At 40.8% G+C, this 134,370-nt stretch overlaps 1 protein-coding gene and 1 long non-coding RNA gene across 4 annotated transcripts; one reads left to right on the plus strand and one right to left on the minus strand.

Annotated features, from left to right (window-relative positions):
• Positions 1 to 12,312: 12,312 nt before the first annotated feature.
• Positions 12,313 to 106,350, minus strand: STIM2 (stromal interaction molecule 2). 3 transcript variants are annotated; one of them, XM_026687712.2, is made up of 12 exons: positions 106,059 to 106,350; positions 59,939 to 60,069; positions 42,595 to 42,709; positions 35,126 to 35,237; positions 32,479 to 32,594; positions 28,169 to 28,346; positions 27,581 to 27,758; positions 26,005 to 26,172; positions 24,676 to 24,776; positions 22,337 to 22,575; positions 17,656 to 17,890; positions 12,313 to 13,776 (listed from the first exon to the last, which is right to left on the minus strand). In XM_026687712.2, exons 1-12 carry the CDS (start codon positions 106,312 to 106,314, stop codon positions 13,293 to 13,295), a joined length of 2,313 nt encoding a protein of 770 aa, XP_026543497.1. In that variant the 5' UTR covers positions 106,315 to 106,350; the 3' UTR covers positions 12,313 to 13,292. The 3 variants fall into 3 exon arrangements, with proteins under 3 accessions (XP_026543497.1, XP_087819631.1, XP_087819632.1); XM_087963505.1 differs by lacking the exon at positions 106,059 to 106,350 and adding an exon at positions 105,631 to 105,649; XM_087963506.1 differs by lacking the exons at positions 59,939 to 60,069; positions 106,059 to 106,350 and adding an exon at positions 50,561 to 50,770.
• On the plus strand, positions 39,653 to 47,371 carry LOC148130753 (uncharacterized). Its single transcript, XR_015749282.1, has 3 exons — positions 39,653 to 39,743; positions 41,567 to 41,665; positions 47,267 to 47,371. It is a non-coding gene; the product is annotated as an uncharacterized LOC148130753 (long non-coding RNA).
• Positions 106,351 to 134,370: the final 28,020 nt, after the last annotated feature.

The following is a 134,370-nucleotide window of genomic DNA, read 5'->3' on the forward strand; positions in this document are numbered from 1 at the left end:
TGGTCAGATGCAACCATTGAGGGCCCAGATGTTGAAGGGGTCCCTGTCGTTGGGTGGAGAGCAACCTACTTTCCATCAGAGCAGAGCACATTTTGGGCCTGTCGAATACACAGGCAGACTTTGCCATTCCGATTGATCGATCAAGACCCTGTCTGGCGGAATTCTCCATGGTGTTGATATGGATAGACTGCGGAGGTCTGCAAACCACGGCCGTCTGGGCCAGTAAGGAGCTACTAGAAGCAGATCCGCTCTCTTGTCTAGCAGTTTCTGGATGACCTTGGGAAGCAGTGGAAGTGGCGGGAATGCATACAGAAGTCCCGGGAGCCAACGACAGCGGAGCAAATTGAAGTTCTCCGCTCCTTGCGAGGGGTACCTGGAAAAAAATCCCAGGAGCTGAGCATTGAGGGGGGAAGCGAACAGGTCCACCACTGGCTGTCCAAATGTCCTGACCGCCTCTTGAAATAGGGTCGGATGGAGGCACCACTCCGATTGATCAATCGTGGCCCTGCTTAGCCAGTCTGCCTGTGTATTCGACAGGCCCAAAATGTGCTCTGCTCTGATGGAAAGTAGGTTGCTCTCCACCCAACGACACAAGCGCTCCGCTTCCCACATGAGATGTTTCGACTGTGTGCCCCCGTTTGTTCATGTGAGCTTTGGCTGTTACGTTGTCGGTCAATATTAGTATGTGCTGATTGCGTACCTGTGGAAGGAAGCTGCGGAGAGCCAGGTGTACTGCTCGAAGTTCCAGCCAGTTTATGCTGCACGACTGTTCTATGGTGGACCAGTGGCCTTGGGTTGTGAGCGATTGAATGTGCGCTCCCCATCCAAACAGGCTGGCATCGGTGGTGATGGTAAGTCTATGTGGCTCTTTGAAGAGACAGCCTCTTTTGATGACTGGTCTGGTCCACCAGAGGAGAGATATGAGGACCTTGATGGTACTTTGACCTTGTATTTGGAGTTGCTTCGGCCTGAGCACTGGTACGGGAGCAGGAACCACTGGAGGGATCTAGTGTGGAACTAGGCCCAAGGGATGATAGATATACATGAGATCATCTTGCCTAACAATTTTGATAGTTCCGCTAGGGTCACCCTCTTAAGACCCCTGATCTCCTTAACTAATTGCTGAATGCTATTTAGTCTATCTGGTGACTGGTAAACTTTGCCTCCCACCGTATCTATGACTGCCCCAGGATGGGTTAACCGAGTCGATGGTGTTAAATGACTCTTTTTCCAATTTATTAAGAACCCGTGTTGTTGTAGGGATTGTAATGTGTTCTGAGTATCTCTGACTGCTTGATGATCAGTAGATGAGCAACTAGCGCTGCAAGAACCTTCGTGAAGGTCCTGGGGGCAGAAGCTAGTCCGAAAGGAAGGGCCACATATTCGAAATGGTGGTTATTATAACAGAATCTCAAAAATTTATAGTGGGAAGGCCGAATAGCAATATGTAGGTACGCCTCCGTCAGATCTATGGACGTAAGGACGTCACCCTTTCCGAAGCAAAGTAAGATAGATTGCAGGGTGTGCATTTTAAACTTGCGATATACTAAGAAACGGTTGAGACGTTTCAGATCCAATATTGCTCTCCAACCCCCCAAACTTTTGGGAACAACAAAAAGATGTGAATAGAAACCTCGCCCTTGTTGATTGGTAGCTACTGGTTGGATGGCTTGTAGGCCAGTAGATGAATAGCTGTTTCCATAAGATTACATTTAACCGGATCTCTGGAAACAGGGCATGACATGAAAAAAGTCTGGGGGAGTGGATTGAAACTCCAGCGCAAGACCAAATCTGATCGTGTCTCTGACCCAGGAATCAGACGTTGAGGAGTCCCATTGGTCCGCGAATAATTTAAGGCGTCCGCCAATGGGAGTTGGGTCCACCGGAAAGACCTATTTCCTGCTCCTCGAAAGGATCTCTTGGATTGGCCACCTCTTCTGTTCCTATCCCCGAAGTCGGACCTCTCTGGCTGCTGCCCTGGTCTGAAAGATGGGGTCTCTGGTATCTGGGTGAGAAGAATCCCTGATAAAAGGGCAGAAAGGATCCGCTCCGAAAGGACTGAGGGTTTCTAGAATCTGATTTCCGAAAAAGGGAAGGTAGAATTTTCTTTTTGTTTCGGGTTTTGATTAGCAGCGGGTCGAGGGCAGGGCCAAAGAGTCTGTCTCCCACAATAGGAGATGAAGCCAGCTTGCATTTGTGCTTAATGTCCGCTTGCCAATTTTTAAACCATAGTTAGCGTCACGCTGTGACATGTGAGGTAATGGCCCTGGCTGAAAACTTGACCGCATGATAAGTTGCGTCAGCTGAGAATTCAGCGGCTGCTATAAGTTTTGCAATATCTTGGTGCGCTCTAATGTTGGAATTAGGGACATGCTCCTGTAAGAGATGGAGCCACCTGAGAGAAGCATGGGTGAAGAAGGAAGCGGCTGTGGCCGCTCTGATGGCCCACACATCAGACTGATGGGCCCTGCGTAGGGCAAGCTCAGCCCATTTTTCCTCTGGCTTTAATGCCTCCAGCGCTTCACTGGGAATGGAGGACGAGGACGCTAATCCCACTATAGGTTCGTCTACCTCGGGAATATTCAACAATTTTTAGAAATCGGGGGCCAAATTAAAATATTTCCTGTCATATCCCGTGGGGGCAGGGTACACCGCTGCAGACGCCCACTGTTTCTGTACCAGGTCTGAAAACATGTGAGAAACTGGAATCACATCTGCCTCGACTACCGGTTGGTTGAAAATTAGATCTTCTGGTCCCACTTCTGAAGGAGTTGGAGTGGTAGAAGGGGCCAACTTGTTCAGGCGTGCAATGTTTTTTGCCTTAAACAAAAGTGATCTGAATAGTTGTGGGCGGAATAAGCCTGAAAATACCAGTTGATCAGGAATAAGGCCCTCATCCTCAGACATCCCACTTTCTAGGGGGTCTGCTTCTGACAGGGCCGGGTCACTGTCATGTATTGATCCTGACCCAATCTGTTCCATTTGATCAATGTGATCTACTTCTTCTGCCTCCTCCTCCTCCTGCGGCCCCTGGAGGGGCATGTCCCCCTGAAACTGTACCTGGGTATAGTGTTGCTCCGATCTGGTCAACGACCTTAGAGATTGAGAATCATAGTCAGTGGTTACCGGGTGTTCCCTGGTCAGAACTGCGTGTTGAAGACCTGCTGCAATTCCCTGGCGGATTGCCAGCTCCATCCACGCCTTCATTCTCTCTGGAACTTCCTCTGGAAGAATGTCGTCCTGTCGAAGACCGGCAGCCGTCGGAGTGAATGTAGCTTCAGGAGCCCTTCATGTGGTCTGTGTTCCAGGTAACTGGGCCTGTTGACTCTGGGAAACCAAGCTGTGTCTGGATGAGAGGGAGAGATCTAGGGGAGGAGGAGGATGGGAAGAGGTAGACGGTACTGGACTGGGGGGCAGAAGGTCCTGTGAGGCCCTGTATGCCTCCTTTGCACACCTATCTATTTGCTTTTCTAATGCTTTATGGCGCCTGTTGGCATCCTTTTCTGAAGCTTTAGAATGACCTTTTGTCTGCTTGGATTTGTGCTGAGATTTAGCTTTGACCCTTGATGTTGAGGGTTGAGCTACTATCGCCTGCCATTTTGAATTGAAAGAGATGCAATATGCTCATTATTCAAAGCGATACTGTTGAGGCGATTGGCACGCCCAGGGGCCTGATCCAAGAAGGGACCGGTTGCCCGGATAATATCTTATCCCCTTGTTTTGTTTTGTTTTTTTCCAATTAAGATATATGTATATATAATATGAGTTGTATCACAGTAATAATATCTTTCCTTATTAAGATATTAATACTAAATTATTATTATTATTATTATTATTATTATTATTATTATTATTATTATTATTATTATTATTATTATTATTATTAGAGTGAATGAAAGTCACCCCTATAGATATAGATATAGATACAGATACAAATATATATATATATATAAATTAAGAGAGAAACAGCTTGATAGAGTGAATATCCAAACAGCCAAATTAAGAATGCCTGAAAGGCCAAGATAATAAAGAGAGGCCTTCAATAGCTTCCTTGCACAGGCGGACATGGGCATTTTTTTTTTTAAAGTAAAGGCAAAAACAATGGCCGTTATTTGTGGTGTGCGCACGCTTCCCAGCAACAAACTCCTGCCGCATGGGGAAATGCCTCTGACGGCTTCTCCTTGTGGCTAAAAGGAATGGCGGGGGAAGGGGTGGAAAGAATTCTTACTGCTTTCCACACCAAGACGGCGTTCTGAGGGGAAAACTCAAATGATACGACTCGGATGAGAGCGAAAACGCCTGTGCCGCTATTGCCAATATAGAGAAAGGCAATGCAGAATCATAATGGCAGGGGGTAGAACAAGCAGATGGGGGGGTCGGAGCAATGCCGAAGCCACCCGCCGCTTTGGGCGTGAAACAGCGCTGCCCGAAAATGTAAATGATCTCCGACGACCAGATGGAGAGAGCTAACGTCGGGAGATCATAAAGTGATTTGGAGGCTAAAAGCCTGAAAAAAACGAACTGGACTATATCCAAACCTGCTGAGTAATACTCCTGTTTTGGCCAAGGAAGAACAAAAAGCACTGCCTATCCACAACAAGGCTGAGCCAAAACTGGGGAACGCTGGGGAGGAGTCCCGTGGAGGAGGAGGAGCGTTCCACAAATTAAGCACAGCCTAGACATGCAGAGACTGAAGCACCTCCCCACTACTGGATGCTCTGAACAGCTCGTGGGGGAATGGAAGAGAAATAGACGAATAGAATAGAATGGAATAAACAGAATGGAATGGAATAGAATAGATTAATAGAATAGTAAAGAATGGGAATGGAATGGAATAGAATAGAATGGAACAGGAATGGAATGGAATGGAATGGAATAGGAATAAGATTAATAGAATGGTAAAGAATGGAATGGAATGGAATAGAATGGAATAGGAATGGAATAGAAATAGGAATGGAATGGAATGGAATAGGAATAGGAATGGAATAGGAATAAGACGAACAGAATGGAATGGAACGGAATAGGTATAGGAATAAGATGAATGGAATGGAATGGAATGGAATGGAATGGAATAGAATAGAATAGAATAGAATAGAATAGAATAGAATAGAATAGGAATGGAATAGAATAGAATAGAATAGAATAGAATAGAATAGAATAGAATAGAATAGAATAGGAATAAGACGAATAGAATGGAATGGGATAGGAATGGAATAGAATGGGATGGAATAAAGAATGGAATGAATGGAATATGGAATAGGAATGGAATAGAAAGAATAGAATGGAATGGAATAGGAATAGGAATAGGAATGAAGAGATGAATGGAATGGAATAGAATACTGATAGAAAGGAAATAGGAAAAGATGGAATGGAATGGAATGGAATGGAATGGAATGGAATGGAATAGAATGGAATGAATAGAATAGGAATGGAATGGAGATAGAATAGAATGGAATAGATGGAATAGAATAGAATAGAATAGAATAGAGGAATAGAATAGAATAGGAATAGGAATAGGAATATAGGAATAGGAAAGGATGATAGGAATGGAAAGGAGAAAGATATAGGAATGGAAACAGAATGGAATGGAATAGGAATGAGAAGAATAGGAATAGGATATAGGAATAGAATGGAATGGAATAGGAATAAGATTAATAGAATGGTATGGAATGGAATAGGAATGGAATGGAATGGAATAGGAATGGAATGGGAATAAGATTAATGAATGTGGAATGGAATGGAATAGAATAGAATAGAATAGAATAGAATAGAATAGAATAGGAATAGAATAAGAAATAGAATGAATAGGAAAATAGGAAAAGGAATGGAATGAAAAGAATAAGATGAATAGAATAGAATGGAATAGGAAAATGAATGAATGGAATGGAATGGAATGGAATGAAGAATGAAAGAATGAATAGAATAGAAAGAATAGAATAGAATAAAGAATAGAATAGAATAGAAGAATAGGAATAGGAATAAGAAATAGAATGAACAAAACAGAACAGAAGAGAACAAGAATAGGAATTGGAATAGGAATAAGAGAATAGAAGAATAGGAAGAGGAATAAGCGAAGAATGGAAGAGGAAGAGGAATGGAATAGGTTTAAGATAGAATGGAATGGAATGGAATGGAATGGAAGAATAGAATAGAATAGAATAGAATAGAATGAATAGAATAGGAATAGGAATGGAATAGGAAATAAGACGAATGGAATGGAATGGATTAGACTAGACTAAAATAACAGAATTGGAAGGGACCTCGTAGGTCTTCTAGTCCAACCCCTGCTCAAGCAGGAATCTCTCTACCATTTTAGACAAATGGGTTGTCCAATTGCTTCTTAAAAACTTCCAGTGTTGGGAGAATTCAGGAGGGTCTAGGGCAGTGATGGCTAAACTTTTCAGCACCGAGTGCCTAAAGTGTGCACACGCAAGCCCCCAAAATGCCTGCGCGTGCATCCCCCGCACATCCACCCTGCCCTGCCCTCGCTGCACCCAACTCACCACAGGACAATTCCCCCTGGCCAACTCACTGGGGGACAACTCGCCACAGAACAAGAGTTATGCTAGTTTCGAAGAAACGGTAGAACAGAGTCATTAAGCGAAGGATGCAAAAGGAGGGACAAGATGAAATGAGAATGACAAAATTAAATTATTATTATTTTTTTAGTTATGTTAAATAAATTAAACTGTTGAATTGACCCGTGGCAAGTTGTTCCAAAGGCAAGTTGGCTGTGGTGAATTGTCCCAATCCGTCTAGAGCAGGGGTGTCCAACTCAAGGCCAGGGGGCTGGATTCGGCCCACAGGGTGTTTAGATCTGATCCACGGGGCCGGCCTGGAAACAGCAAAGGATCAGCCCGCAGCGCCTCTGCTGGTGAAAACAGAGCTAGAGCTGGCTCCGTTTTCGCTGGCAGAGGGCTGCAGGAGGCCGTCCAGGCCAAAAACGGGGCCCGGGGTGTGTGTCCCCGGATGCAGCACGAGGCCTATCAAAACAAACTAAAAACAAAAGGAGAAATGTTTCCCCTTTTGCATTTGAGCCTGCATGAAGGGACAGGAAAGGAGAAAGGGAAAAAGGAAAGACAAAGAAAAAGAAGGAAAGATGGGAAGAGAGCAAGTAAGGATAAATAAGGAAAGAGGGGAAGGAAAAAGAAAGGAGAATGAAGAGTGAAAGAAAAGAAGAAAAGGAAGAAGGAAGAAGAAAGGAGAATGAAGAGTGGAAGAAAAGAAGAAAAGGAAGGAAAGAAGGAAGAAGAAAGGAGAATGAAGAGTGAAAGAAAAGAAAAAAAGGAAGGAAAGAAGGAAGAAGAAAGGAGAATGAAGAGTGAAAGAAAAGAAGAAAAGGAAGGAAAGAAGGAAGAAGAAAGGAGAATGAAGAGTGAAAGAAAAGAAAAAAAGGAAGGAAAGAAGGAAGAAGAAAGGAGAATGAAGAGTGGAAGAAAAGAAAAAAAGGAAAGAAAGAAGGCAGGAAGGAAGGAGAAAGAAGAGAAGGAAGGAAGGAAGGAAGATTATAATGAGAATGGTCTCAGGGAAGTCCTGCATTAACATGTGGCCACTACAGGTGCCCCTGATACGAATCCCATGTCACGCCCATCAGCCACGCCCATCAGCCATGCCCATCAGCCACACACAACACACACAGCTCCCCCATGAGGTCAAACACAACCCTGATGTGGCCCTCAATGAAATTGAGTTTGACACCCCTGCTCTAGAGGATACCAGGTAAGTAAGTTAGAGTAAGAACTGAGTAAGAGTAAGAATGTATTGACTGAGGAGACAGGAGGGAAAAATCTACTGGACAAATGTGGCCTTCTAGGTCTTTTAGTTTACCTTTTAATGCCCCTCTACCAGAGGTGGGTATTCAGCCGGTTCTGACCAGTTCTGGAGAACCAGAAGCGGAAAGTTTGAGTAGTTCGGAGAATTGGCAAATACCACCTCTGACTGGCCCCACCCCCATCTATTCTCTGCCTCCCAAGTTCCAGCTGATCGGCTGGATCTTCTTTGGTTGCCCTGCACAGGAGAACGGAGCTGGAAAGCAGGTTAGTGGGGTGGGGAGGGAATGGGGATTTTGCAGTATATCCTTCCCCTGCCATGCTCACCAAGCCATACCCACAAGAACCAGTAGTAAAAAAAATTTTTGAATCCCACCACTGCCGTTCTTCACTGGGAGAAGACACATCCAACTACAGTTTCTTTTGCTTGCACACATGCACACGTAATTGTCACGTCATCCGTTTCCATCTGTATCACAGTGATCTGCGCAAATGTAAGGTAACAAAGATGAAACAACTGGGGAACACAACAAGGAAATCCTGATCTGACATTTTAAACATTTGCAACTCCTCAAACATGGATAGGACCTGCCTTATCACAATGACTTGGAACAAGGCAATCTTCAACGTCTTGATCAATCTTCCAAAGAGCTCGGCCATCAGCCGGCTAAAAAGAGATCCTCAAAGTTACGACCACAATCGAGGGTAAAATTTTCCATTAAGCGAGACACCTAAAAACAGCTTAAACCACTCAAATCCATCATACATACAGCCCACGGTACGGCGCTTCCTGAGGAAATGGGTGGTGGGCCCATAGCTGTATATGGGTAGTCCTCGACTTACAATGGTTCATTTAGTGAACGTTCAAAGTTACAACGGCATTGAAAAAAGGGACTTCTAATTGTTTTTCACACACAGGACCAGTGCAGGATCCCCGTGGTCAGGCGATCAAAATTCAGAGGTTTGGCAACTGACTCGTATTTATGACGGTTGCAGTGTTCCCGGGGTCACATCATTCTCTTTTGCAGCCTTCTGACAAGCAGAGTCCATGGGGAAGCCGGATTCACTTAGTCACCGTGTTACAAGCTCAACAACTGCAGTGATTCCCTTAACAATGGTGGCAAGAAAGGTCGTAGAGTGAGGTAAAATTCAACGGTTGTAGAGTGAGGTAAAATTCAAATGTTTTGTTTAGCGGCGGAAACGTTGGGCTCGGTTGTGGTCGCACAGATAATCGTCCTACCAAAAGCAGATTCTCGAAAGCAAACACAAGACAACAATGCTAATAGAGGAAAAAAAACACTTTGCACAAACACAGGGGTGGCACTTTTCCCTCACAAATATACCAACAGGACCATCACAGCCCCCAACACATACATCCACAAAACAAATATATATTCTGTACAGTCTTCCTTAAATTAGATATATGCCATCATCTGCCAGCAATGCCCCTTCGGATTCTATCATCATCCTCTTTTAATGACTCCCAAATCCCTTGCGGGGTGGAGTTGGGGCAACTGAATGGAGTGGAGTGTTTACTGGCCGGATGCCCTTCCTGTTGCCAATATGGAGGGTTTTTTCCAGCAGATATATTCTCCCCTTCGGATTCTATATTCAAAATAATTAAACAGGCACAATTTTGACATTGTTACTCACTCAAGGACAAAGTACAGGAAGTCCTCGACTTACGAGGACACCTGAGCCCAAAATTTCTGTTAAGTGAGAGGCTTGAGTCTCGTCCACATAAGGCCTCAAATTACAGAACGTCCTTGTTCATTGACTGCCTTCTTTAGCGACGATTGACAGGGATGAAAAAAAATAAGTGCACAACCAATTGTCACGTTTGTAAGACTATCAAGCAAAGGAAAGCTGAAGAAAAATGACTCTCACAGTTGTGATTCACTTTGCTAATGCTTTGAGTTGCCTGTTCCAATGGCGGTCACTAAATGAGGACTATTTACAACTGTTTTGGTACGACAGCACCGTTATCTCAGCCCAACCCACCTCACAGGATGGTGGTTGTGGGGAAAATAGGAGGAAGAAACTATATTGCATACGTTCACCAGCTCAAGTTATTCGTAAAAATAATAAAGGCGGGATGTAAGTAAATAAAAAAATGTATTAACAAACATCAAAAGGTTTCAGCTAATCTTAGGTCTCAATAAATATAATTAATATTACATATATATATATACAAACTGATAAGGCACTTTCACTCTGTCTCACATCTAGCTTATACAGCCAATTTCTTTTGCCCTTCCTCCATGCCAATTTGTATCTTGCAAACTGGTATTTACAATTTATATATAATTTATATAATATATATGCCGATATTTACTCCACTATCTGATGAGGTAAGATACAGCTCACAAAATTTCCTGCTTTTTAGTAATATTTGTTGGTCAGAATGGGTGCTATGAGAGTCCCATTTCCACCACCCAGGAAACATTTGAATCCTAGTTATCAAACCAGCCAATGTAAGTCTTGGCACTAAGGCCTCTCTCAACAAGCCAACATTTCTTCCAAATCACGGTTTTGTTAACCAGGAAGCAATTTTGCAATATATTCACTTACCTGAAATTCTGGAGAAGTTTCACAACCTTTTCTTTTTTTCTTTTTTGTTGAATAAACAAACACCTGCTTGGGCTTAAACTGTGACCCAATATTTATTTATTTATATTTCGTATCGCTAAACCACCTTTCTACCCTCGAAGAAGGGCTAACGTGGCCATAGGTAAGCAAAACAATGATTCATGAAGCACCAAACCAGCATCTCTGGGCCAGTCTTTTAATTACTGTCAGGTGTTCCACTCAGCTGCAATCCATGAACCTAACAGGTTAACTCCTTAAAGCAGGGAGTCTCCAAATTTGGCATTGTTTTTAAAAAAGACTTTTGGACTTCAACTCACAGAATGGCGACCACGTGACCCCAGGATGATGCACACACCCCCCAAAAAAAAAAACCTGAATACAGGCTTATTGCTGAGTGCCCAAATTCTGCACACACAATGGTGGGGATGCTGTGATGGTCGTAAGTGTGCAGAACAGCCATAAGTCACTTTTTCAGTGACATTCTAACTTTGAATGGTCGCTAAACCAATTATTGTAAGTCCCGGATGACCTGTATTTAAGGAAGTAGAGAAACCTTTGGATAACTTTGCCTTCTGGAAGCCCGTTACTCTTATTTTGTATCCTTCAAATCTTTAAAAAGGGAAAGGGGTTAGAGCCGTGATGGCGAACCTAGAGTGGCACACAGAGCCACTTCTGCCAGCATGCAAGAGGTTGCCTGGAAGAACCCCACTGCGCATGCGTGTGGCTCCCCCGCCAGCCAGCTGATTGTCGGGTATCTGCCACGCATGTGCGAGGGGAGACGCGTGTGTGGGAGATGCGCACATGCACAGAGGCATGCGGTGTGCAGGGGGGGTTGTGCGCGCATGTGTAGGTGGTGGAGTCACGGGCGCATGCGCAGGGGGGAGTTGTGCACACATTGCATCCTGGGTGCAGGCGCAAGCACTCATGCGCGCGCCCTTTTGGCACACTACGTAGAAAAGGTTAGCCATCACTTGGTTCGTGTTTTTGGCCCTATTCCTTCTACTGATGTCACTTTTCCCCCTTTTTCTTTTCTCCTGATGGCCTATCGCAATTGGCACACTGGCAGTTGTGTTCCTAACCCCGCAAAAGTGGCCCAACGCTATGTAGCAGTGAAACTACAATTCACACAGCATACAAATCAGTGATGGCGAACCTTTTTGTTGTGGTGTGCCGAAAGCGCATGTGCCAGCACCTACAATGCAATGCACCCCACCGCCCTGCGCATGCATGCGCAAAAACCCCCCTTTACCTGCACTGCGCATGCCCATTTGAAGCATTTTTCATCCTCCTGGGGGCTCGAGGGCTTCTCTGCAGCTTTTGGAGGCCAAAAAACGGGCCCGTTTTGGCACTTCCGGTTTCCGCACTTCCAGTATTTCCGGATGGCCTGTTTTTCGGCCTCCAAAGGCTGCAGAGGCTTCCCTTGAGCCCCCGGGAGGGTGAAAAAAAGGCCTCAAACAGGCTGAAAATCAGCTGGGAGGTGCGCATGCGCAGTGCAGGTAAGTTTGGCTGGGGCTCACATGCCCGCACAAATGACACTGTGTGCCAGCTATCCGCCATCACGGATATAAATCATGGGTATCCAACCTTGGTAATTTGAAGACTTGACTGGGGAATTCTTGGGAGTTGAAGTCCACAAGTCTTCAAGCAGCCAGTCAGACACTCCTGATTTTACATGCTATCGGCAGAACATGTTTGGGATTATTTACAACATAATACTTCTGATTAATAATGCTTAGGAACACCGGGCTCTCTTCTCTTGGAATTGCTACAGCATTCTGCATCATTTCTGCTGTTAAAAAAATAACATAAAATCTGAATATTCCCAAAAAGAAAAGTAGAATAAAGAGAATACACAGCAAGTACCGGTAATATACTGTATGTACCATTACATACAACAACAAAAACCCACAACGTTTAACTTGGAAAAGGGAATGTCTATGAACCGAACAAGTCATTGCACAATAGGATTTTTCAATTTATTATCTTTGCCACAGTACAAATATTCACAAATCAGTCGTTCTTTCACTGTCAAAGTTTGTAAACAAGTGCCCACATTTCTTCCTAACCCAGGTTTATGTTTGTGAATACCTCAGAAAGCCCATCATGGTTAAAAGGACCGACATTTTCCCGCTTGGGTATGAAATCAGAAGCCCCTCCTCTTGACACATATTTCTACCCAGGCAGCCTGTGCAAGGCCATAAAATCATAGGCTCTGGATTAGCACGATCTTTTTACAACAGGACCCAATCCATTAGGTTAATAAATGCATTTAAAATGAGGTTCCAGTCCCAGAAGTTAAACGGTTAGAAATGTTAGCTTCTATGTGGAAACAAACCTAAACAACAACAACAAAAAAACCCAACAGTGAACCAACCCAATCTCTTCCTTTATTTTTACAAGTTTAAAGCTGTTTCACTTGCAAAGATACTTTCCAGTCAGGAGAACAGTAGTGCAATTTAAGTAGTTGTACTTCATTCAAAAAGTTATGTTATGTCCAGTACACAATACCATAGCTTCTATGGAAAGATTAAGAAGATGCTCAGGTAAACAAGAAGAAGAAAAATGGCAAGCCCATGTAGGCTTACAAGTCCATTTAAAGCTTGTGTTAAAGTGTTGCTGATTTTTTTTTTTAATTTTAAAAAACATTTTATATATAAACTAAAAAAAAAAAAAAGCAGAAATAAATAGACAAATGACCGTAGTAAACTGTCTTGAAATTGGAAAAAATTTCTCATTGACAGCTGATGCAAGTGGACTTTAAAACAGAAAAGAGAGTTTGACCTAAAGAAGAGAGATTTTCTCGCTGTGGCCTAGAAAAGTCTGACAACTACATACTTAATTTAAATAATAACAATAATAATGACCGCCAAGTCAAAGAATGCCATGTGGTTGAAAGGTTGTGTGTGTGTGTGTGTGTGTGTCCTCCGAGCAGCCTTACTTGGATTTCTTCTTGAAAAGGCTCTTGATTTTGGATGGTTTTTTGTTTCGCTCTCCGTTATGACAAAGGTCTTGTGAAATGCTACTGATCCGGGAGACGGGAGAAGGTTCGTGCCGGGCTCGGCTTTCGCTGCTGGTGGAGGAACATGAGGTGTGCCGAGGCTTGGGGACAGGAACGCCGCTGCTGGAAAGCTGGTTCATGCTGCAGGACTTCTCCAGGATGCCGTTGTACACTTTGCTGGCGGGACTGAAGATCATACTCTTCGTTTCTGTCAGTCCCGCACAGTCCGGGGAACCCCGGGAGATATCGGCGGTGAGGGAGGAAGAGTCTCCGGTGGAGGATTGTTCTAAGGACACATCCTCCTGGGATGTCTTTTGAGGGGAGAGGGGTTGATATATTTCAAGGCTTGAAGGGGGAGACTGCTTCCTTCCAACGGAAGAGTTGAAGGAGTCGCTCTCGGAAACGGTATCCTGAACTTCCCTGCAACGCAGAGGAGATCAAGGGATCAAGTTAATCTGTACAGTAGGCACTCAAGACCATTCGATGGGGAACATAATAAGGTTTATACCGTTTCCCCGAAAATGACTTACCCTGAAAGTAAGTCCTAGCTTGATTTTTTACATGTGCACCCAATATAAGCCCTACTCCTAAAATAAGCCCTAATTAAGATCCCGCCCACTCCAGAGTGGACGGGTAAAAATTAAGCTAGGGTGGAGCTGCCCTACTACTTACCTTTGGACAGTTGTAGCCAGGCCTCGCACACCCCGACACCCATTTCTTCTGCAGCTGGCAAGGCATTCCTGAAGGCCTCTGTAGCTGATTACAAAGCTCCGGATCAATCCAGAGCTCTGTTACTGGCTGCAGAGGCCTTCAGGAAAGCCTTGCCGGCTGCAGAAGAAGAAGTTCCTAAAGGCTTCACACAGTGAAAAGGAGGCTGGGGCCGCCGCCGCAAATGAGGTTAGTCAGTGGATGACCTACCCCGAAAATAAGACCTGGTGCCTTTTTTGATGGCAAAAAAACATACAAGACAGGGTTTTATTTTCGGGGAAACCCAGTAAAAAGGCAGTCCTTGACTTACAACAGTGACTGTTCAAAAATACAATGACAGTTTTTCACACTTATGACCATTGCAGCAACCCCATGGTCACGTGATCAATGCACTTGGTAACTGACTCATATTTATGAGGGCCTAGTGTCTCAGAGTCATGTAACCTTCTGACAACCAAAGTCAATGGGGAAGCCAGATTTACTTAACAACCATGTTACTAACTTAACAACGGCAGTGGTTCACTTAAAAACTATAACAAAGTCGTAGAATGGAGCAAAATTCACTTAACAACAAAATTTACTTAGCAACATAAATGTTGGGTTTAATTTTGGTCGTAAGTCAAAGACTATCTGTATCTGTCAAGGCTCCACAGAATTGAAGAGTAAATAATTAGTAATTCTAATGTACATGGATATTCTCAATCATCCAGGCCATGGTTGTCCCAAAAGTGCTTTTCAAAAGGCAAATGGACTTTTGTTTTGTTTTTTCTCCTTGAAAATGTTTCGCTCCTCATCCAAGAAGTTTCTTCAGAATTTCTTGGATGAGAAGCGAAACGTTTTCAAGAGGGGAGGGGGAGGAAATACAAGAATGTCCAGTTGCCTTTTGAAAAGCATCTTTGGGATATTCTAATGTATTTGCAGCAAAAGACAAAGCAAAATGAAATGAAATGAAATAAAAATCCCTCCCCTCCCACTTGCTATCTTCGTATGTTTCCTTCGTGCTCATCTTTCTTAGCAAGCATCCTTAAATTGAGATATAATTATGTCTTCTGGTTTACATAAGAAGTAATGCTTCTATTATTTGGCTTCCGAAGATACCTGCGTATATCACAAAAGAACAAGTATTCATGTCTGCAATGTTTAATTAAGTTAAATGTTATACAGGAATTGCACCTCAGTTGTGAATAATAAATAATTTGATTCAATGCTAATCAGTGTGTGTGTGTGTGTGTGTGTGTGTGTCTGTCTATCTATCTATCTATCTATCTATCTATCTATCTATCACACATTTCTATCTACCTATCTACACACACACATTTATGTAATCCTGTTAATTAAGAATAAATGTTTAGAAATAAGAACTGTTTCTCTAATCCAACACTACTCCAAAACTATATTCACAAAGCTCCAAAATTATACCAATTTCTGTGTAAAGAAGTCTGAAAAAAAAATCTGTTGACAGTTGTAGTCAAGTTTGCAACCCCAAACATATCAACTTACAGAATGCTGTCCTTTTGTACACTTTGCAACCGACTCATAAATGTCATATAAAATGTGTATAATTTAAAAGCATAGATTATGCTCATTATGGAAGGAAATAATATGTGCAAAAATCTTCCATCCCTTTGCTGTATCTTGTTTTAAGGCTTCCAACCAGAGGGAAGGTAACATGCGGAGGAGTGGCAGATTTCAGCAAAATCCATCAGCCCCAGCTGCCCCAGCTGAGAGCATTCAATTAATAGCAGTGGTATTTCTAACGATATGGGAGGTCAACTTTTGCCTACTGAAAATATTAAGAGGGAAACTCAAAAGTCTTGAATTATGCAGAAGCTCCATTGCATTTGTTTCACAGCCAGTGACGGTTTCACTTCCATCGCAACAGCCTAAACATGGCAATTCTTTTGTGATATGTGGTAGAGAAACCAGCAAGCATATCTCTAAAAGAGAGCCTCAGGGGTGCAGTGGTTAGAGTGCTATACTGCAAGCTACTTCTGCTGACTGCCGTCTGTGTGCAATTTGGCAGATCGAATCTCACCAGGCTCAAGGTTGACTCAGCCTTCCATCCTTCCAAGGTGGGGTAGATGAGGACCTGAATTGTCGGGGGCCTTATGCTGACTCTATAAACTGCTTAGAGAGGGCTGTAGAGCACTATAAAGCGGTATATAAGTCTAAGTGTTATTGCTATTGCTAAAAGTCCGGCTATTTGTGGTCAGTAATCCTTGGTTTGATATGAAAAGCCCTATAAATAATTAGAGCTATATTTCGAAGGCTCCGCTAGGTGGCAGTGTTAATCAGTCATGTCTAACCTAGAAAGCTAAGCAGATTAGTATCTGAATGGAAGCCTATGTTGGAATCCCAGGAACCAGACTAGGAAAAATTAAAAAAAAAAAAAAACTTCCAAAGAAGGCAATAATGAGTTATTTCTCTATTATTCCAAGAAAGTTTCATGGATGTGCCCACATTAACTCAAGGGGACTCTAACTCTACTGAGAGTCTCTTCAAAATGAGATAGGCAGCAAATAAATAAATAGGTAGATAGGTAGATGATAGATAGATAGATAGATAGATGAGAGGGAGGATGGATGGATGGATGGATAGATAGATAGATAGATAGATAGATAGATAGATAGATAGATAGATAGATAGATAGATAGATAGATAGATAAAACCAATAATAATAGGATACACTATACTATTGAAGCACTACCTAAGGGCTGCCTAGATACATGGAAATTTTGAACATATTAGACCTGAATATTCTGACTTCCAAAAAAAAAAAAAAAACCCACCTTACTCAGAACTGCCTATTTACTCAGACGCTGCCTTAAAACAGTTCTTAGGTTAGGACTTGAACTTTTAAGTTTTTACCACTCATAGACTGAAGATAGACCGTAATAATATCAAAACAACCTCCCTTCCTAATCTAAGGGAGGAGTCTCCAAACGTGGCAACTTTAAGACCTGAGGAATTCTGGGAGTTGAAGTCCACAAGTCTTAAAGCAGCTGTTTTTGGAGACCCCTGACCTAAGGTGACCCCAATTTCTCTGCTGGTCACAGTCTTTCAGTTCTTAGATAAATGGATGGATGGATGGATGGATGGATGGATGGATGGACAGACGGACAGACAGACAGATAGAGAATAACATTTAACACAGCACAGTACTCAAGCAAAATGGTTCGGTTGAGATTGGCATATGTGGGACTGATTGGCGTAGCTTGTAGGGTGACACCAAAATATAATTTTATTATATTTTATTTTTCTTCATATTAAATTATTGTATTTTATTCCAATTTCATTTTAAACTGTATTTTATTCCAGTTTCATTTTAAATCATATTTTATTCCAGTTTCATTTTAAATTGCATTTTATCAGATTTTAGTAATAATTTATGTCTGGAACTCTGCACTTTGATATGGCCCATACATACATACATACATACATGCATGCATGCATACATGTGTGTATGTGTGTGTGTGTGTGTATCTGTATGTCTGTCTATCTAATTTCTTTTTGGTGCTAATGTTCAAAGTGGAGAATGCCCATAATTCATCCTCCCTCATGGTCTGTCCAGGAATGTGCCCAGATTCGTACCATTGCTTGTCAGCGGTGAAGTAAATCGCTTCCTCCTCTTCTTCGGTACGATAAGCAGCAGGGCAACTGGACACGGAAAGGAGGTCGGGGTCTGCAGAGGGCAAAGTTGCCTGCGTGTGCGCAGCGTTGGGCGTTTGCGCTGTGTGTTGCAACTGAGGCGATGACGGCACCACATTTCGCCTGGAGCGATACATGCTGCTACTCCGTGCTAAGGTGCTGGTTTTCACAGCAGACCCTGAGAACAACAGAAAAAAAAACCCGATTCAGAAGCCCCATTCCTCAGTCCAGCATCCCCACCAAAACATTACTCTGCTCCACGAAGGCAGAAAAAAACCCCTGGACAATCCTTTTTTTTATAAAACGGGGTGTTGTTGTTTTTCTTCCTAATCTTCTTTTAATGACCCCATAATCCCTTGCGGGGTGGAATCTGGGCAACTGAAGGGAGCTAGCAGAGGGTTTACTGGCCGGATGCCCTTCCTGCCACTAATGCGGAGTTTTGTTCAACAGATATATTCTCATTGTGCCCAGAGAACTGTCTGCCTCTACCTAGCATTGAACTCATAACCTCCTGATTGTGAGGTGAGAGCTCTGCTTCTAGGCCACCACACCACTCCTTTTTTTTTCCCCCATAAGTCCAGCTTCCCCACCTCCATGAAGACACAAAAACACTGAAAAATCCTTTCTTTATAAAACGGGATGTTGGTTTTTTTCTTTTCTTCCTAATGCTCTTCTTTAAAATACGACAGCCGAGGAGACAGACAAGGCAAGGGTGAAACTGAGCTCTGCTTGATGGCATTTCACAGTAGCTTTGGTTACCGCCTAGTAAGAGGCGGCCACCTGACTCAAACATTTAACAGAAACCAACACGGTTCCCTTTCCATTAAAGCCCAGGAAAAGTCTCGGGTTTTCTGTTTACGTTAAGAATATCCCACATTTATTCTGGATTTATTTTATCAATGGTTGGAAAACAGAACAAGCTAAAATTGAGTAGATGAATATATAAAGAAATAAGTCAAGAAAGTTGTAAAGATAATAGATATAAGAAACAATGATTAATAAAGAAAATGTGATTACTGTCAACTCATAAAACATTCCTATGCCTGTTTTAGTGGTTGGCCATTAAAAACAAGAGTGGGGGGGAGGAAATCTGGAAGAACAGTTCAAAGCAAAACTACATTCCAACTCTTTATCTTTAAAAGACTGTAACTAAAATACCAGAGTTTTTGCCCACAAATATATTTAATTGGAGAACATGAAGGATGACACCCAGCCTGTGAACGTGCTCAATTGCAGAATCTGATTTATGAGTCACACGGGGGCGGAGGGAACAGGGTCATAGGTGACTGTAAATTACATGTGCCAGAGTTGGCTTCATACAGGGCAATACCAGTATATCTCCTCTAATGAATCCTTTCAAGTTTTTTGAAGTTTGGCTCGAGAATCATGATTTAATTCGGGCAATTGCTGGAATCCTGACAATTACTATTATATTGTTAAGAAAATATATTAATTACAATTGTTAGCACAAGGCATATGTACCCAGTCGACACCCTGTATGAATGAAAGATGGAATTACTGTAAATATTTTAAAAAAATAAAAATATTGAAGAAGAGAAAAAGAATTTTCTGCATTGAGGTGTGAATCTTTGTGTGGGGTGGGGTGGAAATGGAACTTTAATGGTGTGTGTATGTGTGTGTGTGTGTGTGTGTGTGTGTTGAGAATAGCTAGACTACTCTACACACAGAAATAGAACTTTAATGTTATAAATATATGTATGTATGTATGTATGTATGTATGTATGTATACTTTAATGTATGTATGTATGTATGTATGTATGTATGTATGTATGTATGTATGTATGTATGTATACTTTAATGTTTATATGTATATATGTATGTATGTATGCATGTATATGTTGAGAGTAGCTAGACTACACACAGAAATAGTAGGTCATCTCGATCCCCACAAATGGACAAGTGGCTGAAAAAATGGATGGAGTTAGCAGAGATGGTCAAACTGACTCTTTTGATCAAAGAAAAAAAATACTTTTATTTCTACTTGGAAACCACTTCTGGACTTTGTGCTTGAGGTGAAAAAAAAAATCAAATCTTTGATTCTGGGTTTTACCGATTAGATCGGGGTGTCAAACTCAAGGCCTGTGGGCTGCATCAAGAGCAAGGAAGGAAAAATAAGGAAAGAGGGGAAGGAAGAAGAAAGGAGAATGAAGAGGGAAGGAAAAAGAAGAAAAAGGCAGGCGGGCGGGAGGAAGGAAGGAAGGAAGGAAGGAAGGAAGGAAGGAAGGAAGGAAGGAAGGAAGGAAGGAAGGAAGGAAGGAAGGAAGGAAGGAAGGAAGGAAGGAAGGAAGGAAGGAAGGAAGGAAGGAAGGAAGGAAGTGAGGGAGGGTCTCAAGGAAGTCCTGCATTAGCATTTGGCCACCACAGTTACCCCCGACATGAGTCCCATGTCACGCCCACCATGGCCACACCCACACCTGGCCATACACATCATGGTCCCGCCCATTCCCAGCCCTCCGAGGTCAAATACAATCCTGATGCGGCCCTCAATGAAATCGAGTTTGACACCCCTGGTCTAACCTATCGAAGGGAAGGATTAAGGGGGACATGAAAACTGTCTTCCAGTATTTGAGGGGATGAGAAGAGAAAGATGGCCTATTTTCCAAAGCACCTAAAGGCAGGACAAGAAGGAAAGGGTGGAAGATCATTGAAGAGAGATCCAACCTAGAACCTAGGTGAAATTTCCTAACAGTGGGAGCAGTTAATCAAAGGAACAGCTTTCCCCACTGGACATTTTCCAAATTAGACTGGATAACCATTTAACTGGGATACTATAAGGGTTGGACCAGAAAACTCCCAAGGTCCCTTCCAGCCTTGATTCTACCTTCTGCATCTCAGCAACCACATTTCTTTGAGAGGCAAAATGAGCCAAATCCTATTCCAGTGCTGCAGAAATGAGTACCTAGTGCAGAGCCTCCATCAGCACTTCCATATGTCTATGGAGATTCTCAAGTCATCCAGGTCATGGTTGTTCCAAAGGTGGTTTTCCAAGAGGCAACTGGACTTTCTGGTTTTTCTCTGAAGGCGTTTCGCTTCTCATTCCATTCCCCACCATCCAGTAAGAGCTGAAGAAGCTTCTTGGAAGAGAAGCGAAAAGTCTTCAAAGGAAAAACAGAAAGTCCAATTTGCGTCTTTTATATTCCTTGCAGACGGCTGGTCATTTGTATTCTTTTAGATCCATGATGCCGAACCTGTGGCACGCATGCCACAGACAGGTGGCACGCAGAGCCATTTGGGCGGGTACGCAAGCCCCAGGCAAACTTACCTCACTGCGCACGCTGATTTTTTTCAGCCAGTTTGAGGCCTTTTTCGGCGTCCCAGACACTCGAGGGAAGCCTCTGCAGCCTTTGGAGGCCGAAAAACAGGCCCATTTTTCGGTCTCCAAAGCTGCAGAGGCTTCCCTCGAGCCCTCTAGGAGGCCCAAAAAGGCCTCAAATGGGCCAAAAATTCAGTTGGGAAAGGCATGCATGTGCAGTGCGGGTAAGGGGGTGGGGGGAATTGCACGTGCATGAGCAGGGTGTATGTGTGTGGGGGGGTGCGCGCATGCATAGGAGGCCGTGCACATTGCCTTCTGGGTGCTGGTATGTGCGAGCGCGCATGCAATTTTTGGCACAGGATCCCCAAAAGGTTAGCCACCGTTTTAGAGAATCATTGAGGCCACTTGGGGGTTTGTCCACACCCATTTGCACTACTCAGGTGACCCTGAGGACACAAACAAACCCCAAGTGGCCTCAATGACTCTCTAAAAAGAATGCAAATGACCAGCTGTCTGCAAGGAATATAAATCCTCCCATTCCACAACATCCAGTCAGAGCTGAAGAAGCTTCTTGGATGAGAAACGAAATGTCTTCAAAGAACAAACAAGTTGCCTCTTGAAAAAGCACCTTTGGGACAACCATGACCTGGATGACTAAAAATCTTGTTGTGGTTCGCCGGCAGCTGCTGTGCAGACATCAGCAGAATCGGACAGTGGGGAAGAACAGGGACCAGTCTGGGAGTCTGGGGAGGACTCAGATGAGGGTCCTATGTCCAATGCAGGGATGGGACCAGGACCATCTGGGAGTGGGGTGCTGACTCTGGAGCCTCCGGAGTCTGGCAGTAGTGAGGCAGAGGAACAAGGCGAGGCTGTTCCCAGTGCGCATGTGTGCAGAGCTGCTAGAGAGCAAGAGCAGCTGAGGCAAAAGGGGCAACTCAGGAGTAAGGCTTGGAGGTGATTGCCCCACCCATAAGGTATAAAAGAAGTGCAAAGGTAGAGAAACCTTTGCAGGAAGCAAAGTCGTTCGCTCTGTTTGGATTAAACCCTCTGTGTAGACTTATACTTCGGTTGGATTTTTTAAATTCATTTGGCCCTTTAGTTGTTGGCAGCAATTCAAAGGAGAGAAAGGTGGGTGCTTATTTCAAGGGACTGTTTGGGACTCATTATAGGCTGGGAATGAACATAATTCCCAGCATTGAAACAAAAAGAGAGTTGTTTGGACTAAGCATGTGCTTAATTACCGTCTCGGGAAGCCTTGGTCAGAATCTACCTCCACAGACATTTAGCGAGCCACAATAACGTGTGTCTCCCCGTCATCCAAGGTCATCAGAGATATCCCACACCACATACCATGAAACTGGGAAACGATGGGAGGGGTATCTTCATCGAGGTCATCGACTCCCCCCGCGATTGGGTAGGGTGGGATGGACACTCGCGGCATGACCACCCAACTGTGGTCAGAGTAGAGGGAGGAGGTGAGGCTTGGCAGCCCTGAGTTATAGGCTATTTGGAAGCCACAAATCTTCTCAATCTGCTGCCATCGGTAGAGTCGTTCTCTCAAGCAGGTAGTTAATTCAGAAAGTGCTTTCCTAGGGAGAGGTCAAGAGATTAAAACAGGCCCTGTTAGGTTGCCCTCGACGTACAACAGCTGGTTTAGTGATCGTTTGGAGCAGTGGTGCGTTTCAACAATGTTTACCACCGGTTCGGTGGCTGTGGCTTGGTGGGCATACTTTTGTGTGCACGCACACATTTGGCGCATGAGAGCGCGCCAAATGCGCACTTTGCACAGAGGCTTTCTGACTCCCCTCCTGCAATCCTGCACTCTCTTTCAGTTGCTCCAGCAGCTGCCGTGCGGCAATCTGCGGTGCCACGCAAAGCAGCTGCACTTCAAAAGCAGGGAATACAGGTTAGTATGGGAGCCCAGACAGGCGGGTGGGCCCAACAGCAGAGGGTCAGAGGGAATCGGTTCGGTCTCCGCTGCTCATCAGCGCTACCGGCTCGGCCGAACCGGTAGAATACCACCACTGGTTTGGAGTTACAATGCCGGTGAGAAAAAAAATGTCTGACACTTTTTTCACGTTTTCCCCCACTTATGGCCGCTGCAACATCCCCGTGGTCTCGTGATTTGCATTCGTAAGTTGGACAACCGGTTCGCATTTAATGACCTTGGCTGGGTCCCCGGGCTCACACGATCTGCTTTGGCGACGCTCTGACAAGCACCGTCCATGGGGAAGGCCGGATTCACTTCACAAAACCTGTTACTGATTTAACAACCCCCAGCGACTCCCTTAACCAACGGCCAGTAAGGAAAGCCGTAAAATAGGGCAAAACTCGCTGAACTGATTTCTCACTTAGCAACCTAAGTGAGAGGGCTCAATTGAGGTCGTAAGTCAAGGACTTCCTGTAGTTAAATACCAGTCAGCCACAAGGCTTCTGTCTTCAGTGCCACACCATCCTCAAGAACAACCCTATGTAAAATTACCCACAGCTAACTGAGAAACGACAAAGGTGTCCTTTACTCTATGCAGGCCCAGTGCAGGACAGAACACAGCTGACAGAAATGCTGAACCTGGCCAAAGGTTTTCCCAACTACAGCATCTACCTGCTGCCCCAGCAGGTGCTGTGGGTCCACAAGGACACCTGGGCTGAGCATTACTTCATTTAAGAGACATGTTGTTCCATACATACAGGAGCAATATTGAAGGCTAATTCTGCTGACTGCCGGACTGCCAGCTGTTCAGCAGTTCTATTCTGACCGGCTCAAGGTTGACTCAGCCTTCCATCCTTCCAAAGTTGCTAAAATGAGGATCCAAATTGTTGCAGAGGTGCTGACTCTGAACCGCTTAGAGAGTAAAGCACCGTAAAGCGGTATATAAATCTAAGTGTTATTGCTAATCCAATTGTGCTCCTTCCCTCTTCATCTTTTTAATTAGGGTGATATATGTTTTTTATATAGTGTTGTATTCATATTATTAGATTTTATATAAGGGGTCCTTAAAATGGGTGTTGTGGTCTGCCAGCAAAGCTGGCAGCAGACTCAGACAGTGAAGAGGTTGGGGAGGAACATGGGCCAGTCCTGGAGTCTGGGGAAGGCTCTGATGAGGGTTCTGCGTCGGAGGCAGAGATGGGGCCAGGGCTGTCCGACAGTTATCAGCTGCCATCAGAGTTCAGTGGGGCAGAAGAACAGCTGGAGCCTGTTCCCAATGTGCGCATGTGCAGAGCTGCCAGGAGAAAGGAACAGCTAAGGAACAAGGGTCGATTCGGGAGTAAAGGCTCAGGTGGACGGTGAATGGCCCCTCCCATAGGGAATAAAAGAGGAGCGAAAGGGGAGTGATGTTTGCAGGAGACAATTAGTTCAATTCATTAGGGTGAAGATCTATTCCTAATGTCTTACCAAGTAACTGATGCTACAGTGTGGCGTTTTGAAGATATCAGCCTGGCAACTCTCCAAGCCTGATAAAGGCCTGTAGTTGTGAAATCTCATGAAAGACTGTTTGCCGGGACTTTGCTGGAGAGGAATTCACTTTAAACAAAATAAAAGGGGTTTTATCAGGACAACGGCTTCGTGCTGTTGGGGAAGCCTAGGTCAGAACAATGTGTGCACCCCACTTACAAAACAAAAAACAAAAAACAAAAATCCAATTTTCCGTAACCAGCAGAAAGGGCATCATGCCCACTCAATGTCTTACTTTGCTTCCAGAATCTTGTGGTCCACTTCATCAAGTGAAGAGCTGTGTGCAACGTGTAATGTTCCAAATACAGTATTTCTCTTCTTTTTAATCTTTTCTGCCTGAAATGAAACATCACAGGGATTTGAAGGGGAAGAGAGACGAATTTCCTTTCTTGTGGTCGGTAGCTGAAGAGACATTCTGTCTTAGTGGCATCTTCTAAACAAAACAGATGTTGTTCTCCCTTTGGTCACTTGGGTAGACTACGGGATGCTGCTTTTGAGCCCATGGTCAATGAGATCTGCAGATGGTCTTCAGTGACCAGTAACAGAAACATGTAATAGTCAAGGCTGAAACCTTATTTCAGAGGTCTCCAAACTTGGCAACTTCAAGACTTGTGGACTTCAGCTCCCAGAATTCCTCAGCCAGCTTTGCTGTTGAAGTCCAACAAGTCTTAAAGTTGCCAAGGTTGGAGACTCCTGATTTAAAGCATAGGCAAAAATAACATTTTTTTAAAAAAAAAATCAAGTCATGAATATCTGGTCTGGCTGCGTCCAGTAGAAAAGCTGAGAGAATCCCAGGGAAAGCTATGGAGGGTGCAACTCTTCAAAACAGAGGTTACAGGCCTGAGAATGGGGGTGGGGGACGGGACAGGGGAATGTGGCACTCTTGAATTCAACGGGTTACCCCCTTTTTCACACCATTTGAAATGGATTTCAAGATCCAGGAGCAGAAAGTTCCATCCTTCCTCTGGATGATTTGAAACCATGCCATTATTACGCTGCAGCATCTCAGCATCCTGGAGCATTTGCACCAAGACAAATTCCTTGTGTGTCCAATCACACTTGGCCAATAAAGAATTCTATTCTATTCTATTCTATTCTATTCTATTCTATTCTATTCTATTCCTATTCCTATTCTATTCTATTTCCATTTCCATTTCCATTTCCTGTTCTATTCTATTTCCTATTCTATTCTAATTCTATTCTATTTCCATTTCCTGTTCTATTTCTTGTTCTATTTCTATTTCCATTTCCATTTCCTGTTCTATTCTATTTCCTGTTCTATTTCTATTTCTATTCCAATTCCAATTCCAATTCCAATTCCATTTCCTATTCTATTTCCTGTTTCTGTTTCTGTTTCTGTTCTGTTCTCCTAAGGCCAGCAGATTGAGGTGTCCCAATCGTGGCCTTTTAAAAGAGCAAATGGAACATTGAGGACCTCTCAAGAAAGTTACACCGCCGAGCCGGCTTGTGGTGATAACCCTACATTCCTGAGATGTTGATCGACAGCCACCGAGCCCACAACCTTCCATTTTGACCCAAATAATTTTCAAGCGTGCAGCTTTACCTCATCCTTGGCGATGGCTAGCTGCATTTCTGCATTTTGCCTCTTAATGTTGTAGTACTGGACTTCCACTTCGTGCGTGAGCTGCAGCCACTTCTGCAGCGCATCGGGAACAGACCAATTGCTTCGCAGTTCAAACTCCTTCTCTGCCTTTTTTAAGGCCATACGGACCTAAAGTGGGGGATGAAAAGGCGATAGATTTGATAAAAGACGCTGGGCCATTAACCATTTTGCCCGAGACAACGTCTGACAGAACCAGTTGAACATTTTATCTAGTCTAGTAAAAAGAAGGAGACATGATAGCAGTCTTCCAATATCTCAGGGCTGCTCCAAAGAAGAGGGAGTCAAGCTATTCTCCAAAGCACTTAAGGGCAGGACAAGAAGCAACGGATGGAAACTAATCAAGGAGAGAAGCAACCTAGAACTAAGGAGAAATTTCCTGACGGTTAGAACAATTAATCACTTGTGAATGCTCCAACATTGGAAGTTTTTAAAAAGATGTTGGATAACTATTTGTCTGGAGTGGTGTAAGGTTCCCTGCCTAGGCAGGGGGTTGGACTAGAAGACCTTCAAGGTCCCTTCCAACTCTGTTATTCTATTCTATTTATAAGTAAGGCTAGGATAAGGGGGTAATGAATCGATCAATTAATTGATACATCTGAAAGAAAAGCCTTCAGTTAGCCAAATAGAAGATGAATCTACATCTTCTTCTAGTTTGTTGCATAGGTAGCCTGTAAACATTCCGTTTTCTACTCCCATAGATAAAATTATCCTGTTTTTATCCACATAGTTCCGCTTTCTGAAATGCATTTCTGTGACTGACCTCAATTTGCCTCGCCAATTTACAGTTGCATTTATTTCTGACTTTATTGTTTATTTTTCTAGAATATAATGATGGAGGCCCTTTCGTTTGAAGATCAGATCCAATTCCAGATTGGACACTTCTATTCTGCCCTTCAAAAGCCACAGTAGAGCAGGCCTTTATCAAAGAAATGTACAGCGATAATTGCTGTCCCAAAGGTGCTTTTTTTTTTTTTTTTTCCAAGAGGCAAGTGGACTTTCTGGTTTTCCTTTGAGGATGTTTTGTTTCTCATCCAAGAAGCTTCTTCAACTCTGACTGGATAGCAGAGGATGGAAGGATTTATATTCCTTGCAGACAGCTGGTCATTTGCATCCTTTGAGAGTCGTTGAGGCCACATGCGGGTTTGTCCACACCCATTTGCACTACTCAGGTGACTTTGAGGACACAAACAAACCCCAAGTGGTCTCAACGACTCTCTAAAAGAATGCAAATGACCAGCTATCTGCATGGAGTATAAATCCTTCCATTCCTCACCATCCAGTCAGAGCTAAAGAAGCTTCTTGGAGGAGAAGCAAAACGTCTTCAAAGAAAAAACCCACAGTCCAGTTGCCTCCTGAAAAAGCACCTTTGGGACAACCATGACCTGGATGGCTGAAAGTCTCCATAGACAGAGATAATTGCTGTTAGATGCAGAGTTCAACGTTTTTTACAAGAATTTTTGCAAGCACCACGGAACCCAGATGGAAACTAAAACTTAGACTGTAACTTGAAAAATACCTGCACCAGCTCCTCTTCTGCGTATTTTAGTCTGCTGAGTTCACACTCGGCTCCTTCTCTCAACTCTTTGAGCCGGCAGGCTTCTCGCTTGGCATCGCTGATTTCATCCATCATCTTGCGTTCTAAGTTCTGCTTCTCTACGGCAACGGTTCGATTCTCTTCCTGTGCTTTTTCAAGCCTTTGAAGGTAAACATTTTTAGCAAAAAAATAACCACATTTATCTCGTTCGGTTCAATTCACTTGGGCAAACACATTAACATGATTCTAAGCTTCGCATAAAAGTGGAGGAAGAACAGTGAATGATTGCCAATCTGTTGACAAATCGGTCGGGTTTTATTCTGAAATTATGCTAAATCAGACCAGGAGCATTTTGGCTTAATCAAACATGTCAATTATTCCTCTTAACACAAGCTTAACTTACGTTAACGAACTTAACTAAGCTTAACATAGGGAGAATGTAAAAAGCAAAGGGGCAGCTGGAAGCCAATGTTTTCTCAGCTTTGGGGCCTGTCATATTTTGTAATAACAATTTGGGTAAAGTTTTTGAACACCTTAATGGAGTATATTATCCCAGGCGTTCTCAAATACCTTTCTTGCAATTCACAAAGGGATAGTTCGGCGGTCTGGAGACTTTCCAGGTCTTTCATCATTTTGGTAACGTGCTCTTTTGAAGTCTTGTTCTGCGTATAGGCAAACCAGCAACCGCCGATACCAATCATGATGGAGATTGTGAGTACAAAATCTTTCATCCAATTGTGGGGTGGGCCTAGAAAAAACAGTTAGGTGAGTTTGGAAAAAAAATGTATTTCGGCATTTTTCGGATAAAGAAAATAGACACACTGCTATTTCTTCTCGGACGTAAACTTGAGAAAGATTTTGAAAATTCTCTTTTAGTAGAAAGTACATGTTAGTCAGACACGTCTTGTGGTAGAGTTTGCAAATTTGGCTTGTTTCCACTTTACTAATTAACCACAGTAAAATAAATAACCAAAGTTTAGGCTTTGATCACAGGCTAAGTTAATTCATCTAAATGTGTGATGCCCCTGTTAGAATCTGATTCCGAGAGAGAGGAGGAATAGCCAACAAGGAGTGGGAGTGTGGCTCCCAAGGTTGTGAAGGAAACTGAGGAAGGGCAGAGGCTGGCTGAGTAGTCAGAGGAGGACCCAGGCCCATCGCCTCTTCATCCTAGGGCACGCAGGGAGGAGCGAATAAGAGAGCAACATGAATGGGGTGGTCTATGGGGGAGGAAAGGGTCCCGATCCCCTTCATGGGCTGCAGCTGTGAGGACTGTTTAAAAGGACAAACTGCGCATAGCCCAGTGCTGGAAACAAAGTGTGAAATAATTCTAGTATTTCAGTTCTTATCTGAGTTCTAGCGTCCTTCCCAGTGTGTGTATTTCGATATCTGTGGACATCTTCAAGCCCTTAACCTGCTTGTCTCATTAATTGCTTCAGTGTGGTTTGTGTTGTTTTTTTCTATTTATAATTTATATGTATTTTGAGTTTGAATGGAATTTCTTCCTTTTCGCAACTGTTTGTGGGGGAGTTTTTTCTCCAGTGAGTGATAATTGGACCTTTGAAGCCAAGTTGAAGGAATTAAAGGGACTTCACCTGTTTCTGTGACTTTGTTGCTTTTGTATCCCACCCTGGGTCATCACAAAAGGAGAAACAAAAACGCACCAACCTCATTGTGGTTGGCAGAGCATAGGAGAAAGAATTAAGGAAACCCAAAATTACTTAACATTGTTACATTTAAACCAGCCATTCTAAAAAGCATTCCTCTTGAAAATTATTTCCCATACAGGTTCACTACAGTAAAAGCAAGGCAGGTGGGCTTCAGACTGACTTCTAAAGAGTATCGCTGAAAGAACTGTTTCCAGGACTGTAATATAACTTGTTATGGAAATACAGAAAAGGATCCAGCTACTTTAATGAACTGCCACCCAATTGCAGCATTCATTTCTCTTCTGCATTCTGATGCAGTATTTTGGATTCAAGTCAAAAGGACCGACCAGCCCCAATATGAATTACATCTTTTTAAAAAAAAATTAAAATTCAACATGACCACAGTTGAGCCCAAAATTTATGTTGCTAAGTGGGGTTTGGCCCCATTTTACGAGCTTTCTTGCCACAGTTGTTAAAAGTGAATCACTGCAGTTGTTTTAAGTCATTAAGTATGAAATACAGTCATAAGTCACTTTTTTTCAGTGACGTAACTTTGAACGGTCAATAAATGAGCTATTGTAACCGGAGGATTACCTGTACTCAAAAGCTGGCAGCACGAGGCCAACCGTTGAAAATATATCGCCTTCCACTAATCATCATTTAGCTTGATGAGCTCGGAGTCAACTGTTGCTTTGAAAACTACCTTACTTGAATTTATGTCCTCTTTCACAGGATCTAACCTAGTCCAATTTTATTTATTTATTTTACTTAAAAAAAACCTGTTTCCAAAGAACTAAGTGCATCAACCAGCTTGAGGGTTGCATTCTGTAAGCTGGGATCTGCCCCCACACTTCTGAAATTGAAAGAATCCCATAATAATCTCACAGGGTGCTATTTGACTTGCTTAAAGAACAAGATATCCAGTTGGGCAGGTGTGAGTCTAAAATAGCCTCGCAAAACAAATCTGAAATAAATAAATAAACACAGAAAATAGTTTACCAGCCTAAGATGCATATCCAAGTCCATTTCAGTCATTTGTGACTCAACAAAATGAAAAGAAATAAAATGTAAAGCATCCCCTCGGCCCTGGGAAGCAATTAATAATCACAATTTCTCAAGTGCCTGGCCTAAATTATATTTGAATAGCAGAGTCTTAGGTTGCTGTATGCGAATGCAACAGGCTTTCCAAACTGAGGCAAAGGCGAGAAGGAGAACACCACAAAAACTAAAGCGGCTTTACAGATTTTCAACATTTTAATTTTCCTAACATACAGGTGAAACTCAAAAAATTAGAATATCGTGCAAAAGTTCATTTATTTCAGTAATGCAACTTAAAAGGTGAACCTAATATATGAGATAGACTCATTACATGCAAAGCAAGATAGTTCAAGCCATGATTTGTCATAATTGTGATGATTATGGCTTACAGCTCATGAAAACCCCAAATCCACAATCTCAGAAAATTAGAATATTACATGCAATCAATAAAACAAGGATTGTACATAGAACAATATTGGACCGCTGAAAAGTATAAGCATGCATATGTACTCAGTGCTTGGTTTGGGCCCCTTTTGCAGCAATTACTGCCTCAATGCGGCGTGGCATGGAAGCTATCAGCCTGTGGCACTGCTGAGGTGTTATGGAAGACCAGGATGCTTCAATAGTGGCCTTCAGCTCTTCTGCATTGTTTGGTCTCATGTCCCTCATCTTTCTCTTGGCAATGCCCCATAGATTCTCTATGGGGTTCAGGTCAGGTGAGTTTGCTGGCACAGTAATCCCACAGTCATTGAACCAGGTTTTGGTGCTTTTGGCAGTGTGGGCAGGTGCCAAGTCCTGCTGGAAAATGAAGTCAGCATCCCCATAAAGCTCGTCTGTGGAAGGAAGCATAAAATGCTCCAAAATTTCCTGGTAGACAGCTGCGCTGACCCTGGACTTAATGAAGCACAGTGGACCAACACCAGCAGATGACATGGCTCCCCAAATCAACACAGACTATGGAAACTTCACACAGGACTTCAAGCATCTTGCAGTGTGTGTCTCTCCATTCTTCCTCCAGACTCTGGGTCCTTGGTTTCCAAATGAGATGCAAAAGTTGCTCTCATCAGGACTTTGGACCACTGAGCAACAGACCAGTTCTGTTTTTCTTTAGCCCAGGTAAGACGCTTCTGACGTTTGTTGTTCAGGAGCGGCTTGGCAAGAGGAATACGGCATTTGAAGCCCATGTCCAGGATCCGTCTGTGTGTGGTGGCTCTTGATGCACTGACTCCAGCCTCAGTCCATTCCTTGTGAAAGTCCCCAACACTTTTGAATGGCCTTTTCCTGACAATCTTCTTCAGGCTGCGGTCATCCCTGCTGCTTGTGCACCTTTTTCTTCCACACTTTTCCCTTCCACATAACTTTCTATTAATGTGCTTTGATACAGCACTTTGGAAACATCCAAGTTCTTTTGCAATTACCTTTTGAGGCTTTCCCTCCTTATGGAGGGTGTCAATGATGGTTTTCTGCACAACTGTCAGGTCAGCAGTCTTTCCCATGATTGTGCTTCCTACTGAACCTGACTGAGAGACCATTTAAGGGCTCAGGAACCCTTTGCAGGTGTTATGGCTTAATTAGCTGATTAGAGTGGGGCACTTTGAGCCTAGAATATTGAACCTTTTCACAATATTCTAATTTTCTGAGATTGTGGATTTGGGGTTTTCATGAGATGTAAGCCATGATCATCTCAATTATGACACATCATGGCTTGAACTACCTTGCTTTGCATGTAATGAGTCTATCTCATATATTAGGTTCACCTTTTAAATTGCATTACTGAAATAAATGAACTTTTGCACGATATTCTAATTTTTCGAGTTTCACCTGTATGCAACTGGATCTGGATTGTTCTCCTATGAATGGGCTTTATACAGCATGTGTACAGGAAGAAAGCCCGCAGGTCAGAAGTTGTATTGCTACAACAACTAGTATTTTCTATTCTGATTCAAGAGAGTAGTTGGGCACTTGATGTAAATGTTCACATCTTCCCTTCTGCTTTTTATTTCGTTCTCCTCACCGACACAAATATACACAATGGATGGACATTCATTCACAAAGACACTAAGTAATAGCATTCTTGTAAATACCACTAGGTTATACCCTGAAGCCCAGATGTGGGAGAAATATTAAAAAGCATAATTCTGCTAGTTCGTTACAAATAACGCATGCTTTTATGGAAGGTAGTGAAGATGTACTAACGTGTAAGAGGTCCAAATAACACCACATCCAAGGCCTTCAGCTGAAGTTTCTGCCTGTGGCTCCGATCAATAATTTTCAACTGAGACATCATAAATGCAGGTTCATTAACTGCTATCCTGTGCACAATAAAATGGAGGTTTTAAGAACGCTGTCTTGAAGAGAACTGTTAAGGGCGTAACTAAAATGCACACTGTGTCATGTTCAAAAATCTACAATCAGAGGCGCTGTTTTTTTCTATTGACCATATTTTTCCATGTATGAGACACTACTTTTTCTTTAAAATATTTACTTGAAAATGGAGGGGCGTCTTATACACGGGGGGGCCAAGAGGAGAAGGCGTGGCCTATCCCCATCCTCCCGCGATAGCCAACTCACCTTGGGTGAACCAGTTAAATTACACACACACACACACACACACACACACACACACCGGCTATCAAAGTGGATCCTGGGCGCTGTGCTGCAATGGAGAAATGGGAAACGGAGCAGCCGGTGTGAGGGAAGGAGGAGGCCACTTTCCCTCTTTCTTCTCCCTGCTCCTCCTCAGGTTAGCAAAGAAATACTTGGGGGGAAGTGAGGGCATCTGGGCGCGAGGCGCTGAAACGGGCCCGTCTCTCTCCAGCACTTGCCCAGGCCCACAGGAAGGAAGACCGGCATCTACCGGCACTTAAATCCGGCGGCATTCCAGATTTCTGAATTTGGGGTAAGAAAAGTGGGGGGAGGGGCATCCTATGCATGCGAGTGTCTTATAGACGGGAAAATACGGTACCTGTTTCATGGATTACAGATACAGAAATAATATGTCTGTAATATGCTAAAGTAAATAGAGGTAGTCCTCGACTTATAGCCACAGTCAAGCCCAAAATTTCTGTTGTTAAGTGAGAGATTTTTTAAGTGAGTTTAGCCCCATTTTATGACATTTCCTGCCACAGTTGTTAAGGGAATCACTGCAATTATTCAGTTAGTAACCTGGTTGTTAAGTGAACCTGGCTTCCCCATTGACTTTGCTTATCAGAAGATCCCAAAAGGGGATCCCATGACCCCAGGACACAACAATGGTCATAAATATGAACCAGTCACCAAGCGGCTGAATTTTGTTCACCTGATCATGGAGATGCTGTAAAGGCCGTAACTGTGAAAAATAGTCATAAGTCACATTTTTCAGTGCCATTGTTAACTTTAAACGGTCACTAAATGAACTTTTGTTAGTCGAGGACTACCTGTATACAAAAATGTCCATCTGTGAGATTTGTGCAGCAGGTTACAGATCATCCTACATAAGGGATGAATCCATTCTTCCTCAATAATGTTATATCCTTCTCCTCTTCCACCTCCATCACCTCCTTCTCTTTATCCTCATCCACCTCCTCCTCACCTTCATCCACATCCACATCATCATCAGTATTGTGGTGAGAGCAAAGACTTCATGTCCAGAAAGCTAAATTTGGTGTGTGTGTGTGGGGGGGGGTGTTTGTGGGTGTGGGTGTGTCCCATGAGTGCAAAGCTTAAAGCTGTTATTTTGTCCCTTAAATCCCTTGTATATGAAATACAGTTTACAATGCTCCTACTAAAGAGATGTGTGCTGTGCTGTGCTGTTGCTCAAGAGACGTGTAGATTGGTACAATTTTAGGAAGCATTTAAAAATAATGGACATAAATGCCATATAATCATATATAATCATTACAGATATAATTGCGTCATGTAAATTTCACTAAAGAAAAGAATCTGTAAACAATATCTTAACATAAATGTATCTAAATCGCTTTGGCATCAATATATTTCACTGTTCATGTTCAATGCACGCTGGAAGCATGATAAAAACAGAGAAAGTATGTTTCACAGAAAATGCTTCTTTTTAGTATCCTAGTATGATTTATGTTGATTGCTTATTTAGTATCCTAAATCATTATATGATTTATGATGAATACATTTTTATGATGACCTGTTGTTCTGTTCTGTTTTGTTCTATTCTTCATTCCTCCATTCTATTCTATTCTATTCTATTCTATTCTATTCTATTCTATTCTATTCTATTCCCATCCCATTCTTTTTCTCTATTCTATTCTATTCTATTCTATTCTATTCCAATATCTATATTCTATTCTATTCTATTCTATTCTATTCTATTCCATTCCCATTCTTCTATCCTATCCTATTCTATTCTATTCCATTCTTTTTCTCTATTCTATTCTATTCTATTCTATTCTATTCTATTCTATTCTATTCTATTCTATTCTATTCCCATCCCATTCTTTTTCTCTATTCTATTCTATTCTATTCTATTCTATTCTATTCTATTCTATTCTATTCTATTCTATTCTCATTCCATTCCATTCCCATTCTTCTATTCTATTCTATTCATTCTATTCTATTCTATTCTATTCTATTCTATTCTATTCTCATTCCATTCCCATCCCATTCTTTTTCTCTATTCTATTCTATTCTATTCTATTCTATTCTATTCTATTCTATTCTATTCTATTCTATTCTATTCTATTCTATTCTCATTCCATTCCATTCCACTCCACTCCACTCCACTCCATTCCTCTACTCTACTCTACCGGCTTTCTTCTTCCCAAATAGAGATCAAAATGGACAATATCAAGGTACAACTTCTATTGAAATGAAGTAGATTGAAAAAAGTGACCTTGGCAATGTTGTTCCTTTGACATTATTTTCTCTGAAATTCTTCTCATACTGAGGAAGTTCGACAAATTCCACCAACCACTGAAGCGTCGCTTCTTGTGTCCAATTGTGAACTGCAACACATACATATAAAAAAACGTTATTTTTGCACAGGCCCTGATGATCAAGAACCCAATCAACAGTCCAAATAAAAAGCCAAAAAAAAAAAGTGCTTTTCTGGCAAGTCTGCTGTTCTCATCATGTGCTCATCAGAATGAAGATTATCAAAAGATTATAAGCAAGTAATTCTTTAAAATATTCCTTGATTAAAAAATTCCACGGCGTCTTTTGAAACATAAAATCTTGTGACTGATAAAATGTATTCAAGAGCTTTTTGATCCTTGCCATCCTCTTCTGCAGAACTTGGCTTCAGAATTGATTTGGGATCTTTTCACACACACACAATGGAGTCAATGTGTTTGCTTCAGAATCCTATGCAAGTTGTGTAATTCTGGTGTGTGTACAACACCAAAGGAAGACAATGACGATGACAGGTAAAAAAGGCAAGAAACACAAGCGGTATACAGATATCAAAACACAACATGTCTGGCATTTAATGAATTATACAATTAATCCTCAACCTATGACCACAATTAAGCCCAAAATTGCCATTGCTAAGCTAAGTGAGTTTGGCCCCATTTTATGACCTTTCTACCCACAGTTGCTACCCTCTTTCCCCGAAAATATGACCTACCCTGAAAGTAAGTCCTAGCTTGATTTTTACACGTGAGCCCAATATAAAGATGACATATATGTTAATACACATTGTCAACTAATGTACTTTTTCTAATGATTGCTACTATGTTTTTTTTTGTTTTTTTTAAATTTCTGATGTACTTTTATTACCTGCTTTTTATTTTCAACATTTTGCCGATGCACCATTTAAATCTGGAAGGTTCTCTTTAGACCGTGCCATTTAGAAGCTAGCTTGGCAATCACCCCAAACCATATTTTTTCTAGAAGATTCCATTTATGGCTCTTAGCTCTGCACATCCCTAACTGTTACTACTAAGCTTCTTTTCTTTAAAAAAAAAACAAAAAAAAAAACCAGAAAAAAACCCGGCTGCTTTTATTACAAAGCATGCTGAAATGCTTCAATATGGGTAACACTACGTAAATAAATTAAGTACTTAAGAACATCAGAGGTATCACTCTTTGAATGTAGATGCGTACGGCTTCGGGGGGGAAATAGCATTATTTTAGGCTGACAAATATGCAGCTTGCTTATTCCAGCATCACTGAGTTGAACATTTATAAATGAATTGACTATACTAAATATAAATTAAAAACTTATTTCTCTAGTCATAACTCTGAGGCAAGGAAGAGTTTTAAAAGACCCTTCTGAATTGAACTCAATCACAAGAACAATTCAGTGAAAGCCATACAATTTTGCCATACAGCAGCACATTACTGAAATAGTGAGAGTTCTGTCCACCATAAAATTGATTTCTTGTGGAATGTGGCTGACGATCTCGCAAAGATGAATCATGTTAATTTTACTAGGAGATTTATCCTGCAATAGAACTCTCTCAAGAAAAAAGACGTAGGACAAAGTAGAACAAGAGAGACAGCAGCAAATTCCTTTAAAAAGCTTCAACTACATGCCTGCAATGATAAACGGGGGTGTGCTACCCACAGAAACTGAGACTGAGACAACTCCAAGGAACACGCCCGATCGTGATCAGGAGAGAAGGTTGTGTTTTCAGATCTAACAGAAAAAATGCACCCTTCAATGAAGACATTAATTCATCAATATGAATGGCACAATGTTGAGGTATCCAATTGACATCTCTATGTGATGGAAATGAAGGTCCTTATCTGTAGCATATTTCATCACATTGTGTCCTTGCGAAGTCTACAGGACAATGGCAACTTTGGGTCCCTATTTGGCTACACTTGCTAAATTTGGTTGTATTTTTTAGAGTATCCTCTTTCCGCAAACCCATTTTCCTTCCTTATTTTTCCTTTTCTGTCTCAATCATCCAGGACAGGTCATGGTTGTCCCAAAGGTATCCCCCCCAAAAAAAAAAAGTCAACTGTTTTTTTTTTCTTTTTTCCTTGAAGACTTTTCATTTCTCATCCAAGGAGCTTCTTCAGTTCGGAACTGAAGAAGAACTCAGAACTGAAGAAGTTTCTTGGATGAGAAGCAAAACGTCTTCCGTGGAAAAACAAAGTCCAGTTGCCTCTTGAAAAAGCACCACTGGGTTCCCTTGCAACACTAACTCTTGGGAAAAAAATAATCTCCAACTTCTGAAGCAGGTATGGTGTGTGGGAAACTAAATGGGAGGAAAAATCCCCTCAGAACTCTTCACTGAATACCCTCTTTCCAAGCTCTTGTTGTGCTGCTATAATCTCCAAAAAAGGGGAAGTTGACAATAAAAGAGAAATAAAGAATGAAGAGAGTTCTGAAATTGCCAAAATTATTATTATTACTATTGACCTGACCAACAGCTTTATTATTATTTTTTTAAGTTTATTTTATTTTTCAAAACATTCCATCTTTTCTTTAAACAGTGTCTGGGTACAAATATCTTGTGCCATAATATTTATGGTTAATACAATTTCCTTACCATAACAGCAATAAGTACATTACATTCTTATTTTAAGCTGCTATTCATAATATATCTTATTGTTATAACCACCCCCTTCCTAACTCTTTCCCCTCTATATTAATATGTTCATATATGTGTTCTCTCTCTCTCTCTCTCCCTTCTCCCCCTCTACATACACACACACACACCATATATATATATATCATATACATACATACACACACACACACACATTTATATATTCTATGTTCATATACTTAATTTCTAATTTCCGTTCTTTTCCAACCATTGATAAAATAATTACCATATCATATAATATTCAGTTTGTTCTTTTTCTTTAATTGCCAGTGTTAATCTATTCATTTCTGTCCATTCCAATGTTTTCCTGATCACATTCTCTTCTATCAGAATCTTTTCACTTTTCCAGTTTTGAGCAAATACTATTCTAGCTCCCAGCAGCTTTATTATTAATTTCAGTTCTAGAATCTGCTCACTGCCACAACTCTTTTTCACCCCAAATATTTCTTTTCTTCTTCATTACTGACATACACTTTTGAAATTCTTTGTATAAGGGTGGGTTACTAATGCAGCACACAAGTAGGCTGCTTCTAGAGAATAAAACCTAGTTTTTAATTCAACTTATAAATCAATCAAGAAATGGTGAAGTATTGTTGATTAAAAATAAAACTTCAAATGGTTGTCTTATCAAAGAAGAAGTCTTTCATGCTGTTGCATGAAAGACAGTTCAGCTGGAGCATAATTTGGCTACAAATTCCTTTTATGAAACTTCAGAGAATCAGATGTTATTAACGCAATCTTTCACATAAGCGTTTTAAATCAAATTTATAGACAATTAAGTAAGTAGGAGTGAATAAAAAGTTGGGGAAAGTAGAGGGCGGAAGAAACAAATACTTTTAATCTTTTAAAACATAGGTTCACCATGAAGTCAAACATTATAATCTATGGAAGGTTTTTGTCCACCATCCTATTTTGCACGGGCCCAAAACAAAATATGAATTTGTTTTGCAAAGGGTGGCACTGAATGGATGCAACTAGCAGCACAATTATATTCCCAGAAAATAAATAACTAGCATGCCTTTAGCACTCCAGGAGAAATTGTTTACAGAGCAAGTTAATACCTAAAAGCAAACTGAAAGCTTAATTAAGGCCATCTGGTCATAATTATTTGGTAATTTTTATGGATGTCTATACCAAAGATCCATTTACAGGAAAAAAGTAAATAAAATCTAAATAATACATAGTTTGCTTACAATGAGTCAGAAATGTTTATGCATGATATACATGATTTGATTTGATAGACATTAGAGAACAGTATTAAAATGTGTACATTTATTCCACCCACATGTAATAACAACAGGAAAACTACCTACAAAATTAGTATCTAATGGGCTGGAATAATCATAGTCAGTAATATTAATTAGAGAAAGTAAGCCATCTGAATACCTGGGATCATTCTGCTATACGAGATAGTTTCAATATCCCAAAACAGCTGCTTTCTTATATGAATTTAATTTAATTCACAATTAATTATTCAACAATGAAGATGATGCCAACACTATGGTCAGGTAACAGCTTTCTAGCAGAATAACAACAAAGTTGTGTTTTATAACCATCTACATATTGGGTGTCTGATTCTACTACCCAGGTTATCCAACATCTGCTCTTCCTTCAATGTTCGTATTTATTTTCCTTTGGGTGACAAAGAGGCAAATAGCTGTTTTCATTTGTTCTTCCCCAGATTAAGATATTCTTTAACATAGCCTGTTTAAATGTACTTCCCTCATCCATCCTAGAGCAGAGATTTTCAGAGTCCCAATCCAGCCTCTGTTGTTACACCTCCCGTAACTTAAATTTCTTGTACCATTCTTCTAGTCCATTATCAGGCTAATGGAAGGAATTCATTATTTTGCTGTCTTACAGGTATGAGAATGAGCCCAAATATAACTGAAACAGTTGGACAGGCCAAAACAGGTTGGTTCCTGGTAAGCAACAGAATGAAACAAGGCTGTAAGTTCTCTCTGTGTCCTTTTACAAGCTATACGCCGTCTTTGGTCCGATCTAAGTATAGTACATAAAATCATACATTGCAATGTCCTACCTGTCGATGAATACTTCAGCTTCAACCATAACAATACAAGAGCACACAATAGATACAAACTCACAGTTAACCGCACCAAACTTGATTGCAGGAAATACGACTTCAGCAACAGAGTGGTCACTGTCTGGAATACTCTACCTGATTCTGTGGTTTCTTCCCCAAACCCTAAAAACTTTAACCTTAGACTGTCTACTATTGACCTCACCCCTTTCCTAAGAGGTCTGTAGGGGGCATGCATAAGCGCACCAATGTGCCTACCATCTCTGTCCTATTATTTGTTCTATTTTTCTTATATGTATCCATTTCATGGATTCATAACTATGTTTCTACTTATACCTATTATCTTGTAAGCGATTGACAAATCAAATAAATCTAGATATGTGAATTTATTGCCTATACATTGGAGGCTGAACTGGAAGAAGATAAGCATGGTTTTAAAACTAGAGGAAGAAAATCCATAACACTTTCTGTGTTGATAACTCTAGTACTCAACCTAGTGTACACACACACACACACACACACACACACACACACACACACATCATCATCATCATCATCATCATCATCATCATCATCATCATCTCACCAGTAAGGTCTAGTGGTTAAGGCACCAGATTAGAAATCAGGAGACTGTGAATTCCAGTTCAACTGTAGGTATGAAATAGGAGGAGGAAGGTGTGTTGGGTATATTCACCACCGTCATTATTTGTAAAAATAATAGAGGCAGGAGACAGACAGACAGACAGACAGATAGATAGATGGAGAGATGGAGGGAGGGAGGAGGGAGGGACGGATGGACGGACAAACAAACAGACAGACTGGTTGATTGATTCTGGGCAGCTTACAAACAATAAAGAGATAAATATAAAAACAATTAAAATTAAATAAGATCTGTACTGTATAGAAATATGATCTTCTGACTGTACAATTCCAGTCCATTTGATGTTTAAGATGTCAACGTATTATGGATTTGTCTTTCACCATGTTCAGCTTTTCCAGTTTCATGCTTCTTTTGTGCCATGCTCCCATTGTAATTCTGCCTTTGTGGCTTCTTATTTCCTTTTCCTGCCTGGCAGAATGAGCAACTAGATATCCCAATGGCCTTAATCTCGCCATGTCATATACTGTACACCATTTATCCGGAAAAAGAGTTGAAGGTTTTGTAGTCCAACCTCCTGCTCAAATAGGAAACCCTGGCCATTTCAGACAAATGGCTACCCAGTCTCTTCTTAAAAGCTTCCATGATGAAATACTCACAACTACTGAAGGCAAGACATTCTACTTGTCGATTGTTCTCACCGTTAGGCAATTTCTAGTTTGATTCTCTCCTTGATTAGTTTCCATCCATTCCTTCTTGTCCTGTCTTCTGGTGTTTTGAAAATAGGGGGACCCCCTCTTCTTTATGGCAACCCCTCAAACATTGGAAAACTGCTATCATGTTGAATGCTACCTGACCTGAGGGGCCCATCATCAGGCGCTATACCATCAATCATTTTATCATGTCTATTTATGAGATCTTCTGGTAAAATACAGGAATGATTTATTATTGTCTTCTTTCGTGCCATATGAAATATTACCACTCAAGAGATCATCTGCTCCCAATATAAGTGCCTCCTTGCTTTAGCTGGCAGTAGGATGAAGGCAGATGAAGGCTGCCAACTCATCTCTTTGGTGACCCTGCTGGAATTATATATGCACTCTTAAAATTCTTTATTTTTTTCTTCTTTCCAAGGAGTGCCACTACCACAATGAAGCAGCAGAGAAGTTTTTGGGCATTTCATTACCAAACAAACCAATAAATAAATAAGACAAAAATAAGAAGTATTGACAGGTAAGAGCTTCAATATTTAAACAGTTGAGAAATGGTTAAGAATTTATGCACACCAATTCCAGTAAAAACTGTATTTTTTTAAACAAGCATTCGAGAGAATATTGAATTTTTTTAGCAATCACAAACCACACAACAAATTATCTTGAATTGCACAAATTTCAGTAAGCGAGAATGCAAAAAAAAAAAAACCCTGCCTGAAATATGGGAGATTAATACTTATGAATATGGGCTATTGGGAGTTGCTTTCCTAAACTATTCAAGGGGTTGTTGTATTTAACCAACACTTGACCTGCACAAATGTGAACAAAAATCCCAAAAATCCCAAGGGATATCCTTGTTGACTAAAGATGATTTGTGATTTAGTCCTATATTAACTCTACTTGCATTTCCAAAATCGGATTTGACAGTATAAGTGTAGGAGAAGGAGGGGCAAAACTTGGGGATGGAGTCAAAGAGGGATTAATCTAGAATCCCTACGTAGCCATAAGTGAACTAAGTCCAACCCTACCCCACCCTTGAAAGCCATTGGCTCTTATCTAACTCCTGGCATACATAGCCTTTTGTTGAGAAGATTCCTGTGCCTAAGCTTTTAGCAATGAATCAGCTGAATTGAACATTATGTGGACCTGAACTTTTACACCTGGCAATAACTTCCTTCTACTTGCCTCAAAACGCTAACAATATGTTTTGTACTCTATTCTGTCAAACACTGAAATTGTGACTTTAGCTCAAATGTTTATCATTTCCCAAAGCGATCCAGGCCTAAAGCAGGAAGCATTTATTTTAAGAGATTGATTTATGTTACATTATATACTTTGGCTTTACATGCCTCAGCTTTTGCTTTCTTCCTTTTCTTAGTTCCTATTGCATTAAATTGCTTTTTATTATTATTAAACATAGCCGAGGAATGCACAAAATGGACACCTTACCCTCTGATGTTTTCCAACGTTTCCATAAATCCTCAATGGTGATGTGCTTGTCTTCCCTGTGCAAGTGGCTGTGCTTATTAGATGCATCTTTATATTTCATATCTTCTCTGATAAACTAAAAGAAAAGAAAATTGTGGTATGAAACACATTATGTTGGGCAAGTTGTAACAACTCAAACCAACGATGCTCAAATTATTCACTTCCAGGTTCAGGCAGGCAAGGAGTTTCCTTGTATATCTAATCATTATTCTTAATCTCTCGTTTAGATCAGGGGTGTCAAACTCAAGGCCCGGGAGCCGGATGTGGCCCACAGGGTACTTAGATCTGGCCTGCAGGACCGCCCTGGAAACAGCAAAGGACTGGCCTGCAGTGCATGGGCCAGCAAAAATGGAGCTTGGGAGGGCCACCTAAGCTCCGTTTTCACTGGCAGAGGGTTGCAGGAGGCCATAGCAGCTGAAAATGCAGCTCAGGAGGCAGAGCGCTCTGGACACCACAGGCGCCCCCGACATGAGTGACATCGAGCTGGCCACACCCAGTCTGGCCCTCCAAAGTCAAACACAATCCTGAGGCGGCCCTCAATGAAATCGAGTTTAACACCCCTGGTTTAGATAATCATTACAGTTATTTTTTTAAAAAATGCAAATAATTCCTAAACAGGGATGAACATCACCACCTAATGTTATTTCTTTCTTTCAAATATGACACAACTGGACAATTTTTCTCTGGGTCCACATGCTACAAATACATTACCAATAGTGAAAATTGACCCCCCCCCCCAAAATAGATGAGAAACTGACTGGAATATTGGCTAAAGCAACTACAGGTTGCCCTCAACTGGCAACTGTTTGTTTAGTGACCGTTAAAAGTTGCAACGGCACTGAAAAAGGTGACTTATGACCCTTTTTCACACTTATGACTGTTCACATAGAGATCGAAATTCAGATGCTTGGCAACTTTATTTATGACAGTTGCAGTGCCCTGGTGTCCCATGATTCCCTCCTTCTGTGACCTTCTGACAAGCAAAGTCAATGAGGAATCTACTTAACTTAAGAATCGTGTTACTAATTTAATAACTCTCAGTGATTCACTTAACACCTATGGCAAGGAAGGTCAAAAAATGGGAGCAGAACTCCTTTTAAAAACTGCCTCACTTAGCAACGGAAATGTTGTGGTTGTAAGTCGAGCTAGCTAGCTAGTTCTACACAAAACCTGCAAATTCTCCTACACAGTGACCCACACAATTCAATAGCCTATATAATTATTCCTATTCAGCAAAACCACCATCAAGAAGAAATTAAAAATTTAGAGCAGACATGTAGATACCACTAAAAATGCTATGTAACCCATAGCATTCCCTACTATTTTGTTGTCTGAAGCGGAAATCTGGATATCATTACTTTTACGTGTTCAATAAATTTGTATTCGTACATATAGATAAAACTGTAAGGCTTTTACAATTACAAGCTTGATGGATGATGGCTTCGTGGACATGTCCAAGTAGAATATGAAATTAATCTGTCTTTGCCCTTTTCCTGGGTGATTTTTTAAAAAAAATTCTCGGTGTGTAGCCTAAGGCTGTGGGGATCCCTGTTATACTTCTATCTAAGCAGAACAAAGGCCTGTTTAGCTTCCTAACCCAGACGAGACTGCCTCATTTTGCTGTGCTTTGCATATTTGTGAGTTTGAATGCAATATATACGCATGCCATGTGCTTACAAAACGTGTCCGTAAAAAAAGACACTTCATTTACCTCCGCTGCTTCCCCCCTCAAAAAAGTTATCTGGTTTCATATACCCTTTTTTCTTCTTACAAAAGGATCTGACAAATTAAGAGAAAAGCGGAAAGGAGGGATGCAGGAAGGAAGGAAGGAAGGAAGGAAGGAAGGAAGGAAGGAAGGAAGGAAGGAAGGAAGGAAGGAAGGAAGGAAGGAAGGAAGGAAGGAAGGAGGAAATAAGAGGGAGGGACGGAGGGAGGGAAGAAGAAGGAAGGGGAAGGGAAGGGAAGGGAAGGGAAGGGAAGGAAGGGAAGGGAAGGGAAGGGAAGGAAGAAGAAGGGAAGAAGAAGAGAAGAGAAGAGAAGAGAAGAGAAGAGAAGAGAAGAGAAGAGAAGAGAAGAGAAGAGAAGAGAAGAGAAGAGAAGAGAAGATCCCTGTTTAGAAGCTATAACTGTGGATGGCTAAAATAATAACAATAAAAGAAGCTGACCAAATAGTGGATCACCCAATTATCTGCCGCAAAGAGATCACACAGATTGACCACAAATAACTGCAAAACAAGGAGGTAACAATAGTGCATGGGAATACCTCCCCCACCCCCCAAAACAAAAAACAAAAAAAAACCTCACTTGCCTGGAAGCAGAACTGGTGGAACCACAAAATAGACAAATAGTGAAAAAGCTAAACTGCTCTGGGAGTTCAGAATTCAGACAGAGAAGAATATTATTAAACAACAGGAACCTATCCCAGGTGCTCGGGAAGGATCCCAGGGGTGGACAAAAATGCCAAATCCACTCTCAACACCTGGCTGACTGCGTGTCCAACCATAACAAATTAAATTTATCTGCCATCCGATTTCTGCTGACTCCAAATGCGCAAGCAGACGTTCCTTTTCAACTAAAGGACACCCACCCACCCCCTTCAGAGGCATCCAAACTCTAAAACAAGCTTTAGTTCCTGCTCGCTGTTTTATTTCCAACGATTCACCTGAGGCTCCTAAGAGGTGAAGAGCAACTCTCAATTTTAGAGTAATTATTTAGAGGGGGTGAGGGAATTCTCTTCCTGCAATAGGGCATTAAAGGCTTCCAGAGGAGGGAAGAGTTACTGTTTTAGTACTTGATACCTGAATCTCAGAAACAAGCCTTCACCATATAGCGAGAATTCTTGTAAAAGTCAGCAATAAAGTTTACAAGAACAGACTTGCAAAGGTATGAGGCGATTATAATGCTGTGGCAAAATGTGTTCCAAACAGTATATTGTAATAATCACCAGATTGCCAATTTCAATTTGGCTTATCATCTGATTCTTGTAGAGCGGGGAGGGGGGGTTAAACTCAAGGACTGCAGGGCAGATCTGGCCCGCAGGGTGCTTAAATCTGGCCCACAGAGCTGGCTTGGAAATAGCAAAAGACCGGCCTAGAGTGCCTCGAGCAGCCAAACTGGGGCATGGGGGGGGGGCACGGGGAGGCACACACCGCCCCTCCATGGCTCATTTTGGGCCTGGACAGCCTCCTGTAGCACTCTGCCAGCCATAATGGGCTGCGGGGGGGCACTCTGGCCACCTAAGTGCCGCAGGAGGCGTCCATCCCATCTCCCCCCACAGCCTGCAGAGAATTACAGCGCTGATCCGGCTCTCGAATAAATCCAGTTTGACACCGTTGTTGTAGAGGTACAGGTATTTCAGAGAATACAGGTCGTCCTCAACTTACAACAGTTCATTCAGTGACCGTGGAAAGTTACATCACTGGAAAAAAAAGTGACTTAGGACCATTTTTCACACTTACGACTGTGGCAGCATCTCCAGTGTCATGTGATCAAAATCCAGATGCTTGGCAACTGACTCATATTTTTGACCTTTGGGGTCCCCCAGGGTTCCCCCCCGTTTTGAGACCTTCCAATGAGTCAAGTCCATAGGGGAGCCAGATTCACTTAACAACCATGCTACTATCTTAATGACCGCAGTGATTCCCTTTAACAGCTGTGGCGAGAAAGTTCGTAAAATGGGGCAGAAGTCACTTAACAAACATCTCGCTTAGCAACAGAAACTTTGGGCTCTACTGAGGTCGTAGGTTGAGGTTCACCCATACTTCAATACTGTTATTTCACACTCACGTAACACCAACCCGCTTACAAACTTACTTATGTACAGACAGACATAAAGGAGCTGCTGAAAATGTGACAGTTGCAACATTTGCAATGGAGCCTCTGTGGCGCAGTGGTTAAGAGTACAGTACTGCAAGCTACTTCTGCTGACTGCCGGCTGCCTCCAATTTGGCAGTTCAAATCCCACCAGGCTCAAGGTTGACTCAGCCTTCCGTCCTTCCGAGGTGGATAAAATGATTGTTGGAGGGGCAAGAGGCTGACTCTGTAAACTGCTTAGAGAGGGCTGTAAAGCACTATGAAGTGGTATATAAGTCTAAGTGCTATTGCTATTTCCAACATGATGTACTGAATGTTTACAGCAGCGAAAGCTATATATGCAGCAGAACATACATCATTTTGCACTTGGTGATGTGAAAGATATGTTGCATTACTATTTTTGGATATAAATTGTCTTCAAAAAAAATATAAGTAAATAAATAAACAAAAATAAGGCTCAGCTAAATCTTCCCTAACCATCTTTTAATAAAAAGAAGAGAGTTTTGGTTTTCTTTCCTTATTAGACCAATATGCAGTCAACCTTATCCCTCATTCTATTGTACAGGTTGTCCACAACTTACAACCCCCACTGAGCCCAAAGTTTCAAAGCAAGACAATTGTTAAATGAGTTTTGCCCCATTTTATGCCATAATTCTTACGTGAATATAGCAACTGTTAAGTTAGTTGTAAAATGAGACCAGCTCCCCCATTGATTTTCTTGTCAGAAGGTCTGCGAAAGGGGATCGCTGGGTTGAAGTTGTGGAGACTGGCTTAAAGTGACATTTCACCGATGTTATCTGATTCTGTTCGTGTTTTTCAGCCTGAACCAAAGAGGGTCAGTTGTGGTTCAGAGGAAGTCACTGAAGATAAGAAGTCAATAAACCAATTCTGCAATTTCTACCAGCCTGCCTTTTATACTTTCAACCTAAATTACTGTTTTTATTTCAAACTTTTTTTGTGTCTTTTCATGCTGTGGTTTAAATGTCCAGCATGTGCTGTCCAGACAGTATATAGTTAATTGGGAAATGGGAGCTGTATCCTTAAGGGAGTGCCTCATGGGAAATGTAGTTAATGCATCATGGGAAATGTAGTTCATGTCATGTGGTCACATCGGTAATCCTGATTGGCCACTGAATTGACCCTTGGTTGGATTGGGGGAGTTTCCATTATTCTTGCTTGGACCCAAGCAGCATTGTGCTGCTTTGCTCCATCGTTATGGGATGAAGATAACTGTATTTTCACACTATGAAGTCAACTATGCAAAGATTTGGACATTAGATGAATCTCGACATAACTGTGAGTTATACCTTGAGGATGCCTTGTGATCCAATAAAGAAACTTTGCATGGAAGCCTTTGTAGAGTTTGCCTGACTGTCTTTATATTCAGCCAGCAATTTAAAGATAGAACACAGTGGGCCTTACCATAATGTAAAGCATAGTAAAATGAAATTAGAGAGGGAAGCGTGAACAAATAAAAGAAAGGACGTAAAAGCTACATTAACACAATCCAGGAAGTTAATATCTAGAATAAATAAAATTGTCTTCATTGTGCACTGATAATAAGCAAGTCTCATCCAGGAATGTTGTTCTACCACAGATGGTATACTGGGCCCAAAAATGACTCTTTCTTGGTTGCCATCAATTGGTCTTCCAAAGCAGGATAGATTTATAAGGGAACAGACAACCTTTTCAATAGGACAAAGAACAGGCTATTTTATTTGTGCTCAGCAACTTGTAAGAATAATACAATTCTTCATACATGGAAAATAATAACTGGAGGTTGCCAATTTTTTCTAATGAAGCACAGGCCATTGTACTCAAAACAGCAGATCAAATTCCCTGTGCCCAGACAGCACAAAAACGAGGGATGATCCAATCAACCCCAGAAGCAACAATTTCCAAAATCTTATATATGGTGGTCCAACCTCTTGTGAAGCTACCATAGGGCTGGGCAGCCCAAAAGCAAAGAATCCTAGAGAAATTAACCTTCACAAAGACAAGCCACGCGATTTGGCTCTGTTGAAATAATGGTATAAAAAGTAGTTTTAGGAATGGAGGGGGAAAAACAATTTCCAAAATATCCACCATAAATTTCTAGATAAATATACTAATTGAAAATAGATCTTTATATACATATATTCTGATACAATCAATTAGCTTTAAAAGAACATACTTAAAATAAGAATTGCTGAATCTTGCCCAAACAAATCCCAACTATTCTTTGCACATTACTTTTAAAACAGGAAGGATGTTTTTTTCCCCCTTCCTGCATTTGAGGGCCAGTTATTAATCTTCTATCCTACAGCTAGGTTTCAGAATGCTTTCCAAGATAGTCCTTAGTCCTTTTAACAGCTACACAAGTCCAGCAGCTGTGGCATTCCTAAGCTTCATTTGCAGTTTCTTCAACATGCAGCATGACATCCGATGAATTATTAAGTCCCAAAGCCGGCAAGAAGCCTGAATGAAACTGTTCTGGGAAGGATTACAAAGGACAAACTTTAAATTGCTGGGACACTGTAGTATTTGAAAGACATGGGGAAAGTTAACTTTTAAATTTCTGGAACAGATATATAGCTATGGGTGAGAGATATCAGAGCGGTGTCCAGTCTTTGATTGATAGTCTCCAAAGCACCTGAGGGCAGACCAAGAAGCAATGGATGGAAAATTATCAAGGAGAGAGCCAACTTAGAACTAAGGAGAAATTTCCTGACAGTGAGAACAATTAAATAGTGGGACAGCTTGCCTTCAGAAGTTGTGGGTGCTTCATCCCTTGAGGTTTTTAATGAGAGATTGGACAGCCATTTGTCTGACAAAGTGTAAGGTCTTCTTCTTAAGCAGGGGTTTGGATTAGAACAGGGGTCGCCAACCTTTTGGACCTCAGAGACCACCAAACTTATAATTTTAAATCCCGCGGACCAGAGACCCTGGGAAAATCCCCCCAAAAAGTCTGCAGGAAAATTCCCCACCCCGTTTTTCTACCGATCAATCATTCTTTATTTGGGATCGCAGGATACCGTCTCCAGCTCCTTCTCAGGGGGGGGAGAGAGAGAGACTTTCAGCTTCATGCAAGGAAAGCAGCAGAAGTCTTTCTTTCTCTCCCCCGAACTCTGCCAGAAATGAGTCTTTGTGAGACTTGTCGCTCTGGTGCAGCCTCTTGGAGCAGGAGGCCTTGCAGGGTCCCAAAGACTCATTTCTGGCGGAGTTTGGGGGAGAGAAAGAAAGACTTTTGCTGCTTTCCTTGTGTGCAACCAAAAGCAGAAGAAAGAAGCAGAAAGAAGCAGCCCAGTGGCCAAGCCAGGTACATGGGGCGAGTGGGGCAAGTTCCCCACTCTGCCCTTTCCACCCTCCCCTTACTACCTCATATTGTTTGCAATGCAAGTGATGCAAGCCTTGTGTTCCCATGGGCCATGTGGTCGGCACAGCCTTGTATTCTGGCACAGCCTGGATTAATTGTTTTGAGGGGTGCTTTGGGGATGACATTTCTCTGTGGACCACCAAAATTTTCTCACAGACCACCAGTGGTCCCCGGCCTGCTGTTTGGCGACCACTGGATTAGAAGACCTCCAAGGTGCATTTCAACTCTGATATTCTGATATAGTAAGATCTTGTTAAAGCTAGGATTTTCATCTGCACTGCAATAGCCATTAAGTACATTTTCTTTTTGTTCATTATTTTCATTTGGCAAGCCTGTACTTCCTTTGGCAGGTAGCCTGTAAAAAAAGAAGGATAAACTGGGGTCTTCAGAAGCCCTTGAGAATGCAACATCCTCGAGATTCGCTGTCACTTGAGAATATGAAGTATTCAAAGCCTCCAGTTAGAAACTTACCCTCGTATACCAAAAAGAGAGCCGACCCTGAATTTAAAATCATCATGCAAAAAAGATCACATGGAATAAACACATGAACAGAGGGAAAAATGTGACTACACTATTCACAACTAGGGAATCCCAACTGAAACCAACCCTGAATACATTTTCTCCCAATTGTTTGCACTGATGAGCCATTAAAATATGTGAATATATGTGTCTGCATAAACCCATTCGCTTACCAAGAATACAAAGCATTTTTAATTCGAACCGGGAAAACTGCTTCAGAACAGGTCTGAGTATACATACCCCGTACATCAACACCTGCTTTCTTTTCCTGGGTTCTCATGGTCACTGCATAGTCCCCAAAAACATGCCATTAAGGTACAGAAACATCAACAGAGCCTATATATAGCAGTACTGGAAAATTTGTGAATTCCAACACTCAGTATTAAAAGTGAATTTTCAGTATTTCTGTATATTGAAAATGTGCTGTGCTCTCTCTACAGAAGACCTAAAACTACACAGAGAACCCAATGAGTCAAAAACATTATGCACTCGTCCATTTATTGTGAAAAACAAGTTCCTGAGAGGACAAATTGGTCAATCAGTAACGTGCTACAGCTTATGTCATCTGACCAGGTTGCTGCCATTCCTCTGAATCAATAGCTGGGAAAACAGCATAAATGAGAAAAGGAAAAGGCCTTGGATCAAATCAAACTGATCAATACAGATCAGGATCTTTTTTTAGATCATTGCGTAGGCTAGTAACAGCTGCAAAGGATGTGTACTTTTCTGCCAACACTGCAACGTAACACACCTGTCAAGAGTAATTTTCAGTAGTTACCATCATGGGTAATAAAACAGAACCTTCAACCCACTCCCATACAGTCCATGCGAATCACACTGCTGAGAATGCCACTTGCATCGGGTTCAGCCTGGGCGCCATTTTGAATGACGGGCAAATAAAATATGTTCTGATCAGTTTGATATTCACAGTTTTGAGCTAATTTCTTGCTCCAGGTAATAACACTGTCGGGATGAAGAAAGATGGCGATCAACCAGCATGAACTTCTTTGAGCATTCTGCTTTCCTGCTGTTCAAACTGCATTACATTTGCTTAATGGCCATTTTCCAGTGATGGTTCAAACTTACAATGGTGCTAAACAAATAGGAATAAGAATAGCAATAGCTATTTCAGATCTACAAAATTTAAACTATTGTACCGGTTGTCCTTAATTTACAATCACTCATTGAGTTACTGTTCAAAATAACAACAGCATTGCAAAAAGCGACTTACAACTGTTTTTCCCACTTGGGTCCATTTTGTGGCCTCCTCGTGGTCACATGATCAAAATTTGGATGTTTGGCAACTGGCATGTATTTAACTGAGATGAATGTGATTGTCCTTTGAGAAGCAAAGTCAATGGAAAAGCCAGATTCACTGTTACTATTTTAACATCTGCTAATTTAACGTCTAATTCACTTAACAACTGTGGCAAGAAACGTTGTAAAATGGGGCAAAACTCACTGTCCTGCTCAGCTACAGAATTTGGGGCTCATTTTTGGTCATGAGTCAAGGACTTCTGCATAAAATTTAGCCCTTTCTGGGCAGAAATAACATTTCTACATTTGGTTCTCCTATACTTGCAAGAAATTTGAAATGAATTATTCACAGCAATACAAATATGTAACATATGTTTCTTATGTATCACAATATATTCTTGAATGTCAAGTAAAAGGAATTAATGTAATTCAAAACTTTAAATTAAAAAGTTCAGGGAAAAATTTTATTTAAAAAAAATTAGAATCATACTGCAGGAATACTTCCAGTATACTGAAATTTCCAAATGAGATCTGCAATATGAAACAAACTTTTTGGCTTCAACTTAAGATGAGCATATGTTAAAACGTATATTAAAATGAACATATGCTCATGCTTGCCTTTACCAGCAGTAGCTCTTGAACAAAGATTGGCAAGCAAAGTACCAAAGAAATACAAACTAAATACTATAATATCACAGAAGAGAGACTTCATGTTAACATATTTACAACAGAGATACTAGAGAATGGTGAAAGATCTTGTAGGATTTGGGCTAATCATTTAAAGCAAAAGAAAGGGCAAAGATTCTAATTATTAGAAGTCAATGTTACTTACACTTCAAAGAATATGTCATCGTTGTTTAAAAAAAATCATACAGAACCACAATATATCAGATGAGAGTCTAGACTCTAGAGGCCTTTCTAAATAATATAAACTTATCACTATTAAACGATACACAAAAAGAACCTTTATCTGCCCCAGTTTCTGAGGCAGAGATTTAAACAAATAATTATAAAAATTGGCTAATGGGAAAACACAAGGATTGGATGGATTTCTTCTTATACAGCGGTATAAAATATGTATGTTCCCAAAATACTGTCAATTGCATGATGAGGTATTTGATCAGAGAATATTAACAGAGGCATTTAATCAGACTTATATTACAATAATACCCAAAATCAGATTAAAATTATAGACAGCATGCTAATTATTGATCCATTGATTCAGGTTGACATACAGATTTTAACAGGAGTGCTGACAAATTACAGCAAGTGTTACTGTACACTATCAAGGGTGTTTAAACAAAAAACTAGACAAGCAGCAGACAATATCATAGGTTAATCGTAGATTTAATAGATTTGAGTAAGCACTGTCATTAGAGGTGGAAAAAACCTTGTTTGTTGTATTAAACAGGTTGGATTTCTTTTGAAATTCATAAAATGGATCAAGATTATTACATGAGTCAAATAAAATAAAGGTTAGCAGTATGTTCTCTGACGCTTTCCCAATTATTTAGAGGAATTAGACAAGAATGTCCATTTTCATCCTTGCTTTTTGACATTTGTGTAGACTTGTGCTAGTGGACAAGGTTGAGGGATTTGCAGAGTAATATAGGTAGTCCTCGACTTATAACAGTTCATTTAGTGATCATTTGAAGTTATAACAGAACTGAAAAAGGTGACTTATGACCATTTTTCAACTCTTGGTCACACGGTCAAAATTCAGTTGCTTGGCAACTAACCCGTATTTATGACAGTCGCGGTATCCTGGAGTCATGTGATCCTTTCTTGAGACCTTCTGACAGGCGAAGTCAATGGGGAAACCATATTTTATTTTACAACCGTCTGCAGTGATTTGCTTAACAATTGTGGCAAGAAAGGTCATAAAATAGAGCAACATTCACTTCACAACTGTGTCGTGTAGCAAGCGAAATTTAGATCTCAATCACAGTGGATAAAATCGATGATTTTTTAAAAAAACATAAAAAACATCAGATTTTTAAAATTTTAAATCAGATTTTTTTAGATTTTTATCAATTTTATTTTAATAAAATGCTTTTGGAGTAAAAAAAAATCTATCTAAAGATAGTTTTCTATTTAAGATATGGTAATAATTTAGTTTATTCAGCATGAAATGGAGCTTACTTAGGTAGTATGAGGCTGTATATTCAGAGGTGGTATTCAGCAGGTTCTGACCAGTTCTGGAGAACCAGTAGCGGAAATTTTGAGTAGTTCAGAGAACCGGCAAATACCATCTCTGACTGGAGATTTTACAGTATCCTTCCTCTGCCATGCCCACAGAACCACTGTGTATATTCTGTAATGTTTACATTTTTGGCAAACTCATTCAATGAATCCAACCTCTGCAAGCTAAATAGGAAACCTTCATTCTGTTTGCAAATAATAATACTAAAGATTCTAATCTACCAGCAAGAATGAGTCCTTACATTTGAAAACAGCACTTGTCATTTCAGATCCATCATGGCAGCATTCACTCACCTGCTGCCTGCCACATCCCTCACCTTGTGTCACTGCTACATCACCAGGCGTCCCATTAAAGTGAATGGGATTGTCAGTGAGTCAACAGCGGGTCAGAGGAGAAGCTGCTGCGGGACAGAGATGACAGTTGCTCTTTAAAAATTATGATTTAAACCGAGTTGATTTAAAGCAATCCTTTTTACTAGTGATTTAAATCATGTGATTTAAATCATGATTTAAATTAGCTTCATTTCAATCAAATCCACCCAATTAAGGTCTCATTAAGTTGAGGACTACCTGTAGACAATTCAGTTGAACACAAACTGCTTTCCTCTGCTGATGGCAATCATTTTGTTGATTTCTAAATTTCACTCTTTTAATGCCTGTGGTGATGCAAATGGTAGATGCTTTGAATAAAACAGCAGGATATTCTATAAGTCGGTCCGAATAGGAGTTGAGGCCAGTAAGTAAAAAAATTGCTTCTCTGTTCACTGAAAGGAACATCAATTCCACTTTTGTACCAAATCTATTAAATATATAGGTATAAAAGATGCCGACTGAGCTAGCAACATACAAATAAAATCACCTTCCGGTGAGACGGATGGCAAACAAATTTAATAATAAATTAATAGATAAAAGATATAAAGAGATTCCTTCAAATATGGAGAGATGGGAGTCATTAAACCTCATCCTTAAAGGAACAGTCAACAACCTTAAGGGAACAGCCAACAGTGTCAAAATGAATATTATTCTCCAATTAATTTATATTCTGAGAGGAATTCTTGTTTTCAGAAAAAAACCACTTTGTTTTGAAAAATCTTATAGAGTAATACGGTTCCAAGAATATTTGTAAAAAATATCAAATTCATGAGGAAAGAGGTAATTTTCCAAATCTGGAGCAGTTTCATTGAGCTTACCTATGGCAAGTATTAAACACTGGAAGCACACAATTGGTGTTCATTTAAATTTTCTAATTTGATGTCAGGAGAGGGACTGGCCAAGCCAGGGGAAGGAAGCTAGAGGAGAAGTTATGATTGTGTGTATAAAGGTTTACATTAGATAATTATAGAATTGCAATTGTTCTTGTAAGGTAAAGGTAAAGGTTCCCCTCGCAGAAACATGCTAGTCATTTCTGGCTCTAGGGGGCAGTGTGCTCATCTCCGTTACAAAGCCGAAGAGCCAGCGTTGTCCGAAGACGTCTCCGTGGTCATGTGGCCGGCATGACTAAACACCCAAGGTGCACGGAACACTGTTACCTTCCCACCAAAGGGGTCCCTATTTTTCTACTTGCATTTTTACATGCTTTCGAACTGTTAGGTTGGCAGATGGGCCAAGTAACGGGAGCTCACTCCATTACGCAGTGCTAGGGATTCGAACCGCTGAATTGCCGACCTTTCTGATTAACAAGCTCAGCATCTTAGCCTCTGAGCCACCGCGTCTCTTTAGTTGTTGTTGTAATAGCATATTAAACTTTATAGGGCTTTTTTTCCTGCTGTACACTTATCTTTTCAAAATTTGCTATGTTTTTTTATTATGTGTGTACTTTTGCATTTTTTTTGTTTTCTTCTTCTTTTTCTGTTGTTATTTGGAAAGCAATACAATTCTATTAAAAACGCCCTGCTTCCTAATGCAGAAGAAAAATGCACACCTACACATACACAAACCTTTAAAGCATCCCAAAGGTGTTTTTTTTGCCCCAAAGGCAACTGGAACTTTGTTTTTCCTTGAAGTCATTTTGTTTCTTATCCAAGAAATTTCAGTCAGAACGGAAGAAGCTTCCTGGATGAGAAGCGAAACACCTTCAAGGAAAACCCAGAAAGTCCAGTTGCCCCTTTGAAAAGAAAAAAAAGCACCTTTGGGACAATATGACCTGGATGACTAAGAATCTCCATAGATAGACCTTAAAAGCAATTAGAAAAGCCCTTCAAAGGCTAAATGATCCAAGCCCTTCTATTTATACATCTGTAACTGCCACAAATCTCCAGCCATTCATGAAATGAGGAAAATATACAGGAGTTGCATTCTCACCCCCCATTTCAACTCTGATTTAGCCCAGAGTGTTTTTCCTCATACCGAGGAGATGGGCACAGTCTTGATGCCCTTCTTGTAACCCAAGATGCCCTCGATGCAGAGGAGCAGAAGCAGCTGAGCAATTGACACCCTTCTTCTTCATTTCACCGAGTCTGCTGTATTCGGTGAGGGCAAGGCACTCGGTAGCCCATGCAACATTCATATCAACTGCAGCCTTCCTGCATCATCTCTAAGTTTAGCATCCTGGAGATAAACCATAGCTTATCGGAGGCAAGTGAATAAATGGGACCATTAAAAGCTACAGCAAAAAGAATGTTTAAAGACGAAAGTTTGGACAAAAGCCGGAACTGAAAAATCTGAGGAGAAAGTTATCTCGCCTTCTGCTTCTCTAATAATCTTTGCTTCAGGTTACTAAATATAGAATTCCCTTGCTGTTCTGGCCAAGGTTGAATGCCACTGCCCAAGCCTTGCCACCAGGTAGCAGAAAGCACATAGTGTAGTTAAATAAGTTGCCCAAGATTGAAAGCTCAGAGGATCACACAAACAGAGGGAGAGAAGAAACAAACAGGAAATGAAAACAAGACCCAAGGCATACATCAGGATTTTAAAAGCTCAATGGCTGATATTCTGACAACCAAGGGGATAGGCCACCAAGAATTTAAACAAAAAAATCATAATGGTTGGTTGCAGCGGTCAAGACTCATCTTGGAAATGTATTTCTAACTTGGTGAATTTCCTGCTGCTTTTCCATCCCGTTGAATTAGAGGGATAGAATCAAGATTGCATGAAGTGTTAATACCGCTTTATAATGCCTTGGTAAGACCACACTTGGAATACAATTTTGGTCACCATGATATAAAAAAAGATATTGTGACTCTACAAAGAGTGTAGAGAAGAGCAACGAAGATTATTAGGGGACTGGAGGCTAAAATATACAAAGAACAGTTGCTGGAATTGGGTATGTCTAGTTTAATGAAAAGAAGGACTAGGAGTGACATGATAGCAGAGATCCAATATATCAGGGGCTGCCACAAAGAAGAGGGAGTCAAGTTATTCTCCAAAGCACCTGAAGGAAGGACAAGAAGCAATGGGTGGAAACTAACCAAGCAGAGAAGCAACCTAGAACTAAGGAGAAATGTCCTGACAGTAAGAACAATCAACCAGTGGAATAGCTTGTCTTCAGAAGTTCTGTGTGCTCCATCATTGGATGCTTTTAAGGAGGGATTGGACAATCATTTTCTGGAATGGTATACGGTCTCCTGTTTAAGCAGGGGGTTGGACTAGAAGACCTCCAAGGTCCCTTCCAACTCTGTTATTCTCTATTCTATACAATTTCAATCATTCTAGGAAGTCTGCTTCTTCCTTTCCCACCCCCTCCCTCTTCATCACTAGATTTCTAATTCAAACCATCAGTGTGCTTTACTGTTAGAAATAGAGAGGGAGGAGGAGATGGTCTGTGATTCCAGGATAATTCAGACCCTTCCAAATTTCTGCATTCAGAGACAAGAAGGCAGCTAACTTGTCCAGCTGTTCCTGCAACAATTGCTATCCTCAGATTAGCTATCAACTGATGCTTCTTCCTTCCATTCAACCCATTCCAGTCAAAGCCAGAAGTTTCCTGATTATCATCACTGGTTCTTTGGAGGAAAAAAACCCAACATTTTCAAGAACAGGCCGATTTCCCTTCCTCAAATTCAGCTGAATCACTCTGATTCAAAGCTAGGAGCATGCTCGAATTGCAAACGTGTCTGTTAGCTAAAAAGTAACATCACTACGCACTATGCATTTTGGCACTAGACTATACGTCATTATAGCGACACATAAAGACACTGCTTCCTTCTGGAAATGAATTACCATTATATTTTGTAGTGAGACTATATTCTGTAATGTCACAACCTTTTTTTTTCTGACTAGACTAAGCCTACTGAAAAGTAACTAGAGTTTTTCCAGCCACTCCCATATCAACACTGATCACAAGATTAAATAATGTTCCTTATTAATCATTTCAGGCATCCATTAACTGAACAGGAAGTAGGTTTTTGAAAAGGGGTTAATTTTTCTGGACTGAATTTCCTTCCTTACATAAAACTGTACATCCTACACACTAAAAAGACGAAGAACATACTTTTCTTTTCCTTTCTAGTTCCTTTGTATATCCTTTGGAAGAATATTGCAAGCTCACGTGATAAAGAAAGAGGAAAAAATGAGATCACCACAGGCCCATCAATATATTTGAATTCCTTGCAATCTACAACAAAGAACCAGAGTTGCTGGGAATTGGGCAGCATGTGAATTTAACAAATTCACATGCTGCCCAATTAATATAAAAGGTCCCATATATAGGATATAGAGTATTTCCTTTCCCTTCTTAAGGGGGAAAAAAATGGATGTATTGACTCTAGTTCTTCTATATCGATTACTATGTAACCACATCTCAAGACAATTTACAAACAAAAAGCTATTAAAACACATTGAGAAATTACAGTAAAAGATAGATAGATAGATAGATGATGGATGGATGGATGGATGGTTGGATGGATGGATGGATGGAGTGTATATGAAAAAGAAAAAGAAAAAAGGCAATGAAAAACACATTTATCAATAATATTTACCTTCAAAAAGTTCACACAGGGAAGATTCTAAAAGATGTCACAACAGGCACTTCACACATTTAAGCAGGAAAAGTATTTCAGAAAGCAGAAGCAACCAGTGAAAACCCTTCGCTGTTGGTAAACCACAGAGTGACAGTCTGTCAGCTGTGGCAAACTTAGCAGGACCTTCTGTGGTGGGAACACCAAGTAGCTTTGCCACCACAAGTCTGGACTTCTGCAATGTGTGGACGCTACATCTATTAAGAGAATACAGTGGCCACACAACTGATTATCATCACCTAGAAAGGCTCTTCATTGTGCAGCTTTACTTCAGAATCACTTCACCCATCTTGATGGCACTCATTCTGTGAGTGCATCTGAAAAGGCATCGCTAAAAATCCTACTTCTGCATGAAATCAGCACAAACCAAAATACACGTTTTCTCACATGTCTGTATACTGTTCCTATCTTAGGGCAGTCTACATTTTACTAAATTACATTAATTTATTAGTTTCTCTATGGTGATAATAGATGAGGAAGACCGGGGGAGGGAGGGGGAAAGCTGGAATTGTTGAACCAGGCTACTAAACATGTTTGCTAAAAAGAACACATTAATAGTGCTAAACGACCATTCAAGATGAGTGAGACTATTCATTTTTCTGTCCTGCCGTTTTTTTTTAAACTTTCCCGATCTTTACTAAATTGAACCAGGGTGAAGAAAAATAGCTTTCCTATTAAGCCACTTGTTCAAACAGGAGTTTTAAAAAGCTAGTGTCAGAAACACCAAAAAAACAGAAAATACATGTAACACACAAAAAATGAAAACATTTGAGGGTCCCGAATTTAATGAGTGTGATTGATAGAGTCCTTCCCTAATTACCAAGAGACAGACCTGCTAAGAACAGTAAATGATGAGGAACAACATAAAAAATCCATGTGCCACAGCCTTGCTTTTCCCCTGTGCATGTACAGAAAACGAGGTCAGGGCGTGACCATCTGGATTCCAATTTCACACGCTGTTTGTCTTTCAGTATGCAAAGCTACACTTGTAAGCAGAAATATCTAAGCACAATTAACTCCAAGATTTGTCTTAAATCTGTCATCTGCTTTCTTGGGGAATGCAAATCCTCCAAAATGCCAAGTGAAGGTTTTGGTGTGTTTTCTTCTTCTTCTTCTAATTCGTCTGCCAATATTAGGTGAAATAGCACAGCTATGCATTTAAATGGGAATATGTGACATAAAACTAACATATGTTCATACCAACCTCATCGCTTTCTTCTACTTCGATGCCACCATCTTTGTCATCATCCATCTGTTTATGAATTGTTCGGAGAGCTTCCAAACTGTATTTATCCTCCTCAGTAAAACAGGGTGGGCTTAGTAAATGGCAAAAATCTAAAAAGATAAAACAGAAAAATCTTTACTCTTTTATGCTTTCAAGCTTAGAATGATGGAAGCAAAACTCTACTACAGAGATCTTCGGCATATTATTTTTAATAGTCTAATTATCTCCATTACGCTATCCCAGGTAGCCCAAGTATCCTAAATGCTTAACTCCCAACAGAACCTGGGTCAAAATTGGACTGGAAGGGAAAGGTTTTCATTCTACCTTGAAAGATCAGGAAAGGGCAATTTCACAATTCAAAATATTCAGCAGCAATGCATCCTGACAGGATTCATATACGTGGTCACTTTTGGCCTGAGTCTTTTGATTTTATTCTATCCCTCCACATTGTTTCTCATTCGATACAATGTTAAAAACTGACCAAAAGAAAAAGAAAAAAAGTCTGAGGTGCATTCAAATCCATATCAAGTCAAGTCAATATTCACACCCCTTCCTGTTCTATGCTGAGACTTAGTCAAACAAGTCCCAGCACTGATTTTACTTCTGGGTAATATATTTCATCAGAAGTCTGCTGAAGCTCTAGAACAGAGGTGTCAAACTCAAGGCCTGTGGGGCCGGATTCAGCCTGCAGGGTGCTTAGATTGGACCTGAAGGGCCGGCCTGGAAACAGCAAAGGACCAGCCTGTGGTGCCTCTGCCGGTGAAAATGGAGCTCGAGGTGTGGGGTTCACATGCACCCCGGTTGTGATGACCTGGGGCATGGCACAAAGGCAACACAGTCACATAAGTAAGAAAAGTCCCTTTAATACTTCCAACTTTGCCCCCAATGTCCAGTTGCTTTTGGCTGGAGAAAAAACTCTCCCAAGAACAGTCTTTAAGTGGAGGAAATTCAGTCCGAAAAAAAAAGTACATATAAACTATAAACTATTTTTATATAAATAAAAATCCACACAAACCACACTGAAGCAATTAACTGGGCAGGGCAGAATAAGGAATTGCAGACTTCAAAGGCCAACAAAACACACACAGTTGGGAAGACGCCAGGAACCCAGATAAGCCTCGACTATAAAAGATAACTCACAATTTGCTTCCCAAGAATTGCTTCCCTTTTTAAACAGTGTTCCCAGCTGTAGCTAATGAAGGGAATCAGGGCTCGTTCCTCCCCCATAAGCCACGCAACTCACATTGCTCCCTTCTCCATTCCTCCCTGCTTGCCCTAGGACGAAGAGGGGGTGGGCTTCTTCCTCTGAATTCCCTCTGCCTTGCTCTACCTCTTCCCTGCTCTGCCCTGCCGGACTTTGCCCTTCCCCAGTTTCTTCCACAGCCACCGGAGCCACACTCCCACTCCCTGTCAGCTGCTCAGCCTCCCTCTTGAAATCAGATTCCAACAGGGGCATGACACCGGTGCCCTGTTTTCAGCAGCGATGGCCTCCTGCAGCCCTCTGCCAGTAAAAACACCCCCCCCCCCCAAAGCTGGTCCCTATTTTTGCAGGTAGAGAGTTGCAGGTGGCCATTGCAGCCAAAAATGAAGCTCAGGTAGGCCACCCGTGGCCACCCCGAACTCCATTTTCGCTGGCAGAGGGCTAGCAAAACAAACTAAAAATAAAACAAAAGGAGAGATGTTTCCCCTTTTGCATTTGAGCCTGCAGGAAGGGACAGGGAAAGAGAAAGGGAAAAGGGAAAGACAAAGAATTAGATGGGAATATGGGAAGAGAGCAAGGGAGGAAAAATAAGGAAAGAGGGGAAGGAAGAAGAATGGAGAGGGAAGGAAAGGAAAGGAAGGATGGAAGGAAGAAAAGGAGATAATAATGAAAAGGAGGGAGGGTCTGAGGGAAGCCCTGCCTTAGTACTTGGCCACCACAGGTGCCCCCGAGTGATGTCATGCTGGCCACGCCCACCCTGGCCATGCCTACCCCAGCCATGCCCCCCCAAAGTCAAACACAACTCTGATGCATCCCTCAATGAAATCGAGTTTGACAATGAAGAAGAGATATCACTGATTCTTTCCTAGCTTTTTTTATTCCTTAAAGAAGGGATAAATGATAATGCTAGATGCTGGGGTTTTTTCCCCCTTAATTTTATACTCTGCTTCTTCTTCAATCACAAATGCCACCATTCTCATTCTTCCTAATTTCGGTCCCTTTGTCCTCCTGATCTTTCTCCTCAAAATTGCAGCTCCTCACATCCCTTAATGTTTTACTTCATTCTCTATCTTTTCCAATACTTGACCCATATCAACATCACCCAAAAATCACTTATCTGCAATATTCCTCTTTCCTTTTATTTGTATCAGTATGCACTCAACGGAATTCTCAATTAACAATTTATTGTGGTGGATTACCCTCCATGCCACTGCTTTTCATTTTTAGCAATATTATATGAAGACCATAAAAAGAGTGAGAAGTAGCAAGCATATTGTGTAGTTTTAAATGTGGATGTTTCAAGCTAACAGATAATCAGAGTTGGAAGGGACCTTGTAGGTCATCTAGTCCAGGGGTCCCCAACCACCGGTCCACGGACCGGTACTGGTCCGTGGAACAAGTCCTACCGGGCCGCTGGTTTGCTGGGCGCCGCCATCTTTTTTTGATGAAAAGTGCTTCCGGTGAGCTTTTCCGGGTAGAAAGCTCACTGGAAGCACTTTTTCATCAAAAAAGAAGCGGCGTAGCTTTCGGTGAGCTTTTCCGGGTAGAAAGCCATTTCTACCCGGAAAAGCTCACCGACGCTGGCGCCGCCATCTTTTTGATGAAAAAGTGCTTCCGGTGAGGTCACCGGAAGCACTTTTTCATCAAAAAGATGGCGGCGCCCAGCTAATGCCGGTACCGGGACGCGCCATAAAAAAGGTTGGGGATACCGGGCCACGGCATAAGAAAGGTTGGGGATCACTGATCTAGTCCAACCCCCCCCACCCAAGCGGGAAACCCTACACCATTTCTGACAAATGGGAGTCCAATCTCTTCTTGAAAGTCTCAAGTGATGATGTTCCCACAACTTCCAAGGGCAAGCTGTTCCATTGGTTGATTGTTCTCACTGTCAGAAAGTTTCTCCTTATTTCCAGGTTGAATCTCTCCTTGTTCAGTTTCCATCCATTATTCTTTGTCTGGCCTACAGGCGCTTTAGAAAAAAGCCTGACCCCTTTCTCCCTGTGGCAGGCCCTCAAATATTGGAAGACTGCTATCATGTCTCCCCTAGTCCTTCTCTTTACTAGGGGGGACTAGTAGGGGGTTGCACAGCCCCCCATGTGCTTGCCAGAGGTAGCCTGACTGCCATTAGGTACTGAGATGAGATCCTCAGACCCCTTCTGAGACCATATGCTGGTGCAGTTGGCCCTGGGTTCGTCCTAATGCACGACAATGCTAGACCTCATGTGGCTGGAGTGTGTCAGCAGTTCCTGCAAGACGAAGGCATTGATGCTATGGACTGGCCCGCCTGTTCCCCAGACCTGAATCCAATGGAGCACATCTGGGATATCATGTCTCGCTCCATCCACCAACGCCACATTGTACCACAGACTGTCCAGGAGTTGGGGGATGCTTTAGTCCAGGTGTGGGAGGAGATCCCTCAGGAGACCATCCGCCACCTCATCAGGAGCATGCCCAGGCGTTGTAGGAAGGTCATACAGGCACGTGGAGGCCACACACACTACTGAGCCTCATTTTGACTTGTTTTAAGGACGTTACATCAAAGTTGGATCAGCCTGTAGTGTTTTTTTCCACTTTCATTTTGAGTGTAACTCCAAATCCAGACCTCCATGGGTTCCTAAATTTGATTTCCATTGATAATTTTTGTGTGATTTTGTTGTCAGCACATTCAACTATGTAATGAACAAAGTATTTAATAAGAATATTTCATTCATTCAGATCTAGGATGTCTTATTTTTGTGTTCCCTTTATTTTTTTGAGCAGTGTACATAGAATGAAGACATGTAAAACAAGGGGGGAAAAAACAAGGAAATTTTACATCCTTCTTGATGCCTTTCTAGCATTGCAAACAATTTTGGCTTCGCTACATTTGCCCACTGATTCACAGAATGCCTTTCAGTGCCTTTGAATGTATTGCTTTCTCTTTTGACAATTTCATGCAGTGCATTAATTGCAATATTCTCGCTCTTCCCTTCTTCTCAACTCATTGACTTTTCCTTCATAGATTAAGTCTTGTATAAGTTGACTTTCATCCCATTTGTCTCCAAATGACCCAACCACCTAAATGTACTTCTTTTCGGTTGAGTATTCAATTCACATCCATTCACATCCATTCATCAGTGACTCATCCCCTTTTTGGGCCAGCTTGCTATCAGCACAACCAAAGCCAATTTTGTTCCAATCACATTAACACTATTCTTTGCAAGTTAGCCTGTCTCATTTATCTAGTGAACCAACATTTTCTCTTTTCTAAAAGTCATTCACCATTTGCAAGACATGAGAGGCATCTAATACTCTCACACATTGTTGTGTTTAATTTTGAATGTTTTGTACTAAGAAACCTCCCTCTTCCCACCTATTTATTTGGGGGGACAGTGTAACTTTAAGATGAAGATCACTTTTAGGAATCAGCAAACTTAAGTCCTTGAGTAAAAGTTATCAGGTGAATTGTACCAAAAATGAATTAATTTACATTCTATTCCATATAATCACACCCCTTTCAAAGCCCCTGATTCATTTTCTATTTCTAAATAGTGCTAGCACAGGGTATCAACATCCTGTCTGTGATTTTAGAGGGCAGATTTAAAAATAAAAAATCCTTATGCAACACGTGGATTCAGTATCACTATTTTTTCCGCTGCACCTTTCAAACAGAGTCACTCAAAAAGTCAGGCCAATGACTCAGATTTCACTGCTTTCTTAAGGAGCAAAGATTCCAAGATACCTCAGGGGGTTAGCTAAATTTTGTTCGTTGGCTATCAGAACGGCACAAACTGTTCTTTTCTACCTTAGGGACAGAGATGGATAAAAAAGAAACTGAAAGCTCCGTCTAAAAGTTAAAACTGTATGGAAGTAAAAATAATTTTTGGATATACCAGTTATTCTACTTCTTCAAGAAAGACAACGTGGAGGGTATGTTTGTTTGAATTCAAAACTAAACTACCGTTTAATATCTTGCAAAACTTCATCAGCTCCTAAATTTTACTTGATAAGGGCAAACATGAACACATTGTTTTTTATTTCATTTTTGTTGTTTTGTAACTAATTTACTGAACTCAAAAGTGCTTGTTCCGTTTTCAAATACTCTCAACAGCTTTGGACTGGACTTCCATAACTCCCATAGACATTCACTCACTAATTAGTCCATAGCTCAAAGGTTCATCTTCTACCGTGTTTCCCCGAAAATAAGACCCTGTCTTATATTTTTTGTCACCCAAAAAGGCACCAGGTCTTATTTTCGGGGGATGTAATTCATTGACTAAGCTCACTTGCACACATCGCTCCTGGCCTCCTTTTTGCTGTCAGAGGCCTTCGGGAGCAAGGCTTTCCTGGAGGAAAGGATCTATCCAGAGCTTTGTTATCAGCTACAGAGGCCTTCAGGAAAGCCTTGCCAACCTTGCTGGCTGGAGAAGAAATGGGCCGGCAAGGCAGGTGTCGGGGTGTGCAAGGCCTGGCTGCAACTGTCCAAAGGTAAGTAAGGGCAACTTCACACCCCCATCCTCACCCTAGCTTAATTTTTATCCGTGCACTCTGGAGTGGGTGGGATCTTAATTAGGGCTTCTTTTGAGGGCAGGGCTTACATTGGGCGCATGTGTAAAAATCAAGCTAGGACTTACTTTCAGGGTAGGTCCTTCTGCATTTTAAATACATATAGGTTGTCCTCAAATTATAGAAGCCTTTTCCATACATGTTTACACACACACACACACACACACACAAAAAAAAAAAACATGCATTATGTTCTTGGTTGCCGTTCAAAGTTCTGTTACTCAGAAACTTTCAAATATTTGCTTTCATTAGCTTATCAATAACACTGGATTTTTTTTTCTTTTGAACTTGGTTTATTCAATTTCTCTAGCCAGCCAACTCACCCAAGTGACTCTTTATCTTCACTTTAAAAAAAACTAACAAAATTAAAATTGTAGAATAGGAAAATTTTCTAGCCTTATCATTGTTAACAAGTACTTGACAGCAAGTGCATCACACAGATTGAGGCATGAACTGCGTCATTTCATGAGGATTATTGTAATTTCCCTGGTTTTCATTTAAAACAGTTCATTTCCAATTAGGTACTGGGGGGAAAAAAATCTCTGTTTGCTCTTTATAAAGTTTCTTTTTTTAGGAGAAGGGAAGGGAAAATAGTGTCAGTTCCCCGGAAAACACATGTTACTTTTCCCAGATCGAATTCCTGGATGTGTCAAGAGGAAGGATAACAGTAACCAGACTGAAAAATAGAAGTGAACCATTTTGTGGGAACTAAGGAACAGACCGCATAACCAGAAACAAATTCTGTGCATACCTAAATTCATTTTGGCTAAGATTAATGCAATCTATTAACTACCGTGTTTCTCATATAATAAGGCCGGGTCTTTTTTTTTTTTTTTTGAGCCCCGAAAAAATGGCTAGGCCGTCTTTTTGGGGATGACTTAATTTCCCCCCCCCCTTTGCATCTTTGGGCAGGCGGGCAGCGATGGCTTGGATGTTGACCTCAGCGTTGGTGGGGCACTTCGTATCGGGGTCAACGCAGGCAGCACCATATCCAGGTGTGCAACAAGAGTACTTCCTAACGGCAAGCCCCACCACCACCATTTCCCCCCCCCCATTTCACATGTTTTAATATAGGCCTTAATTTGGGGGGAGGGGCTTAATTTCATTTCATGCCTATAAAACATGCTGGGACTTCCTATTGGGGGGGCCTATTGTTGGAGAAACAGGGTACTAGTGGTTCTATTGCACCTACTACGCTTTTGCTACTATCACTAGAATTCTATTTGCTTTTTAGGTGCAACTGGAAATAAAAATCCTACAAATTACAAGAAAGTGGGGGAATTCACAACAATACCATTTTAATGTGCTAATTGTGTTAGTTAATTTAAAATAATTATACCTATTCTGTGACATGATGGAAAAGAGGACAGGGATATATACATAATATATAATATAATATATTATATTATATTATATTATTATATTGTTATATTATATTATATTATTATATTATATTATATTATATTATATTATATTATATTATATTATATTATATTATATTATATTATATTATATTATATTATATTATATTATATTATATTATATTATATTATATTATATTATATTATATTATATTATATTATATTATATTATATTATATTATATTATTATATTATTATATTATTATATTATATTAATTATATTATATTAATTATATTATATTAATTATATTATTATATATATATATATATATATATATACACATACACATACACATACACATACACATATATATACATATATATATACATATACATATATATATATATATATATAGTAGATTAGATATGTCTAGACGTAATAAAGAAACATGATTTTATTCAACTTGAAACATATCATCACTCCAAAACAGAAATACCAGATGAGCAAATCGCAAAACAAAAACCAAAAAGAAAGTGACAGGATTAAATCAGATTTCATTAACTTTGATCTTTTCTAAGAAAGACTAATTCCAAAAACCTCCCTTAGAAACAATCATTTCCCAGTTCCATTGCTTTAATTTAACACAGTTTTTAAACAAGGTATTACTCACACAAGAGTTTGTCCTAACTTGTAACCAAAGCTATTATCCTGGATTTGCTTTGGTATTCAACAGGGAAACTACCAGTAAATCAATGCAATAATATTTTCACTACAATGGCAAATGTGTAGTCTAATTCAACTGTACTAGAATTATTTGTATTAATGATTCTCAACCTGTTGTCTGCAACCCCTGGGGGGGGGGCTGTAATGTTGTCACAGGGGGTACACAAAGAAATGTTATGATTTAAATTTTAAGTTAAGTCTTGGTGGTCTGTGGCTGTGAGCCGTGGCCACAAAAGGTATTTAAAGAGGGGAATGGGACAACTTGCCACAGGCAACTCGCTGCAGGACAATCGCTACGGGACAATTTGACAATTTTATTTAGTTCTTTAAAATAAATAAAAATTACCTTAATTTTTGCCATTCACATTTCATTCTGTCCCTCTTTTGGCATCCTTTCTTTAATGCAGAGATGTCAAACTCAAGACCCGTGGGCCAGATGTGCCCCGCAAGGTGTTTAAATCTGGCCCTAGAAATAGCAAAGGACTGGCCTTTGGTGCCTCTAGCAGCCAACATGAAACACGTGAGGGCCCCCCCCATGCCTATTTTGGCTGGCAGGGTGCTGCAGGAGGCATCCATTCCGTCTCCCCACCAGCCGACCGAGGAGAACTACAATGCTGATCCAGCCCTTGAAGAAATCCAGTTTGACACCCCTGCTTCAATGATTCTATTCTACCATTTCTTTGATATTAGCGTAACTCTTGTCCTGCAGCGAGTTGTCATGTGGCGAATTGGCTATGGCAAGTTGGCTACGGTGAATTGGCCACAGCAATTTGGCCGCGAATTCTCACAGACCCTTTAAAGGGGGTCCATGGTGAAGAAAAGGTTCAGAACTATTGGTTTATATAGCACAATTCTTTTTCTAAAAAATATGATCATTGGATTCTGGAAATTTAAATTGTTTGTATCCCCTTGAGTCAATATCTTCCTTAAAAATATACTCTTCCTTGAACTAAAATACAACTGGGACAAAAGCTATACAAAATAGGGAGATATTTCTAGCTATTTTATAAGAACCTCGAATGTTTCTGTAAAAGTGAACTGATTCCTGGGGCAGTTCATATATCAAATTCATCCAAGCATTTGTATAGGATTAGTCAATTTCTTCAGAAAAGACAGGCATGCACACAGACACTTCATGGGAAGAGTTTCAATGAAGTTTTAACTATAAGATTTAGAACTTTTAAAAACTGCAAATAAATTGTAAATAGGTGGATAAAACTTTGGTTTTAAAAGTTATAAATGAACAAATCCAAATAAATTTGAAATAAGATTTTAGAATTAATTATAAAGTGTTCTTCCCCAGGAAAATGATGTTATTTTCCTTTAAAAAATACTTAAGAAGAAAATATTTTATTAGACACTAGAGGGAACTAAATAGGTTACAATTAAATGAAGAGAATGCTTACAATTACAGAATGTAGTAAAATATTCTAACATTAGACATATAGAAAGGATATTTTTGAAGAATGGATTCAGAAGTTAATTTTAATAGCATCTGCCTATATGGAAAGACTGTATCTAAAATATATTATAGAAGAGGAACAAATTCTACTTGGCAAGATCAAGATTGAGTTGAAAGTGGATTTAAAAATAATAAGCTACAAAAATAATGCCTTACACTGAACATACCAAAGGAACCAGTTTATATCTTAATAATTAAAAGGGATACACAGATAACAAACCAAGACTATCACTTAACTTTCTTATATTGATTTTACAAAAGACACATATGCTTTGAAGAATCTTGTGAGAAGGGACAATTTAGAAATGAAAACAAATCAAGTTCTAGGACATTATTTTAAGATTGAAAACTAATGATCAAGATTGTGAAATGTAATAGGAAGGAATGTAAAGACGGTTTATTTGATCTCTTAATGGACTTTTGGTGACATTGGTGGAATTACAATATAAATTTGTTTATAGATAAGACATGGTATAAATGAAGAAGACATCATTTGCTATATTTTAATGAAGATAATGTTACTAAATTTGTTGATACTTAAGATAAGGGGGGAAGTCATTTTTTATATATTTCTTTTCTTTTTCTCTACTATATTCTTATTTTTCTTTCTTTGCCATTTCTTTTTTTCTGCCTCTTTCTATTCTTTTTAATATTCTATCTTTTTTTACAGTTGGATTAACTTTTACTGTTATAATTATAACCTTTAATTTAAAAAATTACCACAAAAAAGTAAAACAAGTTTGAGTCAACAGCAATAATAATGCAAAGATTAGGAAACAGTTCAAGAGAAATACATTACCTGCTACAGAGAGTTAAATGCATAGAACTTAACAATACGCTATTTTGCATACATGCCAAGGTTTGCTAAGCACTGAAAGTACAGTGACATGGCTATTGGCATTGTCCATAACTTGTCCTGGATCATTTTAAGCCAGAGGCCACGATTCTTCCTATGTGGCAGGTGCTTTCCAAAAAGGCATAAGCACCTGAGAAAAACAGGGAAAAGGACACGAAAAGGATATATCACCATATATCTCAAAAATTCACACTTGGCAACCTTATTGGGGGGGAAAAGGGCGGGGGGAGAGAAGCTACCATAACTATGATTATATGCATGCAGAAAAATACACAAGTATGTCTGCACATGTACTAACATAATTTACCTCATGCTGTCATTTTACATATATCCATGGGTAATGCGACATACCTTCAGGAAGGTATGAAGAACGGCTGCAGGGTTTGGGTTTGGGTTTGGCTAGTCTAAAGAAAAGAAGAATCAGGGGCGGCACGTGGTATTCCAGTATTTGAAGGGCTGCCACAAAGAAGAGGGGGGTCAAATTATTCTCCAAAGCATCAGAGGGTGGGACAAGAAACAATGGTTGGAAACTAACTAAAGAGAGAAGCAACGTGGAAGAACTTCCTAACAGTGAGGACAATTAACTGGTTGGACAACTTGCCTTCAAAAATTGTGGGTGCTCCATCACTCGAGGTTTTAAGGAGAGACTGGACAGTCAGTTATTCGAAACAGTATAGGGTCTCCTGCTTGAGCAGGTGGTTGGAGTAGAAGACCTCCAACGTCCCTTCCAGCTCTTCCAAGTGTGGCTAATCATATTTTAATCATTTAATATTATATATCAAATGAATATAGTTTGTCAAATTTATAAATTATCAGATGCAAACACTAGTAAAGTACTGTCTGTTATGATCGCTTCATGGTTTGAAAATGTAATTCCGATTTCTAAATTGAAAACGTTCTAATATGCATGGTCATGTCAATCCCTGTAAGAGCTGGATGGCAACCTTGGCCTGCCACAGCTAGCAGATTCTAGCGAAAGAGAAAATTTCTTCTGCAAATGATTAATGACAGCAACTGGAAATGACTGCAGTGCCAAATACAGGAAATACAAGCAAGGAAACAATGTGTTTTTAGCTTCACTGGGTTTCCTCTATACTAATGAAAGACACAAGGCCAGAGCAAGATCTTAACCGAGATCTTAATAAAGTATTATTTTCAACTACTTGGAAGGAAAATGTCTCAACTACAATACTTGTACACAAAAGGAGGGGTGGGCGGGAGGAGCAAACCCACCCTCTTGTGACTGCATGCTTAGTGTGACCTGGGTACCACAGATACAAAAATACACCCATTTGTTCCATCTGATTCTAGCTATCATCCCACATCAGGCGTGTCAAACTCAAGGCTTGGGGGCCAGATCCCGTTTGCGGGGTGCTTAGATCCGGCCAGCGGGGCTGCCCTGGAAACAGTGAAGGACTGGCCCGTGGTGCCTCTGCCAGCAAAAACAGAGCTCGGGAGGGCTGCTCGTGACCCTCCTGAACTCTGTTTTCGCTGGCAGAGGGCTGCAGGAGGCTATCGCGGCTGAAAAGAAGAGCCCATTTTTGCTGGCAGAGCGCTTGGACCACCACAGGTGCCCCAATATGATTGATGTCAAGCTGGCCATGCCCACCCTGGCCACAACCACTCCGACCCCCTGAGGTCAAACACAACCTAATGCGGCCCTCAATGAAATCAAGTTTGATACCCTTGGCCCAAATTCTACCATAGCACCAAGGTAAAAGAATTTTGCTAATATAGCAAACCATTAGAAAAATATTACTAAAGAAAAAAGAAAAAATTAAATTAAGCTGTATGACAAAGAAACACAGACACATTGATTTCCTGCACATTTGTATTTTAGTGCCTCAAACATCTCATGAAATTTATACAGGCGTTCATTTAGGTACAATTTTCTTCTACAAGATAGCCCAGAAAGAATAAACTGCATGAAACCTACTGACAAAATGGCATTATTTGGTAATGCTTTCCCATAAATAATTGAGAAATCCTATACCAGTAGTCCTCTAACTTATGACCACAGTTGAGCCCAACATTTCCAGTGCTAAGCAAGAAAAGTTGTTAAGTGAGTTTTGCCCCATTTTATGACCTTTCTTGCCACTTTGTTAAGTGAATCACTGCGATTGTTAAGTTAGTGACACAGTTGTGAAGTGACTCTGGCTCCCCCATTGACTATGCTTGTCAGAAGGTCGCCAAAATTGATCACATGACCACAGGACACTGCAACCATCATAAATATGAGCCAACTGCCAAGTGTCCAAATTTTGATCACGTGATTACAGGGAAGCTGCAACAGTTGTATGAAAAACGGTCATAGATCCCTTTTTTTCAATGCCGCTGTAACTTTGAACGATGACTAAATGCATAGTTGTATGTCGAGGCTACCTGTATACTTTATTTGCTATGTCAGGAGCATAAAATAGGAGATTATGAGAAGTATTAAAAGGTAAAAGATTCCCCTCGCACATATGTGCTAGTCGTTTCTGGCTCTAGGGGGCAGTGCTCATCTCTGTTACAAAGCCAAAGAGCCAGAGCAGTCCAAAGACGTCTCCAAGGTCATGTGGCCGGCATGACTAAATGCTGAAGGTGTACAGAATGCTGTTCATGCGGACAGAGTGGTTCTCAGATTGGATCCATCGTTCATTCCTAAAGTAAATTCAACCTTCCACAGAGCGCAGGAGTTGGTGCTTCCAAATATTTGTCCGAAACCATCTCATAGACTGGAGCATCAATGGCATCGACTTGATGTTCGAAGGGCGTTAAGCATCTATCTAGACCGCACGGCGGCATTTTGAAAATCTGAGGCTCTATTCCTATCCTTCAACCCATCCACTTTAGGACACAGGGTGTCGTCGACGACCATTGGTAGATAGTTGAGAGCCACCATAGCTAAAAGTTACGAATGCCAGTCCATCTCAGTTCCTAAGGGCATTACAGCCCACTCGACAAGGAGTGCGGCAACATCAGCAGCATGGGCCACACGGGCTTCCATAGACGAAATCTGCAGAGTGGCAACTTGGGCTTCACCATCGCCCTTTGTCAGAAATTATAAAATTGATGTCTATGCCTCAGCGGACGCTTCATTTGGCAGAAGAGTCCTGCAGAGGGTCCACAGAGTTTAGGAGTGGATTTTGATCCAGACGGAGTCCCTCCCTAAGGACAGGCCAAGCTTTGGTATGTCCCACTTCTGGATGCTCTGAACAGCTCATGGGAGAAAGGGCGTTGGTACTTACCTGATACGCCCGTTCATTGTGAGCTGTGAAGAGCACCCAGCCCCACCCATTTCTTTCCATCTGGTGGGGTTCCGTTCCGGTCAGGGATCTAGATTCTGTGATGAGTCCCGGACTTTGGCACTCAATCTTCGCAAAACTGGGGGACGCTGAGGAGGTGTCCCGTGGAGGAGGAGGAACGTCCCGGAGTTTTAAGTCCAGCCTTTCCAGAAGAGACTGAAGCACCTCCCACTTCTGGATGCTCTTCACAGCTCACAGAGAACGGGCGTATCAGGTAAGTACCAACACTCTTTACCTTCCCACCAAAGGTGTTCCCTATTTTTCTACTTGCATTTTTACATGCTTTCGAACTTCTAGGTTGGCAGAAGCTGGGACAAGTAACGGGAGCTCACTCCGTTACGCGGCGCTAGGGATTCGAACTGCCAACCTTTCTGATTGATAAGCTCAGTGTCTTAGCCACTGAGCCACCGCATCCCTATATGAGAAGTTTTAAGAGGGTATAAAAGTGTATCAATCTTCAAAACTATCTTGATATAAATATTTTCCTTGAAGTAGCTGAGTCTTCAACTGGCTTTCATGACTACGAGAAATAACTCCAGAGGCACCTTTCAGTAACCAGTGATGCATCTTGTCAAGTGATCTGTGCAGCCTCCAACAAGCATGCAGATAGTTAAACTTCAAGAGTTGATTACCTAAAACCTCGATAGTCCAAAAAAAAAAAATCCATTTATTTTGTTTTGTAAGAATCTATAGATTTTATTGTCACAAAGTTTGGAATATATAGAGACCCAAAGAAAATATCTTAACACATTCTACGGTTCAGTTGTACACTTTCCAAAAATATTTTTCCAGTACAGGAAATAGAGGAATGGGTGACACCAGACCAGGAAATGCAATCACAGCTTCTGAAGGCAAACCTTTCTACTGGTTAATTGTTCTCACTGTTAGGAAATGTCTCCTTAGTTCTAGGTTACTTCTCTCTTTGAAGAGTTTTCATCTATTGTTTCTTGTCTTGCCTTCAAGTGCTTCGGGAAATAGGTTGAGCCCCTCTTCTCTGTGGCAGCCCCTCAAATATTGGAACACCATTATGTCACTCCTCCTCCTCACTAGAATAGCCTTACCCCATTTTTGCAACCGTTCTTCATATGTTTCAGCCTCCAACCCCCTAATCCTCAGAAACATGTGATCCCCTTTTGCGACCATCTGATGAGTGGAGTCAATGGGGAAGCCAGATTCGCTTAACAACTGTGGCAAGAAAGGTTGTAAAGTGGGGCAAAAGTCACTTAACAGAAATTTTTGGCCATAAGTCAAGGACTACCTCTAGTTTAATTTTCTCTTTTATTAGATTTACAGCCTCCCATACTCAAGCAACCCACAGAGAAGCCACTCTTCCCATTTTTATTCACCAACCAAACCCCAGGAAGATAGTTTGAGCCCGAAGTTACTGCTAGTAACAAATTGCACTGTGAGCTTCCATGACAGAAGGTGAACATGGAACTTCAACCAATGTCACATCTGGTGGAGCTTGTTTAAATTGAATTGAATTTTGAATTGAATTGAATTCTTTGTTGTTGTACATATATACACAGTATGCATACAACAAAATTCACAGTAGATCTTTTGAATTCTAATGTATAGTGCAGTATTGGTGCAGTGTCGGGGTTTCGGTTCAATGTGTGGAGTGTGAAGGATGTGTGTTTGTGTTTATTTTCATGGTCATGATGTACACTGAAGATGGTGTTTGATTTCGTTGTATGAGGTGCAATGACAATAAAATAAAACTACACGTAACAACCAGAGACCAGACCCAACACACACACACACACACACACACACACACACACACGACAATCCCCAAACAGCCCCCCTACCCAGGGGTGGGATTCTACCAGTTTGCACCTATTCACTAGAACCAGTTGTTAACATTCCAAGCAGTTCGGAGAACCAGTTGTTTAGAAGAAATTACTGGCCTAATCCTGTACGGAAGGCAGGAAGGAAACATTCTGGTGTTGCTTACAGAAACGGCCTCTCCGTTAACCCTTATTACATTTTGGCAGGACTAGACTTCCTATCTCAGGAAATTCTCTGAAGTTTTTTCCCCCTCCTCTGCTGCTTGTGTGGAGTGACCATTTAAAGTTACAATGGCACTGAAAAAAGTGACTTATGACCATTTTTCACACTTATGATTGTTGCAGCATCCCCATAGTCATGAGAAGCCAGCCAAGGAGATGCATGCCTCGATGTGAGTGATATTGAGTTGGCCACACCCAGCCAATAACATGACCACCAAGCCATGCCCACCACCTAAGCCACGCCCACAGAACCAGTTGTTAAAAATTTTGAATCCCACCCCTGCCCCCACCTGCCAAAATTCCCCGCCCCCTAAAAACACACAAGCATCCACACAACAGATCAAGTAATACTGTCCAACAACTCATTGATGGTGATCCTTAAGTTCATTGTTAAGTGCAACTATAGCTCTGGGATAAAAACTGTTCAGAAAACGTGTGGTCCAAGTTTTAATTGTTCTGTATCTTCTGCCAGAAGGCCACAGTTCACAAAGATTGTAAGCAGGATGGGAAGAATCTTTGAGAAGGGGCATTGCGAGCCTAGTGCTGGCTGCACCACAATTATCAGGCAGACTCAAGCGTCTCGCAGCTGCCACGGTGCTCTGGGGACTGGATGGGGGGGTGAGGATTTAATCCCGATGGCCAGAACATCCCCCCCAAGGGACAATCCTGGAGACGAACTGCAAGATTGTCCCCAAATGAAAGAAATGGCCGCCACTGCCGAAAAGGGACAGAAGTGCTTAGCGGCAGCTGCGGCTCGTCCCAGGCAAGGGAAAGTGGATCGAGAGAAGGTGAGTTGAATAAGACGCCGACTCCCGCCCCCAGCCCGGGCCACATGGGCTCTCAGGGTCACCTCCACCCAAGTTATAACACAAAACAGAAAAAAACCAGTCCACCAGCAAGGAAAGTCAAAAAAAAAAAAATAAGCAAAAAAACGCAAACTGGAAAAAAGGTGCGAAAAAATGAAAGTGCTAAACCAGCAAGCCAGCCAGCTGTCAAACATGATCTAAGCCTCTCTGCGAAAAAAAAGCTTCATACAGGTGGTGAATATTCTTCTCCAATCCTAACTATTCAGAGCCCTTAAAGGGTGGTCTGAACACACTGAGACCGAGTGAAGAATTGAGGACCGTTACCAGGGGGCATGTCCTCAGTTTTTCAACTCGGTCTGCAGAGCTAGGAGACTAGAGACGACCCCATCCTGGACTTTCCCTTCGGCTCAGTGGAGAATGTTGTGCAACTTCCTCAAACAGCGAGATGCGAAGATGTCGTCCAGGGCTGGTAGCTGGAGCCCGATGATATTTAGAAAAGCTCTTTGGATAAGGAGCTCTAATGAAGATCAGCTTGGGAGCAGCTCCTCATCCAAGGAGTAGCCTGGCCAAAGGCCATTTAGGGCTTAGTAGGTTAATGCCAGCATTCTGTTTTGTGCCCGAAAAAAATGACTGGCAGCCGCTGCAGATGGCAATGTGTTAACATAATATAATGGCATCAGTCATTCAAAGCTGGTAATACAGTTGCTGTGTTTTGAAGTGAAGCTTCCGGGCCATTTCCAGATAGCTTCTTATGTAATGTGTGGCAATAATTCAATTGAAACAAGAGGTTCCCAGGCTGTGGGGAAAAAAAATACTGGAAAGTTATCCCCATCCAAAGTGCGAGCTTTTCAAATCTGTGATGCCATCGGAGCTTCTAAGAATATTTGATACCGGGATAGTCCAACACCATATACGATTATCGGCGTATAACACGCACTTTTTTCCCTGAAAATAGGGGGCAAATGATGTGGCGCGTGTTATCGCCGATATAATGTTAAGAAGCCTTCGGTGAATGCTGCTGGGATCGGGATCAAGGACACAAATGAAAGAAGGGGAGGGAGGAAGCAACCGAAGCCTGTCCTTCTCTCTGGGTCAGCTTCTCAGTCGCTCTCTCGCTCCTCCACCAGCACAGGAAGAAACTGCTTCAAAGAAGCGGGCGGGGGCTTTTCTTGTCGCCGCAGCTTCCCTGAAGCGCCTGTTTCTCCCCACCCCACCCCATCCGCCCGCCCGCCCGCCCGCAGTGCTCCGCTCTGCCTGCCTGCCTGCCTTCGTTAATGGTTGAATCGAACAGCTTCGGCTGAGTAAAAGAGGCAATAGTTATTATTCTCAGCCGAAGCTGCTCCCAAACAACCAGAAACTAAGGCAGGCAGGCAGGCAGGCAGAATGGGACACTGTGGATTGAAGCGTGCACGCGGGTGGGAGTGGGGGGTGAAACGGGCGCTCGGAATAGCTGCGGCGACAGGAAAGCCCCCCCGCTTCTTTGAAGCAGTTTCTTCCTTGGATGGTGGAGCAGCGAGAGAGCGAAGCCTCCTTCTCTTCTCTTCCCCCGGTCCTTGCAAAATTTTCTGCTTGAAACCGGTCCCTGGTACAAAAAAGGTTGGGGACCACTGATTTACCTTATAAGTGGTAATAATATTAATAAAAAAAAGTTCTGAGCTACCCTTATTTTGCTTCAAACTTTTTATTTAGAAATTTAATTTTTTTCCTGAAATTTCCTCTTAAAATGAAGATGCGTGTTATACGCCTGTGCGTGTTATACGCCGATAAATACGGTACTTTTAAGGCACTGCAAATCCCAAACGCGGCTATAAGCCATTGAATAAAGCAAAATATATGTGTGAAGTTAGCATTCAGGCTACAATCATAACTATGTTTTTACTTATACCTATTATCTTGGAAGAAATTGACAAACCAAATAAATAAATAAATAAATAAATAATCTAGAAGTCATATCAAAAAGACAAGTAAAAAAGTCGGGCAGAGACTCATAAAGGAAACTTGAAATGTCTTCTATCATTCTATTAAGATATGTTAAAAAGAGGTTGTAATTAACAGCAATTGGATTAGCCTTGGACATCTAAATATTACGTAGTATTTGTGCTGAAATTTTGTATATTATTTATACAATGTATTAATCCATAGGATGTTGAAAAGAAACTAAGAGTGCTTCAGACACATTTGACATGGATATATTTATTCATGAACCACCATGAATATTTATTTCTCCAAGCAGAAAGATAAGCTTTTAAAATAAATAAATAGATCTAACTCCACCTTGCTCAACTACTCCAAAATAGCTAAGCACGAAATAACATCTCTCACACATGAACAGAGGAATTACTTATATAATGTATACTTGAAGAGGAGGGAGGAGGAGGAGGTTAGAATTAATAAAAGGTTAAAAATAAACTATTAGCTTTGTATACCCATATGATTAATGAGAACCTGTTGGAATGTATGAATATTTGGAATGTATGAATATAGCCAACATTTTTTTTGTATGTCAGAGAACAATGGTGAATTGTATCAACCTATTTTTCTTTTAATAGACATATCTCTATTTTAATATTTTAATTTCAATAAAGGCTTTTTGAAAATAATTTTTTTAAAAAAAAGAATTAACAACAAATAATGTTCAGGTATTATATACCTATGCAGAATTCAATATATATGGATACAGAGTTGTAACTCACAGTGAAGCTTTCACAAATACACAAAGGTTTTCCAGAGCAGACTATGCTACTTTAGTCATGGACAATCTCTCTTTAGCTCTCTGCAGCATGATTTGAGGGGGGTCGCTCCTCACATGTTGAGTTCTACATGGTAACAACATCCTGTCCAGGCAGGACTACATGTAGTCCTCGACTTACAATAGTTCATTTAGTGACCGTTTGAAGTCAACAGCGGCATTGATAAAAGTGACTCACGACAGTTTGTCACACTTACAATCACTGCAAGCAGCCGCACTGACGGCGTGATCAAAATTCAGATCCTTGACAACGGACTATTTATGATGGTTGCGACCACCCAACAAGCCAATGGAGAAGCCAGATTTACTTAACAACCGTGTTTTTAACTTAACACCTGCAGTGGTTCCCTTAACAACTCTGGTGAGAAAAGTCGTAAAACGGGGCAAAACTCAATTTAAACTAATGTCTCGCTTAGCAACAGAAATTTTGGGCTCAATTGTGATCATAGGTCGAGGACTAACCGTATCAGAGATTATACAATTAGCTTAAATGCATTAATAAAACACTGGTTCATGCTTTCATGCTACTTTTCATGTAGCGACTACATATCAAAGGAGGCTGATGAGCATTGCAATTTTCTTCCCACACATTCTATGCTCCCCCTAGGGACATTTTTCTAGCCTTGTTCTTGTTTCTTTTACAAACAATAACCAATTCTCACTATATATTTGCAAAAGAGGAAACAGATTGAATATATGCAATAATAAGAGCAAAAAAGCCAGGTCACACCTCATTAGCAAGGTAAATAAACAGTAATGAAGAGGGTTCTTTTTAATTTCAGTACCATAATATTTAAAAAACATTTTAATTAGAAAAATAGTTTTAAACCTGTGTTTTATGTAAATAAGATTTATCTCGCTTTTTCAAAAAGCAGCTGCCTCTTTACAAGGATTTAGAAACTAAATTATGTTAAGACTGCAATCCTAACATTTGAAGTTTAACAGATCTTATATCAATTGAGATAAGCCCTACAGTTAATGCTATAAAATTAATAATTGTAATTATCCATAATGTGCATTATGAGGACATTGTTTTCATTTTGCACATATTGTTTCATTCAACGCAAATTCCAGATCAAATGTCATTTTAATGTTTGATACAATTTGTCACGTCTCTATCATAAGTTTTGCTAGGATTAAAAACAAACAACCCCAACCCCCCCGTAAAAGTGAAAATCAAAAGAATTTAATCCACATCCATCTAAACAGCACAAATTAAGCTTCATAAAAGAACACAGTGTCCATTGTTGTTCTTTACACTTTAATTGCTTTCTTGCCAAATAAAGATTTAAGCAAATGAAATTTATGAGACTGGTATCTACATTCCTTTTAATAATCCAGAACACATGGCCTGATCTTGGGACTCTCTGCCAAAAGTATTTATTTGTAACTTAGAGAAACAGAGAGTAGAATATGTTTTTGTTGTGGGATTCTTTCTTAACTTCTGATAAAGAGATAAAAAGGGGAATTAAGGGGCAAGGAATGGAACAGAACAGAATAACAACAGAAATTTGGGGCTCGATTACTTGCACAAGGTTGTATAAAGGGAGGAATGTATGGATATAAATATTACTAAATAACCAGAGAAAAGACTGCCTTGCCAATAATCAGTAAATTAAGGATAATCCATTTTCAACAAAAAAATGATTGAATAGTTGTATAACATTTTATTGTAACAAATCAAAGGGTCAACACAGATAACTCAAAATGAGCAACGAACAGAATTAGAATCACTTTTACTGATTTTGAAATTATCTTAATTCAGTGCCAGAGAGTGAGTGAGTGAGTGTGTGTGTGTGTGTGTGTGTGTGTGTGTGTGTGTACCACACATATACACACATACCAGAATAATCTCTGAGTTTTGTCTGGTTCAAATTTGGCACTGAATTAAGATAGTTTCAAATTCAGTAAAGTGATTCTGATTCTCTCTCTCTCTCTCTCTCTCTCTCTGTGTGTGTGTGTGTGTATACATAGAATTATATGGATGATAGTATATATATATACTCTCTCTCTCTCTCTGTGTGTGTGTGTGTGTATCTCATATATTTATTCATTCTCATATTCTCATATATATTCATTCTATCATCCATCCATCCATCCATCCATCCTGCCAGATTGTGAACAATGCCCTGGATTAACTTCTAAAGTAAGAGATTATTTTTTTGTCCTGCTATTTATTACAATATAACAATAAACTGTCATACTTGATTTGCTGGACATGAATGTACATTTATGTATATTATGTTTATTCTGAAGAGAAACTACCTTCATTCTTTTGAATATACTTACAGAATGCATTTTGAAATTACACAGTAACAAGGTAATGATTTGAATAAACAATCTCTGCACACCCATACATTAAACTCATCAAGGAAAAATGGATCTCTGTAGACTTCATTTCTTGATGTAAAGTTAAAGAGAGGAACAAGAATTAGTTTTCCTCACACGTTGGGAAGCTACATTAAAATATATATATCATCTATTCCCAAGTATCAGTGATACGTTACAGGTTTTGCACTATTCTATATGGTAGAGGCGGCTCCTGGAGAAGTGTCTTTTTGAAGAAAGAAAAATTTAGTTTTGTATTAGTCATTTCTTCCTGTAGAAATGTTTTTAAATAATCGCTCAGTCAACCCCAGAGGTTGCTTGATTTCTGCAGCTCCGCCACCACCAAATCAAATTGCGAATTGCCAAGAGGGTGTGCTTCCTCTTTTACTAAAGGTTCACTTTCAACCATGTCCTCAAAAAACACTTACCCACAAGGCAAATTATACAATAAGAAGATAGACTGTTCTGGAAATCAGTGCAGGCATACTTGTTTCTATGTCAGAATGCTCATGATGATTTCTAACTATTGTAACTCATAGCTCAAGTATTAAAGAGGGTATCAAACTTAAAGACTAAAACTGTCCTATGGAACTCCTTTGAGTTCTAAAGCATCTACTAAAATAGGGAATATAATCTTGCTAAGACTACAGTCAAGCTAAAAGAATATACAAAGAAGTTTAAAAAAACAAAGATCTGGCTCACCACTGAATATAAGCACAATTTTGGTTAAGCTAATCTATTGTCTCTCAATATTACTTCAGATAGCTTCAATCAATATTGTTTCAGGAGCCAGGTAATTAGTCTAAAGTTTCCTCAAGTTATCGTAAGATATTCATTTTGGCATCAGATGTATTTAAAAACATAGCCAGTAGATTGACAATGCCATTATATGTAAACTTAGATCTGCAATTAAAAATCAAGAGAATTCAGACAAGGCAGAGAAGATTCCAGAGGCAAAACCAAAGTCTGCAGATATATCTTTTCTGTTAAATAAATAGATGCTGGACAGCAACATTACTGATAAAAGAGAATTTACCCATTCAAAATTCAGAACAAATTCAGTAACTATAAGATTTGATTTGTAGATGGGACAAAAATATGTTTCAGTTATAAAAGCTTAGGATACTATATAATTCCTATTCAAAATATTCGTATTCAAAATACATATATTTCTCCTATCTTTCAAACTTTACTGCAGGCCCTATTTTTCTAGGTTATAAAGAAGTAGATGTAAAACAATAAAGTGAAGCGGAATTCAGATAAGGCAGCAAGGTTAGTGATTTCAGGGGTGGGATTTTAACATCTGTAAATTTATCTCTTCCATTAAGGAAGCATCAGTGTCAAGAACAGCTGGTAACACAGGTGCATCCCTACTCAGAAGATAAACTTGATTGCAGTGATTTACACTCTGTTAACTCAAGGCTGACACAGGAAAATTAGCTCTTTCCTGAGCAGCTCTTGAACATGGTCCAGAAAAGGAAGTTTATTTATTAGATTAAAAAGTAATTTAAGGCAAAGATACATACATAATATTCCTTTCTCCTTTTATTCCCCCTACAACAAGCCCGTGAGATGGGCTGAGAGACAGGGATTAACCTACAATAGTCGCCCTGCCAGCTTTCATGGATAAGGCAGGACCAGAACTCACCATCTCCTGGTGATTATCCCAAAGTTACTCAGCCAGCTTTCATGGTCTCCCAATTTCTAGACTGGTGCCTTAGCCACTAGACCACGGGTCCCCAAACTTGGCAACTTTAAGACTTGCGGACTTCGACTCCCAGAATTCTCCAGCCAGCATGCTGGAGAATTCTGGGAGTTGAAGTCCACAAGTCTTAAAGTTGCTAAGTTTGGAGACCTCTGCACTAGACCAAGCTGGCTCTGGTTCACCCAATGCAGCCAACATGAGCAGCAACTCTTCCTTATATTCACGCTGCCTTCCGAGCCAATTCCAGACTCAACATACTCAAGCACATTGAAAATTCTGACTTGCTCCTGAATTAAAAGGAATAAATTCAGCATCGCTATCAATTCTCACTTATGATGCAGACATAAATTAGTTGTGGGACTCTAAATCCAGAGACAAATGCAGCCAATCTAATCCTAAAGCGATTCATTTTTCTACAAGGTGCACACCGGAAGAATAAAAATGCAAATAAACATATATATATATTTGGTAAAATCAATTTAAGACCTACTTTTAAGTCCGAAACCAATGAAGAAATTATATAGGCACAAAATTAAGCAGGTGTAATCAAGTCAGTGAGACATTGCGCCTGCATAAATAAATACATTTTCAAGAACAACCTCCCCTTATGCCTGAAAAGTTTCTGATCAGTGTGTTACCTGCTCTAACATATAGCAGTGAAACACAGACACTAACAAAGGTGGGATTCTACCGGTTCGGGCCTGTTCGGGCGAATTGGTATCTCCAAAGTTCAGCTGTGAATGAACTGTTTCGCTCTGACAATCAGCTGTTGGACCCATGCACCTGCCTCGGCTCTAGTCTGTGCTTTATTTCTGGGGTTTCCAGCTCATCTGATTCGCGCGGCACAGTGGATTGCCTCACGTCAGCTGTTTTACACACAGGACTTGCAGCAGAAGGTGAGTTGCAAAGCGAAGCGCATGCTCACCGAACCAGTTGTTACACCGGTTGAATCCCACCCCTGGACACTAACCTCACAATCGACACAAAAGCTACAGGTGGCACAAAGAGCCATGGAAAATTACATGCTCGGCATCACAAGACAAGCTAGAAAGACCTGCACATAGATTAGAGAACAAACCAAAGTATACAATATTTGCAGATGATACAACAGTGGTGGGACTCATCTCTGATGGGGGAATGAGTCTGCCTACCGAGATTAGGTGGACTGGTTGCTTTTGTGGAATGGAGACAATAACTTGGTCCTCAACACCAATAAGACCAAGAAGCTTATAGTGGACTATAGAAAGAACAGATCAGACATCCAGCCCTTGCTTATCAATGGAGACCGAGTGGAGAAAGTAGCCAGTTTTAAGTTTCTGGGTGTTTCCATAAAAGAGGACCTGACCTGGGATGCTCATATTGCAGCCCTGGTCAAAAGGGCCCAGCAGAGATTATATGACCTGAGACCTCTCAGAAAACAACAACTGAATGAAAAACTGCTGGTGACCTTCTACCGCTGCATTACTGCACCTCTGTATGGTTTGCCAATTGCACAGGGGCAGGTAGAAAAGCACTCCAGAGGGTTAACATCACTACCCAGAGGATCATTGGTTGTCCTCTCCCGTCTTTGGAAGAGCTGTATAGCTTCCGCTGCATTAAGAAAGTTCAAAATATTCTCAAAGATCCGTCTCATCCTGGGCACCCTTTTTTTGAACTATTACCATCTGGCAGATGGTACAAAATAATAAAAACAATGAAAAATAGACTGAAAAACAGCTTCTATCCCAGGGCAGTAGCTCTGTTGAATTCTACTGTATAGTGCAGTTTTGGTGCAGTGTCGGGGATTTTCAATTCAATGTGTGGAGTGTGAAGGATGTGTGTTTTTCATGGTCATGATGTGCACTGAAGATGGTGTTTGATTTCGTTGTAATGTGCAATGACAATAAAGTAAACTAAACTAATATCATTAAGAGAGTGAATGAATTGAAATGGAAATGGTCACATAGCAAGGAGAACTGACGGCAGGTGGACCAAGGCAGTCACAGAATGGATCCCACTTCATCAAAAGCCTCTACGAAAGAGACCTAAAACAAGATTGATCGACCACATCAACAAGTGTTTCATGCCGAATTGGCGAAAGAAAACTTGTATAGGTTGGAAATATGCGGAAGAGGCCTTCATGCTGTAATAGTTAGACAACAGCTAGAATAATGAAATAAATAAAATTGGCTACCGTGGAAAGGAAAAAAATGTAATTGAAATTTCATCTGAGCCAAATGGAACATTTGTTTTCCATGTTTCTTGAAGTGAATAAGGTTTTTCAGGTACACAAATATAATTATAATTATGTCCAATTTTAAAGTGCCTTTACAAATATTTGTCCAAGTTTTGCCTATTTTTATACTGACCTGTAGGACATGCAGCACAGTATGTATGCCTCGGTTTCCCTTGGCCAGGCTTGTAGCAACAAATTGTGCACCCACTGCCTCAATGATCTCGCCCCACATTGTCCCACTCTCCCCTCCCCAAAAAAATATGTATTTTTCTTTCCCTCTGAATTAACTTTTGGCTGATTTCAGGGCGCTTCAAACAGCAGTCATCTTTGTCCCAGTGGATATGAAATAGCATAATTTCTCCACATAGTATTAAAGTTTGTGAGTCATGTTTTTAATGCCATTTCCTGGAAGGATCTCTGCTTGCTATGTACCTTTTGTTAACAAACTGTTTGTTAACGAGAAATGTTACTGTAAGAGTTACAAAAAACACTTGCAGCTCAGCCAGATAGATTAGAAAATGTATCTAAATGTTTTGTATTGTTTTCCATTGTGATTATTGCTTTGACTCTGGTTGCTCTTTTTCACTGAGTAGCACCTTTTCTTTTTTCCCCCAGGGATGCTACAATGGTCCTTAGTGTGAAAAAGGGTCATAAGTCACTTTTTTCAGTGCCACTGTAACATCAAAAGGTCATTAAATGAACAGTTGCAAGTCCAGCACTACCTATAGCAACAAAATCTAGGAGAATATCATTTGGTGCTCTGTTTCTTTTCACATTGTTGTATCAGTCACTTTATTGCTATGGTAGTATATACGCTCAAGATTATCCCATCACAGGTTTCTCTCCATGTACCGTTTCCCCAAAAATACAACCTAACCCGAAAGTAAGTCCTAGCTTGATTTTTATACATGCGCCCAATATAAGCCCTATTCCCAAAATAAGCCCTAATTAAGAACCCACCTACTCCGGGATGCAGGGGGTGGGGTGAGGCACACAGGTAAAAATTAAGCTAGACTGGGGATGGGGATATGGAGCTGACCTACTTACCAGGCCTCGCACACTCAGATACCTGCCTTGGCTTGCCAGCCCACTTCTTCTGCATCCACTTGCCACCACTTGCACGCATCACACACACACACCCAGCTTCCATTTCGCCATCAGAGGCTCTTCAGAAGAGGCCTCTGCAGAAGATAACAGAACTTGGGATCAATCCAGAGCTCTGTTATCGGCTGCAGAGGCTTGAAGGAGTCTGACGGCAAAACGGAGGCCAGGCCGACACACACGTCAATCCGGACCTCGTTTCTCAGCTGCAGAGGCCTTTCTGGAAGGCCTCTGACAGCGAAACGGGGACTGGGGGGAGGACGATGCACGCAAGCGGCAGCAAGCAACCAAAGTGGGCTGGCAGAGGGCTCCTCCTGGGCGGGGCTGTTGGTGCCACCGCTGCAAGTTAGTGGAAGACAACCCCGCCCCCCCAAAATAAGCCCTGATGCCTTTTTGGTGGCAAAAAAAAAAGACCAGCTCTTATTTTTGGGGAAACACGGGTAGCAGATGAAATTCCATTGAGGGCAACATGCTGAGCGTAGTCAATTTATTGATTGACCAAGTTAAAAAGACAACTAATATAAAATTTAAATTTAAATGATAGAAATATCATTAGTGGAACAACCTATTTGGCAGTCTCTAAATTAAATATACTGGGCAAGAGATAATTGGCTGGACTCAAGTCTAATTGGGCAATATTGATTAGCATACAAAGAAACTAATTATCATCCGTTGTGTACGTCAGCCAAGAAGTGACAGCCACAGATTAAATATAATGGAAGACCATTGCAAACAATAAAACAAAAGTCTGAATTACTGCATCAAGCACACGTAGAAAAACCCACTTGAGTTTACAAGGAAGTCTATAAAACAAGAACAAAAAAAACAAAAAATAGTAGATGGGCAGTCCTCAGTCTTTGGCCAAGCAAGGAGAGATCCTTTCAGGAAACGGCATTAAAACTTGACTCATAATTGCGAGCAGAAGTTCTGTTGCCGAGAAAGGCAGTTGTTCAGTGCGTCGCACCCAATTTTATGGCCTTTTCTGTCACAATTCTTAAACGAATCACTGCAGTTCATTAAGTCAACGTGGCTTCCCCCCTGGGCTTTGCTTGCCAGAAGTGGAAAGGTTGCAAATGACCCCAGGATACTGCATCAGAAGTGCATGCTAGATGCCAAGGGCCTGAATTTTGGAACGTTTTGACCATGTGGATGCCGTGATGGACTTCAGTCTGAGTGATAAGTCACTTTTTTTCAGTGCTGTTGTAACTTGGTAAATGAATGGTTGCAAGTCAAATGCTACCTCTGTTGGAATACGAGGAAGTAATTCAAAGCTAGATGGACCCAAGCAAAGCAAAGCCGCTTTGAGCACAATACTGAAGGAAAAGCAGATTAAAATTTAACTGAATTTTAGTTGAACCCTAGAACACTTTTTTTTACAAAAGAACAAAGACCTAAGGAGCCATGGAAGCTCAAGAATTAGCCCTGCAAAGCGATGCCACCAAAACCAAAACAAAACGTTATTCCCGACAATGTCAAATGCCAATTGTGGAAAATGAAGGATGAAAGTATAGATTACCCCAGGGATCCCCGGGTTTGTGGACCAGTACCGGTGCCCATGGCATGCCAGAAACCGGGCCACACAAAGAAGAGAAGTCTCTTTTGCGGGGTACAGGAAGCAGGTGAAATCCACGTTCCTTCCGGAACACGAAAAAAACTCTCTCCATGGAATCGGTCCCCCCCCCCCCGCATATGTTGCGGGGAGGGTCTCTGGATTCCCCCATCCCTGGCTAGAATAAAATGGCTCAGACTCTTAAAAGGTGCCATGCCAGGATTGCAGAAAAAGTCAGTTGGAGAAAATAACGATTGGGTTTGAAAGACTGCAGAGAAAAACAGAGGGCAAATAAAGCTCTTGCAACAATATGCAAGCGATATTTGCAAACAGGTCTACCAAAAGATATAAACCAGGTTTTAAGACTCCTGTGCAGGAAGTCGTCCACTTACCAACTTGCTGTTGGTAAGTGTTGTGCTTCATCGGGAGCCAGTGCAGACAGCAGTGGAGTCGGACAGTGAGGAAGAAAGGGGACCAGTCAGGGAGTCTGGAGAGGACTTGGACGAGGGTCCTTTGTCCGATGCAGGGATGGGGCCAGGACCATCTGGGAGTGGGGTTCTGCCTTTGGAGCCTTTGAAGTCTGGCAGCAGAGAGGGAGAGGAACAAGGGGAGCCTGTTCACAGTGCACGTGTGCACAGAGCTGCTTGAAGGTGAGAGCAGCTGAAGCAGAAGGGGCGACTTGGGAGTAAGGCTGGGAGGTGATCGCCCCTCCCATAAGGGATAAAAGTCAGACCTCAACGACAAAAAGCTTTGCAGGAAGCAAAGTAGTTCAATAGATTCTGAGTCCTCCTTGAAGCTCTGGTTGGTTTTTTCTAGTACTTCGGTTGGTTTCTGTTATAATTGGATAGTTCTGTTTTTGGCAGCATTCCACAGCACTGAAAGGCATGTGCTTATCTTGGGGAACTGTTTATAATTAGTCCTGGCTGGGAATGCAAGCAATTCCCAGTTTTGCAATAAAATAGTTTTTGCTTTTAAAACAAGTTTGTGTTTAAGTACATTTGGCGAAGCCTGGGTCAGAACAGTGAGACGGTTGTCCAGGCTTTCCCCTTGACTCTGCTCATTAAAATGTCACAAAAGGTCCTTGGGGGACTGCAACCATCATCAAGATGAGTCAGTTGTCAAACATCTCGATTTTGATCCCATGACCATGGGGATGCTACAGTGGTGGCTAGTATGAAAAACAATCATCACATTTTTTTTTCAGTAATGGAACTTCAAATGGTCACTAAATGAACTGTTCTAAGTCGAGGACTACCTATATTTCCCAAAAGAAATTTAAAGAGATTTAAACCATCCAGCAATTTTAAAGAACGGGTGGGGGGGGAGAGACTTTTTAAAAATTGAATTTGGGGAAAATGGAAAGATATGTAAGTCACGGTGTTACGTTCCTAAATATATACAAGCAAAAAAAAAAAAAAAGGCCGTTTATTTTTCAAGGATTAGCCATGTATCAACGGGGTTTGTTTTAAAATATTTTCAGCTTTGGTTACAAAAGCTGAAACTTGTGGTGTTTCCAAGGAATTAAAAAAGAGCCCCCTTGCCTCCTATTGTGGGGGCCTTTTTGCTTTTCAAAAGGCTTATACAAGAACACTAAACAGACCCATGAACGTGACTGAAAACTCAAAACAAGCTGTGACGCAGGAACTGGAGCCAAGTTATGACCCAGAAAACAAGGCTAAAAAGGAAAAGACGAATTTTTCTTTCTAGAAATTTAAAAAAAAAAAGCTATAAGGCAACGGTTTCCAGAGTTATCTCATGTACTATTGCAAAGTGACGGATGGCCGCCTTATTACTTTACATCAGACCAATCTTTATTGCAACACTTCAAACATAAGGCTTGGAGAACTCCCTGTCTGTCATGGTACCAGAAGCAAAATCATAAATGTGTTTTCCAGAGTCACACATTTTTATGGAAAATTCCAGGACAAAACAAATCACGATCGTCATTCTTCAGTATCAAAGAACTCCATGCAAATGAAAACCCTGCCGAGTTTCTTGGCAAACGCACAACAACAGATGCAAAGACATGCAGAGAAACTAAAAGTTAAGATTTCTGCTTTGGACTCCCCTGCATCTTCCCAGCCAAAGTTCCTGTTACTATGGAAATCTCTCCTAAGACAAGCAAGGCATTAAAATGCTTGCAGGCAAACAACAGAGCCTTATGCAATAATCTGAAACACATGCCTGTAAGGCAATTTGCTGGCTTTCGGGAAACCCCTCTTCTTAATTTTATTCTTTTTTTTAATTGTCTATGGGTGACACAAATGCATAGTTAATTATCTGAAAGGATACAAATGTTATGCAATCTCTCATCTCTCTCTATCTCTCTTTCTCTCATCTCTCCATATTTCCATATTTCTCTCTTTGTCTGTCTGTCTCTCTCTCTCATCTCTCTTTTCTCTCTCATCTCTCTCTCCGTATCTCTTTCTCTCCGTATCTCTTTCTCTCTCTCATCTCTCTTTGTCTGTCTCTCTGTGTGTATCTGTCTCTCTGTATCTCTCTCTCTCTCCCCACCCTCTTCTCAATCTCTCTCTCCGTATCTGTCTTTCTGTCTCACTCACATTTCTCTCTTTGTCTGTCTCTCTCTCTGTACCTCTCTGTATCTCTCTCTCTCTGTATCTCTCTCTCTCTCTCTCTCTCTCTCTCTCTCTCTCACCAACCACTGTGGGTATCACATAGTGCTCTTTCTACAACAACCAACCTTTCAGATTTTTTTTAAATTGTCATTATATATCAGATGGAATTCCACCATTTGCAAAACTGGCTCCCCAACTTTCAGAGCGGGACACCGTACCATGAAGAGCTCCAAATTTTTATTAAGGGCTGCTTGACTCAGATTCTCAGATTAGAAGTTTTATAAGCAGGAGAGCAATTCACATAAAACCATTACTTCTGCTTCAGCTGTTTTCAGTTTTTGGTTTTTCTTCAAAGGAAAGATTGTGGCTAGAGTTAATGCACCTTGTGTTCATTCTACTGTTCTGATCACTGACATCATTATCCGGTTAAAACACATTTAATCTCCAGCTGGAACCAACAATAAACACAGGAGACCAATATTCTTAGCTAGATACTAATTGCTTATGAAGAATACATACACACACAACACACACTCCAATATACACAAATACTGGGCTGACACAGACATCAAGTTGACCTATGAGGAAATGAACACCTGCCACTGACTCAGAGTAGCTATAATAACGATCAAATTTAGCATCTGTTCATAAATGTGTAGTTGATTCAAAGGGGAAGCTGGAAGCATCAGAGATAGAAATTCATGCAATGTAAGGGTCATAAGGCGGAGGGGTCCAACCTTGGTGACTTTAAGACCTATGGATTTCAATTCCCAGAATTCCCCAGCAGCCATTCTGGGCGTTGAAGTCCACAAGTTTTGGACATCCTTGCCGTAAGAGTTCTTCAGTAACACAGTAGCTGGGAAGTGCTAAACTGATGAAACTTGTCCTCTGGATAAGTCCTTGACTCATCCACAAGCAAATCACTTATTCAAAAAGCATAACCTGCCAAGGACTTTCCTGACAAAAGTATAAAACCTTGGATTTATACAGACCCAAAATTTATACATATAAAACTCAATGCATCTTGGCCTAGTGCAGGAGAAGGAGTGAGGAAAATGCAGGTTGTTTAAGGCTAGTCAGCCGTTAATTTGGAACTAAGAAGTACAAAGGTTTGAATGTCTGGGAACGTAGCACTTTTAAGCTATATTAAGGTGTTTTTTTAAAAAAAAAATCTGTTTGCTTATACATTGTTTTAATCTAGGAACATCATAAATTCATACAAAATAAGCAGCTCTCCCCTCCCATTTCACCCCATGACCAGTACAATCATGCAGAAAATGACAACCAGCTAGTAGTCATTAATTTCACCAAACATGTGCCTTGCATGTAATGATATCCCTACCCATAATAACATGGATTAAAAAAATAAGATTGCAACTTTCATTCCAAACCTCAAACTGAAGGGCTCTTTATGTGAATAAATATAATTTCAAACACAACTAAGTTTTAGGTTTGAGGGAGAGGTGAATTTATGTCTATTTCTTCTTAATCTAGGTTCCTTTAGGGGGGCGTTAAATATTAACAGATAGCAAACAAGTCTACCTTGCTCCATCATGAAAAATTATACTTTAGTATCACAACATGCTGATTTGTCAGAACTCATTTCAAAGAAAGAGATCGCATTCCAAAGAGAATTTTCAAAAAAAAGAAAAGCAAAATGGCATAGAAAAACGTGCTAGACCCACAAGATTTGTATAGCAAATCTTACTTGTGAATTAATTAAAATGAAAAAAAAAAGTGATGAATTGAACACTACCCCTCTGATGCTTAAAAAAATCCCCTAAACCAGTTAAAAGAAGCACTGGCACAGCCTTCAGTACCACTAGTCAAAGGACCTATCCCTGCAGCCTCTTTAATATGGTTTGCTCTGAGACAAGCGGAGGTGCAAATAGCAATAGCACTTAGACTTATATACTGCTTCACAGTGTTTTTACAGCCCTCTCTAAGCGGTTTACAGAGTCAGCCTTTTGCCCCCAACCACCTGGGTCCTCATCTTACCAACCTCGGAAGAATGGAAGGCTGAGTCAACCTTGAGCCTGGTGAGAATCGAACTGTCAAATTGCAGGCAGGTGGCAATCAACAGAAGTAGCCTGCAGTACTGCACTCTAACCACTGTGCCACCTCAGCTCTTGGGGATATCATAGTTGGAGGGGGAAACATTCCCTAACCACACCTTCTAACATAAGCTGGTCTTGAAGGAGGACCAGCAGTATGGACAGTGGTTAAAGCAAAAGGTTCGGCAGAAGGTTCCTCAAAACTTTTACCCTTCACTTTAGAAACATCCTGCTACCTTTTCTAAGGGTATAGGTGGGCAGAGAAGCCCTGGTTTATCATTGAAGAGAAGTTCTGGTCCACAGCTTTCTCCACTAGCTTTGGGGGTGGGGGTGATTCTCCCATGGCATCACGGCGGTCCATCAACCCAACCCAAAATCGCTAGGGAGGGAAGTCAAGAGGAACTGGAGAAGGCAGTGTGCTTACATTAACCAAAAAGCACATAATAAGAGCCAGGCAGGTGCCAGTTTGTGTTGGGTCATTCCCAGTCATTGCTGAAGGATCCCGTGTTATGTAAAGTCTGTGCCATGAAGTGATGGAAAAAACTGTCAATGAAGATTCTCATTAGAATCAGGTAGCGTTGCCTGGAAGTTGAGTCACGGGAACTGGACTTCTTTTGCGGAAGGAAGGAAGGAAGGAAGGAAGGAAGGAAGGAAGGAAGGAAGGAAGGAAGGAAGGAAGGAAGGAAGGAAGGAAGGAAGGAAGGAAGGAAGGAAGGAAGGAAGGAAGGAAGGAAGGAAGGAAGGAAGGAGAGAGAGAGAAAGAGAGAGAGGGAGAGAGAGAGAAATGCATTTTTCTCTATTGGCTGTGTCTCTGGCTTAGTCAGTGTTACATATATTTTATGCCAGGCAGGACTGCTATGATTTAATTAACCTTTTTTCCCTATTAGATTAGCTTTTGGCAATTTCTGAAGAAGTTGCCAGGTTTTGGGCTATTGTTTTTATGCCTTGTCAGTGAGTGACTCAGTCTCCCCAACTGGCTTTCTCTCAGTTTGTTCTCTTTCTCTTAAGAGTGTGCTGATTTTATGCTGTCTGTCACTGTGTTTTCTTTTTAATGTCCTTATATGAGCCACGGTGGTGCAGTGGTTAGAGTGCAGTACTGCAGGCCACTTCTGCTAACTGCCGGCTGCCTGCAATTTGGCAGATCAAATCTCACCAGGCTCAAGGTTGACTCAGCTTTCCAACCTTCCAAGGTGGGTAAAATGAGGACCCAGATTGTTGGGGGCAAAAGGCTGACTCTGTAAAACTGCTTAGAGAGGACTGTAAAAGCACTGTGAAGCGGTATATAAGACTAAGTGCTATTGCTATGGTTGCAGGAGAATAGTGCTAATAAATATTTAACACATCAGAGCAGCCCGCCAAACAATTTTGGGCTCAGGAAAACGTGGCTCCTGTGTTTTTAAATAAGGTGATTTCTGCTGCTGTTGTAGAAAGGTCCTTTTTCTCAGTGCAGAAATACTGTATTTCCCTGCAGTTCATTTGATCAATGCTGGAAAATTCTGCAGAACCTTTGAGCCCACCTACCCATTCCCTGTTTCACAAGAAGCTTCACAACATGTCCCTAAAGACGCGTCTGCATGACTTGCTTCATCCCTAGTTTTCTGTTACATTTTTTTTTCTCTTTTGCATGAAACATGTTGTTTTCAGACTGCACCGTTTATTTGAATTCTAACAAAACAGCCCGGTTGTGATTCTGAAGTATAACTGTTCATGGTGCAGTATCATTCTTCCACACTAACTGAGGCCAACCAGCCACGTGTGAGTGTGTCTGATTTTGGAGGGGAAATAGTTACTTGCATCTGGAAATTGAGCCATGGCAACTTGTCCTTTTTCTGTCTCAATCGGTCTTCAACAAGGCCCTTTGAAGCTTCAAAGAATCTAAGAATGGGAAGGGTGGACTATTATTCCTAGGCTCTTCTGAGACTAAGACAATTGGAACTCACTCACTTCCCTTTGTAATTCTTCCATGGTGTCTGGAAGGAAAAAGGAAGTACCACTCTAAAAAATGCCAATGAAACCAAATAAGTCCTCGGTTTATGAAAATGGGTCCAAGACTTCCGTTGCTAATTAAGACAGTTGCCCCTTTCACAATCTTTCTTGGCACCGGTTATTAAGGGAATCTGAAACTTCCGGGCTTCCTTGCAATAAGTAAAAACTACAAATCCATCCCTTGCACCCATCATCACATCACATGCCTCAATCACCATCCGTCCCAACTTGAGACCTCCCCTCACTTAAGGGCAGAATAACATGACCTTGACTTAGAAAAAAGAATATTATTATATCTAACTACATACACTCCAAGCAATTTCCCCCTCCTGTTTTCCCAGGCTCAAAATGTGGTAGTGTGGAAGCGTTTGGTCTCAAAATGGCTTCCAAAGCTGACACCTTTCTTGCCACAGTTAATCACTGCAATTGTTAAGGGAGCAACAACGGCTGTTCAGGGAATCCGGCTTCCCCATTGACTCTGCTTGTCAGGAAGTCGCAAGAGGGGATCACGTGACCCGAGAACACGGCAACCGTCATAAATATGGGTCAAGTTGCCAAGCAGCCAAATTTTGGTCACGTAACCACGGGGAGGGCTACAACGGTCCTAAAGTGTGAAAAGCAGTTATAAGTCACTTTTTTCAGAGCCACTGTAACTTCAAACGGTCGCTAAACAAGCTGTTGTAAGTGAAAGACTACCTTTCATGACTAAAGCTTTATTACCACCTGCATGACTAAAGCTTTTGTTTTCTTCAGTGATCCCTTCCAGACGGTTTGTAGGCAGACCAGTTAAAGGATTAAGTCATAAATTACAAAACCAGATACAAGTTTCAATCTCAGTTGTAACCATCCCAGACACTTAGGTACTAATGCAAATAAACTTCTCAAAAACTGGAACCACTGCTTTTGATGCTGCCCAAAATTTGATAGGCACAGATCTCTGATCCTCAAAGCAGCTGGGCTCTTTGGATAGAGCAGAGGTCTTCAAACTTGGCAACTTTAAGACTTGTGGACTTCAACTCCCAGAATTCTCCAGCCAGCATAGCTATATGCATAGCTATATGCATAGCTATATGCATAGCTATATGCATAGCTATATGCATAGCTATATGCATAGCTATAGGCATATAGCTATGCTATATATATAGCATAGCTATGCTGGCTGGAGAATTCTGGGAACTGAAGTTCACAAGTCTTAAAGTTACCAAGTTTGAAGACCCCTGGGATAGAGCAACAAATCTGCAAGAGGTCATGTCTAGACTTGAAAATCTGAAATAACAATCCCATTCCTCTAAGTCCTCCTAGCTAAATGTTCTATAATCCTAAACCATGAGTGTCAGCTCAAATATTTATCAAGGCTCGGTCAAGAATTTCCATTATTTGCCCCTTTGTTTTTAATTGACTTGTTAAGAAAGACCAGGACCTTCAACTTTGGACAATCTATATATATAAAAGTGAAATACCACCCATGCATCATCCCAAAATCTCCAGAATCGTAAAGCCTACAAATTTGAAATTTGGCACGTATGTTCCTCTTGGCTTCTAAGTGCTCACTAAGAAAGGATTTTTTGAAATGACCATCAGAGCATTAGTATTCCCTATATTATTATTAACACGCTCTGATGCTAAAGAGTTCTACACCCCCTTCCCACCTGAAAAGAAATCTGTTCCAAATGCAAAACACAAGCAGGGGAGAGGAATTTCAATTTCAGAGTACCAAGCAGCTTTAGTACAGAACTGTTGAGCTGAGTCACGCTCAGGCTCCTTGCTGTCTCCTTCTTACTCACATAACAAATACTGTTTCAGTTTCCAAACAGCCCTCAACTCTCTCACACACTGACAGGACGCTAGCCAGATGAATACCAATGGATGCTGGTAGGCAGAGGCACAATTTTTTTCCCTTATTTTCCTCCCCAAAAACCAAGCCCAACCACATAGTTTCGTAGAGAAGCACGGGTATAGAGCTAGTTAATATATAATTTCACTGAACAGTCCAAAACCTCGTAACTCATTCCTTTGACCAGTTAGGGGCATGGATCATGCATGCATCCTGTAAGATGGTTCTATCCATCAATTCTAGGCTGCATAAACAGAGGGATACAATCAAGATCACATGAAGTGTTAATACCGCTTTATAATGCCTTGGGAAGGCCACACTTGGAATCCTGCATCCAGTTTTGGTCGCCACGATGTAAAAAAGATGTTGAGACTGAAGAAAGAGTGCAGAGAAGAGCAACCACGATGATTAGGGACCTGGAGGCTAAAACAAATAAAAAATGGTTGCTAGAATTGGGTATGTCTAGTTTAATGAAAAGAAGGATTGGGATAACATGACAGCAATGTTCTAATATCTCGGGGGTTGCCACAAAGAAGAGGGAGTCAAGTTACTCTCCAAAGCATCTGTGGACAGGACAAGAAGCAATGGGTGGAAACTCATCAAGGAGAGAAACAACCTAAAATTAAGGAGAAATTTCCTGACAGTGGAACAACTTGCCTCCAGAAGTTGTGAATGCTCCAACGCTGGAAGTTTTTAAGAAGAGATTGGACAACCATTTGTCTGAAATGGTACAGGGTTTCCTGCCTAAGCAGGGGGTTGGACTAGAAGACCTTCAAGGTCCCTTCCAACTTTCCCATTCTGTCCCATTCTAATTTATCATTATCGTTATCATCACTGATTCCTTTGGTGTGGAAATGCATTGGGGAAGCAAGCAGCAAGATAACTCCACCTACGGTGGGCACTGGGTGGATTGTGTAGTTCAACAGCCTCCATTGCTGGTCCCAAGCCCGGATAAAGGAGAAGGGTTAGAAGGCATAGGGCTAGCAACTCTACTCTGTCCATACCTGACCACTATGGAAACAGCAAGGAGAAACCCAAAATGACATGGAAACCGGCGTACAGACACTGATCCATCCTTGATGACTGTGCTAGAGCACCCAATGCAGGGCGCCACAAAAATAGGAACATCAATTTATAGGCATTAAAAATTAGGTTAGCGCAGAATCAGGCCCTCAGTACAGTCATGTTTTACTCCTTCCCAGCATTGATGTAATGCCAGATTTATAGCTATATAATATTTGCAGGTTGACACTAGTAGGAATTACTTTATAACTTTTTGAAGCAGTAGACTCTTGACCACAACTGAGCCCAACATTGATGCTCCTAAGTGAGATATGTGTGCTGTGTGAGTTTTGCCCCCATTTTACAACTTTTCTTGCCACCGTTGCTAAGTGAATCACTGCAGCTGGTTTCCCCATTAACTTTGCTTGTCAGAAGGTTGCAAAAGGGGATCGCAAGACCCCCAGGGTACCGCAGCCATCGTAAGCATGAATCGGTTGCCAAGCATACAAACGCAAATCACGTGACCATGGGGATGCTGCAACTGTCGTTAAGTGTGAAAAATAAGCCCCTGTTTTCAGTGCCGTTGTAACTGTTGTAAGTCAAGGACTACCTGTGTTGTCATTCTAGGCTAGGCTTCTCCAGCAATCTGCATAGCTTTTGGCTGACATTGAATAATTTTTAAAAAAAGAGTTTTAATTCTAATTTAAACACTGCAAAATGGAGTGTTTAGAAGCCGGCATCTTAAGAACTCCTATGAAATTAAACACGGCAGATCTTGCTTGCTAATCAAGAGAGTAATTTCCTGCCGAATCAAGTAGCTTCTAATTCAAATGCTAATTCAAACTATTTAGTTTGCCAAGAACTATTTGGTCAACAATGAGGTGGGTTGGATTTTCCTCTTTTTATAAATATATAAACAAAAGAGCCTTGACGGATCAGGTCAAGACCCAAACTTCTGTTTAATAGAATTCTAACAGATTCTGATCTTCTAATTTCGTGAAATTCTGTTAGTCCAGCAACAGAGTAGACAGAGACAGAGTAAACCCACTTTCACCATTTTTGCTCTAAAACTGGGATTTGTAGATATGCTGCCCTCAATTTATTGAATATTTACAGATCTTGAGGACTTGTCCTCCATTAAATTATTCCATCCCTTCTTAAAGCCGTCACATGTTGTAGTAATAAAAAAAAGCAAGTTAATTATGTCCTGCGTGAAAAAAAATAGAAAAACTATCATATTCCTTAGGAACACAGGGTGTGTGCATGGGTGGGTCTGAAAGAAGCTAATCCATGGGCTGAGCTAGATTTAAAATTCTAATTTAATATTTACATTAAAACACAACTAGTAATTTCACAGAGAGACTCTGTCTCTCTCAGGTTGTTCTTTCCAAACTCATTGGTTACAATGAGTTTGGAAGTTTTTAAGTTTCCCATAACTTATCTGTCTTCTCCTTTGGAATGATCTTTGTTGGATTCATACACTGTTGCTTTTTGTACAGCTATTAAACCAAGCTGTAGCATAGTTTCTTTGATATCAGCATCACATTTTTATAAACACAACACTGTGATTTATTCACTCTGACTTATTCCAGATATGTCCCACAGAGTTGGAGGACACCCAGGGAATTTTGCAAAATGTAAGTTTCCAAACTTGGCATAACATTAGATTAATATCAACCACAGTTTTTGGTCCATAATTACCTGGGAAGTTGGGATAAACAGACATAAAAATACCCTAAGCCACATAAAAAGAAGCATGCAAATTAAGACCTCCTCATTTCTACTCGTTATTAACTGCATTAAACTATGACACTCAAAATCAAGCCCTGTTTAAAATTACCCTAGTTACAAAAATTATGAAAACGAAGGCCACATATCGAGAAAAAAGGTTGACATTATTCAGTAGGGGTCTTACTTTTATATTTCTGCCAGAAGTCCAAATTATTCTGGAAGGGGGAGAAGCACAAATATTTGACCATTTCATCATTAGCACATATTAAATATATATAGATTGATCTAAACAGTGTATCATCCATGCTTTGCTGCTGAAGACTGCCCTGTCTTCTGGATAAAAGTCAATCAAAAAAGCCAAAAGATTGGTCTCCATGAGCATCACTTAAATGAGCAACTGTTCAGTGAGTGATATTTTTCTATTAACCAACTTTGGTGCCAGTCCAAATGATCCTAAGGCGTACTGTAAAAAATGACAACTAGTATTTATTCATTTAACAGAGCACGATTCCATTAGCCTTCAATGGAACTGCATCTACATGGAGGGAAGCATGCAGTGGGGGTGCCCCACGGCTCTGTTTTAGGCCCAGTATTCTTCAACATGTTCATCAATGATTTGGATGGGGGGATAGGTGGGGAACTCATTAAATTTGCAGGCGACACCAAGCTGGCAGGAATAGTCAACACTCCAGAAGATAGGCTTTAAGATACAGAAGGATCTTGACAGACTTGAACGTTGGATGCTTATTGAACAAAATGAAATTCAATAGTGAAAAAAGTAAGGTTCTACATTTAGGCAAGAAAAACAAAATAAACAGGTATAGTATAGGTGGTACCTCGTTCAATAGTAGTAACTGTGAGAGGCATCTTGGAGTCCTAGTGGACAATCACTTAAATATGAGCTAGCAGTGTGCTACAGCTGCCAACAAAAGCCAACACAGTTCTAGGCTGCATTAAGAGAGGGATAGAATTAAGATCACATGAAGTGTTCATACCTTTTTATAATGCCTTGGTAAGGCCACACTTGGAATCCTGCATCCAGTTTTGGTTACCACGATGTAAAAAAAGATGTTGAGACTGAGAAAGAGTGCAGAGAAGAGCAACCACGATGATTAGAGGACTGGAGGCTAAAACATATAAAGAATGGTTGCTGGAATTGGGTATGTCTAGTTTAATGAAAAGAAGGACTAGAGGAGACATGATAGCAGAGATCCAATATATCAGGGGCTGCCACAAAGAAGAGGGAGTCAAAGTTATTCTCCAAAGCACCTGAAGGCAGGACAAGAAGCAATGGTTGAAAACGAACTAAGGAAAGAAGAAAAGTAAAACTAAGGAGAAATTTCCTGACAGTTAGAAGAATTAATCAGTGTAACAACTTGCCTCCAGAAGTTCTGAATGCTCCAACACTGGAAGTTTTTAAGAAGAGATTGGAAAACCATCTCTCTGAAATTGTATAGGGTTTCCTGCCTAAGCAGAGGGTTGAACTAGATGGCCTCCAACGTACCTTCCAACTCTTCTCTTCTCTTCTATTCTATTGACAGGCTTTCTGTTCTGAAGAGCATGCCCCTCCATCTCCCTAATTTTAAAATATATATTGTAGATATCCTGACAATGAAGAAAGCAGATTTTATCCCTGCTGTCCACATCCTGCAAGAGACAGGATTAAACACAAAGCATGGCAAATGTACAAAGGGGCCCAAAACTGTTACACTTGTTATGCTGAAAAGACATGACATTGATCGCTGTGATTTGACTCTTGATGGGTGGGGTATGTACATACATGCATATATATGTGTATTAAACAAAGCTCAAGAATTGCATCACTGCATATGGCAAAACAATTAAGGTCCAATCACAAGCCCAGTCATGAAGTAACATATAGCTACTGTCAAAAAATAAGACTCTTGCCCTAATATGATCAAGAAAAAAACCAAGGAATGAAAACTTGAGGAAAAGGAATGAGAATGCCAAAATTAAAAAAATAAAAATAAGGATTTAAGTCAAGAGCTTAAATGAAAACAAATTAAATATATATCAAAAATAGGAATCCAGCTAAGGTGCTTAGACCAATGGATGACAAGAAAACAAGAAGAGTTTTAAAATAGGCAAGGAAAATAAACCAAAAACAACTAAATACTTTATTTGTTGCCAGTTTCTAAATTGGGATTTTAGAAAGGGTGTTTGAGTGAAAACAAGAGGCAGCTGAAGTTTGCTGAAAAATCAAAAGCGGACACGTTCCTAGGTCCAAATTGAACTCACCCAGCAATTGTAAAAGAATGCAGATGTGAAATTACTTATCTTTTAACAAAAACATGTGGCATATCTTGAAGATCAGCTGTTGTACCAGAGGACTGGACAGCAGCCAATGTTAACATCTTTTTTTTTAAGGGATCAAGGGAGGATGCAGGAAATTACTGGTTTCTTATCTTAATGTTCACTCCTCTAAATTGGTAAAACCATTATATAACAAAGTGTCAGGATAAACATACACAAAAACCAACTTCTGCAAAAATAATTTCTTAGAGTTCTCTGTCTGTGTTGATGAGAGCCTGTGGACACAATGATCCAATCAACTATGTTTATGTGGCTTTTAAGGGCTTTTCATGAATATCTCCCAGAAAACTTAACAATAATGGAACAAAAAGAACATTATTGTGTTACTTGGTAACTGATTAAAGAATAAGAAATCAATTAGGAATAAAGGGATAAGAAAGAAAGAAGGAAGGAAGGGAGGGAGGGAGGGTCTATAAGACATGTTTGATGTGAGAGAATGAACATGTAAATCAATGCAAAGTGATTATTTTGGGTAAAAAGAATTTAGGTTCCTATGCATGCTGATATGATCTAAGCAAATAGTGGCTGATTTTAAAATAATGAGACAACAGGGCATGCATACATACATATATCTACCACATCTCAAAAGTGATTTTGAAAAGTTTAAAAAGGGGCAGAAAATAAAGGCAAAATTATCCAAGCTAAACAAAAAAAGCATATTGTGGTGCTTACTGGCAATAATCTAACTTCATCAGATTGTACTCCAAAAGAGTTTAAGCTACGTCTAAGTACCATAAAGCTACTAATCTTTTGTTGCAACTATCTTTTGTAACACACTGACAAAACTGAAGCTTTTTTCACTTAGGGAACAAAAAAACCCTAAAATGGTTCTAGCGCAGCAGGTATTTTTTTATTCATATTTATATCTTCTGATTGATTTACATACTTAAAAATTGAAAGTTATTAATCTCTTTCTTTGTTTGCACTCTCACCCGTATTCACTCTCAGCTTAACACAACTTTCTGGGCAGCTTTCAATGCAGAATTCATATCCAACACTGGATGCCACAGGAATACCTTCAAGCACAACCTCAATCATTTGAAGAAACAAAATAAATACAAAAAACCATTTTTCTATCTATCTATCATCTATCTATCTATCTATCTATCTATCTATCTATCTATCTATCTATCTATCTATCTATCTCCTAACAGTAGGTGGCAGCACTTAGTCTACCTTGCCTGATCTCAAACATAAATAAATAAACAGGGTTGAAGCTGCTTAATATGTGGAAAGGAGACCATCAGGAAAGGCCAGGTACATGGGCATAACAAGCTGTTTTTACACATACACACATACACACATACACGTACGCACACACAAAGAAGGCATTTGAAAACAGCTTCCCTGTTTAGGATGGATGGATCCCAGGAATCGAGCTTAACTCGCAGGAAGCTCGGTGTCCCTTCCCTCCAAAAAAATGTCTGATGTCCATGGTGGTCCCACAGCCTGGGGCTCAAACTTCATCTCCAACCATCCTGGCAAATTTTCTACAAAAACAATCTGCATTCCATCTTCACATTGGCAACACACACACACACACACACACACACACACACACACACACACAAAGAACAGGCAATCCATTTCCTGGGGTTGAATTCCACCACCTTCCAGGGAGTCTTCCTGTTGATCAAGGAAGACAAACCCTTCGCAGGGACTGTGTGTCTCATTCCAACTTTGCTGGAGAAAGACTCCGCCAAGATGCCAAAGCAAAGATGCCCAGCGGTGCCTGGTGTGTTGCTGTGCCTTCCCTTGTGCTGAACCACCCACCAATGGGGGCTGCAGGTGCTGAGGCTCATCGCCCCTCCTTCTCTTCCCTCCCTCTCTCCCCACCACCCCACCCTCCCAAAAAAATACATTCCTGTCTAGGAACATCTTGTAAAGATGCTCCTAGCAAGTTGGAGCCGGGTTCAGGCGCCTTGAGGGAGAAAGCTTCAGTTGCGCATTGCTGTTGCTGGGGTTGCTGCTGTTGTCGCTGTTGAACACCCCCCCACACACACACACACACCTCCCAACTGCACGGGGGTTTCCCCCACTCCCCACCCCAAAAAAAGGAACCAGGATCAAAAGCCGGGCAGAAGTCAAGGGGCTGGCAGGGAAAGGCAAAAGCAGCAGCATTGCTAGAGGGAAAAGAGCTGCTCCTTTGAAGAAAAAAAAGGGGGCGGAGGGGGACCGACCAGGCATCTTGAAAGACCCCATTTACACAGGAGCAGTCATTGCAATGGGGAAACCCAGAAGAGGCACTGCCAGCCCTGCAAAGGATCTTTCAGACAACACCAAGGGATTATCACCCCCACAACACCCCATCCATCATATCCATCCATAAAATGAATGAATGTATGTATGTATGTATGTATGTATGTATGTATGTATGTATGTATGTGTGTGTGTGTGTGTGTGTCTGTGTGTGTGTGTCTCTGTCTGTCTATCATCAATGTTTCTCTATATCTCTATTTCTTTATCTTCTCCAATACCTGTCTGTCTGTCTGCCTATCTATCATCTAGTTAGATATCATCTAGCTAGCTAGCTATCATCTCCAATGTTTCTCTATGCCTCTACCTTCTCCACTACTTGTCTATATATCCATTCATCCATCCTCTACCCATATCTATCTTCTTCTCCAATACCTGTCTGCCTGTCTGTCCAGCTAGCTTAGCTATCATATCTATCTGATCTATCTATCTTTCTCCAATGTTTCTCTAGATCTGTTTATCTTCTCCAATACCTGCCTGTCTAGCTAGCGAGCTATCAATCTCTATCTATCCATCCATCATTTCCGATGATTCTCTAGATCTCGATTTCTTTATCTTCTTCAATACCCGTCAGTCTAACTATCATCTATATTTACCTATCTATCCATCTATCTCTCATCTCCAATGTTTCTCTAGATCTGTTTCTTTATCTTCTCCAATACCTGTCTGTCTGTCTGTCTAGCTATCACATCTATCTATCATCTACCTATCCATCCACCCACCCACCCATCATTTCCAATGTTTCTCTAGATCTGTTTCTTTATCTTCTCCAATACCTGTCTGACTGACTGTCTGTCTAGCTAGCTATCATATCTATCTATCTATCTATCTATCTATCTATCTATCTATCTATCTATCTATCTATCTATCTATCTATCTATCTATCTATCTATCTATCTATCTATCTATCTATCTATCTATCATCTCCAATGTTTCTCTAGATCTGTTTCTTTATCTTCTCCAATACCTGTCTGACTGACTGACTGTCTGTCTAGCTAGCTAGCTATCGTATCTATCTATCTACCTACCTACCTACCTACCTACCTACCTATCATCTCCAATGTTTCTCTAGATCTGTTTCTTTATCTTCTCCAATACCTGTCTGACTGTCTGTCTGTCTAGCTAGCTATCATATCTATCTATCTGCTCTATCTATCTACCTATCCATCCACCCACCCATCCATCTATCTATCATTTCCAATGTTTCTCTAGATCTGTTTCTTTAACTTCTTCAATACCTGTCTGACTGTCTGTCTGTCTAGCTAGCTATCATATCTATCTAGCTACCATCTCTCTCTCTCTCTCTCTCTCATCTCCAATGTTTCTCTAGATCTGTTTATCTTCTCCAATACCTGTCTGACTGACTGACTGACTGTCTGTCTGTCTAGCTAGCTATCATGTCTGTCTGTCTGTCTAGCTATCGCATCTATCATCTACCTATCCATCCACCCACCCATCCATCTATCATTTCCAATGTTTCTCTAGAACTGTTTCTTTATCTTCTCCAATACCTGTCTGACTGTCTGTCTGTCCAGCTATCATATCGATCGATCTATCTCTCATCTCCAATGTTTCTCTAGATCTCTGTGTCTTTATCTTCTCCAATACCTGTCTGCCTGTATGTCTAGCTAGCTAGCTAGCTATCATATCTAGCTATCATATCTATCTATCATCTATCTATCTATCTATCTATCTATCTATCTATCTATCTATCTATCTATCTATCTATCTCTATCTATCTCTCTCTCTCTCATCTCCAATGTTTCTCTAGAGCTGTTTCTTTATCTTCTCCAATACCTGTCTGACTGACTGTCTGTCTGTCTAGCTAGCTAGCTACCATGTCTATCTGTCTGTCTGTCTGTCTATCTATCTATCATCTATCTATCTATCTATCTATCTATCTATCTATCTATCTATCTATCTATCTATCTATCTATCTATCTATCTATCTCTCATCACCAATGTTTCTCTAGATCTCTGTTTATCTTCTCCAATACCTCTGTCTGTCATCTCCAATCTCTCTCTCTCTCTCTCTCTCTCTCTCTCTCTCTCTCTCTCTCTCTCTCTCTGAAAGGAACCGGCTCTTTCTTCCGAACACCATCATCATCCGCTTCCCGTTCCCGTCCCTCCTGCCCGCCTGGGTCGCCCATCCCGCAACCCACCCACCCGGACACGCAACACCTCCCCCCCCCCGTGTCCGGTCATCCCTCGTGGGGCGGGGACGGGGACAAAGACCAGCGAGGACTGCCCCGAGGCACCTTTTCCTCACCCTCCACACACACGCACAAAACATATCCGCATACCCGCCTGCCCGCCCCGTCCGGGCCCCCGCATGACGTGGCAGCCGCGTCCGGTGCACACGTCGGCCTTGACACGTGTCTCCGCCCGCTTGCCCGCCCGCCCGCCCGCGGCTTCCTTAGCTTACCAGTTCCCGGCGGGCGCCTCTCGGCGGAGGAAGCCTTGGCCGGGCTGCTTCGCTTGTTGTCCCCCGACGACGAGCAGCGTCCGGCCGGCGTGTCCGGGACGGGCAAGACGGCATCCGCTTGGGACGCCGGCGGCAGCGGCAGGAGGAGCAGCAGCAGGAGGAGAAGCAGCGGCGGCGACGACGGCCGAAGGAGCTGCCTGGACCGGCGGCCTCCGCCGCCGTCGCCCGCGGGTGCCGGGGAGCCGGTGAAGCGCATCGGGGCGGCGGAGCCGGCACCCTCCAGCTCCGCAATGGGCGCCCTCCCGGCGGAGCCCGCGAGCCAGCCACCGCACCCCGCCCACCACCTCGCCCCGCCCACCCGACGGCCGTGGCCGTTGCTGCTGCTGCTGCTGCTCGCGCTGCCGCTCGAGGCCGGGCTACGCGCAGGCGCCCGGAGAGTCCTTCTTCTCCTCCTCCTCCTCCTCCCCCCTCCCCACAGCCGCAGCCCCGACGAGCATGCGCAGACGAGAGCCGTGACGCCCAAACCTTGCCTCTCTCTTCCCTCTTTTCCCTCCCACGCGTCAACGCTCTGATGCTGAATTGCTGTGGGGAGGAAGGGGGGGGAGAGAAGGAAGGATGGTGGGGGGGGGCAGTTAGACCTCGATTTACGACGGTTAGGGGCCGTTCAAAGTTACAGCGGCCCTGAAAAAAAATGGAACAAAAAATTCCACACATGACAGATTTTGACACGTTACACATTACTGTAGTGTTACAGATTGACAGAGTTGGGAGGGACCTTGTAGGTCATCTAGCCCAACCCACCCGCCCCAAGCAGAGACTATACTTTCTATAGTATCCCAACTAGAGAAATGCACTCAAACACTGCATGCTTTTCAAGAAGAGGCTGGACTGCCATCTGTCAAGAAATGGTGTAGAAGAATCTCCTGCTTGGGCAGAGGAGGTTGGACTAGATGACCTACAAGGTCCCTTCCACCTCTTGTTATTTTGTATTCCATAATATCCATGCTTCTATAACAATTAAAATTTCTTCTCTTGGCTTGGTCACGTTTGAGAGCCAGAAAAAAATAGTCTCAAAGGAGGAAAAAATTGGTCTTTCAAATCTGATTTGACTCCACTTCGATGTGGAAAGGCAATTCCATCTTTCCTTTCATCCAAAAGGGATTTATTTTATTTATTTATTTATTTATTTTGTCAAGCGATTATAAGATAACAGGTATAAGTAAAAATATAGTTATGAATACATAGATACATATAAGAAAAATAAAAAAAATCTAAAAGAAACAATAGAACAGGGATGGTAGGCACGTTGGTGCGCTTATGCACGCCCCCTACAGACCTCTTAGGAAAGGGGTGAGGTCAATAGTAGACAGTCTAAGGTTAAAGTTTTGGGGGTTTGGGGAAGAAAGAAACCACAGAGTCAGACATTGACCGCTCTGTTGCTGAAGTCAGATTTCCTGCAATCAAGTTTGATGCGATTAACCTTGAGTTTGAATCTATTGTGTGCTCTTGTATTGTTATGGTTGAAGCTGAAGTATTCATTTACAGGTAGGACATTGCAATGTATGATTTTATATACTATACTTAGATCGGACCGAAGGCAGTGTAGTTCTAGGTTTTCTAGGTCTAGAATTTCAAGTCTGGTGGCATAAGGTATTCTGCAACGAGTAGAGGAGTGGAGAACTCTTCTTGTGAAATATTTCTGGACTTTCTCAACTGTGTTAATATCAGATACGTAATGTGGGTTCCAGACTGATGAGCTGTATTTGAGTATTGGTCCAGCAAATGTTTTGTATGCTCTAGTTAGTAGTGTGATATTACCAGAGAAAAAGCTACGCAAGATTAGGTTAACAACTCTTAACGCCTTTTTGGCTATATAGTTACAGTAGGCTCTAGCACTTAGGTCATTTGAGATGAGTACTCCAAGATCCTTGACAGAGTTTGGATCATCAGCAAGGTCTTCCCTATTCAGCCTGTATTTTATTTTCTGATTTTTTTTGCCAATATGTAGGACAGAGCATTTATTTGTTGAGATTTGAAGTTGCCATTTGTTTGACCATTCTGACACATAGTCGAGGACTTTTTGAAGGGCAGCAGTATTGTCTGTGGTGTTGAATAGCTTTACATCATCAGCGAAGAGAACGCAGTTGCTCTTGATATGATCACAGAGGTCATTTATGGAGAGTATGAAAAGAGTTGGTCCTAGAACACTGCCTTGGGGGACACCACTATTGACAGGCACAGAATTTGATAGGATGCTCCCAATTTTGACCATTTGTTGTCTGTTTGACAGGAATGCTTCTATCTAATAATGCAGGTGTCCAGAGATACCGTAAGATTTTAGTTTTAGGAGTAGTTTGTCATGTACCACTGAATCAAAGGCTTTACAGAAGTCTATGTGGATTGCGTCTATTGCTTTGCCCTGATCGAGTTGTGTAGTCCAAATGTTTTTGCAATGTAACAGTTGCAGATTGCAGGATAGTTTTTTCCTGGAAAAAAATTTGAAATCTTTCTCTTTAAAATACACCTGCGGGAGAGTTTACGATCCAGGGGCAAAATGAGCCTTTCTAAACCTGCAAAGGGCTCTGCCCTTGGTCTCCTTTGGAAGACAAAAACTTCCTTCAACCTGCCTTTTCTATCCTGAATGATCCCGTCAGCTGGATCTCTTGGATCTTTCGCTCTCCTGACAGTTCCTAAAAAAAATATTAAGTGCCATAAAAGAATGACATGCTGTGTGCTCTTCACAAAATATACACAATCGATACGTGAAACATTGGTTTTTGCTCCAATTCAGTGCCTTGGGCAGTATTGCTTCACTTCAGCAACATTTAAGCTGGGTGGGGGAAATAATAGGACTTAGAACCATAGAGCTGGAAGGGACCCCCAGAGGTCTTCTAGTCCAACCCCCTGCTCAAGGCAGATCTTATTATTATCCTGGACAAATGGTGGTCCAATCTTTGCTTGAGAATCAAGTCTGGGAGTCCACAAGTCCATAAGTCTAAAAATTGTCCTGGTTTAGATCATAAAATTGAACCAGAGAGCAAGAGACTGCACAACATCATTGAGTCACTTAATGCCCTGAGTGGGTCACAGAGGCTAAATAAATACCTGATGTGCATGTGTATGTGTCTGTGTATGTATATCAGTGGTGGGATTCAATTTTTTTTTCTACCAGTTCAGTGGGCGTGGCTTGGTGGGTGTCGCAGGGGAAGGATACTGTAAAACCTCCAGTCAGAGGTGGGATTTGCCGGTTCTCCAAACTACTCAACATTTCTGGTACCGGTTCTCCAGAACTGGTCAGAACCTGCAGAATATCCACCTTTGATGTATATGTGTAATTTTGGTTAATCTTAATTTTGCAGGAGATCATGCCTTCTGAAGTTCTGGGGTGGTCTTTAGAAAATATCTATCACTCTCTCTCTCTCTATCTATCTATCTATCTATCTCTGTATCTATATCTATCTGTATATCTCTATTTATCTATCTCTATCTATCTCTATCTATATATCTCTATCTATATATCTATATATCTCTATCTATATCTGTCTATATATCTATATCTATTTTATCTGTTTTCTTAAGTTTTCATGGGTATTTATATGTATGGTATTCAGCTTTGTTCAGGTATTTTCTCACGTCATTATAGTTGTGCTTTTAAAGTTGTAGCGATGTTTCAGCAGAATCTCATCTGCCATCATCAGGCTTCTGTATAGTGTTCGTCTGTGAGTCAGACTTTCACAGCCGTTTCTGATTTAAATTTGGGGCTAGCCTAATGCTGTATTAGAATGGTTTTTTCTTCATCCGGATTGGTTGGGAGTCTTGGTCTGTGTTTATTGGTCTTGGAGTTTGCTGTGTTCTGCTTGATTGGTGTTTCTAATATCTTCTGTCTGTTTTGTAGCATTTTTTTGTCTTGATTGGCTGGCAACATTGTGTTTCCTGTATTGGAGGCTTTTAGTGCGGCTTGGCTCCGAGTAAACAGACGGCTATCATTTATTAGGAAGCTAGGTTTCATCTGGGTGCCTGGTTGGGGTATGTTTGAGCTGGAGGTATCAGGGGGGATCTGTTTGTGCCCAGGTGTTTGCCTGGCTTGTGGTGTGGAGATTTTTTTGTTTATGAGTGCAGGCTTCCAAATAATTGACAGTCTGGTGGAATCATCTCTTCTATTCATGCTTTCAGGTCTTTTTTCAATCTCTATGGCTTCTCTGATAATTCTGTGGCTGGGGTTTTCTATAGTGGCTAGGGTTTTGGTGCCATTGAAGTTGATGCTATGACCTGTGGCTTTCATGTGTTGGACTAGTGAAGAAGTGTGTTCCAGCTTTTTTACTGCATTTTTGTGTTCATCCAGGTGGGTACTTATTCTTCTATTGGTCTGTCCAATGTATGTGGCCGGGCATGATGCACAGGGGACTTCTTATATGCCTTGGTTTTCCAGGTCAATTTTATCTTTGGGGTTTCTTAGGATGGCTGCTATTTTTCTGTCTGTTTTGAAGGCAGTCTTGATGTGATGCCTGTGTAGTATCTTTCTGATTTTGTCTGTAGTACCTCTTATGTAGGGCAGGGCAGCTGTTCCATAGGTCTGTTCATCTTTTTATCTATATCTATATCTGTATCTATATCTATCTGTATATCTATATCTATCTATCTATCTATCTATCTATCTATCTATCTATCTATCTATCTATCTATCTATCTATCTATCTATCTATCTATCAAATACCATAGATGCATGATAAGATAGATGGATAGATAGATATGTGTTTCCCTGAAAATAAGACCCTGTCTTTTTTTTGCCACCAAAAAAAGGCATCAGGTCTTATTTTCGGGGGATGTCATCCACTGACTAACCTCACTTGTGTGCATCGCCCCTGGCCTCCTTTTCGCTGTCAGAGACCTTCAGGAACTTCTTGTGTGGCCGGCAAGGCTTTCCTGAAGGCCTCTGCAGCTGATAAAAGAGCTCCGGATTGATCTGGAGCTTTGTTATCAGCTACAGAGGCCTTTAGGAAAGGCTTGTCGGCTGCAGAAGAAATGAGCCAGCGAGGCAGGTGTCGAGGTGTGCGAGGCCTGGCTACAACTGTCCAAAGGTAAGTAGTAGGCCAGCTCCACCCACCTCCATCGCCAGCCTTTCTTAATTTTTAACCGTCCACTCTGGAGTGGGCCAGATCTTAATTAGGGCTTATATTAGGCGCACATGCAAAAATCAAACTAGGACTTACTTTCAGGATAGGTCGTATTTTCGGGGAAACAGGGTAGCAAATGTGCATTGCCTCTGTGCATACATGGAGAGATTCTCTCCTTTATTAATCACTCAGACGTAAGTACTGCGGTTTTGAAAGCAGGATCTCCGCAACTCCTGGCAAGCTATGAATGAGAAGACCTGGGGCCAAATTACACATTCTGTGCAAATTCTATGGGATCAGGAAAAAAGAACTAGTTCTGCCAAGAAAAAAAGAAAAAAGAAGCTAACCGAGTGGCAGCACACTTAATCCTTCCTTTGTTTTCTCTTTAGACTCCGAAGGCCTGTTCTTTCCCTAAGGCAAAATGTGAAAAGGGCTCATCTTTTGTTTCATTTGAGCACTCAGTCCTATTTGCAAGTATTTGTAGGCATGTATCATGTTTCCCCCCAAATAAGACCTGTCTTATTTTGCCGCCAAAAAAGGCACCAGGTCTTATTTTCAGGGGATGTCATCCAATGTCTAATCTCACTTGCGTGCATCGTCCCTGGCCTCCTTTTCGCTGTCAGAGGCCTTCAGGAATTTCTTCTTCTGCTGCCGGCAAGGTTTTCCTGAAGGCCTCTGCAGCCGATAACAGACCTCTGGATCGATCCAGAGCTTTGTAAACAGCTACAGAGGCCTTCAGGAAAGTCTTGCCAGCCTTGCCAGCTGCAGAAAAAATGGGCCGGCAAGGTAGGTGTTGGGGTGTGTGAGGCTGGGCTACAACTGTCCAAAGGTAAATAGTAGGGGAGCTCCACCACCCACTCATCCCCACCCTAGCTTAATTTTTACCTGTGCACTCTGGAGTGGGTGGGGTCTTAATTAGGGCTTATTTTGGGTGTAGGGCTTATATTGGGCACACATGTAAAATCAGGCTAGGGCTTACTTTCAGGGTAGGTCGTATTTTCGGGGAAACAGGGTAAATACAAGTAACGTCCACAATTGAGCCTGACATTTATACTGGTAAGGGAGACATTTGTTGAGTTTTGCTCTTATTTTGCGATATATATTTTTCGCCGCGGTCGTTCAGGGAATCCCTGCAGTTAACAAGTTGGTAGCTTGGCTGTTAAGTGAAATTGGCTTCCCTATGGACACATCGCTCGTCAGAATGTGGCAAAAGAGAGTCCCGTGACCCTTTGGGATGCTGCAACCGTCATAAATATGAGTCAGTTGCCCCAGCGTCTGAATTTTGATCATGTCAACATGGGGATGCGGCAACAGTCCCAAGTGTGAAAAACGTAAGTTGTAAGTCAATGTTTTCAGTGATGCTGTAACTTTAAATGGTCACTAAGTGAACTGTTTTAAGTCAAGGAACTACCTGTCATCACAGAATCATACAATCACAGGGCTGGAAGGGACCCTGGAGGTCTTCTAGTCCACTTCCTTCCCCTTATATTATCTTGTACACACGTTGTCCAATCTTTTCTTGAAAACCTGCATTGCTTCTCTTCTTTTTCTAATTTTTATTGGCTTGCTTATTTTAATCAATGTACAGGAATTAACGGCAGTGCCCCTCCAGTACCGAATTTCTTCTCATCTCCTGTGAACCTTGGCTGTGGACAGCTATCACTTCATCATAGAAGAAAAAAATCGAAGTAGCAATTTTGACAAAGGTTTCTAATTGAAATAATAATAACAATAACAACAATAATGACAATAATAATAACAATAACAACAATAACAATGACAATAATAATAAAAAATAAAAAAATTGACAGACTGACAAAGTTCTGGAACACAATACCCAGGATATCACGATTGTGGAGAAGAAAAAAGTGTGGATCGTCGACATTGCCAAACCTGATGACAGCAGAATCGACGAGAAACAACTTGAAAAAAGTCACCAGATATCAGGACTTGAGAATCGAACTGCAGAGACTCTGGCATAAACCAGAGCAGGTGGTTCCAGTGGTTCTTGGCACACTGGGTGCTGTGCCTAAAGACCTAGGCAAGCACTTAAAAACAATTGGCGCTGACAAAATCACCATTGGTCAGCTGGAGAAGGCCACCTTACTGGGATCCGCTCACATAATTTGCCGATACATCACGCAGTCCTAAATGCTTGGGAAGTGTTCGACTAGTGATTTGTGATATGAAACCTAGCATAGTTATCTCATTTGCTGTGTATACTGTCAAATAATAACAATAACAATAATAGTAGAATTGTATTGGCAAAAATTGGAAAAGTGAAAAAATTCCGATAGAAGAGGAGGTGATTAAGAAAATAATGGAATGTGCAGAAATGAGTAAATTGACATTAGCAATTAGAGAGTAAGAAGACAAAGAATATTATAAAATTTGGGATTTATTTTATCAATGGCTAGATAAGAAAATAGGGAAATAAAATATAATATAAATATAACATGATAGTAATGATAAGATAAGGTAATGATATGTTATAATTGATTATAATGAAATGAATGATATTACATATTAGGTCATATAATAGGTGAGATTTGCTCGAAAATAATTATGTGAATTTATAATTAAAGTCTGATAAGATGTTAATAACAATATAATGTAATAGGTATAGATATATACATATAATATGAATTATAATTTAAATGTAGAAGGCTGATATTGTGCACAAAGGATATGTACCAACCGACACACTGTACAATGGAAAGATGATTTATTTGTTGTTTTATGTTTGTGCTTGTTTATGTTTGTTTGTTGTTAAAAAACACACACACACACACCCCTGACATAACAATAGTTGAAAAAGGTTTCCCTTATTGACATTGCAATACCTGGTGATGCATGAATTGTAGACACGCAGCAAGAAAAAAATCACAAAGTACCAGGAATTACAAATTGAAGTTGAGCGACTTTGGAAAAAGAAATCATGTGTTATCCCAATTGTAATTGGAGCCCTTGGAGCAATACCTAAAGGGCTACCTCACTATTTGGAAATTCTGAATTTATCAGACTTGAATATCCTGATTCTACAAACAAAAAACAAAAAAACACCCTACTTGGAACAGCTTGTATCCTCCAAAGCTACCTGAACAGTTCCTAGGTCCTTGGTTAGGACTTGAGCTGTTGAGCTACCAACCAGCCCCAAAGGTTGTGAATCTCATCAAGGATTAACCACCATAATAATTCAGACACTTTTAACAGCATCAAACATCCACATCTGCCTATTCTAGGTCTTTGAGAAGGACTTGATAAGTGGACAAAAATGCCAAATCCAGTCTGAACCTCTGGCCGAACCATAAATTCAAATATAGGAACAAAATCAACAAGTTTTTGTTTTAAATATTTGTCACAACTCACCACGGATTAGAAACCCAAAGCACATTTGTCTAAAGGCAGGGCACATTTTCACTTATTTCAGTTTAAATTCACATCGTGAGGTAACAGCAGGCTGTAGAATTTAGGCTGCAAATGGGATTCGGTCATGTGCATTCAAATCCTTTCTTAGGCATAAAAGCTAAGTAAATTTGGACATTCTCTGCCAGGGCAATCCAACTGGTGGAACTGTTGTTTTAGGAGGAAGAGGGAACATTGTGTACTCCCTTTTGTGTTGTATAAAATAAAAGAGAGAAGGGAATAAATCCAATTAAAAAAACAAGCTCAATGGTTAAGAGAAAGATTGTACTGTAGTTTTTTTTTTTTATGTTGTTGAGATGTTTGTAAGATCCGACTTGTTTTTCTTCCTTTAAATGAATGTTATTAGTATTTGCCATATAGTATTTGTCTTTTTAAAAAGGCATAGAGAGAACAAATTTTGGCCTTATTTGAAATAATGATTCCAAAGCTGTAAGAATCTTCATGATTTTAGAACTCAGAACAATTTTTGAAGTCCTCTCAATTTCTTTCATGGTTTAGTAAGATCCATGTCAGGATAAAATTTACCTACATGCATGCACAACTTGTAATTTTTCAGTCCAGATGGAAGTGCATTACCATTCCATGAGCACAAATGGTATAAAATTATCCTTATTCTGGAGTATGATTCAAGAATATCATAGAAAGGGGCTCTGCGTTGTGCTCCTAAGAGCACTTTCTTATGTGAAAGTAGAAAGCAGGGGGGAAAAAAGAATTATACTTTCCTGGGAAGGACACTGCCAGACCTGTTTTTCTACCGGTTAACTTTCACTTCAACATTCATAAACCAATGTTTTCATGCATGCAGAAAGTTTAATCCTTCGGTACATATGAATAAACAAGGAGATATGCTAAGTGTAAATGACGAAGCTTTGTACCCAATTAAAGCTTGTCAGGTGACTCATCAAAAGTCACAGGGAACAATAAACCCTGAATCCGAAATCATTGGAAGGCTTGGATGCTTCCTTGCCTCTTTTTGGTTTTCTAAATCTTTCTCAATTGTAATATTAGAGTGATTTCATGCTTGTCGTCATGATGTTGGTAATGCGTTACTAATCTCAGGATCAATTAATCAGTAAAATAGACACCTAACATCAAAAATGTCATCAAAAAAGCACAACAAAGAATGTTCTTTCTGCGCCAACTCATGAAGCTCAAACTGCCCAAGGAGCTGCTGATACAGAGGAATGATTGAGTCTGTCATCTGCATCTCTATAACTGTCTGGTCTGGTTCTGCAACCCAACAAGGTAGACACAGACTTCAGAGGATAATTAGGACTGCAGAAAAAACAATTACTACCAACCTGACTTCTATCAAGGACCTGTGTACTGCACGAGTCAAAAAGAGGGCTGTGAAAATATCTACAGACCCCTCACATCCTGGACATAAACAGTTTCAACTCCTACCCTCAAAACGATGCTATAGAGCACTGCACACCAGAACAACTAGACACAAGGACAGTTTTTTCCCCAAACGCCATCACTCTGTAAAGAAATAATTCCCTCAACACTGTCCAACTATTTAGAGTCTGTACTACTATTAATTTTAATCTTCTCATCACTCCTTATCACCCATCATCTCCCATTATGACTGTAATGTTATCACTTGTATCCTTACGATTTTTATTGACTGTTTCCTAGTATGATTTGATTGTCTATTTGTACCCTATGACTATTTTAAGTGTTGTACCGCATGATTGTTGACGAATGTATCTTTTATTTTTATGTACGCTGAAAGCATATGCACCAAGACAAATTCCTTGTTTGTCTAATCACACTGGGCCAATAAAGAATTCAATTATCCTGCCTGTTGCTCCTGTATACTAACAAAACATGTTCTTACTGGTCTGTGTCTCTGTATTTGGTAAGTGCCGAATAGCCAGTTCATGATATGGTCTACCCTTACTTTCTTGGATGTTGACACCTTCCCCTTGACGTCCTCTCTCTAGCATCTACATGACAATCAAGGTGTTGCAAACCTTGACTCTCCTGGGTGGTTTCTACAATTATGCAATTTCATCATTGCATACTTTCCTTCACCTGTGCAATCAACTTTCCAAAATAGAAACTGGAAGCTAAAACTCTTGCTCTTCCCTAACCCCATTTAATAGAAGACTGGTGTTCTCTTCCATTACTATACTAGCCATCACATAATTTAGCTGAACTATTAGATCAGGGGGTCTTCAAACTTGACAGCTTTAAGATTTGTAGACTTCAACTCCCAGAATTCCTCCTCCAGTCATGTTAGCTTGGGAATTCTGGGAATTGAAGTCCACAAGCCTTACCTTTGCCAAGTTTGAAGACCCTTGTATTAGATGATCCCAGCACTGGTGGTGTTCAGGTTTTATTAGGTCACGTGAAGACAAATTAAGGCTGCTGTTGCCTCTTGGGACTCTACTACAGCCAGGACTGCTGTGATTTTGCAACGGCTTCTTTGCCTGTCGATAAAATTGATTGACAGATTGGAAGCTGGGGAGAAGTATGGTGTCTTCACTCAAGGAAGTGAAACCCACAGGCAATCAATAGCAATAGTATTGCTTCCCTGAATCCATAGTCCCAATTTCCAGAAAAGGCAAACGGAAGACATCTCCACTCAAAGGTGATCTGACAGACAGAGGCAGAATGAAAGCCAGAAAATAGATTGGCTCTTTGATAATTCCTCTCTGGATAAAGATGGGGCTTGAGATCGCCCACAAGTGCCCCAAACAGCTGCTTCTTGCAAGGAGACCATAAGATAGTGATCTCTGGTGGGGTTTAGAGCTCTGGGAGACAAGGGATAAATATTTTGCTCAACCCACTTTTGCTGCCTTTAAGGACACTCAGTTCACATACTTTTCTAATCGCTTTTGGAAATTGCTTGTTAACTTACTTTTGAGCTATTAAAACCTGCTTCGATTGGCAGATTTTTACAACACCTGGGGAGCTTCTATCAGGCCTTAGCAAAAGGAGTTTGAAATACAATGTTAAGGACTTTTTTTTTTCTGAAATAAACAACCAAAGTGTGATTAAAACATTGATTTTAGAAAGTCACAAATTAACTAAGTGTCCAGGTAAATTTGAAATAAGATTTGAGAATTACAAGACTCCTTCGCATAGGAAAATAATTTTGTTTTTATTTTTTATTTTTTAAAAGAAACAGTTGAAGGAAAAAAAGCACTTTTAAAAATTTGACTTTTTAAAAATACAGAATAAGAACAAAATATTTTAACGTGATATTTTGAAGGACAAATTTTTGAACAAAGGACCCAGGAGTTAATTTTAAGTGGGACTGCTTCTCTGGATAAAAACTTTGTGTCCAATAAGATATGGAAGAGGAACAAAGACTGAGATTGGTCTGAAAATAAACTTAAAAATGACAAGCTGTAAGAATGATGTTCTTACATAAAAGCAGAAATTGGCTGATAGCTTAATAATTGAAAGGGATGTACAAATAACATACCAAGAGAATGAATTAGATAATTTCCTAGATTGGATTTACAAAAGAGGCTGGTTACAGCTTTCAAGAAGTTTGTGGAAACCAAAACCATTCCAGAGACCTAAAGGAGGAGGGAAACCATCCACCTTTCTGAATTATTTGCCAATAAAACCAGATAGAAGTTGACTGAGTTCAGATGACATCAATCCTGTTGTCCTGTTGTTCACAGCTCAGGTATTAGTGGAATGTCCTTAACATCTTATAAGTCTAAGTAGCAACACTGATTGACAATCAATTTCACATGCTGTTGTGCAAATGGAATAGACAACAGGTGGAAAGCATAGGCAGTTAGCAAGACATCCCCAATAAAGGAGTGGTTCTGCAGGTGGTGACCACAGACCACTTCTCAGTTCCTATGCTTTCTGGCTGATGAAAATGCATTCACTTTTGAATGCTGGCGGTGCTTTCACTCTAGTGGTAGCATGAGATGGAGTCTACAACCCACACAAGTGGCTCAGGTAGTGCAGCTCATCCAGGATGGCACATCAATGCCAGCTGTGGCAAGAAGGTTTGCTGTGTGTGTCAGCGTAGTGTCCAGAGCATGGAGGAGACAGGCCAGTACATCAGGAGACAGGCCAGTACATCAGGAGACGTGGAGGAGGCCGTAGGAGGGCAACAACCCAGCATCAGGACCGCTATCTCCGCCTTTGTGCAAGGAGGGACAGGAGGAGCATTGCCAGAGCCCTGCAAAATGATCTCAAGCGGGCCACAAATGTGCATGTGGCTGCTCAAACGGTCAGAAACAGACTCCATGAGGGTGGTATGAGGGCCCGACGTCCACAGGTGGCGGTTGTGCTTACAGCCCAACACCGTGCAGGACGTTTGACATTTGCCAGAGAACACCAAGATTGGCAAATTCTCCACTGGTGCCCTGTGCTCTTCACAGATGAAAGCAGGTTCACATTGAGCACATGTGACAGACGTGACAGGGTCTGGAGATGCCGTGGAGAACGTTCTGCTGCCTGCAACATCCTCCAGCATGACCAGTTTGGCAGTGGGTCAGTAATGGTGTGGGGTAGCATTTCTTTAGGGGGCTGCACAGCCCCCCAGGTGCTTGCCAGAGGTAGCCTGACTGCCATTAGGTACCGAGATGAGATCCTCAGACCCCCTGTGAGACCATATGCTGGTGTGGTTGGCCCCGGGTTCCTCCTAATGCACACCAATGCTAGACCTCATGTGGCTGGAGTGTGTCAGCAGTTCCTGCAAGACGAAGGCATTGATGCTATGGACTGGCCCGCCTGTTCCCCAGACCTGAATCCAATTGAGCACATCTGGGACATCATTTCTCGCTCCATCCACCAATGCCACGTTGCACCACAGACTGTCCAGGAGTTGGGGGATGCTTTAGTCCAGGTGTGGGAGGAGATCCCTCAGGAGACCACCCGCCACCTCATCAGGAGCATGCCCAGGCGTTGTAGGGAGGTCATACAGGCACATGGAGGCCACACACACTACTGAGCCTCATTTTGACTTGTTTTAAGGACATTACATCAAAGTTGGATCAGCCTGTAGTGTTTTTTTCCACTTTAATTTTGAGTGTAACTCCAAATCTAGACCTCCATGGGTTGCTAAATTTGATTTCCATTGATAATTTTTGTGTGATTTTGTTGTCAGCACATTCAACTATGTAATGGACAAAGTATTTAATAAGAATATTTCATTCATTCAGATCTAGGATGTCTTATTTTTGTGTTCCCTTTATTTTTTTTCCCACGTCATTGTAGTTGTTCTTTTAAAGTTGTAGCAACGTTTCAGCAGAATCTCATCTGCCATCATCAGGCTTCTGTATTGTGTCCGTCTGTTTGGCAGGTTGGTGTAGTATTGTTGTCTCTGCAGCTGCGTAGGAATTGGAGGTCACATAGTATTCCTGCTCTTTTAATTTCCAGTTTCTCGTAGGTTTTGATCTGGCTGTTTATTTCCTCCCCGTAGAGGTTTGATATTTGTTTTCTTAAGTTTTCGCGGGTACTTACATGTATGGCCTTCGGCTTTGTTCGAGTATTTTCCCACATCATTGTAGTTGTTCTTTTAAAGTTGTAGCAACGTTTCAGCAGAATCTCATCTGCCATCATCAGGCTTCTGTATTGTGTCCGTCTCTGACGGACGGACGGACACAATACAGAAGCCTGATGATGGCAGATGAGATTCTGCTGAACGCTGCTACAACTTTAAAAGAACAACTACAATGACGTGGGAAATACCAACAAAGTAGTGGTGCTTTTAAAGTTGTAGCACGTTCACAGAATCTCATCTGCCATCATCAGGCTTTTGTATAGTGTTTATATATATATATATAGGTGTGACACTATACAAAAACCTGATGATGGCAGAGATTCTGCTGAAGTTAACAAAGCACCACTACTATGACGTGGGAAAATACCCGAACAAAGCTGAATGCCATAATATATATATATATATATATTTGTTTTAGTAGATTTTATGGGTACAGATATGTAGGTCTAGGTATACACGGGAATAGACACGAACATATATATATATATGTGTGTGTGTGTGTGTGTGTGTGTGTGTGTGTTCAGCTTTGTTCGGGTATTTTTCCACGTCATTATAGTTGTGCTTTTAAATGACGTGGGAAAATATCCAAACAAAGCTGAATACCATACATACACACACACACACACACACACACATATATATATTCGTAGATTTTCACGGGTACAAGTATGCAGGTCTTGGCGTGTTCGGGTCTTTTCCCGTGTAAGATTGAGAGTATCTTGGCGACGTCTATATCTATCTATCTATATATATATATATATGAAAACAGAATGTTTAATTCAACTACCGTGTTGCCAGGCGTATAAGCGACTTTTTGCCCGAAAAACATGCCTCCAAGTGGGGGGTCGTCTTATGCGCCGGTATATCCACTGCCGGCTTTCGGATGCTTGTTGGACGCAGCGAAGGCGCCTCTGGCTTCCTGGATCCCCTGCGTCGCTTCCGCTTCATCCCGCCGCCTCGCTCCGCCCGAGGCTGCAGCCTCCTGCTCTTCCACGGCCCTGGCACTCTGCCCTGCCGCTGCAGCCCCGGGATTTCTGGAGGGCGTTTCCGGTGGTGGTGGGGGTCGTCTTATACGCGGGTCGTCTTATACGCGCCGGCAAATACGGTCACATATGCTAGTTTTGTGGCCGCTCAGGAAATAATCAGGCACGGGGAAGGGTTTTGTGGCTCCTAGTGTTTTCTTTTCTGTGGGAAACAGGGAAAAGGCTCTGAGTGTTTTAACATTGCTGACCCTTGAACTAGGGGGAAGCCAGATTTGCTTAGTGACCTCACGATTCGCTTAACGACTACACTGATTAGCTGTACTAGGGCAAAAAAAAGGGGGGGTGTAATTGGCTGCAGCTCACTTAATAACCGCCTTGTTTATCAAGGGAAATTGCGCTCCCAACTGAGGTCGTTCAGTTGAAGAGAAAGGCTATTTGTTAAAAAGAAGGAATCGAAGATGCTGACAGGAAACAAAGCAATTGCATTTCCTCATGGAAAGGAAAAGCTTTGATAAAAATTTGAAATAAAAATTGGCAACTTTAGTCATGCTGGCTGGGGAATTCTGGGAGTTGAAGTCCACAAGCCTTAAAGTTGCCAAGGTTGTATATACTCCTGGTCTAGATAAATCTTCAAGCTTATCATGAAAAGAATAATTTTGTGGGAAGAGCCATAATTCTACTTCTGGCAGTTCTTGAAATCCAAATCATCTGTATTCAGTTATCTTCCATCTGACTTTATTGGCCAATAATTCAAAACTACTTCAAATAAATACCAAAGTTTAGGTTTATGTATTTAGAGGGAAAATGCAGATCAATCTTGGGAGGGAGAAGGTGTTCTTAATAAAGTCTTGGACCCTATGAACCTGTCCCTGCCCTCCAACACTGGCATTCTGTTATGCAAACTTGTCTGCCCCACCCGATGAAAAGTTGGCAACATGAATACAAAACACGCATTGAAGCTAAACGAGAGGTTTTGCACACGGTGCCATTACTTTTTGCCTTAGTCCTTTTGTAGGCAGAAATTAGGAATAGCTATGCCCCAATTCCAAGAAAGTTACAACATTCTTACATGGCCTTATATCTGTGGAATCACTGGACAGCTTTGGAATTTTTTTCCCCTTTTTGGGCATTGACGTTTTGCATCCTGAGTCTTTTTTTGAAAGAATGCTGGGACACTGAAAGGTTTGATTCATCAACAATACATTTTAATTATTTTATTTGGCCTACTTCCTGAGATTGTTTTAGTCAGTATCTTCCTTTTAAAAAATAAGTATATGTAAATATATGTGTGTATGTATATATGATGTATGGATGCCTGCACCCATCCATCATCCATCCATCTATCCATCCATCCATCCATCCATCCATCCATCCATCCATCCATCCATCCATCTACTTATCTATATATCTGTCGACCTTCAAGAATCCTTTTTCTGCTTGTCTTTCCAGCTGCCATAGAAACGGAGGCGGGGGGGAGAATAATTGGGCTTTGTTGGTTGAAGGGTGCTGGAAGTTTAAGTTGGTGAAATGTAAAAGTTGGGATGTTTTCTTGACTTTGCTTACTTGCTCACTGCACAGACCTAGCCTCTTATCTAAGCCAAGGTCAACCACCTTGACGTTTGAAACACCGCCTGAAGATGTCCCACATGACATTATACACATCTCAGATTGGATGGCCAGTTTGAACGATTGGGGGTGGGAACATGGGCATAACTTTCTATATGTGATTTTCGCGCCTATTGCCTCAGATCTTGTATTCTTCTGATGCTACCACTTCAATTTTCAGTAAAAGTCCTTTTCTCTATAACAATGGAGTCTAAGGTTTTCTTTCTTGGATTTTGAATGAACCCTCACCTGACATTATCTATCTATCTATCCATCTATCATATCTATCACCTATCTATCCATCCATCCATCCATCCAATCTATTATATCTATCATCTATCTATCTACCTATCATTTATCTATGTATCTAATCTATCCATCCATCTAATTGATTATATCTATCATCTATTTATCTATCATCTATTTATCCATCCATCCATCTAATCCATCATATCTATCATCTATCCATCGTATCTATCATCTATCTATCCATTCATCCACCCACCCACCCACCCACATCCATCCAATCTATCACAACTATCATCTATCCTATCTATCTATCCATCCATCTAATCCCTATCTATCTATCTATCTATCTATCTATCTATCTATCTATCTATCTATCTATCTATCTATCTATCATTTATCTATGATCTAATCTATCCATCCATCTAATTGATCATATCTATCATCTATCTATCCATCCATCCACCAATCCATCCATCCATCCATCCAATCTATCATATCTATCATCAATCCTATCTATCCATCCATCCATCCAATCTATATCTATCTATTTATCTATCTATAAATCATTTACCTATGATCTAGTCTATCCATCCATCCATTGTATGTATCATATCTATCTATCCATTCATCCATCTAACCTATCCTATCTATCTATCTATCTATCTATCTATCCATCCATTCATCCATTTAATCATATCAATCAATCTGTCTGTCTGTCTGTCTGTCTGTCTGTCTATCTCTAGAGTGTATATGTATGTTATCCAAATATTTAATTGATTCAGAGATAGGACCTGTGTGCTTCTATTCCTTATTATTTGTTTCCGCCAGGATACTTTACATTCCATCAGCAGCAATGAGAATTTAAAAATGAGCTACTTCCTGTGTTCTTGGATACAATCTGCTCAAATACTAATGGAATAGAAATCCAGAATTTTAGAAGAAAAATACGGAAACAATGCAGCCCACTTGACTCAAGGAATTTACAAAATATGGGGGAATTTGTTGGTTTTGCCAATATCACCAAGCCGCTACTTTTACACTTGTCAGGTGGATTACAACAGATTATAGATGGTCATTCTTTGTTCAATGGTGCTTCAAAAGATACAGGAGATTCTCGACTTATGATAATTGGGCCCAAAAGTTCTGTTGTTAAGTGAGACATTTGTTAAGTGAGTTTTGTCCCATGTTACAGCCAGTTGTTAAGTGAATCATTGCAGTTGATAAGTTAGTAGCATGGTTGTTAAGTGAATCTGGCTTCACCATTGATTTTGCTCATCAAAAGTTTGCCAAAAGTGACCCAATGACCCAGCAACGGTCCTAAGGATGAACCAGTTGCCAAGCATCTGAATTTTGATCACACCATCATGACAATACTACAAAGGTCGTAAGTGCAAAAGGTGGTCGTAAGTCACTTTTTTCAGTGCCGTTGTAACTTTGAATGGTCACTAAAGGAACTGTGATAAGTTAAGGACTACCTGTACACTGTACTTGTTTTAGATATGAACCGAAAGGTTCATCTGGATTATGGAAGGTTAATGCCATTTAAACAAGGAACAAGTCGTGTTCCTTCTCTGCTAACCACTTCTTCTTCTGATACTTTTCAGATTCCTCTCACTAAATTGTGATTATTAGAAATTAACCAGACTCTCTGAAAAGGGGAAGGACTATTTGTTCCTTGAATTCTAATGTGATATTTAAAACATGGAGGAGGAGGAGAAGAAGGGGAGAAGGAAGAAGAGGAAAATACATTTATTTAGCTGTTTACTCTTTTGTATCTCCAACTGCAAGTACTGCATCCAAGCGCATGCAAGTACTGTTTGGCGCAATCACCAAACCCGTAGTGGAACAGGCAGGATCCCACTGCTGCCTAGGATCAGGTGATCAAAATTCAGATGCTTGGCCACTGGTTCGTATTTACGACGGTTGCAGTGTCCCGGGATCACATGATCCCTTTTTTGTGGGGGGGGTGACGTTCTGACAAGCAAAGACAATGAGGAAGCTGGTTTCCCCTCACAAATCAGGTTACTAACTCGTCAACTGCAGTGGTTAATTTAACAATTGTGGGAAGAAAAGCCGTAAAATGGGGGAAACGCCTCACTTTTTAACCACAGAAATTCTGGCCTCCGTTGTGGCCACAGGTCGAGGAATCCCTGCATCGGACGCAGGCACAAAGCTTCGCTGCTTGCTAAGCACAGAATCTTGAAGACATTTTTAATGGGTCGCTATCCAGTGAGTATACAACAGAGGAATGTCTTTGAATGTTTGAGATGGTCACATTGAGGCTAGGAAAACACTGAAAGGATGAAAGGATAGCAGGAATAACAAAAAACAAAGTTCAATCGAATGGAAGAACACAGGATATCCAGCCCTTTAAAAATATCAACAAACTGTGATGTCAGGTCTATCCTAAACATTTGCTCTCAATTTGAGCTCGTGAACAAGACAAAACCAATCGTATGCAAGAGGAAATCAGCACGAGGCCTTTGTCGGCAGATACCAACCTACGGGATGGGCAAAATAAACAAAGAACCACCTCAGAATGTAGTGAAAATAACAAAGGCAATAAAATGAAACAAGGCAGTAAGAATTCGTAATGGGTCCACCCAGTGGTGGGATTTAACAGGTGTAACAACTGGTTCGGTGAGCGCACGCTTTCCACGCACGCACTCTGTTTGAAAATAGCAAGAAAGCTTACTTTGTTCTACAGCCCCAGTGAGTAACAACAGCTGAAGCATGGCAATCCTCACTGCCACGCCGATCAGCTGGGCTTCAAACGAAGGATATAGGACAGCATAGCGCAGGGGCGGGTACAGTGGTGGGATTCTGTGGGCGTGGCTTGATGGGTGCGGCAGCGGAAGGATACTGTAAAATCCCCATTCCTGCCCCTACTCACTAACCTGCTTTCCAGCTCCGTTCTCCTGTGCAGGGCAACCAAAAAAGTCCCAGCCGATCAACTGGGACTCGGGAGGCAGAGAATAGAAGGGGGTGGGGCCAGTCAGAGGTGGTATTTGCTGGTTCTCTGAACCACTCAAAATTTCCACTACCGGTTCTCCAGAACTGGTCAGAACCTGCTGAATACCACCTCTGGGCGGGTGGATGGTACTGGTTCGCCCAAACTGGTCCCTACTGGCTGAATCCCACCCCTGGGTCCACCAAACAATCAGGACAGAGTACAGTATCTTCTGAGCAAAGCAGCCACATGATAGAAAAGTCCTTCAAGCATCAACGTGTATAATAATGCAAAAGCCACAAATGTCTGTGGAAGGTGACTAACAAGAAAACGAACCTGCATTCCAGGGAATATCAGAAGGCCCTCCACCTTTTTCCCTCAAAAGGCCATCTTGGCTGCATTTGTCCCTCAAAAGATCTTGTGGACCTTTTAACAGGAAGCATGAAGCAACATCTGTAAGATTTGCAACATTTCTGGGAAGAAATGTTTCGTGTTAAGCAATTCTTTTACCTGATAACGGTTAAAATGGACTTGCAGTCTACTGGTTGGGCCCAATAAGGTAAATGTAAAGGTTCCCCTCGTGCATATGTGCTAGTCGTTTCCGGCTCCAGGGAGCAGTGCTCATCTCCGTTACCGAAGAGCCAGTGCTGTCTGAAGACGTCTCCGTGGTCATGTGGCCAGCATGACTAAATGCCGAAAGTGCATGGAACACTGTTACCTTCCCACCAAAGGTAGTCCCTATTTTTCTACTTGCATTTTTACGTGCTTTCGAACTGCTAGGTTGGCAGAAGCTGGGACAAGTAACAGGAGCTCACTCTGTTATGCGGTGCTAGGGATTCAAACCGCCGAACTGCTGACCTTTCTGATCAACAAGCTCAGTGTCTTAGCCACTGAGCTACCACATCCCTTAGTTGGGCCCAATACTCTCAATCAAATCCCACTTGATTAACCTGCTTTTTTGTAGAATAAAGTCAGTGGTATGGTTTCTTCTCTGGGTTTATCTGAATCCGAATGATGAAATTTGTAATCATCATACTCTTTTGTATCAATCCAATTTAAAACTCTTTTATCGTATTTAGTTTAAATTTGGAACATTAGACAGATCGTCATTATATTTAGGAAACCGAGGATGCAAAATTCGTTTTAAAGATTCCCACAATTGCTTGTACTCGGCTAGTTATTGCTTTCATATATTTCATATATTTATCAATCATGAAATTTGTCGTCATCCAAGGACAATTGCTGTGCATTTAAATGTATCTGTGCATTTAAGAAAAACACCGGAACAAGGAACATGAATGGATGGATGCATATAACATACAGTTAGAAACAGACCAGATTACTTGGGCTAGGATTGTTAGATTTCCCCTTCTGGAGAGTGTATGATAGCTTGGAATATATGTTTTGCTTTTTTTTTTTTTTTTTGGACATTGTTTTGTTTTGTTTGCATTATTGTTATTTTTTGTTATTGCAAGTTGGGAAGCCATATAAATTGAATAAACAAATGTAAATAATTAAAAAAAAGGTATACATGGTGCTGATGTGCCGAGATTCAAGAACCTGGAAGAAAATATTTCACGTAATCACTGAAGACAACCTTTATGCTTAATATTTAACCATATTTGGAAACCTGGTATGAAAAAGAATAACAAGATTTATTTCCCATGTTTATTTTTTTTATTTTTATTTATTTTATTTGATTTGCCAATTGTTTACAAGATAATAAGTATAAGTGTATACATAGTTGTGAATACATGAAATGGGTACATATAAGAAAAATAAAAGAAGAATAAGAGAAACAAAAGGACAGGGACGGTAGGCACGTTGGTGCGCTTATGCACGCCCCTACAGACCTCTTAGGAAAGGGGTGAGGTCAATAGTAGACAGTCTAAGTTTAAAGTTTTTGGGGTTTGGGAAGAAACTACAGAGTCGGGTAGAGTATTCCAGACATTGACCACTCTATTGCTGAAGTCGTATTTCCTGCAATCAAGTTTGGTGCGGTTAACTTTGAGTTTGTATCTATTGTGTGCTCTTGTGTTGTTATGGTTGAAGCTGAAGTATTCATTGACAGGTAGGACATTGCAATGTATGATTTTATATACCATGCTTAAATCAGACCGAAGACGGCGTAATTCAAGGTTTTCTAGTTCTAGAATTTCAAGTCTGGTGGCATAAGGTATTCTACAAACGAGTAGAGGAGTGGAGAACTCTTCTTGTGAAATATTGCTGGACTTTCTCAATTGTGCTAATATCAGATACGTAATGTGGGTTCCAGACTGATGAACTGTATTCGAGTATTGGTCTAGCAAATGTTTTGTATGCTCTGGTTAGTAGTGTGATATTACCAGAGAAAAAGCTACGTAGGATTAGGTTAACAACTCTTAATGCCTTTTTGGCTATGTAGTTGCAGTGGGCTCTAGCACTTAGATCATTAGAGGTGAGTATTCCAAGGTCCTTTACAGAGCTTGGGTCATCAACAAGATCTTGACTATTCAGCTTGTATTTTATTTTCTGATTTTTTTGCCAATATGTAAGACAGAGCATTTATTTGTTGAGATTTGAAGTTGCCATTTGTTTGACCATTCTGATACATAGTCAAGATCTTTTTGTAGGGTAGCAGTATTGTCTGTGGTATTGAACAGCTTTACATCATCAGCGAAAAGAACGCAATTGCTCTTAATATGATCACAGAGGTCATTTATGTAGAGTATGAAGAGAGTTGGTCCTAGAACACTGCCTTGGGGGACACCACTATTGACAGGTACAGAATTTGATAGGGCGCTCCCAATTTTGACCATTTGTTGTCTGTTTGCCAGGAATGCTTCTATCCAGTTATTCAGTTGTCCAGAGATACCATAGGATTTTATTTTTAGGAGTAGTTTGTCGTGTACCACTGAATCAAAGGCTTTACAGAAGTCTATGTAGATTGCGTCTATTGCTTTGCCCTGGTCGAGTTGTGTCGTCCATATGTTTTGCAGTGTAAGAGTTGCAGATTACAGGATAGTTTTTTTCTGAAACCAAATTGTTTATTGGAGAGTAGGTTGCTTGTCTCTAAGTGGAGGATGATGGATTGGTTAATAATTGATTCCATGACTTTACAGGTGACGCAGCATAAGGAGATTGGTCTGTAATTTTCAACTAGGCTTGGGTCTCCTTTTTGAAGATGGGGATGACTGTGGCTTGTGACCAATTAGTTCATGTTTTCCTTTTTCTCTCTCTTTATAATTCTATTCTATTGTATTCTATTTTGTTCTATTGGTTCTGTGTTTGTGTGTGTGTGTATGTGTGTTTGTGTATGTTCCAGCATAACTCTGGAACACCTCGAGCAATTTCAACCAAACTTGGTACACAAACACTAGAAATTACATTTGTATTAGGGCTTTTCCTGTCTAATACAGGATTAGGATAAATAAGTACCCAGGCAACACCGGGTTATTGACTACTTATTAATTTAAAAACACAGGGTTGTGAGACCCCTCCTCTCTCATACACTGGATTTAGGGCAGGGGTACCAAGCGAGGTGTTACCATCCCATAACATAGCAGGGTGAAGCCAGTGTGCATGTGAGAGACCCTCCAGCCTGGGCCTAGCCAGGCTCCCATGTTGTTCAGAGTAAAGAAACACAAAAGTTTTCCCTGGATGGCTGGTTGCAAATAAATCAGAATATGAAGTGAGTAATGGCTGCCTTCTCGACATGCATTTATTGGTTAGGAATTCAAGACAAAATTTCAATGGAAAGTCTTAAAACCTGGGTATCTTGTTGAGTAAAATTACACTGGGGTGGTGGTGGAAAAGTAGATAAAAGGGATGTAATTCTGGTGAAAGGAAGCAGAGATAATTCAAATATTTGCAACTGACTATCCAACTGCTTCTTAGCTCCGTTCACCCAGATAACCCTGGCCCATGCTGATGTGCCATGTTGTAATTCAATAATATTTGAAAACTCATACTTTATTGACAAAGGTGATTTTTCAAAGGTAACTGGACTTTCTTGTAGAGTTTTTTCCCCCTTGAAAATATTTTGCTTCTCATCGAAGAAACTTCTTCAATTCTTCAGAACTGATGAAGCTTCTTGGAATGAGAAGTGAAACATTTTCAAGGGCAGAAAAAAAGCCACAAGAAAGTCCAGTTGCCTTTTTTGGAAAAGCACCTTTGGGACACCCATCTCCAGAGTCACACATTAATATCTGATGAAAAGATAGCTGAACTATTTGATTCAAGATCTTGAGCAACACACCCTTTTGTGACTGCACCATTCCCAAAAATCAAACCATTGATCCAACCTAATTCCTATCAAAATATCAATAAAAATTAGGGAGTTATTAACAACTGACATTATTGACTGACTGCTCTTTATAAGGCCAGGTCTTGAAGATGAAACTCAAAAGACTTTGGCCAACTCATGAGAAGGAAGGACTCACTGGAGAAGAGCCTAATGCAATAGAAGAAGAAGGGGACGGCAGAGGAGGTGGCTGGATGGAGTCACTGAAGCAGTCAGCGTGAGCTTAAATGGACTCCAGAAGATGGTAGAAGACAGGAAGGCCTGAAGGAACATTGTCCATGGGGTCCCGATGGGTCAGACATGACTTCACGACTAATAGCAACTGACATTAGATGTTGTTTCTTGCTAAACAAAACCAAGCGGCAGCTTCCAGACTTAAAGTAAGATTTGATTTTAAAAAACGGAGTCTTCTAAATCCTACAGACAGCGGTAGGCAGAGCAAATACAGTGGAGAAGTAGTAGCTGCTACAAAGCTGGATTTTGACTTAATTTGGTCAGTGGAGGAAGAAATGGGCAGTTCTGTTTTAATATCATTGTTTATGAAATAAAGGAAAGAAGCATCAAATGTTACTGCTCTTGGTTTATGATTTGATTATTTGTACATACAAACATACATACATACATAGAGGGAGAGAGGGAAGGAGGGAGGGAGACACACAAACGCTCAGGCAGGAAAACTGAGGATGCCAAACTCTGAGCAAAGGTCCTGGGAAAGGTGTCCGAATAACAGAATAACACTTAGATGGGACCTTGGGGTGAACCCTATACCATTTCAGAGGAATGGCTGTCCAGTCTTTTCTTAAAAACCTCCAGTGTTGGAGCATCCACAACTTCTGGAGACAGGCAGTTCCACTGGTTAATTATTCTCACTGTCAGGAAGTTTCTCCTAAGTTTTAGGTTGCTTCTCTCTTTGTTCAGCTTCCATCCATTATATATACATTATATATATGTTTGCCTTCTGGTGCAACCCCTTAAAAGCCTGTTGACTATCACACTCTTGGGCAAAGCATGTGAGCCATTTCCTCCTTCCAGTGGTGCATGAAAGTACATGTATAGTATGTAGATAATAAAGTAAAAAAAAGGTGAACATTTTTACAGAACTATAAAGTTGAGGCTGGGTGTGGCAAGGAATGTCTGGGACGGGAGGGGCCAGGCAAGGCAGCCCTTGACATGAGTGACATTGTTGGCCACGCCCACCCAGTCACATGACCACCAAGCACGCCCACCCAGTCACATGATCACCAAGCCACGCCCGCCAAATAAACCATGCCCACAGAACCAGTAGTAAAAAAAATTGAATCCCACCTCTCTCTCTCACACACACACACATACAAACAAACCTTCAGAAAAACCCAAACGGGGTGACTATTTGAGAATCTTCCTAACCCCACAAGATTCTCTTAAATTCAGTGAAATTTTATTTTAAGAAGTTCTACCTTATCCACCATAGTCTATTGTTTTTAGGGACATTTGCCTTCCCATTTTGAATGTTGTTTGATGTTGTCTTCTGCGGTGGTTTTGGCTGTAGGGAGTAATTCAGAGGAAAAAAGGGGTGATCCACAAGACGGGAACTTTTGAGGGGGCATTCCACTGTCTCCCATCTGGTAAGGGAGAACATTATATATATAAGCATCCAGGAATCTGGACCGGTGAGCTCCATTCCACACCAAGCACGCAGTACAGAATTTCAATCTACATGAATAATTTGGCAAAATATTACACACCAATTGCAAGGGAAAATTTAAAACTAAACTGCCAGGAATCATAGCCAAGTGATTAGGAGGATGGTTTCTCAAATTATTTTCCTCGGAACAACAGCCCTCAGAGGACAAATTAATTCAATGGACAATGGCAAGCATCCAGAAATAAGCATGGCACGTTTTCACACAGCCAGCAGGACTTCTTCTGACTTAACAGTCAAATTCTTCAAGCAGAATCCGTCTCTTCCCTTCCTCATCCACGTAGAACAAAGGTCTTCAAACTTGGCAAGTTTGAGACTCATGGGCTTCAATTCCCAGAATCCCTGAGCTAACATGACCAGAGGAGGAATTCTGGGCGTTGAAGTCCACAAGTCTTATAGCTCTCAAGTTTGAAGACCCCTGACATAGAATGTCACATTACTTTGAAAAAAAAAACTGTTAGCAGTCTCTCATTTCTTTTTGGGTTCAACAACTTTCAGATTACTATCCTTTCTACAACATCTGTTTGGATATTTTGAGTCTTTTTCCTCTTTCTAATTAAGACTTGGAGATGCAGCGTATGCCTACAAGATTCTTCTGTTGCTACAGTCCTTTTTCAAGTATTGTAGATGAGGGCTCTTTTTTTAAAAAACACCACTGTAGTTGGTCTCCAACTGAATAGATATTAAGCATACCACAATCCTCACTTTCTTTCTTTTTTTTAAACAAATTTTATTAATTTTCAAAGACAATACACAAACAAACAAAACATAAAACATAAAACATCTTTTCTGAAAGCTGCTTATTGAGTTTTAACAAAACAAATAAAACATCTTATTTGAGTACAGCATAGTTCCAGGTTATCACATTTCTATACAGACACAATTTCATATGCATATTCATCTTATGTATTCAACTTCATATCTTGTTACTCTTTTTCCAACTTCTCACTATTTCTCCCTTTACTTCTCTTAATTTTCTTTTATGGTTATCTCATTTTCTTCTTATTCAATTGTATTTCTTTTACCTAGATTTGTATATCTTTTTATTCATTGTACTTATACTTTTGTCTGTCTTGTTTACAATTTCATATGTTCTCTTCCAACATTCTTCCAAAATTTTATTAATTTTCAAAAAACAAACATAGACAAACAAAACACAAAACATGAAAACATAAAACTTCCTTTTGGAAAGCGGCTTAGCCCCGGGTTACATCTTTTTGTACAGACATAAATCAAATTCATGCTCACCTTATATACCATTTCATATCTTATTTAACATTCTATATTTTCTATATGTCTTCTCCCCTCTTTTCACTCTCTTAATTCTATTTTATTTATTTCATCTCAATTTAAATCATTATACTTGTATCTTTTGTCCGTTCTTTTTCAATTATCTATTTATCTTTTCTCTTTAATACAAAATTTCTCCTGTAATCACTGGTTGAAGTGTGATGCCTTTCCCCTAAATTTAACACTTAAAATAATATATAATTTCCATTCTGATTCTGCTTAGTACATTCTACGTACTATATTTTAAAATAAGAAAATAGTAAGTTTATAATATAGTCAAAACAATGTTCCATAGCAAATTAAACTCTATCATTAAGTCTTAGACATTTTACACATTCCCTTTAATATTTTATTAACTCATATAATATTCCAATTTTCTAACTCTATTTCAAATACAAATACTACAATACAATCTTATGTACTTTTGCAGAATCTCTTTTTTAATTGTATTTTACCCTTTGTCTCTGAAAAAAACCTGTTTTTTAACATCTTGTTTCAAGCCTTTATAACTTCTCTTCCCTTTTCCCTTCCTTTCTTGTCAAATCTAGCCTTTTTACCCCCACATCTCTTAATCTCCGCCCTCTTAGTCTCCCCTCTCTGTTGTATTCCTCTTTTCTGTTGCTGTCTGACATTGTATTGATTTTTCACCTTATTTTTCCCTTTCTTGGTTGTTTTTTTAAATCTTAAATTCTCCATTCTCTTTCCCCTCTTTCCCTTTTCTTCCTCAACTAAAATTGTTTGTTAATTAAAGATGGCTTCTTCTTCTTCTTCATCCCAGCCTTCTTGTTGTTGTAATTCCTGGTAGGTAGAAATCGCCATTTCTAAAAAGTGAAAAACAGATCCAGAAGAGCCCTTGCCTTCTTGTTCCTCTTCTTTTAGCTTTTTGAATTCCATTTTCAATTCTTCAACAGATAATGCCATTGTAAGATTTTTTTAAAAAAAAACAACCCAAATGTTTTTAGTCTTTCAAAAAGTAATTTCCAAAAGTCCCAAAGTCACCAAGCAATCCAAATCAACACAAACTGTTTCATTTAGCACTTTCTTCTTTTTATACGTTCTCTTCCTGGGGTAGAATTCAATTACAAAGTTCCAAAATGCATTTTTTAGAAGTCTTATTGCAGTTTATCTCTGATCTTATAATCTCCAAGCAGTCTCCTCCAGCAAAGTCTTAATATAAATTCTTTACCTCTCCCTTCCCACTTATAGCAAAAAGATTTTAATTTTTAATTCCAATGTTCAGAAATCTTTAA

The sequence above is a fragment of the Notechis scutatus genome, chromosome 4 (genome assembly GCF_049901735.1).
Source record: "Notechis scutatus isolate UNSWTSFEM ecotype Mainland chromosome 4, rNotScu1.2, whole genome shotgun sequence".
NCBI lineage: Eukaryota > Metazoa > Chordata > Lepidosauria > Squamata > Elapidae > Notechis > Notechis scutatus.

Coding starts and splice junctions, on each gene's coding strand:
- STIM2 (XM_026687712.2), bottom strand. CDS start 106,314: ATGCGCTTCACCGGCTCCCCGGCACCCGCGGGCGACGGCGGCGGAGGC. Junction 42,710..59,938: donor AAGTAGAAGAAAGCGATGAG/GTTGGTATGAAC, acceptor CTTTTCTTTTAG/TTTATCAGAGAAGATATGAA. Junction 17,891..22,336: donor CATCGTTTCCCAGTTTCATG/GTATGTGGTGTG, acceptor TGTTGTTCTCAG/GGTCTGCTGTGAAAACCAGC.